The 142,782-nt window shown below is 46.9% G+C and overlaps 3 protein-coding genes across 14 annotated transcripts; all 3 read left to right on the forward strand.

The window, feature by feature from the left end:
* Positions 1-9,074: 9,074 nt before the first annotated feature.
* Positions 9,075-49,847, forward strand: ETV4 (ETS variant transcription factor 4). 6 transcript variants are annotated; one of them, XM_053266012.1, is made up of 13 exons: positions 9,075-9,256; positions 10,310-10,410; positions 10,811-10,907; positions 12,700-12,747; positions 31,627-31,680; positions 35,046-35,172; positions 36,747-36,821; positions 38,559-38,812; positions 42,499-42,564; positions 43,904-43,972; positions 46,002-46,168; positions 46,436-46,537; positions 47,985-49,847. In XM_053266012.1, exons 2-13 carry the CDS (start codon positions 10,351-10,353, stop codon positions 48,195-48,197), a joined length of 1,332 nt encoding a protein of 443 aa, XP_053121987.1. In that variant the 5' UTR covers positions 9,075-9,256; positions 10,310-10,350; the 3' UTR covers positions 48,198-49,847. The 6 variants fall into 6 exon arrangements, with proteins under 6 accessions (XP_053121987.1, XP_053121988.1, XP_053121990.1 ...); XM_053266013.1 differs by lacking the exon at positions 43,904-43,972; XM_053266015.1 differs by lacking the exons at positions 9,075-9,256; positions 10,310-10,410; positions 10,811-10,907; positions 12,700-12,747 and adding an exon at positions 23,441-23,512.
* Positions 49,848-53,631: 3,784 nt separating this feature from the next.
* On the forward strand, positions 53,632-65,012 carry TMEM101 (transmembrane protein 101). Of its 2 annotated transcripts, none has more exons than XM_053264766.1 (4): positions 53,632-53,859; positions 55,279-55,459; positions 56,324-56,470; positions 58,330-65,012. In XM_053264766.1, exons 1-4 carry the CDS (start codon positions 53,711-53,713, stop codon positions 58,636-58,638), a joined length of 786 nt encoding a protein of 261 aa, XP_053120741.1. In that variant the 5' UTR covers positions 53,632-53,710; the 3' UTR covers positions 58,639-65,012. The 2 variants fall into 2 exon arrangements, with proteins under 2 accessions (XP_053120741.1, XP_053120742.1); XM_053264767.1 differs by lacking the exon at positions 53,632-53,859 and adding an exon at positions 54,151-54,172.
* Positions 65,013-102,976: 37,964 nt separating this feature from the next.
* LOC128332149 (goannatyrotoxin-Vere1-like) lies at positions 102,977-134,123 on the forward strand. Of its 6 annotated transcripts, none has more exons than XM_053266544.1 (7): positions 102,977-103,137; positions 104,545-104,593; positions 121,112-121,314; positions 122,220-123,954; positions 128,843-129,030; positions 131,557-131,655; positions 133,605-134,123. In XM_053266544.1, the coding sequence occupies exons 5-7, from the start codon at positions 128,843-128,845 to the stop codon at positions 133,627-133,629; spliced, it is 312 nt and encodes a 103-aa protein (XP_053122519.1). In that variant the 5' UTR covers positions 102,977-103,137; positions 104,545-104,593; positions 121,112-121,314; positions 122,220-123,954; the 3' UTR covers positions 133,630-134,123. The 6 variants fall into 6 exon arrangements, with proteins under 6 accessions (XP_053122519.1, XP_053122517.1, XP_053122518.1 ...); XM_053266542.1 differs by lacking the exons at positions 102,977-103,137; positions 104,545-104,593 and adding exons at positions 112,380-112,483; positions 119,463-119,641; XM_053266543.1 differs by lacking the exons at positions 102,977-103,137; positions 104,545-104,593 and adding an exon at positions 112,390-112,483.
* Positions 134,124-142,782: the final 8,659 nt, after the last annotated feature.

Below are 142,782 nucleotides of genomic sequence, written 5' to 3' on the forward strand. Positions count from 1 at the left end.
TCAATGTTTACACCTCCAATATCTTGAATCGAGGTGGAAGACATCATCACAAAATATGCAGATGAGGTGTCCCTACATCTGTACCCAATTTGGTTCATATTGGCCCAGGCATTGTGAAGTTGATAATGGACAGACAGACAGACAGACAGACACACACACACACACACACACACACACACACACACACACACACAGAATGCCGGGTGATTTCATGAGCCTACTGGAAAGAAGGCTAACAAAAAGGTAGAAACTGGAGAAATAATGTACCATGCTATGCTCTGCAGGTCACCATTTGTCCAGCAATGCCCCCCTCCCCGCCACAATTTCTCCAGTTTTCCAAGAAAAAAAGCAGATTTTTTTTTTTTTAGGGAAGAGCCACGAAATGGCTCCAGTCAGTAAAATGGTGGCCGGAGATGACCTTGGAGGCCATTTCCGGCCACCTAAGTACCACGGATAGCTGAATTTTAACCTTTAAAAAACCCACATATACTGAGACTGGGGGCACATGGCCTGACCACGGATACGCGAAACCATAGGTGCCGGGACCGTATTGTAGTTTGTTAGGCAAATAGAGTTTCATGGATTGCCTCCTTGGATGATGTTGCATAGTAGCCAGTTGTAGACTTTCTTTCACTGATCTGTTCATTTTCCCCACTAAGCCATTCCTTCAAGAATGGTACAAGGAAATAGTGTTTTATCCCATGGTTATGCAGACATTATTCCATTTCAGATGAGGTAAGCTGTGTCCCATTGTCAGTCACTAGTTCTTTAGGAAGACCTTCTCTTGCAAAAACTGCAGCCATGAACAGGATCATGGTTTGATTGGTAGTAATGCTGTCAGCAAATGAAACGGGGGACACCTGGGATAGTAATCCATCATCACTATAACAAATTTTTGTTTTGTGGGCTGGTTATCAAAAGGTCCCATTATATCTAGAGAAAGGTTTTTCCAGGAACCGTTGGGATACTCTGCGGGAGTCAAGGGGGTGGCAAAAGTCTTCTGTGATTTTGCACATACAGCACAAGCCATAGAGTGCCTGATTACATTTTCAATGCATTTGTCCATACCTAGCCACCAAAAACATTCCCTGATTCTCTTTTTAGTCAAGCTCATGCCATTGCCTACAGTGACCTTCGACGGTGACCTTCGTCGGCAATATGATCACTGTTGCTTGTAAGGAGGTTGGCACCACCCAACGATCATTTTTAGCACCAGCTTTCAAGAAGGGACAGCTCACTCACTACGTGTATGTACGGTTCAGCTGCCTTGTATTTGCATGGGCATTCATTAGTTATGTAAGATTTAAGTTCAGTAAGAACTTGATCAGCACTGAGGGCCGCTTTCCATTCAGAAGATGTGATCACTCCATCAGAGGATGAAGCTATTTGCTCAATTACAACTCCTTCATCCTCGTCTTCTGGGATCTCCTCTTGGCCTGGAAGTGGAAATCGAGATCAACAATCTGCAGTTGTATTCTGAAGACCTGGAAGATATTCCACCTGGAAATCATAGTCCATAAGCCTGGTGATCCATTTGGCTATTCTTAAGGTCACTTGACTTGATCCCTGGGTAGTAAATAAAGCAGATACGGTTTATGGTCTGACCGTAAAGTGAATTTTCTGCCCCACAAGTAAGTCCTGGAATGCCTCACTGCCCAGAAACATGCTAGAGCTTCTTTTTCAATGACAGAATTCATCTTCTGTGGTGCAGTGAGAACTCTGGAAGCAAAGGCACCTGTAACTTCCCTGTCCCCTTTTTGCTAGATCAAGACAGCACCCAAACCATATTCAGAAGCATCAGTGTGCCTATGGGTGTCAAAAGGAATGGGAGTAGGGCTTTAAGTAATGGCTGATTTGATAGTCTGAAAACTAGCCTTGAAGAATGCATCCCAGTTAAATGCTACATTCATTTTAAAAAGACACAATGGAGAAATCTTGGAGGCCAATGTCTAACAAATTTAGAGTAATATTCATAGAGTCCTGAAAATGAGCGAAGTGCATGCTTGTTATGTGGCTCTGGTGCTTCCCAAATAGCTTTCACCAAGCTGGTTTTGGGATGCACACCACTCTGAGATGTTGTGTGTCCCAAGTACATTACCAAGAGTGTGCAAAAGTGACATATCTTTGCAGGAATAGTAAGCCTGTGTTGGAGTTTTCTTAAGACTTCTTTCAGTTTAGCATCATGCTTCTCAATGGTTTTGCCATACACTAAAATGTCATCCTGGAAGTAAGCGATGCCATCTGTAGTCCCCAAAATGGAAGCATCATTATTTGAAATACCAAAGCTGAATAGGCTAATCCACAGGGCAGCCTTTTGAATTGAAAAAGGCCCTCTGGGTTAATGAAGGCTGTACATTTGCGAGAACTTTTGAGCAGAGGAATTTGATGATAGGCTGAAAACAAGTCCAAAGTTATCAACACTGAAGCCTCTTTCAGAATAAGCAGCATTTTATTGATATTGGGTGATAGATAACAATCCACTACCATGCCAGAGTTCACATCTCTTAAATCTATACACATTTGAAGTGTGGCTTCCATACAAGAACAATGGAAGAGCATACAAGAACATTCCGATGAATCAACAGACTCTATGATATCAGCATGCTTAAAAGTTTGTTTGGTGGCGACTCAGAGGCGGGCCTTCTCTGTAGCTGCTCCGGGGCTGTGGAATGCACTCCCAGCAGAAATTCATAATCTTAAATCCTTAGTGACCTTCAAGAGAGCCCTTAAAACCTATCTGTTTGGCCTGGCCTTTCAGGGTTTTTAATTAGTTTTAATTGTTTTAAAGCTAACCTGATTTTCAGGGTTTTCATTGTTCTGATAGTTTAATTGTTTTTCAAGATGTTTTTAAATTGGTGTTCATATTTGTATTTCTGTTTTAATTGTTATTGGTTTTAATGATTTCTGTTTTTAATTGTAAACTGCCCTGAGCCATTTCGGAAGGGCGGTATAAAAATCGAATGAATGAATGAATGAATAAAAGCTCCTCTTCAAGTGGTTGGCGCAATACTATGGGTACATTCCTCACTTTATGTTGTACAGGTACTGCAGTTGCCTTCATCTGAATTTTATGTTTTTAATATCTGGCAGTGCCGGGATTATCTGCAAAAATATCTGAGAAATCAACAACCATATCAGCATATGGATGCTCCAATGGCTGTAATGTGGATTCCATGCTATTTGGGACTAACATGGTTGCTAGATCTTTCTGATGTTTCCAGGCCAGCCCAATACTGAGACTGCTTTTTGTGACACATACACTTTCCCTTCTGCAGTATGCCCTTTGCATTCCAGGACAGCAGTGAAGTATCCATTTATGGTGTGTGAACAGGGGAATAGGGGTGTGCAAGCCGGCTTGACTCGAGCCAGGCTCAAGTTGAAGCCAGCTCAATTCAAACAGTTTGAGTCAAGCTGAACTGGGCCTGGTTTGTCCCTAAATTGAGGCAAACCAGGCCCAGTTTGGTTCAAGCCACCTCAGAAATTACTGGTAAAGGGGGATCTGATAAGGATTCCCCTTTACCAGTAAAGGGGGAAGAAGGTGGCTTTGCTAAAACGAGTTGAGGTGGGAAGGGAGTGGGTTTTTTTACCTTTAAAAGTGCAGCTGATGATGACTTGTGCTGCTGCTGATGGCTGTGGTGGCACAGGGGTTGGCAGCGGTGGTGGCTGCCCACCACTCCCGCCAGAGCAGGCAGGGCCAGTTTGGGCACGGTTCAGGCCTCTATGCATGCGAGGAGACCACTAAAATGGCCTCCACACATGTGCAGAAAATGGCCTCCACACATGACCATTTGTGTGGTCATGCAGATAGGCTCTGGACATGCTTAGAGGCCATTTTAGTGGCCTCCATGCATGCATAGTGGCCTGAACTGGGCCCAAACCAGCCCTGACTGCTCCCATGGCAGGGGGAAGGGGGAAGCTGCTGTCGCCACCACCAACCACTCCCATGGCCCCAACCACCACTTTTAAAGGTAACAATTCACTCCCCTCCTGCCCAAATTTGTTTTAGTTAAACTCCCTGGTCCCCCACCACCACCACTTTACTGGTAAAGGGGAATCTAGTAATTTTACTGGTAAATTAATTTACCAGTAATTTCTGAGTCAGCTCGAGCTGGGTTCAGTTCGAACCGAATCGTGTCTAGCTTGAGTGTGCACAAAACTGAACTCGACCTGCTTTGGCTTGAGTCTGATTTGATTCGAGCCAAACTGTTTTCTGGTTTTGTGCACACCTCTATAGGGGAACTTCCATTTCCCCATGGGTGGATTTCTGAAAGCTGCAGGTGCAGATCTGATGTAGTAAGGAGTTTCTTGTAAAGCACATGGGAAATGATAGTGTATCAGCCAGCATCCACACTTCATGGCCATTAAGTTCACCTTGACAATGTGGAGAAGCAGGCTCTGAGCTGAGCCTGTCCCACTTAAAACACTGTCAGGAAGTGGTTCATCTGCCTCATCCTTGTCATGTGGTGAATCAGTAATGGAGTGGACACAGGGGCATAACTATAATAGGGCAAGGGGAGACAGTTGTCTGGGGGCCCACTGCCTTGGGGGGCCTCCCCAGAGGCAAGTCACATGACTGACTCCCCCAGATGCGCACCCACCCGGGCTTCCTTCAGTTGTATTTATCCTCCAAAATTGATGTGAGTCTTAAGACCTGGAGCTACCAGAACAGCATGTCTTTCTCTAGTACCATTAAATGACTTGCATCGTCCACAATATGTATATAAATTTTACTATGCTTTTTGTTACCACTATTCAGCCTCATTTAAGATTTCTTGACTTCATGAGCTGAGCTTCAGTGGAGGGGGGGGCATTTTACAATCTTGTCTCTGGGCCCACTCCAACCTTGCTACGCCTCTGAGTGGACAGCAGACTTGAAAACCTTAGCAAAGTGTCTCGTTTTCTTGCACCTGTTGCAAGTGACCCTCCGTGCAGGACAGTGAGCAAAATTGGCTTTGTGGGCAGAGTCTCCACATCAGTAGCAGTGGTAGCTCCTCCTTTCTTGTGTTGCCACTTTCTGGGACAAAGCCATATGCGAAGATTGGGCTTGGAAGGATTTAGACTAACAGCCTGGATGGATTTCAGGGGGTTGGGTTTGGGGTTCCAAAGAGAGTGATTTGGCATAGTGAAGAGCATTTTCCACCCTCCTAGCCATCTCCATAACTTTATCCAAGGTAAGTTTCCCTTCTATTAGCAGTTTTTTAATGCAGTCTGGAGCAGTTTGTTTTCATAACAATCGGGTCCCTGATCATTTCATCAGTAAAGTTGGGAAACTTACCGGTTACACTTAAGGCACACAATACTGTGACATACTGATCAATAGATTCACCAGGTAGTTGGGATCTAGAATAGAACTTGTAACGTTCAGCAATCACATTCAAAGTAGGTTTGAAATGAACATCTAAGGCTTGAAGAGCAGCTTCCTAGGGGTTGGCATCCCCTTCCAAGTAGGCAGGAAAGGGCAAATGATCATATATATTTTGGTCCAGGCAGTGAAGCAATATAACCTTCTGCTTTGCCGGAGTAGAATCACGGGTCTGTATGGTGAGGAGGTAATAGAAATAGGCCCTCCATTGTTTCTAGAGAAGAGCAGGTTCTCCTGGGGTGGACAGCAAAAAAGATGGTGGTGGAATCTGAGCCATGCTGCAGTGGGCACCCAGTGAACAAGAGAGTCCAGGAGTGATAAGGAAAAAGTACCTTCAGGGGTTGTCTAAGTCAGGAAGCTGGAGAAACAATCAGCAGCAGTGATAGTAGAATACAGCAGTCCAGGAATGTAGGCCCGGCCAGTAATGCAATGAAAGGAAGATGCAGAAACTTTCACAGGCTTTTCAGGCTCATACGCATTGCTGGTTCAAAATCTCATCATCAAATGTTTTAGAGCTGCTTCCCTCTTAAACACAAAGCAATCTTATGTTTATTTAACTAAGCTTTATTCAAAAACAACTCCTTTCCCCCTGCTCTTTCCCCTTTTTTTCCTTCCCCCCTTTTATGACGACAACTACAAATATTTATATACCACTCTTCAACCAAAGTTCACAAAGCGGTTTACATAGAAAAATAAATGATATATATATAAAATGGCTCCCTGTCCTCAAAGGACTCATGGTCTAAAAGAAACAGGGCCAATTCCAGCAACAGTGACTGGAAGGTTGCTGTGCTGGGGCTGGATAGGGTGCGTTGATCCCCACAGGGACAAACTACGAATTAACCAACCATGAAAAATCGCTAGATAGGATACATACTCATGTTCAAAGCTGCAGACTGCAAACACTACCTAAAAACAGTGGTTCCTATGTGACAGATCTGTTACGATGCTTGCTATGACACACTTATTCAATTTATTGCTCGAAAAGGATTGTTTTATCATATGCAAACATATACAAATTCAATTAGCAGATTGACTGAAGCTCATATAATTAACCAACTACAATTTCTTTTATCCAGTGACAACCCTAATTACTTAAAGAACACACTACTGATATTATGTAAAATAAGGTGGCAAGGAACCAGAACATCTCGCCAACCTCCTGTCACCCACCCACCCCCACCATCATACAAGATCAACTTATCACGTCCACAGGCAACCTCCAGCCTCCTCGGGCACAACTTAAACAGGTGCATGATATGAAAGTTTGTCCACAGCAAATGCCTCCAGCAGACTCAAGGGTAGAGGCCCTCCTGCTGCACACCACAGGGAAAACAAACCAAGAAACAGCCACTAGCCAAGCAGGAAAAAATTCGGACCCTCATATGGTGAACATATAGATATTCTGAGTGTGAAAAAACAGCAAACTTATCATGCCATTCCAGAAGATTAGGAAATTAAAAACAGAACGACATAGATTCTTTATAGCTCTTGGTTCTCCATTACAGCTCTTGTGTGCAAATGATTATCTACCATTTCCAGCTGGATGCTCTCTATTCTTCCCTTAAACATCCAGAGGAGGATGAATCCTTTATGATTTGGAAGTTTGCATCTACCATCTTGCGAACTCTAGATTTGCCCAGATAAAAATATTTTCTAATTTTGGCTAGGAAATCCGGGCACCATTGAGGAAGTAAGTCTGGGAGTTCACCCCCTTACATGTTTCAGACCGCATGATTCTTCCTCAGGAGCACCTAGATCTTGTGGCAACTCACTGGTTGGAATGGGACCAGCACAATGTTTTCATGGACAAATTTTAAAAAGTGGGAAAGTACTTAGGGAGAAGGCACTGTCTCAGAATCATAACAGTGGTTACTTTAAGAGTAACATCTGGAATCCTGTGATTAGGACTCTTCCTCCTTTTTCTTCTTTTACAAAAATCATCTCTAGGGGGCTCCAATCCAGATTGGGGCTGGAGTGCGGGAGCACGTCACACAGAATTCGGGGTTTTCATTGTGCATTATGAGCGTAGCCCAAGCCCAATATCCAGGGTAAACGAGTGTCGTATATCCAAGGTAAAAAAATCCACTTTTTGCATCAGGTTTTTTTTTTTTTTTGCAACTTTGAACTAACAGAAAAGCCTCGCAATAAACTCACGGTAAAGCGAAAAATGCCCTGGAGATGTTCCCCCCCCCATATTTTCCCCCCATTCTCCGCCCCCATAATATCAAGCCTGGCAGCCCTTAAAATATTTCAGTTGCTTTCAATAGTGACTTGGCGATTGATGCTGATTCCTGAAGATTCCAGGCCAATCCTGGAGGATTGGCAACTTCAGTGGGTCTCTTCTTAATGGGGTGGACCCCCCTGGCTCCCATCCCCAGTTAACTGGCAGATGCAGGTTTCTTTCATTCTGAATGGGTCAGCCACCCCCGCAATGCTGTACTAGCTGGGAGATGCTGCCTGCTATCAATGCCGCAAAGTATTGATGCTACATGGAACTCTGTGGGGATTCCAAACATGATGGGCAGCAGAAGGCGCCAGTTAGGACACTGTCCTTGCTGCTGCCAGTCTGCTGAGAATGAGAAGAAACCCACAGAGGAAGGGGAGCGGAAACCCATCCAGTTAGCGGTTGCCAAATGTTGGCTGGGACTGGGCCCAATCCTCCCCACGGGGACAGGGCAGGCATCAACTGTGGGCCCTCGGCAGCTAGACAAGGAGAGAGGCCCTGTGTAGGCGCCTGCTCCTTTTAAGTGGGTGGCTGCCTTAGATTGTTGTCCTCATGTGGGCTTTTTATGGCGTGTGTTTGCTTTCATGGTTATGATTTGTCCTTTTAGTCTGTTTTGTTGCCCATATCTTAGTGTTTAAGATTCTGCTCCTCCCTGTGAGAATCTCAACGAGGGTGGGGGTGCAGGTGGGGAAGCGAGTCATCAGTCCTCTAGATAAGCAAATAAATAAATAAATGATGAGGCTCAGAGAGTAACTGCAATGACAAAGGCTCTTAAGCGACACACATACACTCTCTAATCTATCTATCTATTTATCTATCTACTAATCTAATCTATTTACCACAACTGAATCTTGAGTATACGCAGCAGGAAGCCAGTCTTTTAAAACCCTGCAGAGGGTCTTGCCCCTCCTCTAGGGAACCTCTAGGAATTTGAAATGGAGGAATTTCAATAAAATCTGCATTTTCAAATCAAGTAATTATGTTATGGCTACATTTTCAAAATCGTATGTTGCATTTCTAAATACACGTCCCCACGAGGATTGGTTTTAATCCACTCCTCCGCCTTTAGTGCAGATGGTGGGAAGGGTGGAGGTGGTTGGGGGGGTACAAAAATATTAAGGCCCTTGTAAACCCAGCGGCGCAACCAGTTTGAAGCTCGGAGGAAAGCAAGCAGAGAATATACACAGAAGCCTCGCCATCTATATAGCAGCCCAGTCATCGTGTCTACAAACCGTGACACGTTCTCTCTCTCTTAGGCCTTTTATGAATGAACTTTGGGCGCTCTTGTTTTTTTATGAATGGGAGTTCCAGCAGTGAATGAATCTTCGAGTACTTTATGCTGATTGGCTCAGAGCGCGCACGCCACGCCTCATCCCGACTGAGTGAGGGCCATGCTGAGCCTTGATTGGCTGGGCGTGTCTCAGCGAGCCAAGGGAATTCTCACCCCCCCTCCTCCATTCACAAAGTCAATGAAACAAAGAGAAACAGAACAGGCACTGTTTCTGTGAAAGAGGAAACGACTCCAGGCTGGAGGCGGGAGCAACTCTACCCGGCTCCGTCCCACGAGAAGCAGCGTATCCCTGTTGTTTGGGACCAGCTGCCTTGTGGCGCGGGCCGATCGGGAAGACCTGAATTGACCGCCCCCCCCCCTCACTTTCCACTCTCAGGTGAAAGAGGAGGGGGAGGGGAAAGTTTGCATGGATATGGGGCGGTATTTTCATGTCTCACCGCAGAAGTTTTAGTGGATGTACTGGCGGGTGGGGGAAGAAAAGGAGACGGTGAAAAAGAACTATGTGGCCTATTTGGGGGGGCGGGCTGTGGTGTGCTGGTTTTGGACTGGGAGTCAGGATGTGGAAAAGACGGAGATCCAAGGATTGAGATGCTAGGGGGTGGGGGTGGGAGTAGGAGAGATCAATTGGGGGCTTTGGGGGGGGCGGGGGTGTTAATAGAAAGAGAGCCAAGTAAGAACGGAGACCGAGTGCATGATGGCGGGTAGGGGCATTAGGGTAAGGGAGGTGAGGTAGAAATAAAAAGCGGGGTTAAGCAAAGATGGGTATTATTTCTGGTGGGTCAGGCAGAGGGACCAGTGAGTCGACTGGAGTGTGGGCTTAGCATTCCCTAAAGTGTGAAAGCCCGGAGATGGGCGAAGAGAAAAGGTTGCGGGGGGGGGGAATTGGGTTGAGAAGGTGGGTAGGGGAGGATCGCAGGGGCGAGAGGAGTGGGAGCACCCGGCAGAGGAGGGCAGGGCAGCTGGGGCCATGTGGGCCAGGAGCAGAATGGGAGCTGGGCTGGCTGGTGGGAGGGAGGGAGGGAGGGCGGGAGGTCCTTGGGGGTTATGGATATGTCTAATCTCTATGCTACCCTTCCACACATGGGTGGCACATAGTAATAAGAGACCACAAGAAGACTGTTCCCCAGAAGACTCTGCTCCTGTTAAGCATCCTTTCCCACCGCATTTGGTCTTTGGGGTTTCTCTTGGGGTGGGAAAGGAGTAACATTCCAGTCGGGTGTTTCTGCTTGGAGCCATCAAGAGAGGGCTGGTGGTGTGACCCTGACTTGCACATTTGTCCTCTCTGGGCATGAACCAAACCATCCACTGGATTGTCCCTCTGTCTTGTAGGGAATTCCTATATTTGGTAAAATGCACTCTGCCTGCAGAGGTGCTTTAAAGTGCCCCCATCTGCTTCCTTGTGTCACTCTTTTTGTGTCTCTTCTTGCAGGATCCGCTTCCTCCCTCCATGCCAGTGAGGAGTTTGCACCCATGGCTGATGGGAGGATGAAAGGGTATCTGGACCAGCAAGTGCCTTACACTTCTGCACAGGTGGGTACAAGGCCACAGCTCGCTCTTGCACCTGCAAGCCAGCTCCTAGCTACCTTTGCCTGCTTCTGCTGGTCAGCCATTATTATTATTATTATTATTATTATTATTATTATTATTATTATTATTTTACATTTATATCCTGCTCTTCCTTCAAGGAGCCCAGAGCGGTGTACTACATACTTGAGTTTCTCTTTCACAACAACCCTGTGAAGTAGGTTAGGCCGAGCGAGAAGTGACTGGCCCAGAGTCACCCAGCAAGTATCATGGCTGAATGGGGATTTGAACTCGGGTCTCCCCGGTCCTAGTCCAGCACTCTAACCACTACACCACGCTGCCCTTCAGCCTTGCAACCAGCCCAAGGCTTGACCTGCTCCATGTTGGGCTTTGTGTTTTCTTGCAGAAACCATCAGGAAATGGAACCCTGGCGGGCAGAGTTGTGATGGCTGTGCGAAGGAAAGCCATGGATCCAGGGGCACCCCATGTGCCAGACTCGGAAGGTGTGTGGCGGGGTGGGAGTTTGGGGGCACCCATGAGAGATGGATGGTATGATCTGTGGGGATCACTTGGGCTACAGATCACCCACGAAGCCTCTTGTGACTGAATAACAGGATGCTAGTGTGAGGTTTTCATCAGAAATGTTAGCTCAAACAATTATTCCAATTTTACAGAATGAGGAACTGAGGCTGGGGGAGCATGTGCCTTCCTCAAAGCTATGTCACATGTCATGGGTTTTGGTTTTCTGAGGTCAGTGTGCTGTCTACTAGACCATATTCATTGTTTCTATTCCGACACCTCTGAAAAGGGCCTGATCCTTCAGAGATCTCCCCCCGCCTACAGGTTTTTCTTCATTATCCTTGAACACCCCCTTTTGACTACAGCCCTGTTATTGATGGCTGCTGTGTTCCTACAGCCAAAAACTCAAGATATCTTGGGTTTTCTAGGGAGGGCAGAAGAGCGAAGAATAGATCTCTTTCAGGACATTCTTTCTCGAAAGCGGATGTATCTGTCCCCATAACCCCTATTTGTTCACTCAAACCCCTATGGACTCCCAGTTCCTTCATGGGCAATTCCTTTCTTACATCAGGACTCGCTGCTCTCCATCACATTAAACAACAACAACAACCACTAAGTTTGATATCCTTTGGAGGTGGCGATTCCCCAAATGTCCAGGCAGACAGAGTCTTGGTTGCAGCCTGCCTCCTTCTGTTCCGATACAGACACATCATCTTTGAGGATGTTCGGAAGTGATGCACGGAATTGGGAGCAGTTGCTCTTAATATTATCCTTCCTTTGTAACCTGGATGGTTTCAATTGCATTCCTCCCCTCCACAATGCATATGTGTACACACATGCTCTTCCTTCTACTCTGGCTGTTCATAGTGCTTTTCACTTGGATGTCCAGAGATTCTTGGCCGTCTAGATTGGGGAACAGGGCACAAATGTAGAAGCTTGTGATGGTGTAGGATAGGAATCTGGAATCCAATGATGGTGTTTTTTTAGTAAATTTTCCAAAGGGAAGAAGGCTTATGAGATCTCTCTCTCTCTCTCTCTCTCTCTCTCTCTCTCTCTCTCTCTCTCTCTTCCTCTCCAATAACCTTTATGTCTACAATCTCTGATGCGAACCAAATATACAGTGCAGGGGAGGGAGTCCTAGTCCAAATGAAGGTGTTTTTTTGAGGGTTTTTTGGGCTGAACTGCCATCTTGTTTCAAGATGGCACCCACTCAAGGTATAGGCAATACCCCTTTGTAACCCATATGCGGACAGTTGGATAGAAACCAAACTGAAAGCATGTGGGACACACAGTCCAAGGTAAGACCCACCATTTTAAAATAAGAGGAAAAGTTGGCTCCATTAGTCCTACTTAGAACAACTTGTTTAGTGTATGGGGTGTGTGTGTGTGTGTGTGTGTGTGTGTGTGTAGTGGCAGGGCCAGACTAGGGGCACTGAGAGGGTGGTGGAATGTGTGTGTGGGGGGGGGTGCCGGGTTTTGCGCAGAATGGGTACTTAAGGGTGGGAGTATTCATTGCTGCCGAGTGCGGCTGGGTGCAGGGTCGCCCCGTGGGTGGGGTGCCCTGGGAATATGCCCTGTGGGCCAGTCCAAGCCTGGATAGTGGTAGTCGTGGTTAAGCTCATGGGCTTGAAGAGCTGTTGGGGAGGTACTGGTAGACTTGCGAGGTGGCATCTCTCCTCTGACTATATACTCCTGTTGCTCTTAACCGGTCTTCTTTCTGTGTGGGTTGCTGTTCCACGCTCTGTGGTCACCACGCTTTGTCCTCTTCCCTTCTAGATCTTTTCCAGGAGCTGGTCCAGTTTCAAGAAGCTTGGCTGACTGAAGGTAAGGCTCGCTCCAGACTCGTTGTTCTCCTTCTCTTGTAGCTGTCTTCTTCAGTTGTCCCTTTGCTGCCTGCTTCTGCTCTTTGATCTTGCATATGTAGCTTAGGTGCTTGCTTAAATTCAGGAATATGAATCATGCTATTGTCTTAGTATTTGCTTATGAAAGGAACTTGGCCTGGGGCCATCCGCCCCCCCATGAAAACTTTTCTTTCCAGGATTGGTTGTTGAAATTGGAGAAGTGTCCCTCCCACGTAACTTGAGGGGGGGTCTTCAGCCCCCTTCACAAATGTGATGATCAACCACCTACTCTTAAGCTGTTGAAAGAGGCAAGTGGAAAAAGGGCTTCATGTTTCTTTTCCCGATGGCCTGTTTGGTTTTGGTGTCTCTTGGCTGTTTCTCTGCTTCCCGACTTCAGCCTGGGAAGGGAAACCTGTTGATTCCCCAAGAGCCCAATTAATATAAACGATAGTTAATTGCAGTTTTGAAGTGGGCCCTGTATTTTGCAGGCATGGATCTAGGGACCTGGCATTTTGAAAAGGTTAAAAAGGGTATCTGTCTTGTTTACTTAAGTCACCGCTTCTCAACTGCTTATCTGACAACATAGTCAAGTGCTCTGAACTGCAAGTATTAAGTAATAATGACATCCTATTGGCAACGACAGCAAATAAAAAACAGAGCATAGGCTGAAGGGGGAATTCCACCAGGATGACTCAGAGAGATGTTCATGCCAGAGTTGGCTTTTTATTTTAACTGGAAACGTGTCTCCTAAATTGGCTGCTAAAATGCAGTTTTTAAAATTCATCTCTGATTTAAATGGTCGGCTGCCTCCCTTGTTTTTCAGGTGTTTAATAAATGCAAGAAAGCAATTTTCTATCTATCTTGGGAATTTAGCATTGAGACACAGCATTGATTGCTTTCTTTTTTCCTTTTTTTGGGAAAGAGCAATTTCATGGTTTCAGAGAGGAGCATAGCAACTTCTCTGCAGCCTGTGTTTCCTTGCATTCCTTTGGAAACCAGTTCTAAATTATTTGAGGATCTGAATCATAGAAATGGAATAGATGATGAAAGATGGAACAAATATGTGCAGTCATACTTGAGCTTCATAATGTCTTCTGGTTACACTGTTTGATATTCCACTCTCTCCATGTTGTCTAAAGGATGTGCTGGCACCATGAGTTCTTGGGGGATGGGAACTGCTGTTCTGTGGCCACAATCTGTGTGGTATTCGATATAGTGTAATAATCAAGAGGACTAGGGGCTTTCTTTTAAAAAAAGAAAGCAGAATTTATCAGAAATTCAACTGCACTTGGGGTTTTGTGCTCTAAGGTTTGGGGATTTATGACATTTGTGAGAAGAGATGAGGAATCCTTGCTTTGTACCAGGAGTAAAAAGAGCTTATATGGACCCAAACCCAAGTGTGTGGGTTGACCATTGCCATCTCCCGTGCAGTATGAGATGATGCCTTCCAGCATCTTCCTGTATCACTGCTGCCTGATAAAGGTGTTTCCCATAGTCTGGGAAACATACATGGGGAAACATCCCCATAGTCTGGGAAACATACCAGTGGGGATTCGAACTGGCAGCCTCTGGCTTGCTAGTCAAGTCATTTCCCCGCTGTGCCATTAGGTGGCCGGAAAAGGGATACAAAGAGCTTATACCAGGGATAGGCAACATTTGGCACTCCCAATTTTATTTATTTAAGTTATGCACTGCCTGACTCCAAGGCTCTAAGTGGTTTACAACAGTAAATACAATAAAACAATGAACTAAAACAATGTAAAACATTCCATGTTTTAATGTTGCTGAAATACAATTCCCATTATCCCCAGCCACAATTCATTGTGACTGGGGATACTGGAAGTTGTCGTTCAGCAACATCTGGAGTGCCAAAGGTTGTCTATCCTGAGCTTATACCAATGTTGAAAGAGTGGGCAGCATCCAAACTAGTTAGTTACAACGAAGCACCATTGAAATCAGTGACTGACATACTATTTATTTTTATTTATTTTTACATTTATACCTTGCTCTGCCTCCAAGGAGCCCAGAGCGGTGTACTACATACTTGAGTTTCTCCTCACAACAACCCTGTGAAGTAGGTTAGGTTGAGAGAAAGGTGACTGGCCCAGAGTCACCCAGCTAATTTCATGGCTGAATGGGGATTTGAACTCGGGTCTCCCCGGTCCTAGTCCAGCACTCTAACCACTATACCACGCTCGCTCAGTAGTTCAAAAATAGTAGTTCAAAAATAGAAAGTAGTTCAAAATAGTCCCATTGACATTAAAAGGACTAGTTAGGCAATGGGTATATTTTGCGTAACTTTCCTTCGTGTGTCAGCCAATGGGACAAGTTAGTCATGACTAACTGAAGTGTTATTTTCAGTGGGACTTTGTCATGAAGGCTACCCAGTGAAAATAGGTTACATGCTTGGAGTCTTTTGGCTGGCATATCCCATGAAGAAAAGAGCATGTAAATGGATTTTGGAAATTTCCCCCTTCAGAATGTGAATCCCTTACCCTCAAGAATGAATGTTCTATTTGCACTACTCAAAACTGTATATTTTGTTGCTCGATATATTGAAATTCTAAACACTGTAATGTTTCTGAACCCACTAAATACTGGTGAAGTTGTTCAGTCAGGAAATTGATTGGCAGGAGATTCGTGACAAAAAGAAATATTTCTTCATATGCCACACGACTGATTTATGGAATCTGTTGCCATAGTGTGGTGCTGGCTTTTGACTTAGATAGCTTTAAAAGGGGATCAGACAAATTCATGGAGGAAAGGTCTACTGCCCCTTTTTGATGGATATGGGGCTTCTTAACATTGTTTATCCCTGAATAAGAAGAGTCCAATACTTCAGGTTTAGCTTTGAAATAGGATTTCTTGCATTCCTGCTGGTTTTTGTGTAGTTCTTGGTTCTCATCTAGTTCTCACATATTTCAGATGGAAAGCCAAATGACAAAAAATTAAGTGTGATAATCTGCCTGTGTGATGGAATGCCCACCACTGATTGTGAATCGGGTCTGTTGGCATTTCTCAAGCATCCTCTTTGGAAGGCTGGCCATGAATTATGCTTTTGGGTGTGCAAAAAGTACATTTTTTAAATGCAAAAAGGGCAAGGTGGATCAATTTTTATATCAAGGCTATTTTAATAATTGATTTAAATCATGATTTAAGTCTCCAAGAAAAAAAGAATGGTTTTTAAGTCACTGAGCAAGATCTAGACTAAGTTAGTCATAATTGGGTCATATTTAAATTAATGAGATTTAAGTTATCCATGGCTAATATATCTATTTTATTTCATTGGTTCTTAGTCATGACTAGCTTAGTTTGGATCCTGCCCATTGACTTATATCTCCAGTGTTGTAATTCATTTATTTCCTAAACAAACCTGCATATTGATTGATCACTGTAATACTTTAAAATATATGCTTTCAACTAAATAGAGCCCTTATACTGCTCAGGAGCATGTTTCAAAACCTCTGGTAGTGCAGCCTACAAATTTTTGTGCGATTGAATTTAAATATGCTTTGGGGAGCAGTTCTGAAATTGAGTACAGGAGAACCTTGTTATTTGCGGAACTACTATTTGCAATTTCACGTATGCGTGGGGTGTCTAATAGGCACCTGTTTCAAATATCTGTGGATATTATAGGGTTAAAATCCACATATCCGTGGTTCCTAGAGGACTGGAAGTGACAATAGAGGTCACTTCTGCCCTCCATTTTGTCTCAAGTAGCCATTTTGTGGCTAATTTCTTTCTTTTTTTTTAAGGGCTTTTCCCTGTGTGTTTTCACGGGGGGGTTGGAGGCATTTCTTTTGGGGGGGGGCATTCCTGGGCACATAGGGGACCGGTGAGCCACAGTAGGTTCTGAGTCATTTGGTGGCATTTTAAAAAACCCAAAACATTTCCCTCCACCCTGGAACCTAATCCCACTTTCCCCATAGCTGTAAAGCCTCATTATTTGCAGTTCCGTTACTCGTGGTAGTAGGTGAGGAACTGAACCCCTGCGAGTAATGAGGTTCTCCTGTATTTCTTCTTTGGCTCTCTGTAGACAGCGAGAAATATCTTGCCTAGGGAGCAAGAGGTTGCCGATTCGAATCCCCGCTGGTATGCTTCCCAGACTATGGGAAACACCTATATCGGGCTGCAGCGATATAGGAAGATGCTGAAAGGCATCATCTCATACTGCACAGGAGATGGCAATGGTAAACCCCTCCTGTATTCTACCAATGAAAAACCACAGGGCTCTGTGGTCGCCAGGAGTCGACACCAACTTGACGGCACAACTTTAGCTTTAGACATGTCCAAATGAGCAAGATGACTTATTTGAAGATTTTGTTTCAAGAGTGCTAGTGCAAGAAGATGGCGTGGTTGTGCTAAATCACAGTGATTTTGGGAATTGTGCCTTTGCACTCTTGCGCTCTTGCACAAAAGTTACCTGCAAAACACACGAGGCATGCTACAGGTTAGCGCCATACGAGTCTGGACCACAAGCTCTAAACTTAGTGCAACTACCTTGTGTGCCACAGCCATGGCGCCACAGCCTTGTGTGAGCGCAATGTCCTTGCTCGAGCACAGCATCAGTCAAGATGTTGGTCACAGTATTTGTTACTATGTACAATATTGATAATGCTTGACTTTGAAGGTGACCTATTTTTGTTCCTCATTTATGTGTAACATTGGAAAGCAAGCTTGGACTCGGTGTATTTTGACAGAGGCTCAGTTTCAGTTTTAAGGTGTTACAAATACAGACAAATTGGGTCGGAGGGATGCCCTGTCAGGGCAGGAGAGCCAGGCGCACTCGCGATCAGTGGCCATGGAAACCAAACATCAAGGCAGCAGGAGGAGAGAGTGATCATGTGGGAGGCGGGAGCTGGGTAGGATGGGTGTGCCCTCCCCACCCAGATCCTGCCTCCCACACAGTCATTCTCCCCTCCTCCTACCTTGCTTTTTGAGTTCGCACGGTCCTGGATTGGCACCATGCACAGCTCTCCGACCCTGTCTGAGTGCTCCTCTGACACTGCTTAGAGACGGCTTCCCCAACCTACGACCCTCCAGATGTTGCTGAACGATAACTCCCAGCATCCCTAGCCACAATTTATTGTGGCTGGGTACGCTGGGAGTTGTAGTTCAGCAACATCTGGAGGGCCGCAGTTTAGGGAAGCCTGGTTTAGAGTCATGTGAACAAGCCTTGTGTTTGTTTAATACAGCAACTCTTATTTTAAACCAGGTTATCTTAAGGGACACTTCATGTAACTGATTTTTAAAGCATCCAATTTACATTTTAAACTCTGCTTCATATATTTTTAATCAGAATTAATTATTTCTTTTTAAAAGGAATGGTTGATTTTTATGCAGCCTGGAAGAGAGCTTGGGATAGGGCTAGACACGGGGAAACCTGAAGCCTGGTATAGAGGCTGGAAATTGATCAATTATTCCGGTCTCCTTAAATCCTCTAGTCTTCAGACTTTGTCTTTCTGCTGCAGTTCTCTGGATAGGGGCCAAACAATGGACAAGCTTTGGGGTGTGGAAGGATCCACAGGGAACAATGCATGGAGGTGGGCATATGTCCCACTTATAGACCACCGATATAAGAACAAGTTATCTTGCTGCTTGACATCATCCTTAGTGCTGTCATTGATCTCTCAATTACATCTTTGTGGACCTGGCAAAGCAGATCTGCTCAAGGAATCTGGATGAGGATGAAGGAGATGGCTTCCTTGGCTGTGTTCGTATGCCCATGAAAGCACAAAAGCTTTGGTCAGGGTGTGTATGTGTGTACATGCTTGTATGCAGTTTAAAAAGCTGACTCTTGGAAATCCATTCACAGCTCCCATTTTTGGGTACCAGCATGTGTATGAGTGAAAATGCTTAGGCAAGCTCTTTCTGTGAAAATAGCAATTAGTGGCGTCCTTGAAAGGGGAGTTCGGGGCCAGATCACATGGAGCCTGCAGAAGAGCTAAGGAGAGACGCTGTGGTCCTGGCACTGAAAAAGGTTAGGCCTATAGGGATACCAAAAGGTTAGGCACTGCAGATCAGCCATGCTGAGCCTACTTACATAGGAAACGGCTTCATACTGAATCGGACCATTCGTCCGCCTGCTGTCTACACGGATTGGCAGAGGCTCTCCAGGGTTCCCGACGCTCCTTTCCCAGTCCTACTTGCAGACACCAGGGATTGAACCTGGGACCTTCTGCATGCAGAACAGATGCTAGGAACATAGGAAGCTGCCTTATACCAAGTCAGACCATTGGCTCATCTAGTTCAGTATAGTCTGCATTGACCGGCAGCAGCTCTAGTCTCTGGGGTTTCAGATAAGAGTCTTTCCCAGCCCTGCCTGGAGATGCCAGGGAGTGGTGGGACCTTCTGCATGCAAGTCCACTGAGCTATGCCCCCCCCCGAGGGGAATATCTCACAGTGCTCATGTGAAGTCACCCATCCAAATGCAAACCAAGGCAGACCCTGCCTAGCAAAGGAGACAGTTGGTGCCTGCTACCACAAGACCAGCTCGTCTCTCTTCTACTGAGTTGGAGTTCTACCCCCAGTACTCTTTAAGACCTTATGTTGGATCCCCTCTGTTGAGACATGGCTTTCTGCTGGTAAAGATGCTGTGCTGGATGCACAAAAGAAGCATCTAGTTGGTACAAGCTCTGCAATCGGGATGTTTTTGTCTGCTTTGCTTTCATACCTAGGATGTTGGTCCACCTGTTTGAAAGCAGTTGGTTCCTTTTCTTCATTGAGAGACTTTGGGAGGAAGTAATGGATTTCTGACTTCTTGGGCATCACTGTGTTAATTTTATTTGAGCCCTCAGGGGTGTGGATACCATAGTGAAGTGTGAATTGTGCCTTTGCTTTTCCTGAAGCCGTTGCTTCATATTCTGGGAGTTGTATATCAATATGAACTCATGTAACGGAGTGCAATGCAGCCATGCTGAGATGCTGTGCTGTGATTCCCAAATCTACTTACCCATCCCGCATGGACCAAAAGGAAGGTGCCGCGGAACTTCTTGGTTGGTTGCCAGCCAACTAGAAGGGTGACATGCCTGCCAGAGGAGGATCTCGCTAGAAGGAACCGCTTGCATTGAACTTGCATTGTCTGGCTTCATTCAGATTCTTGATCTGGGCTGTATTAAAACATGGCATGTAGAAATCTCTCCAGTCGTGGCTTAAGGATTTCCACAGATGGTGAGTTCTTGAACACATGTAATTTTCAAATCCGGGGGCTGATTGGTTTGGTTGGCTGCTGGGCTGGTGCGCTAAAATTTTGACTGAATGAATTGAACATTTTTAAGGGGACCCTTGAAAAATATCTCATTGGGGTAATTTCCCCCTCTATGGGTCTGTGTTTCAAAGGATTTCTGTGAATATTCGCATCCTCCCAACCTGTGCCCTTGGCTCTTTCCCGAGAAGCTGAGGTGGATTTCCAAGGCGGATCTTGTCCATTATTTATGCCTTCCCAGGACTCCTTTGAAACACAGTTCCTACAGAAGACAAAATGGCATGAATGGTGAGGCCCTAGATTCAGTTGACCTGTGATGCCATGTGCAGGATATTAATGATCTGTATTCTGTAAACAGAATATAAAAGAACCAGATTGATCAGGATGTCCATTTCATTTGAAAAGGACTGCGTTGTATATCACTCTTTACAGTATTCAACAGACACACTGTGAGATGGAAAAGGCACTTGTGATATGCATTTGGGGAACTGTCCTTTGAGTCCCAAGCACCATAAGTGGCATTGTTGTTGACTGCTTCCCTGCTAGTTTGAATTCATGAGGTTTTGGTTGGCTTTTTGGTAGCATGCTTTGGGGCAGTTCTAATGATTGGGGGCTTATCTAACTGTTGGGAGTTCAGAAGATTTTGTGAAAGTGTATTAACCATGCAGTACACCGACTTGACGGCGCACTTTATCTTTACCTTAAGCCAGTGTTCTTCATTGTAAGGAAGAGACCTTACAAGTTGTGACCCTCAACAACCCTGAGTGAAGCCCCCTGACTAATTGTTTATTGGGCCTGTGAAATTTCTGCCAAAGCTGAATGCAGAGTATTCCCCTGGCACCATGCAAAGATGACCATTCTCACTGGGCAATGCTGTGCTTTCCCCCAGCACTGGGGGAGTTTCCCTTTAAGGGAAATGGAGCCCTCTTGAATCCCAACCAGTGTTGGCTCTAACAGGGATTCCCAGATGTTGTTAACTACAACTCCCCAACCCCCCAGCTTCAATGGCTTTTGCTTGAGGATTATGGGAGTTGTAGTCAACAACATCTGAGAATCCCTGTTAGAGGGAACACTGGCCCCTACATCATCTTGGAAGACCTGCATGGAATGCTGGGAAAAGTGTAGCCTTTCCTGCTACTTCGCTCCTAGAGTCCTTAAGAGAGGGCTCTGTATCTTTCAAAGGGCCTTCCCCCACTGAGAAAAGGGTAGTACTGTGTGGAGAACAGCACAGTGGGAAATAGATCTCACGCTGAAGTTGGGTGTTCCCCCCCCCCAAATGGCCCCCATTTGAAAAACAGTGAAGGTCACTGCCTATTAGCAACAATCAAAAGGACACCACATAGCAAGCTTTTGAATGGTTCAGACTCTCCATCGAGCTGAATGTTAAGCAGAGCAAAATCATAAAAAGTATATAGTGATGGTGGTACTAGCAGCTGGGAATGGTATAAGAGCTCTAAAAACTTTTTGTTTCAGATGGAGTCTGGGAGTAGTTGAGCAGACTCATGTGGATTAGCCTCATTAAGAGCCAGTACTGATCTCAGGCTGCGCCCACCATGCTTCCAAGAGGAAGGAGAGACAGCAATGGCTGTTGAGGTTGCTGAAGCTCCATCAAATTCACTTGCAAATTGCCTAGTGTTCCATCTTGTTGTATGTCGGCTTTGAAGTAGTATTTACTTTTGCTTGGATGAAGATCTAGTCACGAAGCAGTGTGGGATTTATGGGTTTTTAAAAGATCAGACGGGAGCTCAAGAGAGATGGGATGGTGGAGATCCATGCAGTGTTCCCTCTGGTTTTTAAAATCAGTGAGCGGAATGAGTTTTGTCCTGGGCAGCGGTATCAAGGCAGTGTGCGCACATGTGCATTATTATGTGCCACTATAGATATACAACATGCATGTACACACACACACACACACACACACACACACACACACACTCCATAAACATGGAAGTAAGTAAGTGTATTTTACAATTCTATTCTATTGATAAAATTGGATTTTTACTTTCTTACACTTCACATTTAAATACAATAAAAACAAGGCAGAAGCAAAACTGAAGGATTTAGACCTGAAAAGGAGCATATACATTGCAAAGAATGTTTTTCTTTTTGGAGAGGGATTTGATTCCTACTTGGAGCTTATTCAGTGAGACACACAACTTTACGACAGTATTCCATTTGTATGATAGATTGTGCTCCTTCCAAACAGTATTTAAAGTGTGCCGTCAAGTCAGTTTCGGCTCCTGGTGCCCACGGAGCCCTGTGGTTGTCTTTGGTAGAATGCAGGAGGGGTTTACCATTGCCTCCTCCTGCACAGTATGAGATGATGCCTTTCAGCAACTTCCTATATCGCTGCTGCACAGTTTAGTACTAGTGGGGATTTGAACTGGCAACCTTCTGCTTGCTAGTCAAGCATTTCCCTGCTGCACCACTTAAGGTGACAAATATTTATAGGAACATATTAAATATAAGTTCCTATATTTAATATTTTTGATTATTTATGCTTATTTTGATGAAGTAAATACTGTCTGGAAGGAGCACCACCTATCATACAAATAGAATAATGCTGTAAAGTTGTAATGCTGTAAATAGAATAATGTTCATAGAAATCCTTCAAAATACAGACCCATTATTAGAATAAAGTTGTAATGCTGTAAATAGAATAATGCTGTAAAGTCTCACTAAAAAAGCTCCAAGTAGGAATCAAACCTCTTTCCACAAAGAAATCTTTCTTTTTTGGGGAACAACCTTATCAAAAATAAAATATTATCCCCAGACAAGAATGTCTTTGTAATTTTATATCTTTGATAATATTATCAATATTTTCCTAAAATTATTTAGTGTAGTTGTCTTGTTGTATAAACAATCACCTTTCTTTCCATGTTTTATCATCTGTGAGGTCTTTCTGTATATGAAATGGTTTATCTTCACCAAAAGCACTGATAATAACTACACCATTAGACAATTCAATGGAACGAACACTAAATGGAATGCAGCAATACTCCAAATATCCAAGAACTCACACTACACATTTCTTGTTATGTTCTCAAAGAATCACATTCACTCAATGATCCAGTTGGGAAGAAGGCAACATCTATCTATCTATCTATCTATCTATCTATCTATCTATCTATCTATCTAAAATATTTTTATACTGCCCCAAACTTGTGTCTCCGGGTGGTTTTCAATTAAAAATAATTTAAAACATTAAATCAATTAACAATTAAAATCATTTAAAAGATCAAAAACATTTTAAACCCAGTATTAAAATTATTTAAAACTATAAATCTGATTAAAAGCCTGGGTGAATAAATGTGTCTTCAGTGCCTTTTTAAAAGATGCCAGAGATGGGGAGGCTCTTATTTCAGGGAGTGCATTCCAAAGTCCAGAAGCTGCAACGGAGAAGGCCCATTCCCGAGTAGCCGCCAGATGAGCTGGCGACAGCTGCAGACAAACCTCTCCAAATGATCTTAGTAGGCGGTGGGGCTCACAACGAAGAAGATGTTCTCTTAAATACCCAGGGCCTACGCTGTTTAGGGCTTTATAGGTAACTAGTATTTTTCAGCCCGTTAAAATAATGGGCGCTAGTTGCCTTCTCCACCCTCCGCCACCGCCTCCTCCCGCCCGGGCCTTCCGCCTCCCGCGGTGGTTTTGGTTTGGGGGGGGGCTCCGCGGTGGTTTTGGGTGGGTGGGGGCCTCCGCGGTGGTTTTGGTTTGGGGGGGCTCCGTGGTGGTTTTGGATGGGGGGCCTCTGCCTCCCCCGGTGGTTTTTTTTGGGGGGGCCTCCGCCGCCTCTGCGCCGCCGCCGGCCACCGTGTCTGGGCCGGACCCTTCGCCTGCACTTCAGTTTGCGCCGCCGGCCTCTGCGGCCGGGCTGGGCCCTCCGTCTCCACCCCCGCCTGTCATCTGTGGCCGGGCCGCCTTGGATGGCCGGCCCCGGTCCCCGCTGCCTCACGGTCTGGCACGCCGCTGCTTCGCAGCCATGGCCCGCCGGCTCTTTCGCTTAGCGGTCTGGCCCTCCGCCGCCTCGCGGCCTGGGCCTCCGCCTCCTCTGGCCGAGGCCGCAGCTCTGCCGCCGCCTCGTCCGCGCCGTGTCCTTTGGCCGAGGCCGCGGCTCTGCCACGGCCTTGGCCAGCTTCCCCCGCCGCTCCTTTCCCCCCACCCGGCTTCGGCGGCGGCCGCTTCTCCTCGGCCGCCGCTTCTCCTCCTCCTGGCCAACATGGCAGCCGGCGTCTGCGTCCTTGTCTCTTTCGGCGTGTTCTGCGCACATGCTCCGCACATGCCCAGAACACCCGTCAGAGGCACGGACGCAGACACCTAGCATTTTATTATATAGGATGACCAGCACCTTGTATTTTGCCCGGAAACTTATCAGTAGCCAGTGCAATTCCTTCATGACATGAGTAATATGGTCCCTCCTAGATGACCCAGAGACCAACCTGGCTGCCGCATTCTGGACCAACTGTCGTTTCTGGACTACATACAAGGGCAGCGCCACATAGAGCGCATTGCAGCAATCCAGCCTAGAGGTTACCACCAGATGTACCACTGTTTTGAGGTCATTCATCTCAAGAAATGGACACAGCTGGTGTATCAGCTGAAGCTGATAAAAGGCACCTCTGGCCTCCCTGGACACCAGGAAGAGGTTCGGATCTAGAAGCATCTCTGTCATTTTACAAGCAACAGAGACCTCGCAATATTCCAAAGGCAAGAAGCAAGCATGTGTAGCAAGCTGATACAGCCCAGTTTTCTCTAAAAGCATCATCTTCCCATGTGGGGTTCACAACCTTATCCTCATGTGGCCTTTTGGCTACCCCACTATGACATGTGGGGATAGAGGGGTTTTGCAAACTCCAGTACCAAAGAGAAAAAGAGCGAGGATAATGTTGTGGGTAAAAAAAATGGAATGCAGTTTGACTGGGGGGTGGGGAGAGAAGCAGACAAGAGAAGGAAAGAAGTACAGAAAAGATAGCAAAGAAGGGGGAAAGGGAGGGTGGGAAGAAGGATCTAAAAGAGATCTGAATTAGGAAGGAAAGACACAATGATGAGAGAACAGAAGAAGAGAGGGGGGGGGAGCCCAAAAAGGAACATAAGAACAGCCCTGCTGGATCAGGCCCAAGGCCCATCTAGTCCAGCATCCTGTTTCGCACAGTGGCCCACCAGATGCCGCTGGAAGCCACAGGCAGGAGTTGAGGGCATGCCCCCACAACTGGTACTCAGAGGCATCCTGCCTTCGAGGCTGGAGGTGTCTTGTAGCCCTCCGACTAGTAGCCGTTGATAGACCTCTCCTCCATGAATCCAAAACTTATCCAAATCCTTCTTAAAGCCATCCAGGTTGTTGGCTGTCACCACATCTCATGGCAGAGAATTCCACAAGTTGATTATGCGTTGTGTGCAAAGCACTGTTCCCTCTAAGGCATGCGCATGTGTGTGTGCTCACACTTTTTTTTTTTTTAATGTCCGCTCAGTTCATTTTAGATCTCACTCAGGTTGAATCCGGAAGGCCCCACTCTGAATGCAGGTGCGCACACACTGCCTTGATACTGTTGCCCAGAATAAATCTAATTCTGCACACAAATGAAAAAAATCAGAGAGAACACTGCTGTGAAGGGCAAGGGGTGGTTTGGGTTCAAAGATTCAAAACGGCAGCCAAAAACCGTGCCCCAAATTCAGAGGAATTCCAGAGGAATCCCATAAAGGATAAGCAAAGAAATCACAGGACAAACAAGAGAGCCTGCTACCGCAGCTCTCAGTAAAGCTAAACCAGTGACTGTGAAGAAGGAAAAACTGTTAGGAGCTAACAGTAACACCAGGGATAGTAACTGTCCCAAATAAAACAAAGCATAAGAACAAACAAAGCCAAGTAAAAAGAGAAATGGGCAAGGAGATGAGGAGGAAGGGGACAAGGAGAAAGAGAAAGCATTGCAAAGGGGGCTGAGCACGAGGGAGACCTGGCTGAGGGTGGCTGCTCGGCTCCAGTCCGCTCCGGCTCCTGCCTGCTGGTTGCTGCTGCCTTGTGCTCGTCCTCCCTTGCCTGAGACTTGCACAGGCACAGCCTGAATGGCGGGCGGAAGCGGCCGTCTGCTCGGCAGCCTTCTTGGCCGCTCGGCAGCACAGCAGCCCACGCTGAGCCTGGCTGGATCGGGCTGCAGGCGGGCAGGCTGACAGGCAGCAGCACAGCCCACCCTCACTACCCCGCTTAGTTTGGGACTTGGGAGTGGCACTTGCAGGGAGAAGGATGGGGGGAATGGTGGCAATTGAAGCAGCCATCCCAGAGCCGGGGGAGACTGTGTGTGGCAGCTTGAATCGGCTGAGCGGGGAGCTAAAATCTTGTGTGCGCACACTCAGCTGCGCAGCTTAGAGGGAATAGTGGATTCACGAATGCATCTGGATGGTGGAGATCCAGGAATGGACCTCTGGACCTCTTTTAAAGGCTTAAAAGCAGCGATGGGAGAGAGAATTTGATTAAAAATGGGGCAATGGTGTGTGTGTGTGTGCGCGCGTGCGTGTGTGTGTACGCACGTCCAAATTTGGGCCAGTTCGGTTCGAACCTGGATCATGTGAACTGTCTCTGTTTAAGTTGAACTAGTTCGCAAACCCCTATCCTCCCTTAAGCACCTCTACTTTAATCTAATGTGGGCCCTCCCCCAGGTGGCTTTTTTTTTTTTTTTTAAGTGTCAAGAGATCTGATCATGGATCTCCTCATATTGCTTGTGTTTGGTCCACAATGCATCCTAGAGTGCTTTACCATCCATTTCACTCTTGGGCAAAGGGCTCTTTAACCACTCCCTCCTCTGCATTGTGAATTATGAAAGAGGCTCCGGCAGAGTTGATCCATTGGGCATCTAAGCTTTTGACTCACTGATTGATTAAGTGCTGTCAAGTTGGTGTTGATGAATACTACAAATATTTATATACCACTTTGCAGCAAAAGTTCCCAAAGTGGCTTACCTACAAATAAATAAGTAAGATTCTCTCCAGGATGATCTGTCTTCAACTTGGCCTTTTAGGTCTCAGTGGTGCATTCATTGCTGTTATAATCAAGTCCATCCACCTTGCTGCTGGTCGCCCTCTCCTTCTCTTTCCTTCAACTTTCCCCAGCATTATGGACTTCTCAAGGGAGCTGTGTCTTCGCATAATGTGTCCCCCCAAGTATAATAGTTTGAGCCTGGTCATTTGTGCCTCGAGTGAAAATTCTGATTTGTTCCATGATCCATTTGTTTGGTTTCTTGGCTGTCCATGGTGTTGGAGCTAGGACCCTGGCAGCATCAGCTCTCAGCTACAATGTCTCAGAGTGACCACTGGGGGTGGGGTTAGGGTCATGGATAAAAGTGCTGGACTTCCCCCCCCCCTTTGTTCTTCCAGTGTTAGTCTCCATTTTGTTTCTCCAGAGATGGCTGTTTGTTTTGGTTGCTCTCTTCAGTCGTGAGCTACAGCTGAAATTAAGCTGCAGGCTTTTTCACATTTGTTTGTAACATTTTCTTTAAATAAATCCTTGTAGTTCTTCAATACTAAAGAACTGTGTCAAGACCTCTCGCTTTGCCGCTTTCTCACCAAACCGATTTTGCTTTGCTATTTGGGGACTGAACTGCCATTTCCCCCCCACCCCCACACATGATATCTTCAAAAGTCTTCTCCAGCACCAAAGTTCAAAAGTGTCAATACTTTTTCTGTTCTGCTTCTTCAAAGTCTAGCTTTGTGCAGGGCAGGGAGCAGATGAGATCCATAATAAGGGGAAGTCTTTGCCTAAGGCTCTTGTCATCTTCTGCAGGAGAGGGAGGGATTAAAGAGTCCTTTGTCCGCCCTTTGCCTGTAAGAAAATGGCTAGCTGTGTACTACTATGGGGAGCTTGGGATCGATGACCTTGCTGGGGGCCAGATTTTACTCCCAGACCTCCAGTTACCCATATATTTTTATTCCACCCTTCCTCCAAGGTGCTCAGGGTAGCATGCATGACTCCCCCTCTTCGTTTGATCCTCACAACAACCCTGTGAGATAGCAGGCTCTCTCTCAGCCTGGCCTGCCAGCCTGCCAATCAGCTTCACAGCTGAGTGAGGATTTAGTTAGACTGGGAAGACTCAGTTTCCGGTGCTATACATTTGCACATCACTAGCTCTCAGTCCTTGTAGAAAGTCATTAAGGTTTAGGAGTTGTCATTAAGTCAAGAAAGTCATTAAGGTCTAGGAGTTATTCTAGGAGTTGTCACTTTGTGGCGCAGTGGGGAAATAACCTGCCGAGGGAGCAAGAGGGTTGCCGGTTCGAATCCCTGCTGGTATGTTTCCTAGACAATGGGAAACTCCTCTATCAGGCAGCAGTGATATAGGAAGATGCTGAAAGGCATCATCTCATACTGCGCGGGAGATGGCAATGGTTAACCCCTCCTGTATTTTACCAAGGACAACCACAGGCCTCTGTGGTCGCCAGGAGTCGACACTGACTCGACGGCATGACTTTACCTTTACCTTTTTACATGCTAGGAACATAGGCAGCTGCCTTATACTGACCCTTGGTCCGTCTAGCTCAGTATTATCTAATGTGTTGAGCAGGCCTACTTGGGTAGTATAAACAGAACCTTCAGCTTCTTCCAGGCCTGCTCAACTGTGGTCCCCCAGTTGTTTTTGGACGACAACTCTCAAAATCCCCAGCCACAGTGGCCAATAGCCAGGGATTATGGGAGTTGTAGGCCAACATTTGTAGGAGGGCCAAAGTTGAGCAGTCCTGGACACTGACTGGCAGTGGCTCTCCAAGACTTCAGGCAATCATCTTTCCCAGTCTTACCTGGAGATGCTGCCATGGATTGGGACCTTCTGCACACAAAGCAGATGCTCTGCCACTGAGTGATGGCCGCATCCAGTGCTGACCTATCTTGTGAGGACTTCATTCCAACCCTCTGCCACCTTAAATCCCCATGAAACAGAGAGCTGTCTCCATTTTCTCCAGCTTGAATTGAAGTGGCGGGTGTCCCTTTAACTCATTCCCCTGTGGAAAGCATTAAAAAGCACTCGCCTCTTTGAGAAGCTGACGGTTCTATTTATACTACGCAAGTAGGAAACAAGGAAAACATATCCAAAGTGAGCAGTCCGGGGGCTGTGGCGGCACAGGTTCTCCCGTGTTACTGTCCAGGATCGAAAATACAAACGGAACTCTAAGAGTGGATGTGGAGGTCTCCAAAGTGCCATTGTGCTGATATCTGGGGTCACAGGTGTTGCTCCTGGCAGGGAAGCAGAGGCGTATCTAGGGAAAATAGCGCCTAGGGCAAGCACTGAAATTGCGCCCCCTGTCCAAACATCTGACACCCATCTTTCAGATAACTTTACCATAATATCAGCTGAAAAATACAAGTCAAGCTCGTTAATCTTTTCATATTTCCAAAACTATTTAGCAGTGGACGTAGCCAGACCAAAACATGCTGGAAAACTACAAATTTCAGTATGCTGTGGCTCATGAAATACCCAAATACTATGTGGAGGTGTACTTGGAAAACTAAACAGAAGTGCCTGTCTAATTCTCTACTATGCATTGTAGCATAGCTATTACATAAGTTTTAAAAATAAATGGAGAATTTGACTTTTCCCAGATACTCTGAAAATAATTAAAGGATATGCAGAGTAAACTGTGTCATTGCTTGGAATATATTCTAGTATTTCAGAAAGACAGTTAAAATGAGAGAAAGAGAGCAAGAAACTCCCAGTGGGCCTTAATACTAAGGATTTCACACTGATTCAAGGACAAACTCACCATTAATAGCTATATTATTAAGACATCACATTTAACTCACTTATCACAAGAAGCAAAGTAAGAGCAAATGAATACAATCCTAGCTCATAAGCTTCAGCTCAGTATTCACAAGCCCTGATTCTCTGTACATAGTGCCAATCTGAATATGTGTACAGTGACATATTATATTTTAAAAAAATATTTTTTTTTAACCTGTAGCCCCTTTGGGGGGCTTCCTAAAGGCCGTGAGGGGGTCTGCAAAGGTTCGCCCTCCCCCCTCTAGGGCCTCACAGAGACCATTTGAGCATGTGTGGTGGCCATTTTTTAAAATAACTTTTTAAAAAAATGGCCGCTGAAAACAAGATGGCCACCACATATGCTCAAATGGCCTCTGCGAGTCCTGGCATGGCCTAGGGCCTCACAGAGGCCATTTGAGCATGCATGGTGGCCATTTTGTTTTTGGTGGCCATTTTTTTTTAATTTTTAATTTTTCAAAAATGGTGCCCCCTTCAAGTGGCGCCCAGGGCATGTGCCCTGCCTGCCCTACCCCTAGATATGCCCCTGCAGGGAGGGGAGTGTGAAAAGTGGGGGGAACCCTTTTCCTCTTTATGGTCTCATGATGGCATGGCAACACCGCATCATGCCTTTTGAGTTGTCAGTCGGTTGGTCCATCCAGCTCCGTATTGTCTCTGTTGACTGGCCGCAGCTGTCCAGGGCTTCACACGGGGGTCTTTTTTCAGTCCTACCTGGAGACACCAGGGGCTGAGCCTGGGTAGTACTGCCATTTGGAAAAGAGGAGAGGTTTCTTGTACCTTTAAGAGATGTACAGAAGAGGGCATTTCAGCAGGCACTGCTTGTTATGCAGGGGAAAGAAAGGCTCAACTTCTGTGCATCTCTTAAAGGTACAGGAGACCTCTCCTCTTTTCCATATGGTAGCCGCCAACCTGGGACCTACAACTCCCATAATTGTCTCAGGCAGCCCTCCTTTTGTTCTAAGCTTGTTACAGCCCTAGAGTAGGGCGGCACAACTTGGGCCCTCCAGCTGTTTTCAGACTACAACTCCCATCATCCCCAGCCACAGTGGCCAATAGTCAGGGATGATGGGAGTTGTAATCCAACATCTGCAGGAGGGCTGCCGTTGTGTAGCCCTGGTTCTGAAGAGAAACCCACCTACCCTCTCCCTTCACAGTGTCTGTCACAAGACCTGGTAATTTTGTCAAGTGTGTATTGTCTGACTTCTAAATATTTGGGCTGGCTCCTAGCTCCAAAGGAAATTGGTCAAGGCCTAGAAGACAAATTGTGTGATTGCAAAGCTGATGTTTGTGGCTTGGCTTGTTTTCTTGAGTTTTCTTGGGGTATTCATTCATTCATTCATTCATTGAATTTTACATGTATATCCTGCTCTTCCTCTGAGGAGCCCAGAGCAGTGTATATGGTTGTGATGTTTATCCTCACAACGACCCTGTGAGGTAGGCCAGGCCGAGAAAGGTCTCTTCGCTTTGCAGACACCTTGGCCTGCTTTGCCTTCCTTTCTTCTTGTGCCCAGCTATGGAATGGATTGTTTGGCTTGATCTGCGAAGGCTGATGGGTTCGCCAGCCAGACTTCTGAGTCAGGGTTGGCCTTGATGGTCTTTGCTTATTTTCCAACTCTGTGAATGCAACATCTTGAGATTGGTATTGCACGAAGAAAAGGGAAAGGGCAGACAAACAGCCAGGTTTGGATGCTCAAAAGAAGGAAGGAAAGAGCCAGGTTTAATGGGCGAATCTACTGGGGAAAAGATTACGTAGAAGTGATTGCAATCCCAAGGGAAGGCAGGCGCTTGTCTCCTGGCAGTGATCCGTTCCCGTCTCGAATGTAGCCGGTTTCTTTCCTAGTGCCTGGTTTTAATAGAGCCTTGAACTGGATGCCAAGTGTTACCCATCCTCCTTTCTTGCACTTTGCAGCTCAGGTTCCAGACAGCGATGAGCAATTTGTGCCTGATTTTCATTCAGAAAACTGTAAGTACTGCGAGGAGGGGAAGGGAGAGGAGGGGAAGGCAGGGCCTTCTTGGGGAAGACCAGGATGACACTGGAACGGTGGGAAAACGCCAGGTCCGGCGCAGTGCTAAGACAGCCATGGGCTTCCGTCCAGCTATCTCTGCCCGGGATTGCTCTGTAAGACTAATTCTGCTGTGGGCATCAGTTTCCTTTTAAATTACAGGTCTTCTTGTCTCTTCAATATTGCTAATATTTTTATTTTATTAGACGTCTACCCCACCTTAAAATTAAAAAAAAAAGTTCAAGACAGTTTGTAAACACAATTTTAAAACCACAACGAACCTATTAAGCTGCCTTATACTGAGTCAGACCATTGGTCCATCTAGCTACTGTCTACCCTCACTGGCAGCAGCCCTCCAGGGTTTCAGACAGGGATCTTTTCCAGTCCCCCTGGAGATGCCAGGGCTTGAACCTGGGACATTCTGCATGCAAAGCAGGTGCTCTAAAACGGATCTATGGCCCCACTCCCTCATAATAATAATCAACAATAAATGAACTCTTTTAAAATGTAAACCTAAAGTCATCTTAAAAAAAAAAAAGCAAGCACAAAAATAATGAATGAGACCCAGAAGAGCAGGAGCAATTCCCTCCTTTTGAACATACGCTAGTCTTTGGAAAGATATTTGGGGTTGTAGAGAGTGATCTGCTCTCAGTGTTTAAAAATGTCAAACGTTGTTGCAGATCTATATTTAGGGATATGAACACCTCCTCCCTCCCATGAATCAGAATTTTGGTGAAAATGTATTGCAGTTTTTGGAGTTCCAAAATTGTAACAAACGGAAGCCACTTAACTAGAAAGTGATTTTCTTGCAACCTCCCTTAACTTGGTTTTGTTTTGTTTTTTAAATTTGATCATTTCAAAACTTTTTGTAGCCATTTGCCCAGAGCCATGGCCACAGGGGGGTCTGGCCCTCAATGGCATTTTAAGCCCCCTTTCTGAATTTGATTTATCTCTTTGAAAATAAACATGTAAATGTCTAGCCCCCTTTTTTTTAACTTATGGAGAGAGAAGAGAGAAGGTAAGAAATCATAATATTATGCCTGTTGCTCACTTAGAAGCAAAAACTATGACCACCTTCCAGTGTTTGGCCCATGAATACAAAGGCACTGAAATAACACCAAGCCCTTGTTTTTAAGGTTTATTTCATTAATATTCAGTACAAATAAATATGTAAACATATTTGCCATTACTGTCCAGACTGTACTGAATTTATTCAGACCTACCACACATGGTCTGTGGGTCCTCTTTGATTTGATTTGAATGATTGTGTGAACTGGGCCTTAAGGAAAGTTTTTTAAATCAAGGGTGTGCATGTAAAAAAAAAAATCATATGGGACTCCATTTGTTTTCATCATTTATATTTTAATTTATTTTGGAACTATTTGGGCTTTGAGTCATTTACTTTGGGATCAGTGTTCTCTCTAACAGCGAACTCCATATGTGGTTGACTACAACTCCCATAACCCCCAAGCAAAAGCCATTGCAGCTGGGGATTCTGAGAGTTGTAGTCAACAACATCTGGGAATCCCACTTAGAGGGAACACTATTTGGCACTCTTTGGAAGGTCCTGATTCATTTCTGTATGTTTCTATTAAAAATACCTTTACTTGAAACATAGGAAGCTGCCTTATACTGAGTCAGACCATTGGTCCATCTAGCTCAGTACTGTCTACACAGACTGGCAGCAGCTTCTCCAAGGTTTCAGGCAGGAGTCTTTCTCAGCCCTGTCTTGGAGATGCCAGGTGGGAACTTGCAACTTTCTGCATGCAAGCATGCAGGTGCTCTTCCCACTGCTTGAGGGGAAGCTCTTACAGTGCTCACACATGTAGTTTCCCATTCAAATGCAAACCAGGACAGACTCTGCTTAGCAAAGGGAACAATTCATGCTTGCTGCCACAAGTTCATATCTCCTCCCAGGACAATATGGGACAAAAATACGTCCCAAACCCTGAAACCACTTGGTTTCACAGTCACCTGCATTAGCGGTGGCAGGAACTGCAGTGCACAACAACCTCTAGGTGAGTACCATCTTGAATACCCATTCAGAATGGAGTTTCTTCCACCAGGCGTATAGATGGGGTTGAAAACTAAGTAAAAGTAATAGGTTTTTAAAATATTTTTTACATCCCCACAAGTAAATCATTGGTTCCAAAAGCAAATCCCTTTTGTACTCATCACATTCATTTCAGAACATATAGAAAACAAATAGAATGAGACTTGTTTCCCCCCGAAAAAACAAATGCATACCCCTCATTTTTGTGAGTGGTCAGAAGTAGGGTTTGTGAGTGGTCAGAAGTAGGGTTGCCATGCCCCCCGGAATTCCGGATTTCACCTGGATTTTAAGCGTCTCATCCAGTTTGCTTAGCTCACTCAGATTCGCCCGGATTTCAGCTTTCTTTCTTTCTTTTTAAAGCTAAGCTCTAGCCCTTGTAAAAGTGGAGTTCTGGAGCAAAACATGCAGTCCTTATTCTGCTCAAAAAGTATTTTCAAGCCAGTTTACACAATATGCAAATTAGGCACCCGGACTTGGAAAGCCAGAATACAGCAACCCTAGTCAGAAGGCCAGGGTCAGTCTGGGCCTGTACAATTTCTGAATGAATATAGAAACAAGGGAAGCTGTGGCTATTCCCCAGACACCCTTTGCTGGTTGAACAGCTGGGATTTCTGCTGCTGGGATCTAAAAACATTCATTTTCTGGTCCTGTGGAGTCCTAATGTTATGCAGCACCCAATGAAAATGTTGCTCTTAGTTTTGCGTTTTGGATGTGGGTGAGAGGAATCCTTGCCCGCCGTCCCAACTTTGACTTACTGAAGCTTTGCCTGTTAGTAGCTGATTTACCGAGCAAGGAGACACCAGTGCAGCCAGAGAGCAGCTGATCAGCACTTCCCAACTAATCAGGGCCCTCTCCTCGGTGGCCCCTTGGAGTGAAGGAGATAATGAAGAAAATAGGGAGGGGTGGAGCCGGGGGGGCCTTCAGGAGTTGGGGCCCCCCGGGTTCTTTGAACCCATCCGCTCAGTTATAGCTACACCCCTGCAACTAACTGAACCAGTGTGCCAGGGAAGGGAATGTTTGACGACCTTCTCGCCTTCCTTGGGAAGTCCTCTGTGCCACCTGAAAATGTGTCCCTGTGGAAGACATATTTTCAGGTGGCCCCAAAGGCTTCTTGGGGAAGGGAAAGGTGTTGAAAGTTGCCCCTTCACTGGTACAGTTAGTTGGGAAGTGCTGTTAGGCAGCCTTTTTGCAGCACTGCTGTCTGCTTGCTCTGTATGTCAGCCACTGTACACAGAAGGGATGTGCCCTGACGTCTTCATTTCCTTTTTCCAGTAGCCCTTCATAGTCCTCCAGCCAAGATCAAGAAAGAACCACAGAGCCCATGTTCAGAAGCATCCGGGTCCTGCAGGCACAGACAGCCTTTTCAGTACCGCAGCCGGGAGCAGTGCCTTTATGCCAGGTAACGCTGTCGGGGAGCAGGCCCAGGGTGTCACTTGAAGCGTTTCTGCCTTGCTGTGCTCCAGCCTCTGTGGCTTACGACACAGCTGCCCATGGCCTCATCCCGGTTCGGAATGACCTTTCCGGTGTTCATGAGGACAATGGTTCATCCATTCAGCCTTCTTCAGAGGGTGACCAGCCAAGAGGCCCCAGGCCGGTTTGCAAGCTGCATCCAGAGGCAGTGTCCACCTCTTTTCATTAAGCCCCAAGACCTGACAGTCAGCCCATTCACCTGACCATTTTGGAATGGGTAGGAGGCCTAGGGTTGCCATATTCCAGTTTCTCAAATCCCGGTGGCCTAATCTGCATAGTATACAAATTATGTGGGAACTAATTTGCATTTTATTTATTTATTTATTTATTTGTATTTGTATTGATTTGTATACTTCCCCCTCCTCCCCTCCCCTCCCATGTGATCGGATCCAGGGTAAAATCCAGGCAATCCAGGCAGCGCATTTGAAATCTGTGTAAATCCAGGTGGAATTTAGCAGCTGGCTGGAGGAGCCAAAATCCAGTGGCTACTCTAAATTTGGGGGGACATGGCAACCCTAGTAGGAGCTCAGGAGAGATGTTACCCTGCACCTAACATATGGGCATCACCTCTTCTTGGCTCTGCAAACCCACGAGCACAGCTCCATCCCAAAGCTCCATGGCTGAGCTCAGCAGCTGCAAGCCCCACCCCTCCATGCAAAGTCCTTCAAGGGCGTGTATGCCTTCCCAGCATGCTTTGCATTTTCAGCAGACTGGAAATGCTTCATAAGGTCAGTGGCTGCTGTCCCATTGTCCATGAAGGAGCAAGAGGTGGATGCAGCCCTGACAAAGCTGCTCCAGCCTTGGGAACATAGAGTGCGCTTTGCAGGCTAGCAAATCCATTGACAGCAACTGCAGTAGCCACAGTCCTCTGGTTCCCATATGGGGGAGGACATGGCACATACCATTCAACCAGGTAGAAGAGGTTTGAGAGTTCTCATAACCAGAGAATCAGGGTAGAGGGGCTCTCCCTCTCTTCCACCCTGAGTTAATACTTGAGTACAAAAGCTGGGTAACCCAGGCTTGAGGGAAATGCATGAGAAAAGCAGATCATGCAAATCTGGGTAGCTCAACTCCTACTCTGATTTTAACAGTCGTGAGATCCAGCCTAGAGTTATCATTTCTTTAGATCCGGGACTTTAGCTGAAGGCTGTAGTAGCCACAGCCTCAACTCTAATAATAGATGAGCCTTCCATCTATTATTTTATTTTATTTTATTTTATTTTATTTTATTTTATTTTATTTTATTTTATTTTATTTTATTTTATTTATATACCACCCTTCCAAAAATGGCTTGGGAGGTTTACATCAAAATATAAACAATTAAATTCAATTAACAATTAAAATCATGTAAATATTATAATCATTAACATGCACACTTGTTGTATGAGTACTGAACATAACGTGTGAATGGGCCTAAAATTACGCTGAGAGGAATGGAAGATGTAGGCAGGAGCAATAAAGATGTACAACTTGCTAAAAATCAGTGCTTGTCTGTGTCTCTAGGCAAGACTCGAACTTCATGAGCCCCCACGGGCCACCCCAGGCTGCGCCCAGCCGGGTGTACCTTATGGAACAAAGGTGAGCCATGGCCAGGTGTAGGTATGTTTATTGGTCTCCCATTCTCTCCTAGAGGATCAAGGCAGGTAGCATACAGTATTTTAAAACAGAAACTCTTATCTTTCCTCCCCCCTTCCAAGATACTGCTCCCCAGGTGTCACCTCCAGCCACCAAATACCAGCTCAAAAAGGAGGACCTTAATGCTACTTCTGATGTATATTCAGATTACAGTGCTCAACATATGAAGCTGTCTACTGAGTTGGGCCATTGGCCGGTCGAGCTTAGTATTGCCAACACTGTCTGGCAGCTTCTATCTGAGGTTTCAGGCAGGGGTTTTCTCAGCCCTACCTGGAGATCCTGGGGATTGCACTTAGGGCTTTTGGCACATGCTTTACCATTGGTTTACCAGGGATGTTGCTGGAGTTGGTATGGGTGAGGACAGAGGTGGAGGAGAGATAGTTTGCATCTATAAGATACCCCTAGGACAGGGGTGGCCCGTGAACACTCCTCCGGGGGGGGGGCTTCTTTAAGTGTAAACGGATTTACACTTAAAGAAGCTGCCCCCCCCCGGAGGCGTGTTCATGGGCCACGCCTGCCCTAGGTTATACTCCAGTTTGGGAATCACTAGGATGGCTCTCATGGCCAGCAATAGTCCTAAACGAGTCTGGGAGCTGTGCAGAGTGTTTTGTGATCATGTGAGAGTACAAAACAAGGTAGGAGGTGCAGGCAGCGATAGCCTGCAAGGCTTGTGCTGGATAGGAGGACTCCGTCTCACTCCTACCCAGCAGCTGTAGCCAGCAGTTTAATCAGGTTGGAGGATAAGCTCTTCTACTAAGCTTCTACTGCCTTACACACAGTCAATTCCTCTGCCTCCTACCCTGCTCTTTATTTCCACATGCTCGCAAAACAGGAGTGCACACAGCTGCTAAACTTGGGTAGGATGCTTTTCCTATCCTCTTGAGGATCGTGTGAACTCGCTCACTGTAGTGGCAGCTGATATGGGTGGATCGAGGGACAGTACATGAGCCTCAGGTGAGCCTCTTTCTCACTCCTCCTGCCCTGTCCCGGCTGCTCACTCTCCTTCACCACAGCCGGCATTAACCCCTTGCTTGTAGGGGTGTGCATGGAACCGGTTCAGACGGTCCGGTCTGTTCGGTCGAACCGGTTCGACCTGGTTCGACCCAGTTCGAGGGCTATGCTTGTAAAGGGCAATCCAGTGAGGATTCCTCTTTACAAGCAAAAGAGTGGGGGAACCCTTTAAAAGTGTTCTAAGGGCGGCCAGGAGGCAGAGGGGCGGCAGCGAGAAGGTACCTTACCAGCTTAGTCAGTGGCAATGGTGGGGCGGCAGCTCCTCTAAACCCCGCCAGCACTACCCCCCAGCAGTGCAGCTTGGTGGCGGATTCTCCTATACAAGCTTAGCTCTCGAACTTGGGCAAACCTGTCTGTATCGGACCAGGCTTGGTCCAGTTCGAGTTTGAACCAGTCGAACCAGTTCTGTACACTCTTTGCTTGTGGACTGGTTGTTCACTGGGTTGGGAAACTCCGCAAATGACCAGCCCGCACACAAAGGGCTAATGCCACGGCTGGGTGTGGCAAGGGAGAGCCAGGCAGACGGACCAGGCAGAGGACTGAGAACGAGCTTCACCTGAGGCTCATGTGCCACCACCAGCCCAGTTCACCCCTACTGGCTGCCACTGGCCTGCCGTCTTAAACTATCAGTTGCTCTCTTCAACCCACTGTCTTTCTCTACCACTCCAGCCCGTCGTACCAGCTGCCTACTGAGACAGGCCAATCCTTCTCCACCTCTCAGTCGGCCTTGGGATCTGACCCTCCAGTTGCTTATCAGCGCCCACTCTCTGCCCCCTGCCTGCCATACCCTCCGCAGGGCTTCAAGCAAGAGTTCCATGACCCTATGTATGAACAGGCGAACACCCTGGGGGCCAGTAGCAGCTCCCAGTACACAGCAGGAATGGTGATCAAGCAAGAACAGATGGACTATGCATATGACACAGGTAGGGCCCAAGAGGGTCAGGCGCAGGGAGGAGACAACCAGTCCTCACGGGTATGTCGATGTCCACCAAAAACTGCAACTGGATTTTCTATTGGTTGAACTGTCTTTGACTTCCCTGGGAACCCTGGGAATTGTAGTTTGGGATCTTGTTCTTCAGTGGGCAGTTGCAAATGGGGGTTAGAATTTTGCAGCCTGAGGAAGATTTCTATCCTCTTAGAGGCTATCTATCTATCTAACTATCTATCTATCTATCTATTTTATGTGAGAGATGCATTTTCCGCTTTCCCAAGCACATCCAAAACGGCCAACATCATAAGTTTCAAACAATATAAATAACATAATTAAACAATATTGCAATAAAACGGTCGAAAATGAGACTGAAATGGCAGTGAACAAGTTGATCTAGTGAGAACCAATCTGCCTACATTCCTTTCACGATCCCTGTAACTGGAATAAATTTGGTCCAAATCGGTTTGACAGTTCACAAGTTAGCTCACTTGAGCCTCATCATTCATGTGTCCACCATCTTGAATCAAGGTGCATGACATCATCACAAACTACTCCGTTGAGGAGTCCCTACAACTGTACCTGATTTGGTTCATATTGGGCCAAGCATTGCGAAGTTGCTGGGGGCGGGAGGGGACACACACACACACGGAATGCCGGGTGATCTCATATGCTTACTGGAAAGTAGGCTAAAAGTGATAGTATCAGCAAATCTACTAAAGAGCCAGCAAGAACAAACTAAGAGATCTGTAGGCCAAAAGCCTGTTTCTTTTTTAAAAAAGTATTTTTAGTGGTGGTGGGGAGGAAGGCCATTCGAGGAGAATGAAGCAAGTCTCCCCGGTAAGGAGTTCCACAGCAAGGATCCAGCAACTGAAAATAGCCCTTTCCCATGTCCCAAACCAAATAACTCAGATGTTGGTGAGATGGGAAGGAGAGCCTCCATTAAAGAGCTTAATTGATGAGCCAGCTCATCTGGCGTCTTTTTCTTTCAGCTTCATCTGTTTTCCAGGCCAGAAGCAACCACATTGGGTTGGTTTCTGTGCTAAGCTCTATCGTTTGCAAACTGGCGCTTTGGGTGTGTGTGAGACCAAATTGCTATTTTTAGATGAGCCTGCTCCACTTTTGCACATCTGGCTATGGAATGATAGCCTGTCAGGTGTTGCAAGGTTCTATGAAGACTTCATTCGGGGCCAGCTGCCGGTTTTTGTCGAGCCCCCAGACCAACTGTGCAGTATACTCCTGCAAACCTGTTCTCCCCACCCCAGGCAGAAGCGGCCTGTCCCTCCTCCACTGAGACTGCAGCTTTCATTCCACACTTCCTGCTTGTCTGCAGAGCCCCAAGAGAGAGATTGAGAGTGTAGATTAGGGCTCTCACTGGGCCGAGGGCTCAGCAATTCAGCCACCCATGCCTTGCTCAACCTTTCTGCATGACTTACCAGGAAAAATAATCAACACCCCTGTCACTCTTTAAATGACCTTTCCCCCCCGCTTGCTGGTGCAGATTTTGTGCTTTCCTTTCCATCCATCTCTTGCTCAAGTTGCACTGTTTCCCCCCTGCCCTCCTTGCCCCAAAATCTACATTGAATTGAGAATTCTGTTGCAGCGGGAGAGGAGGATTCTTGTACAATTGGCAACCTTGAAATGCTAGCAAAGCAGGGAGGAGAGAGAGACAGAGAGACAGTGGCTCTGTTCCCCCTGGCATTGCATAACCTTGAGCCTCCGCCCTCCCTGCGGCTTGGCACCGAGCCTGCCTGTCCCTGGATGGGATGGAGAGGAATTTCATTCACAAAATGGAGGCCCAGGAAACGGGGCTCCAGGCTGGGGTGTCAGATTTCACCGTGCCGGCTCTCCTTATGGGCAGCTGACATCCGCACACACAGGCTGGTAACACAAGGCGAGCCTTGGATCACTGCCCAGAGAAAGCCAGGACGTGTGGAGAAAGTGACGACTTCCTCACTCGGGGCACAGAAACGCCTGCTCTGAGCTGCGATGCCTTTGGCTGCCAAGTAGAAAACAGCACAGCCCTTGCAGCTGCTCGCTTCCCCTGTGGTGAGCCATGAAAGCCCGACCTGACCTGCCCTTTTCTCTCTAGTGCGCGTTCCAAACTCTAGTGAGTGTTCCAAATGTGAATTCTGGCTTCCCGGAGAAGGATGTTGAGCTATCCATGGTAGCCCCTCACCCTACCGTTGTTCTATGTGCGTAGATAACCTGTTTCAATAGCTATATTGAACTATAGGTAGTTCCGCTGTTGTTGAACTACAACTCCCATCATCCCCAGCCACAATTTTGTAGGCAATCCTGGGCTTTCCAGCTGTTGTACTACAACTCCCATCATCCCCAGCCACAATTTTGTGGCTAGGGAAGATGGGAGTTGTAGTACAACAGCTGGAAAGCCCAGGATTGCCTACGCTTGAACTATAGCAAGAGTTTCCAACCTGTGGTGCTCCAGGGAGAGGAGAGCTGGTCTGGTGGTAGCAAGCATGACTTGTCCCCTTAGCTAAGCAGGGTCTGCCCTGGTTGCCTTTGAATTGGAGACTAGAAGTGTGAGCACTGTAAGATATTCCCCTTAGGGGATGGAGCCACTCTGGGAAGAGCGGAAGGTTCCGAGTTCCCTCCCTGGCATCTCCAAGTTAGGGCTGAGAGAGATTCTTGCCTGAAACCTTGGAGAAGCCGCTGCCAGTCTATGAAGACAATACTGAGCTAGATAGAACTATGTTCTGACTCAGTATATGGCAGCTTCCTATGTTCCTAGATGTTGCTGAACTACAACTCCCATCATCCTCAGCTACTGCTTATTGTGGCTGGGGATGATGGGAGTCATAGTTCAGCAACATCTGGACCACAGGTTAGGAACTCTTGAACTATAGAATAAATGCCCACGAGGGCAGCAGCATTTGTTGGCTGAATCTGTTCGATCAGAGAGTTCAGAATCTTTGGGGCCCCAGATGGTGTTGGACTACAACTCCTGTCATCCCTAGCCACAGTGTTGGACCCCTAGTCCAACAGCATCTAGCATCCCAAACTTGGGAACCCCTGAGTTAGATTGATTAAAATCACAACTAAGTTACCTCCTGTTAAGTATTCAGCATACTTTTAAAAAATGATTTTTCATACAAGTACTTGTAAGAACTGCAGAGGGCTAGCACCATTTTAGAAGAGGCATTCCTGCCTGGTTGAGAAAGGATGGGAATGCCTCTTCTGAAATTAAGTCTGCTGAATGACTGCTGTAAAAACAGAGCAAGTGTGCTTTCCCCCCTTTAGAACAGGGGTTCCCAACCTGCGGCCCTCCAGATGTTGCTGAACTACAATTCCCATCATCCCAGCCACAATAAGTTGTAGCTGGGGGTGATGGGAATTGTAGTTCAGCAACATCTGGAGGGCCATAGGTTGGGGACCCCCTGCTTTAGAACATTCCCCCCTCATATGCAAATATATGCAGATTTGAACCGTTAAGACTCCTACAGTTAAGATTTCTTTAATTTGGTGACAGCCCTAGCTTCCACAACTCAGCGTTCAGATAAATTCACTGCAAATAGGACAGGGCCTTGCACTTCAAAGGCTGTCATTTTGCATAGGGGGAAAATGGAGCCAACTTCTCCTGCGTCCTGTAGTGTCCATAACACCAGAGGGAGGATGCAAAAACTTGTCTACTCATTTCTGTGCTTTTGATCTGTCTTGCAGATGTTCCGAGCTGCCATTCAATGTATGTGAATGTGGAAGGATTCCCGGGACATCCCAACCCTGATGGCACGTTAAGTGAAAAACCTGGGAACAACTATTGTTGCCTGAAAATTCATTCCCTCTGTTCTTTGGGCTCATTTAAGTAGGGAAGTGACAGGGTGGAGGTTACTGGTCTCAAGGGAAAGGTTGACTCTGTCGGGGTGGTCCTTTCATGAAGCAAAGTGAGGCAGTTGCCTCAAGTGGTGGGTTTTAGGGGTGGCAAAATACCCTCTGCCACCTCACTTGCCTTTTTCTGCCTCTTTACTCTCAGAGCCGTCTGAGCTGTTCTTTACTGAGAGGTGGCACAGGAACTGCTCAACAAGACGTCACCCTAAGACAGTCCTCCACCACTGCTCCCCTCTCCTAGCCCCATGTACCCTCCTACCTCTCCGGCACCAGGCTAGGAATAAAATGGGGAAGGAAGTGGGAAAGGAAATGAGGAAAGAACAAGAAGAGGACAGGGGACGTTCTATAGCAAGGGTTGGCAATCTTTCACAAATGGTGTGTCAAGACTTCATTTATTCACACGAATTTAAGGTTTCGTGTGCCAGTATTACATTTTAATGTAGAAGTCTCTTTCTATATTTAATTAATCTAGTGTTGTATTTTTAAAAATGCTTAATAAGCCTAATTTTAAAATAAATTAAAATGCAGATCTTATCAGTTTAGTGTGATCCATAAAATAAAATAAAATAAAATAAAATAAAATAAAAGCCCAGTCTAAGCTTTGTTTCTGGACAAGCAGAATTTCTGTGAAACTCCCACTAGATGTGGAGGAATTCCAACATCCCTTTCTGGACACAGCGGGGAAAGATGATCAAGCAGAGAAGAACTGGCTCCTGCTAAGTTCAGTGGTGCAGCCGCTCATAGGAGTCTGTGTGAATGTTCCTCAAAATTATTGTGCATGCCACTTTTGGCACCCATTCCATAAGTTGCCCAACCCTGTGTCTGGCAAAAGGATCTCCAAGAGCTACTGCTGAGCTGGATGTACCAGTGGCTTGACTCCTGGTCAGACAGCACCATATGTTCAGGAAGGATTCCGCCAGTACATATGAAATGGTAATGAAGTACATATGGTAATGGTAATTTCTGAGCATTGCAAAGTTTCTTCACTACTGTAATTATAGCCTAGTATTGCACATCTAGTGTAGGGTGGACAGCAGAAAGCAGAGGCTCTTCAGTTGCTTATACCAAGAGAGTGAAGATGATCCTGGGAGCTTTTATAGGAATTGGGGTTGTCACATGACCAGCCCTAGCCAATCAGAAGGAAATTCTGATAGCTAACCCTAGATGATGCTTCACTCAGCCTCAGGAGGGGAACCTTTCAGCTACACGTCAGATCCCTGTCGTTTGCTCTCTTTTGCAGGGTACAGTTATGAAAAACAGATGCGGCCATTTGCGGATGATGTTTGTGTTGTCCCAGAGAAGTTTGAAGGTCAGACAAAATCATGCTGGTCTTTCATCTGCAGAGATGACCCTGACCGTATATTAGAGCTAGGAAGATATTTTGCCTACACTCAGTATTTTGAAAAAAAGAAAAAAGAATACAGACAAGAATTCGGAAATATCACTCCTAAATCTTGGTTCCTACCCACTGCAAAGAAGAGCCCAACATATAACCCCAAAATACAAGAGAACCTCGCTATTTGCGGCACCGCGAATCCGTGGAGTGTCTAATAGACACCAGTTTCCAGTATCCATGGATACGATAGGGTTGAAAACCACATATCCACGGTTGCTAGAGGGCCGGAAGTGACTGTGGAGGTCACTTCTGCCCTCTATTTTGACTAAAGGGGGCAATTTGTGGCCCGTTTCTTCACAAAATTGGACTTTTTTGGTGATTTTTCAAGCCATTTAGTCCTTTGGGGGTTATTCTGGGGCACGTGGGGGAACTGCAGAGCATGCTACAGTAAAGTTCTGGGCCAGTTTTGGCTGTTTTTTCAAATTTTCCCCTCTGCCCTGGAACCTAACCCCACTTTCCCCATAGCTGTAATGCCTCATTACTCGTGGTTCCTTTCCTCACGATAGTAGTTGAGGAATGGAACCCCCACGAGTAATGAGATTCTCATTAAATATGAGAATAAGGAGACTACTGAATATAGGAAATAAAGAGATACTAAAAAACGCATTCAAACCAGGATTCAATCCTAGTTATCCATCCTGGTTAAATGTTGATTTAGCAGAGTGGTTTGATCAGGATTGCCCTGAAATTCTAGGTTCTCACAATCAATTTCACAGGGCTCACTAACCTTGATTAACATTTAAACCGGGATCCATGTGATTGTGGGAAGAGAGCTGGTCTTGTGGTAGCAAGCATGACTTGTCCCCTTAAGCTAAGCAGGATCCGCCCTGGTTATATACGAAAGGGAGACTAGAAGTGTGAGCTCTGTAATATATTCCCCTTAGGGGATGGCTCGCTCTGGGAAGAGCATCTAGGCTCCAAGTTCGTTCCCTGGCATCTCCAAGATAGGGCTGAGAGAGATTCCTGCCTGCAACCTTGGAGAAGCTGCTGCCAGTCTGTGTAGACAATACTGAGCGAGATGGACCTATAGTCTGACTCAGTATATGGCAGCTTCCTATGTTCCTATGTGCACACAGCCCTAATTTTTTTAAAGGCCATCTAGTGGCCAACCTTTTATCTTGCAGAAGTGAATCCCATAAATTAAAGAGGCATTCATTTGTTCACAGTTAATAACAAGAACTAGACCCCAGATAAATTGCAGCTCCCCACTACCATATTTGTAAAGGCAACCCATGTTTAGGAGCAAGGGATGACCTCTGTTATGGATTGTTCTCCGCAGGACTTAGGAACATAAAAGACTTGCTGGATGGGGCAAAGGTCCACCTACTCCAGCATCCTGTTTCCTTCAGTGTCCAATCAGATGCCTTTGGGAAGTCCACAAGGGCATAAAGGCAATACCCCTCCTCTGTTATTGTTCTCAGCAGCTGATATTTAGTGGCATACTGCCCTTGAACATGGAGGTTCTATTTATTCATCATGACAAGTAGTCATTGATAGACATGTCCTCCATGTATTTGCCTAATCCCCTTTTAAAGCCATCTAAGCAAGTGGCACATTGTGGCAGTGAGTTCTCTAGATTCATTATGTATTTTGTGCAGAAGTTTTTGCTGTTGTTTGTTCTAAATCTACCGCTCACCAGTAGATGACCCCAATTCTAGTATTCATATTGAGGCAGGATTTAATCTAGGAACGTGTTTTGAATGTCTGAACACAGCCCTGGAATATACAAAGTAATAATAAAGATGGGATTTCTGAGCATGTGCAGAGTACCTGTCCCTCGCTACCGAGGGGAAAACAAGGCTAGGGCAGTGGCTTTGGTGTCTGGAAAGGACTGAATGCCAGCACTTCCTTTCTCACAAATGAAGCACTGAGAACTGTGCAAGAAGAGGGTTAATATCGGCATAGAGTTTCCCCCTTTCATTGCATTTATTGTGCTTGGCAGGGGACATCAAACAAGAAGGGGGTGGCTATCAGGGCCCTCCTTATCAGCGGCGAGGATCTCTGCAGCTCTGGCAGTTCCTGGTGGCCTTGTTGGATGATCCCAGCAACTCCCACTTCATTGCCTGGACGGGCCGGGGAATGGAATTCAAACTCATTGAACCAGAAGAGGTAAGCAGCCCTTTCCCTTTCCTCTCTTCTCCCTCCACCTACAAGCCCAGCCCCATAAATGTGTGGCTGACAATTGCCAAGAAGGCAAGGGCACTCTGCACATTCTCAGAGGCTTTCTTGCCACCTGGCTTGCAGGCCCTGGAAAAAAAGCAGCCCCCTCAGATCCATACGGGAACCTTTTTCTTGAGGTTTCAAGGCCTTGCTATGCGTCCCTCACTGCCTTTTCTCTGTTCTTTCCTCCCTCCCTCCTCTGGCTTAACCCTGCAGGTAGCACGACTTTGGGGCATCCAGAAGAACCGCCCAGCCATGAACTATGACAAACTGAGTCGCTCGCTTCGTTACTATTATGAAAAGGGCATTATGCAAAAGGTTGGTTTGCAGGAGTTGAGTTGCTACACTATATAGCCCTATCCAGACATTGTCTTGTACAAGTGAACAGATGTCTGAACACTTGGGCATGTGTTTGTGTGAATGGCTGTACCTGTGTTTGGGTCATTAGTGAACAGATCCCTCAAGTGCATGGTGCTGAAAGGAAGTGGACTGCTGTACCTTTGCTCAATGTAACATGTGAATAACTGTACCTTGGTACATTGTACCTCTGTATGAGTGTTCAACAGAATGTCTGAATAGGGCTAATGAGCTGGTGGTCTGTGTATTATGGAGCATCCAGAAAATAAGGCTGCCTGGGACCCCTTTCTTCCAACCTATAGAAGAGTCCATAGCTCAGTGAGAGAGTGCTTGCTTTACATGCAGAAGCTCTTGGGTTCAAGTCCTACCAACTCCACTAAGGAGTTATGCAGGACTTTGAAACCCTACCCAGTTTTTGATCCCCACCAGACATTCTCAAACTTCAGTTCCACCTTTGCCACTCTTAAGGGCTAGAAACTTGTTTTCAGTCTCGGTTTTCAGGCTCTTGTGGTATATACATTTGTAAACTGCATCGTGGAGTGCATCTGCGGGGTCATCCAACTTTGCCAAGAGCCACCTGCTGTAGTGGCTCTTGCAGTGGGGAGGAGAGCTGGTCTTGTGGTAGTGAGCATGAATGGCATGAAACCTTTGCTAAGCAGGAGCTGCCCTGGTTTGCATTTGGATGGGCAACTACATGTGAGCACTGTCTGCTGTAGGGGATGGGGCCATAACAATAAATTTACTTACCCTGGCATCTCCAGGTTAGGGATGTGCACGGAACCGGCGCAGGCCAGTTTGAAGGCGGTGGGGGGACACTTTTAAGGGGAGGGTGCATTTACTCCCTCCACGTCACATTTCTCCTGCTGGCGTTCTCGTAAAAACTGGTCTGGCAGGGTGGCACTGTACCTCCCTGCCGACCCGTTCCCTCCTTGGTCTGGAAGTGACCGGAAGTACCCCACGTGTGTGTGCATGTTGGCGCATGCACACCACACGTGTGCCCAATGTGCGTGTGAGCGTATGCGACGCACGCACGCACGCACGCAGGGTACTTCCCAACCAAGGAGGGAGTGGGGCGGCAGGGAGGTACGCTGCCATCCTGCTGGACTGGTTTTTAAGAGAGTGCCAGAGGAGGGAATGCAGCAGGAGGGTAAGTGCACCCTCCCCCACCCTTAAAAGTGTCCCCCCTGCCTTCGAAGCACCAGTTGTTCGAACCTGTTCAGAGGCCCATAAAAGGGCTTCCAAACAGGTTCGTGCACATCCCTACTCCAGGTAGGGCTGGGAAAAACTTCTCTCTGAAACTCTGGAGAATTGCTGTGAGTCAGTGTAGATAAAAATGAGCTTGAGGGACCAATGGTCTGACTTGGTATAAGGCAGCTTCCTGTGTTGTGCTTGTGTTTCCCCTTTACAGGTGGCCGGCGAGCGTTACGTCTACAAGTTTGTGTGTGAGCCTGAAGCACTGTTCTCCTTGGCCTTTCCCGACAATCAGCGCCCGTCCCTGAAGGCTGAGTTTGAGTGGCATGTTAGTGAGGAAGACACAGTGCCTCTCTCCCACCTGGACGAGGGTGTCGCCTACTTGCAAGATCTGGGGGGACAGCCTTATGGGAAAGGCTACACATATTAACTGGCCACAGATGGGACAGTTCAGATGTGGGCAATTTTGTTGTGTGTGTGTGTGTGTGTACATATAAATATAAATATATATATATAAGTGAAGATGCTTGTCAGTAATCACCGATATAGAGTATTGCCTTCGCTCTCCTAGAGCTGAATCAGAATGTAAAGTGAACTGCTTTTGAAGAGAGGCAGTGTATCTGGTACCTGGAGAGCAGGGCTTGGACTTGGGTTCAAATCCTGCCTTAGCCATGGATTCACTGGGTGCCTTTGGGCATGTTGCTTTTCTTTCAGCCTCCATGGGCAAGGAGCAGTCACCTACCTCACAGGGATGTTGTGAGGACAGATAAGATAAATATTGTAAAGCACTTTGTACATTTTTAAAAAATGTTCTCTTGGTGATTAAAAGCAATTATATTAAGTTTTGAACTAGGGAGAAGCAAGGTTCCCTGGTGTGAATAGGATGCTCCCAGATTTGCATTGGTATACTCCAAATTCAGAACAGCCTTTTGATGGCTGAACAGGTGTCTCTGCTTGGATTACAGATCCTTTAGAGAGGAGGAGACTTTGCACCAGACAGGGCAGAACCACCCGTCATGCAAAGCACTTGACAGCCAAAAGGGTTGGACTGCGACTATGGTGTAACTGGCTGAGGGGGAAAGTCTGTTCCCACTGCGTGCTATAGTTGAGTTCCCTCCATTCTCCACCATAAGGGGCCAGCTGGGCTGGATCAGAGGCTGCCTGGAAACTCCACATATGCTACCTGGCATTCTAGCACTACGGTCGCAAGCATGAATTGTCCTCTTTGCTAAGTAGGGTCTGTCCCAGTTTGCATTTGAATGGGAGACTACATGTGTGAGCACTGTAAGATATTCCCCTTAGGGGATGGAGCCGCTCTGGGAAGTAGTGGTGTGCGTGGTCCGGTAGAAGCGTGATCCGGCACTTGTGGGAGTGTCTCTTTAAGGGTGGTGGTGGTAGTACTTACCCCGCCCCCCGCCGCTCTCCCCCCTCCGGCGCTGGTGCTTTTAAAAATCTTCTTGGGGCGGCAGAGTTCCTCCCTGCCGCCCCTGCCCCCGTCGTTGTCCGTCTATGCCTTAAACGAAGAAGAGCTGGCGGAGCGCATGCGCCCTTGGCGGCGCGCGTGCTTGTCTCCGCCGCGGGTGCGCGCGCGCCCGCAGCAGAGACGAGCGCGCGTGCTGCGAAGATTCCCTCCCTCGCATCTCCAGTTGGAGCTGAGAGAAAGACCCCCGCCTGCAACCTTGGAGAAGCCACTGTCAGTCTGTGTAGACACTACTGAGCTAGGTGGACTAATGCTCTGACTTGGTAAATGGCAGCTTCCTAGGTTTCTATCAACGTAATAAATTCAAGTTGTATTTATTTCTATCTTGTCCTGTGAGGCAAAGCAGTCTGATTGTTTGGGATACCTCAGAACAGAGCATTCTTGGCTGTATTTTTGTTTTTTTGATAAATGAATAGCTTGATGACTGGGATGAGCACCAGAACCTGGCTGTTTGAGGTTTGGGTGGCTTACCACTCACTCCCATCCCATTTAGTCCTATTATATGAAGCATTCCCGTTGGATTGTTTGTGGGTGCTTTGGAATAAGCATTCTGGGCTGCTTTTTCAATAAACCAGGAGGTGGGTTTTTCTAGTGATTGCATCAGGTTGTTTGTGTCTTGGCTGATGTGGTGTGTCACTTAGATTGTGTGGAATGCCTGAGAACTAGGTGTTCTGGGCTGTATTCCCGCAAACCCATTTACTACCCAGAATGGGCACTGCCATGTGGATACTTTTGGAGATGTGCACTATTACTGCCAGATGCTGTGTGACATGTTAATTTAGTTAGTTTGGATGCCTAGACTATGTCATCCTGATCAGTTTACTACTAAAGTATTTACTGCCCAGAACTGGGATTCTTTGAAGTGTTGGTAGATCATCCCATAATTCCCATCTAGTTCTTTGTTACATGTACATTTTATTAATCTGGTTGCTTTGGACATGGCAAACTTTTTATTTTAGTTTATAAATGGGGTCTTGCTGGGCACGAGTTAATATTAATATTAATAAGTGAGTTAATATTAATATTAATGCATGAGTTAGTTTTAATTATTTCTAAAATCTGTTCTTTAGTGTGTCTAACACATCCTGCTGTATTTCTGCAATTGCATAAAAAGACTGTTTTAGGCCATCCCATCTGGATGGTAAATAATTAGATGATTCAAGCCAAGCTAAGGAAAGCAAAAGAGAATAAGAAGCTAAAGGACTTCTGTGGAATAAGTAATATGGTCGTTGGAAAAGAAATGGGGGATTTGGTACCACTTTTTCAGTCATTTCAGTTGTGATAGGAGATGCAGGCAGGGGACATTTTAATTCTGCACTGATGTTTGCCCTACCCTGAGGATTGGAAAGGCAAGATATTCAAAAAAATATTAAATAAATACATGCTCAAAGGAAAGGTGACAAAATATGTGAGTCTGCAGGCAAGAGTCCTGGCTTTTTACATGTAAAGCTCACTGAGTGTTCATCTGAAATGTGCATATATTTACATAAATTAGCACATGCAAATTAAACCCATATCAACCCCACCCCACCCCGCCCATCTGACACTGAAAGGTAAATAAGAGTACAGGAGAAGAGCCTTGCTGGACCAGGCCCAAGGCCCATTTCCCACAGTGGCCTACCAGATGCCTCTGGGAAGCCCACAGGCAAGAGAGGAAGGCCATGCCCTCTCTCCTGTTGTTGCTCCCCTGCAACTGGTGTTTGGAGGCAGCCTATAGACATCAAGTCTAGGCACCATGGATAGATCTGTCCTCCGTGAATTTGCCTGAGCCCCGCTTAAGGCCATCCAAATCCCGGAGTAGAGTTCTCCACAGATTAATTCTGTGCTGTGTGAAAAAGTACTTCTTTTTGCCGGTCCTAAATTTCCTGGCAATCAGTTTCATGGGATGACCCCTGATTCTCGTGTTGTGAGAGAGGGAGAAAAATTGTTTTACTATCAATCTCTTTCAGCATTTTTATCAACTGGGAAAAACGAAGAAGGGAAAGGGACTGCAGCCACCCATCTCCACACTCAGATCTTGATACACCTGTCCCTAAGAGTCATTCCTCCTGTCTGTCTCAGCTGTACAAAACCTCTCTCCTGTTCCCTTAGATGGGGTTTTTCAAATTTTGGGTCCCCAGGTATTGTTGAACTACAAGTCCGATCATTCCAAGACACAATAGCCAAGGCTATTGTGGCTGAAGATGATGGGAGTTGTAGTCCAGCAACATTTGGGGATCCAAGCTTAGGAACCCCTGCCTTAGATGACCCATCTCCCTGGCTGTCCTTTATCCTGAGAACCATCACCTAGAATATCTTCTTGATGTCACCTTTCTCATTTGCTTCAAATCTGTCCTTTTAAAACTCACCTCCCCCTTAAAGCTTTTGACACAATCTCTTAGTCCACATTGCTCCCAAAGCCCTAAGCACTTGCAGTTAAAATAAATATATGTTTTCCCATTGTTCATCCCTGCCTACATCTCTTTCCCTTGACTCCCTTGTGTCATATTTTAGACGGTAAGCTTCTCGTGGCAGAGAGTTGCTTCTTATACTCTGGAAAGCGCCATGCATATTAATGGAACAATCAATCAATCGAGACATTTTCCCACTTGTGCCTTTAAAGGCTGTCGTGGTTGGTGCAAAGTCAACTGGTGCAGCTCTTGGCATAGAGTTACACTGCTGGGGAGGAAATCACCTGCTGAATTTCTGCCTGTCACAGCTGTTACAGGGCCTGGGGAAAGAAGAAAAGAGACGGCTGCCACATAAGGTCTCGGGGAAAGCAGCATGAAACATTTTGTGCCGAAGAAATGGCATAGTCTGGATAGTCTTGTCACATGGACGGGACAGCTACAAAAGTGAAGTTAAGATGGACTGCGGGCGGATCTAGAGAGCAGGGCCGTGGCACCAAGCGCGCCAGAATCTTTGCCTTGCAACCCGCAATTTGAAAGGTAAAGTGAAGCGATGGAACCCTTACGCAATGGTTTCAGTTTCCAGTCAGAGAACTTTGGGGTGAGGACCATAGTGGAAGCAAAGCTTTGATGGACCGAGAGCAGGCCTGTGTAGCACCACTTTCCCCTGCCCCTCAACAAGCCCTGCCTGGTTGGGTTTTCTGACACACTAGTGTGCTATTTTCCCTTGCAATCTGACAGGGACAGGGAAAATTGACAGCCTAGTGCATCAGAAGTATGGACCCATCAGAAAAGCCCACCTGGTTGAAATCTGTGGGGTTGGTGGTATATGAAAGGGTGCTGAACACTGAGAGTCCTCCAGAAAAGAGCACCCATTGGAGATGTAAAGGGACAGGGGGAGTGAGACCTGCTGGGTCCCAGCCCAGGAGAGGAAGCATGGTCCCTGGAAACCCAGTGCAGGACTGGAACTCAGGACCTGTGTGTGCAAACAGAAGAGCCTCTACTGCAACCCTACACAATGAAAGCTCCTCATCTGCTCATAAAGGGATGTGACAGATGCAGTTAGCAGAGCTGCACAGTTGATTAGGCTTGCACATGTTCCTGCAGCATGAAACGTTTTCAGCCCCTGTCCAGATCACAAAACACCTCTGCTGTGAATAACCACACCTCTAATAGCTGAACCTGTGTCCAAGAAATATGTTGGGGGTAGTGACACGTTGGGGGCATTAGCAGAGCTGCACAATTGATCCCGAAACGTTTTCAATGTCTAGATTACTAAATGTTACCAATGTTAATAACAAAACCTCCAATTGCTGAAAATGTGTCCAATAAGTTCTGCTGGGTTCACAGACAGTCACTTGCAAGCTTGTGGACTACACAAGTGTATTTACTAATTCTGATGTTGACTAATTGCAAGATTGTGGAGCACACAAGTCTACTAATTCTGAAGTTCTGAACAAGGGTAAGAGCTTCTGACAGGTTTCAGAGAGACTGAGCATGCTCTGTTCTTGCTAGCACTCAAGGTATCAGTTGATCAAGATGAGCGTAAGAGTTTCCGTTAGTTAGATTGACCTTCAGGGTAAGGGCACTGGCTTCAACTGGAGAGACTGAGCATGCTCTCTTCTTGCCAGTTATCCAGGAATTTCATAGAAATTCACATTTGTCCCTTGGATGCATTATTGGAGTCATTATTTGTTATGTTTCAGAGTGATTTTGTTACAAAATTACACATACAACCACATCTGATGTTTTTCTGCAGAACCTGGTTGCCTTTCTTTGATATTTTAAGCAGGATTGAAAATCTGAGAGGGGTTTTGGGCAGAAAACCTAAAGGAGCTTCGTTTGATCATTTTGAGCATGCTCGAATGTTTATGAGCATGCTCAGATACACCGGGCAGGGCTTGTTGAGGGGCAGGGGAAAGTGGTGCTAGGAGCTTCGTTTGACCATAATGAGCATGCTCAAAAGCTTGTGAGCATGCTCAGATGCACCAGGCAGGGCTCTTTGAGGCGCAGGGGAAAGAAGTGCCACAGTGGCTGATAGGCGGAGGCACGCCAGGAGTTCCGCCCTGTAGCAAGATGGCGGCGGGCAGTGGGGGTTCCGGGCGGCGGCGGCGCGGGGCGCTGCGGATGCTTATGCGGGTCGGCTCGGTGCTGCTCACGCGCTTCCCCTTCTGGCATTGCCTCAGCGGCCTCCTCCTTAATGCCGAGCGCGCCGAGGCCCGCAGGTGAGGCCCGCAGCCGAGGCTCCTCCGGCGGCGGGGAGCGGGGCGGGGTGGAGTGCTGCCCCTGAGCATGTGCAGAGCGACTCTCCCTTCTCCGGGGCCCCCGCGTTTGGTATCGGGGAAAAGGAGGAAAGGCGGGGCGCTGCAGGGTAGGAGCACGGATGGCTCTCAAGCCGCGAGAGGCTGCAGAACCCGAGAAGCGTCAAGGCTCAGTCAGGGTGGTGACGATGGCCCGTGTGAGAGTGGAGGTGGAGGGAGTTGTAAGCTTGTGGGGGCCTGGAGTGAAAGGGAAGGGATGCAGAGAAGGGCAATGGAGGTGAGCTGTGGAGTGGGCTTGTGAGTGAGAAAGGATAATCGTAGGGGCTGTCAGCATGGGATGCATGGGGAAGGAGTGGGGAGAGAGAAATGGGACCCCAGTAGGTGGGAGAGTGACGGTGGTGGAACACAAGCATGGAAAATGATGGGAGGTCTGCCACCAGCACACAGTAACCAATACACAAAAAGCAGCAATAGATATTAAAAAGAAACACACACACACACACTCCCAGAGTATTAAACTATCCTCAACAGGAGGAAGTGTCTGCTATAACCTCATGGCGGGATCTACGCACGAGCACACACAATCTGGCTGCCTTATAAGTGAAGTTGGGCTGCTTATCCGATAAAAGGAACTGGACAGTGACAGGTGTTGGGTACGATGGTGAATAAGTATCCATCATATAATAAGAAGTGTAAGGTTTCACTGTGGGGTGGGGATGGGTGGGCTGCTTGGAGAAAGAAGCATGGGTGAATGTTTGGCTGGCCTTCTCTTCATCCCAATAGCAGCTGCAGCTCGGTTCACTACAATTATTAGCTTGCAAAAAAAAGCCTGCCTGCACACACATACTTAAGCAACTGTGTTGTGACAGGTTAATGGGTTGAAACAAAAACAGCATTATGCTTCTTCCATTGTACAAAAGCTCTATGTCACGTTGCCTGGAGGCGACTCTTAGTTGCCACAGAGACGGGACCAGTGGTTGTTTATGAGCATGATAGATACTTGAACAATCAAATGGCTTCCTGACTGGTATTGGCAATTATGTGCATTGCTTGTCATGTCTATGATATGTCTTTGCATTAAATTGGGAGAAAGGACTCAGAAGAGAGATTATGGTAGAACAGTTAAGAAAAGGAAGAAGAAGAGGGCTGATACTAGTATGACTGGCAACACGGCAACACTTGAAGTGGGGAGAGGATGATGTTTGTTTAACTTTTTCTTTAAATCTTTCTGAGTTCATAGTTGCAAAACAGCATCATGTGGCAGTGAGTTCCATAGCATGGAGTGAGAATCTTGACATTAAAAAATGGAGGCCTGTTCTCCTTGAGCTGTGTGTATTTCTTTGGCCTTCTGCATTAACTTCCTGCATTTATTTCTCTGCCCAGGAAACCAGACATTGCTGTCCCTTTTCTCTACTTTGACATGGGAGCAGCAGTGTTGTGTGCAAGCTTCATGTCCTTTGGAGTGAAGCGACGGTGGTTTGCCCTGGGAGCTGCCCTACAGCTGGCCATCAGCACATATGCAGCATATGTTGGGGGTTATGCACACTATGGAGACTGGCTGAAGGTGAGAAAGCCTTGGGTGTCAAAGGCTGTTAGTGGGCTGTACATTGGGCAGGCTTGCTCCTGAACCTTTCGCCAGATGATTTTGCAAGTAGTCAGTATGCTAATATTTGTATTGATGGTCAGTGCTGGGGATCAGTAGGGTAGCCCCATGAAGCTTTCTGCCAAGGGGGTGCTCAGCCCATGTACCCCTGCACGGCATGTGCATGCTGGCGCTGTGCGGGGCTATTTGGGCTGAGCGCCGTCCCAGCAGGAAGCTGTCTGGGACAGCGGAGAGCAGGTAAGGGCCTGCTCCCTTCTTTCTTAAAGTTCCTCTGTGCTGCTCCCAAAACACGCTTCAAACTGCAGTTTGGGCACATCCCTACAACCTTCTGGGTTTTTTTTTGTTTCCTTAGAAGTTCTTACCCTTGCTGTATGAAAGCAAATTTTGGCTTGGTGTAACCTCTGCTCCCATCCTTCTCTTCTGATCTGCCTCCCTATAACCTTGGAGCAAAATTGCACATCTCCACTCTCTCCCGCATTATCTTAGATTTAAAAACTATCTATCTTGCTGGATGAGCTCAACTTCTTTATTTCGTATATGCCATCTTTCTGCCAAGGCATTCAAGTGGCTCACAACTTAAAATATTAAAACAAGCTTCTGTGGGAAAACAGGATGCTGGACTAGCTGATCCATTTGTCTGATGAGCCAGCCAAGCTGTTTTTTAAATTCTTAATCTAAATGCCCAGGATGCTGTTCTAGAAGTCATGTGTTCAGTACATGATCATGGTTACAGAGCAAGCTGGTATCTCTGGTTTTTACTGTGTATTCAGCATGACTTGTTTCCTTTTCATGAACTATCATGTCTGTTTTGTGGCACCTGCACAGGTTAGGATGTATTCGCGGACAATAGCCATCATTGGTGGCCTCTTGGTTTTGGCAAGCGGAGCTGGTGAGATCTACCGCCAGAAACCACGGAACAGGTCACTTCAGTCCACTGGGCAGGTTTTCATCGGCATCTACCTCATTTGCTTGGTATGTACTCTGAAGAGTTTTCAAGAGTCCTCTTGTGCAGAAAAGGGTGGTGGTGGTGGTGTGGGGTGGGGGAAGCCTTCTGCCCCAAGGGTCAAAACCTTTCCTCTAAAGCAAGGAGCAGGCATGTTAGGCCCCATTGTGCGCATTTAAAATTTATCTACTGGATTTCAGTTCTGCCTTCCTGGCTTCCAAAGGGCTCTTGAGTTTACACAAGTACCAAGTAGCTGTTTAGTTACAGACAGTTTGAACATACTCTTTGCTCATCGTGTTCTCTTTTGGGCTCTGTTGTGATTTACTGCTGAGCAAAGGTTTTCATTGTGTCAGGCAAATCATATAGCTGAGCAGTGGAGCAGATGGATATCCTAGCAGTGGTCTCCTTTGCCTCCTGCCCCACCTCCTGCAGTCCTGAGCAGAAGCCTTTACTTGGAAGTCTCCCGTCCCCCGTTTTGTCCATCTAGCATGTAGGTTACTGGAATGACTGCAAAATTCTTTACAACTTTATGCCAGTGCAGGGTTTATCTGGTAGGTGGGAAATTATTTGGAGAATTATGTTGGTGTCTGGTAGGGGTGTGCACGGTCCGGAGTCGTCGTCCTCCCCCGGTCCGGCACGGGGGGGGACTGTTACTTTAAGTGGGGTGGTGGTAATACTCCCCCCACCCGCCGCTCTTCCCCCTCCGGCGCTGGTCCTTTGAAAAAAAAATCTTCTTGGGGCGGCAGAGTTCCTCCCTGCCGCCCCTGGCCCTGTCGTTGTTTCTAAAGGGTTAAAGAGACGAGCGCTAGCGGTGCGCATGCGCCCTGCGCGGCGCGTGCGCTCGTCTCTGACGCTGCCACACACGCACCGCATACGTCACATGTGATGTATGCGGCGCGCGCGCGCGGCAGCGTCAGAGATTAGCGCACGCACCGCGCAGGGCGCATGCGCGCTGCTAGCTCTAGTCTCTTTTAGCCTTAAGGAACAATGACGGGGCCAGGGGCGGCAGGGAGGAACTCTGCCGCCCCAAGAAGATTTTTCAAAGGACCAGCGCCGGAGGGGGAAGAGCGGCGTGCGCAGGGGGGGGGGAAGTACTACCACCCCCCCCGCTTAAAGTAACAGTCCCCCACCCATCCGAACCTCCGGACCGCTGGACTTCCAAACCAGTCCGGAGGGCTTTAACAGTGTGCCCGAACCGAACCATGCACACTACTAGTGTCTGGACTGTGGTGGGAGAGGAAGAAAAAGACTTTTAGCAATTCCCACTCTGCCCCTTAGGAACATAGGAAGCTGCCTTACATCAAGTCAGACCATCTAGCTGAGGATTGTCTGTACTGACTGGCAATAGATCTCCAAGATTACAAGCAGGAGTCTCTTCCTTTTGGATGGGAGCATGTGGTCCTGCCCCATTTGGAGGCTCTGATATGCTTGCTTACTCATGAAGGAACATAAGCATTAGCCTCGCTGAAGAAAGAAAACCACTGAGCTTCCTAAGAAGCCTTTCCGGCCGTCTTCAGTTGTGGTCAGGCAGCATAAACCAGTTTGGTTCGGTGGGAAGAGGATGACCATATTTTGCACAATCAGCTAGTGCTAGGAGAGAAGTCAGAAAAGATCAACCACATAACAGAACTGTTCCAGTAAAAGATCTGGAAACACATTTCTCTCCCACATGGATTCACTGCAAGTGATCATAGACCTATATGGATTAATGAAAAGGGGGACAGACCCACATGGGTCTAGGGCAAAATCTCCATAATGCTCCAGCATACGAGCTTGGTGGAGCAGTAGATAAGGGAGGCAGGTGGGAATTGCATTGCAGCTGTATAAAGCCACAGAAGATCTAACTTTCTGCCCCCTATTTGTCTCCCTTTCTCTGTGTATATTTTAGGCCTACTCCCTTCAGCACAGCAAGGAAGACCGCCTGGCCTATCTCAGTGGCGTCTTAGGTGGGGAAATCGCCTTACAGCTTCTTTTTGTTCTCTACGGTGTCCTTGCTCTCTCCTTCCTGTCTGGTTATTACATCACCATAGCTGCCCAGATCCTGTCGGTCATCCTTCCTTTGGTCATTCTCTTCATCGATGGCAACTTGGGCTACTGGCATGACTCACGCAGAGTTGAATTCTGGAACCAGATGAAGCTGATTGGACAGAACGTTGGGATCTTTGGAGCCTCCATAATTTTGGCGACTGATGGCTGAAAGCAGACTTGTGAGACACGATAGCAAAGTGTCTGACTCGGGAATGGGGTCACGGGGGCAGAGAAGGGACTAGGATTTCTTTTTAAGGAAACACATATTTATTTTTGTTTTTACTGCATTTTAAAAATCCTTTGTTCCTTCTCATTGGCAGCTAAATGAACTAGTGGGTTTCTTCAGAATCCAGCGTGGTTCCTAGATTCACTTTTGCTATCAAGGACAGTCCAGTGGACCTTGTGTTCTGGCAAACACAAGAGAGTAGTTAAAGGCAGTTGACTACATCAGTGCAAGTTGTGGGTTTTGGTCCCAGAATTCTTGCTTCTCATCCATACAGCAGGTTAGAGATGATTTGATAGAGGTAGCTGGCTGTGTTATCGCCTTGTATGCTGCAGATGGTGGGGCTGGACCCCAGGCTGGGTAGCCAAAGACAGAGTTACATTTCAACTTTTATTTGCTCTGTATGCAGGAGTATCTAGATGTCAAGGTATTTAGATGGAACATGCAGTGTTTTATACTAACCAGGTTTGGCCCTTTCAAAGCTCTCCCAAGAAGCCAGCGTGAACCACAGCATCTTTGTTTGCATGGGATGGCTTACTCTTGACCTGTCCCAAGGCTTTTATTAGGCTGTAATACATTTTCAGTCAAACGTTAAATGCAAATTGTGATCAGTTGGGTAAAATGGCTTGCTTCTGGTGTGAGCGTGGCAGCAAATAGAAAAAGCTCCCTGCTACTGTTCCTGCATTGTGACCTACAGTAAGTAGATCAGAGTGTACTGGCCACGGCTGCTTCCTGATTACATGGGATGGCTGGCTTAGGCTGATCTAGCACTAGGGTCCACCTAAGTCCGGAGCCTTAGAGCTGCTTTCCAAATATTCTGACTTAGTGGTGAAAGGAGTCGAAGAGGGCCTTGTGAGGAAGAGAAGCTGAAGACCTCTTGGAAAATCTGAGGCACCTCCTAATGGCTTGGAAATGCCTGCTGCTCTTTCACCCTGTCAGGCAGCCCTTAATGGATCAATAGTCTTTGTGAATCATTTATGCAGGACACAAACTAAAGGGATGTATTTTGTTTATTTATTTATTTATTTTATTTAACTCGATTTCTATACCGCCCTTCCAAAAATGACTCAGGGCAGTTTACACAGAGAAATAATAAATAAATAAGATGGATCCCTGTCCCCAAAGGGCTCACAATCTAAAAAAGACTAGCCATAGTCTACAGCCCCACTGGAGTGGTGATAAAAGGGAGTAACATGGGAATTTCAGGACGAAACCCCTAAGCAGCCTGCTGTAGGTGGGGAGAGTGGAATTTTGGAAGAGAGAGAAAAAAAGAACCTGCCCTTAACATAGAATGAGGAGCACAGGTCAAGTGAGGTAACTAAAGCTGTTTTTGCTGGACAACAATTTTTAAAATACTAGGAGAGGCTTTTGGAAATTGCCATCCTATCTAGGCTGCTCCTGACTTGGCTGAATCCAGTAGGCTTTAACACAAAGGGTCTGGATTTATTATTATTATTATTTTTGGAAGTCATGTGTGCTATATGGCGAGGAATCTGCCTAAGTGCTTGAATTTCAAGTGTGGGGGCAGTCAGAGGGGGCCATCTTTTGTGATGGCCCTTCCAACTGCTGATTTTAAAAGGCTTGGGAAGGCATGATTTGTCTGACATTGGGAGGAGTTGGGGTGAAGCTTATGAAGCTCTGCTGTCCTCCCCCCACCCCACCCCCCTAATTCAAACACTGGTGTAGCCTTACTGACTGCTCTTGATGCTACAAGCTCATGAGGCGATGCAGCAAGGAAATGGGACTGCCAAGTGTGCTTTTGTTTCCCACACCATTCACAAGACTTGGGTAAAATGGAGAACTTGTCTCTCACAGTGAAGAACAGAGCATCTTAACTTCACAATTGCTTCTCTACAAACATGTGTTCCTTCTGAATCCACATGATCATGCTTGGTGCATTTTATTTAGCATTTCCAAGATCAAATGCTGTAAGAAGTATTGAGTAACGAGCAATTGCTGTAATTTATTGGGTTTTCCAAAGTGTCCAGGCCTTGTTTTCCTGAAATAAGGAAACTGGCTTGGTCTGCCCTGCCTTCAACCTTTCTGAAAATGTAACCTCTCTGGAGGCAGATGCTGTCCTCCAGCAAATGCAGTAAGCAGGTGTTTGTAGGCAGGTTGCTCAGGTGGGAGTCAGGAGGCTGTGGTTGTGGCAGTGGTGACTCCACCTGAGCAACCTGCCTGCAAACACCTGCTTACTGCATAATAATACATGTATCCCCACTCTGTACCCCATGCACAAACAGCTACAATTTATCCATATGTGGGGCAGGGTCTACATACAACCTTCTCCTGTGTCTGCAGTCACTGGGCTCGTTCATATGATTGAAAACGGGATAGGACAAGTATCCTTCCCAGTTTTGGGTGGTTTCTGTGTGTGTGTGCCCTCATCTTGTGATGGTGTGTGAAAGAAAAACAAGGTAGGAGGTACCAGTGATGATAACGGCTAGCTTCCTGTTGGGTAGGATGGCTCTGTCCAGCTGGTCATTTGGGTGGAGGAAATGCCCTCCCTGCCCTGAGGAGGAAATGCCCTCCCACCCAGAGGGAGACTAGCTGATTATCACTGCTGGGGCCTCCTACCTTACTTCCCCCTCCCCAAAGGGGAGTGTGCGCAACTCCCGAAACTGCAATCATATGAATGAGCCTACCATCTGATTATATTTGAAGTGCTTGAAGTGCTTCTTGGTAGGGAATGTATGTGAAAATCCTTGTTGGAATTGAATATCCACTTGGAGTTTTGTGTATGTATGTTTGTGTTGTGGGGGAGTTGTGTGCATTCACCTGAGCCAGACGCTGGCAGGAATTTAGAATCGGGAATCACTGCTGAAAAATCCGCCATGTGATCTATTTGGATACAGTAGATACATTCATACTTCCACAGTAAAGGTAAAGTGTGTCATCAAGTCAATTTCAACTCCTGGCGCTCATAGAGCCCTGTGGTTTTCTTTTGGTAGAATACAGGAGGGGTTTACCATTGCCTCCTCCCGCGCAGTATGAGACGATGCCTTTCACCATCTTCCTATATCGCTGCTGCCCGATATAGTACCAGCAGGGATTTGAACCGGCAACCTTCTGCTTGTTAATCAAGCATTACCCGGCTGCGCAACTTAAGGTGGACTTCCACAGTATTCGTGCCAAAAGCACTCCTATGGAGGCCCGTGGGAATGGAACTGGCTCTTAGAAGCTGCTGCTGTTCTGGAATCAAAGGCCACTTAAACAATATTTACTGTGTCTTGCACTGCCTCTTGTCTCCCTCTCCCTTGTCAGCAAGTCATGCCAACTACTGTCTTCCTTGGCTTTCCCAGGCTGCTTCATGTTTTGGGAGGATTAAAAGAGATTTGAAAGAAAAGAATCCATTCTTCTCCATTTGCCTCCCATTTCGTTTTGCTTGTCTGTCTATCCCCTTCCAAACACGTGCCATTCTTTGATGAGACTGCCCAGGGCTTTGCGGAGTGGTGAGATTAAAGATACGGTGAGGCTGGTGTATATAGGAGCTGGCTGTTGAACAAAGCACACAATTTGTGCAATGTGATATATAGACCCTTGAGGACGACTCTGGGCATCTTGTCTTGCTTTCAAGGCTAAATGGTGCCACCTACATGTGATCAGAGTCATTCTACTATGTGTCGTGTGTTTTGCTGAAGACACGTGATGCACTGACCTTGCTCAGCAGTTCTGCAGCTGGTCAGTGCCTGGATGGGAGACGACCTGGGGACCCATTGTATGCTGCGTTGAGGTCTATAGTGGAAGAAAGGTGGGATGGAAATGAAATAAACGCCACACATTTGTGGGTTGGTTAGTAGTATTGAAAACAAGTGTTGGATTCAGTCCTGAAAACATGTACTTTTGGTGTGCCTGGGGGGAATGTGCCCCATTTCTGATTCCTCTTAGAACTCACATGTTGGTGGCCTTCAGGCTGACTTTCATGTTGGGATGGGACTGCAGAGTAGAGCATCTGCTTTGCATGCAGAAGGCTCCAGCTTCAGAGCCTGGCATCTCCATGTAGGGCTGGGAAAGACCTTTCTGCTACCTTGGAGAGCTGCTGCCAGTCAGGGTCGACAATACTGAGCTAGAAGGACCAATATATCAAGTATGAAGCAGTGTCTTACGTCAGTTGATCTTCACAACTGCATAGTTGGTAATATTTTGAATGGGAACTTGGATAAAGCATCACCTGGCACTTGGTGTTTCTTGGTTGTCTGGGCTTCGTAGCCTCAGCTCTTCTCTGTGTGTGCACAAAGGTCAAAGGAAGTTGGTATAAGATGGGCAGCAGCAGGTCCCTTAAAACTAGAACTTCTGAGAAGAGACATTTGAAAACATCACCAAGCTTCATGCTTTTGACGTACAGTCTGGAATGCGATCTTAAGGAATGTGCAAAAATGGCATGATTGGCTGTTTCTGTTGGCTCTCATTTCAGCGTGGCTCACTTAGCTTAGATAGGGTTTATGCACACCCTATCTTGGGGTTTCACCCACAGTGTATTTCTGGCTATTGTATCCAGGTGAGGATATATACCTCAGAATATAAACAAGCAGCAGAGAGTGGACACTAGGTGGCCCCCTCACCTTGCCTTGAATAGTCTTCTAAAGTAAAGTGTGCCGCGGAGTGGGTGTTGACTCTTGGCGACCACAGATCCCTGTGGTTGTCTTTGGTAGCATACAGGAGGGGTTTACCTTTGTCTCTTCCCGTGCAGTATGAGATGATGCCTTTCAGCATCTTCCTGTATCGCTGCTGTCTGATATAGGTGTTTCCCATAGTCTCGGAAACATGCCTTTTAGCTCAACAAAAACCTACATATATAATGTGTGCCTGCAGTTTCAAAAGGTTTTGGCCACTGAATGGTGGGTAAGGGAGAATATAAATATTTTAAATAGGTATCAGGATCTAAATCTTCCTGGAAGTTGTTTCTTCTCATACAGAACACTTTCCCTCCTTGTTATGTTACATTTATTTTTATTTTATTTTTACATTTATATCCTGCTTTTCCTACGAAGAACCCAGAGCAGTATATTTTAAAATGACAAGGATTTGGAATATGGGAGAGAATTTTCTCCCAGATACGCACCCAAGTTTGAGCCTGAATATTTGTTGTGTGTGCCATTAGCTTTTAGTGGCAGTTGTCATGAATGATGATAATGAAAGTTGACTAGGCAGCACAGAGACAACAAATTTCTGCCTTTAGATCCTGCTGCATGGAGGAATGAGGAGTTCTGTATGGAGCAACTAACTGAATTCTTTCTTTACTCCATCTGTGTCTCTAAGTAGCAGCACAAACCAGAGACAAGTCACATGTGCTGTGGCATGCATACAGTTTTTCTTTATAGATTTATTTATTATATTTATATCCTGTTTTTCTTCCAGGGAGCCCATAGTTATATTTATCCTCACAACAACCCTATTGGTTAGACTGAGAGGTACATGACTGGCCCAGAGTCACCCAGTGAGTTTCATGACTGAACAGGGATTTGAACTTGGGCTCCCTGGTCTTAGTCCAGCACTCTATCCACTACATCACACTGGCTCCTGCTCTTGTGGTTCTTAAGCTGCAAACCTTTGTTTTGGGGGGAGTGCAACCCCATTCAAGACAGGCTGTACACCTAAGAACATCAGAACAGCCCTGCTGGATCAGGCCCAAGGCCTATCTAGTCCAGCATCCTGTTTCACACAGTGGCCCACCCGATGCTCCTAGGAAGCCCACAGGCAGGCAAGAAGTGAGGGCATGCCGTCCTGACTGCTGTTACTCTCCTGCAGCTGGTATTTTGAGGCATCTTGCCTCTGAGGCTGGCCTATAGCCCTCAGACTAGTAGCCATTGATAGACCTGTCCTTCATGAATTTATCTAAACCCCCCTTAAAGCCATCCAGGCTGTTGAAGATGTGTCACCACATCTTGTGGCAGAGAATTCCATAGGTTAATTATGTGTTGTGTGAAACTTCCTTTTGTGTGAGTACTTCCTTTTGTCGGTCCTAAACCTCCTGGCAATCAGTTCCATGGGATGACCCCTGGTTCTAGTGCTATGTGAGGAGGAGAAAAATTTCTCTATATCAACTTTCTCCACACCATGCATGATTTTATAAACCTCTGTCATGTCTCCCCTCAGTCATCTGTTTTCTAAACTAAAAAGCCTCTGGTGTTATAGCTTTGACTCGCAAAGAACGTGCTCTAGGCCCCTGATCATCTTGGTTGCCCTCTTCTGCATTTTTTCCAGTTCTACAATGTTCTCCTTAAGATACGGTGACAAGAACTGTACACAGTACTCCAAATGTTGCAGCACCATAGTTTTGTATTATAATATTGTATAATATATTAGCAGTTTTATTTTCAGTCCCCTTCCTAATCTGTAGCATAGATTTTTTTTATTTTTATAGCCACCGCACATTGAGTCAACACTTTCAATGAGCTGTCCATCACGACCCCAAGATCCCTCTCCGAGTCAGTCACCAACAGCTCAGATCCCATCAGCATATATGTGAAGTTGGGTTTTTTGTGTGTGCTCCAGTATACATTGCTTTACACTTCCAATCATTGAACTGCACCTGTCATTTTGTTGCCCACTCCCCCAGTTCAGAGGGGGAGCTGATCTGTGGATCAGCTGTTTCCAGTCAACCTACACAACTTAGACTGCAAAAGAGGCCACGAAATATATGCAGGAAATATGCTTGTGAAGCAGATACCTTCAGATAACCCAAGTAAGGAAATCAAGCCACAAATTACCAGGGAAGGAGAAATTTCTAATTCTGATCAACAGTGGACAAAATCTTTGGAGCTGCTTTGATTTTTTTAAGTGTTCCAAGTGCAGTTGTACAGACTTGTATGTGCACACAGACAATATAGTTTTCAGGGCCATGATGACGGGCGCCTTCCACTCAATGATTTGCTTTTAAGGACATCATCAATCCCAGCTTCAGTGATAATGGGGACAGCTGGGATGCTACTAATCAATCTTGCAAGGGCTGTAATTTTATTTCTAAGCTCTCTGAAGCATTTGCCGCTTCCCCTCTGTCCCCTGGACATGGAAGATGATTTTGCTGTCCTAGATATTCTCATTCTCTCTCGCTCTCGCTCTCTCATTCTCATTCTCATTGTTTAACTGCAGATGCAGGTGAAATCTATAGATCACTTAATGCAAATTGATTAGCATGTTCAAGAGATCTTCGGCAGAGTGAGTTTTGGACTAGGTAAACAGCATTCTTTCTCAACTCCCACCCTGTGACTTTCACTATCCTATTCTCAGATTGTCATGGTTTCATCTCTTTCCACAGCTGGACCTAGAGGAAAAAGATGGGGTGGGTGTCAGGCTGGGTTGCCCCATTTGTCAGAGAGAATCCTGGACACACAAGCCAGCATGGTGTAGTGGTTAGAGTATTGGACTAGGACTGGAGAGGTCCAAGTCCCCATTCAGGCATGAAACTCATCAGGTGACTCTATGCCACTTATATCTCAGCTTAGCCTGCCTCGCAGGGTTGTTGTGAAGATAAACATAACCATGTACACTGCTCTTGACTCTGGAGGAAAAGTGGGATATAAATGTAATAAATAATCAAGGCTCTCCAAGCCCCTCAGATGTTCTGGTCACTCCTACTACTCAAGTGCTTTGCTGTAGTTGCAGTGAGAACAAATATATGAATATGGCAAATATTTATATACTGCTTTTCAACAAAAGTTCCCAAAGCGGTTTACATAGAGAAATACAATAAATAAATAAAGATGGAACCCTGTCCCCAAAGGGCTACAATCTAAAAAGGAACACAAGATAGACACCAGCCACAGCCACTGGAGGGATGTTGTGCTGGGGATGGATAGAGCCAGTTGTCCTTCCCCTGCTCAATAAAGAGAAACACCACTTTTAAAAGGTCCTCTTTGCTCAGTTAGCAGGGATTAGCTGCCCCTTCCAGAAGCAGAAACAGGGTTTTCCCAGGGGCTGAGTTTCTCCCACTGACCAGTGCTGGAGCAGCAAAAGGGATGTTTGGGGGAACAGATATTAATCAGTTACTCATGGTTCCCTCTTGCTAATGTCTTCATGTTTCTAGAGGGGTAACTAAGGCTAGAGCAAGCAGAAAAAACCGAAACCACCCCCTCCCGCAAAGTCTTGTGACACTTTAACAACACACAATTTATACATTTGTCACTCTTTAGGGTATCACACAGCTTTTTGTCTTTTTGTTAGCGTCTTGTGTAGACCTATCCAAGGAATGCAGTGAGGTTGCTTTATTCTGTTCAGAACAAGCACCTGTACATTTAAGAATTCCAAGAAGGCAGAAGTTCCACTGGTGTAGCTTCCCTGCAACAGTGGGGCCTGGTCTTGCTGAACTTGTCACTCTTACAGAAGTCCTACCTCGAGGAATTTAGTGACTGGAAGGAAGAAAATAATGAAGGGAAGAAGGGTTAAGAAGAACTTCCAGGACATTTCCTCTCTCCAACATTTTAATGGGTTAAAATTTCCAGGTTTGTTTTCAGAAGTTACGTGGAGATGGATGCTGATTTCAATCCTGGAGGGCTGACAGCCATAAAACCGGTGGGAGAGAACATGCTGGCAGAACATGCTACATAATTTCCAGTCCATATCTACTGCTTAATTTTGGTGAAGGACTTGTTTTTGCAAGAGATGGATTTATGCAACTCCTCCATCTAGAGCCCATGCACTGAATATTCACTCCTTCACTCATTGGTGTTAACCAGTTAGCAAGTGGTGCTAGTGATGGAGGTATTAACAGCTGCTAAAATAATCTAATCAAAAAAAGCCCTGAAAATGGTAGGAGGATGCCAGCAGCTGCTTCCTGGATGTAGAAGGGAACTCAAGCTCTCCCTGTGGCATTTGGGAACTAGTCATTGCTGGCTTAGAAGTGCTGTCGGCGCTGGCAACGGCCAAGGATTTGATTGTATTTGTGGTCCCCAGAGGATCTCCTCACCTTTGCCATTCTGCATAACACCAGCTGTCACTCCATTACAGAAGAATCCATTAAAATATGGACCTGCGCAGGGGTTTTATCAGTCCTCTAGTACCTCAGATGCAAGGGTCTGTTGTATGTACTAACAGTTTTAAAAGTAATGTCTTTAAGATACAAGATACTAACAAAAAGAAAACAAAAGCCCAATTCAGACGTATTACAAAAGAAGCTGTGCAGCTTCTTGCCGTACGTGTACAGCAGTCAAAAGTGGTAGCAGAAATCTGGCCCTGACCAGTCATTCACTGCCTCTTCTGCACTGATATGACAGATACGGTAGCATTTGTCTGAAGAGGTGAACGCCATATCCATGGTGGTGGGTGCTTCTGATCATAGAAGTGTCTGCCGCCTACCATTGCAGACATGGCGTTTGCCTCTTCAGATGAACATTGCTGTATCCATGAGCAGATAACCTGTCTATAACACTTCTGAATAGGGTTAAAGAGTCTTCTGGTACCATGAAGACTGACAAATCTATAAATTGTGAGACTTTAAGGTGTCAAGACTGGAAGGCTGGAATATGCTTGGAAGGCTGGAATAGACCCCGGGCACCACTGTGAATGATGGGAAATTTCTCAAAACAGCTGTGGGTTTGAGACAGAGCTGGGCATATTTAGGAGGAAAATCTGAATAGTGTTTTGACTGATGGTGATCAAGAAAATATCTCCCTTCCCCTTTCTTCATGTTTTCTGAGGCAACAGGCTACAGCAGCTAGTTAGGATGCTAGCTGTACTGTACTTGTGCATATTCAGTGCACAGGCAAAGACATCTTACACATGCTTAGAGGCACTCTTTCATCCAGTTAGTGTGCATGTGTAAGGGGAAAAAGTAGTCTTTGCTAATGGTCCAGACATAACGGTGATATCATTCATGGTATAAAAACAGGTTTCAGTGCTAAACCCTGTAGAACGTGTATTTAAACTATGCCTTTAAGATTATGTCTCACAAAAACAAGCCCCTGAGGACTGGGGAATCCTTAAGGACATATTTTCAGAAGGCACAGGTGGTTGCAGTGAGAAGGGGAGTAGGATGGCCAAAAATCATTCCTCCCTTTTTGTGTGTTCATGGAAGTGTTCCCTTCACTCAACCCTTACTAATATATACAGTAATGTCTTTAAGGTACAATATGGTGCTATTTAACACCCTGGAGATTAAAATATGTATATAGGCCGAATCAGATTATAGTTTTGACAACCAGCCCGCCACACCACACTAGGGATGTGCGTGAATCTCAATTCAAAGCATGATTTGCAGCACATCCATGGCACCTTTAAAACTGAGGGCAGGTGCATACCTGCTCCTCTGCTGCTCGCTGCAACTTCCTCAGTGGCGCCCCCCCCGCTATCATCGCACGCTGGCAGTGCTCTCCCCAGTTGCCCTCGCATGATGCCGACATGCACATTGCCTCTGTGCATGCGTGGCAGCCCTTTGCATGGGCAGCTGGGGGGACACCACCAGGAAGTTGCAGCAAGCGGCAGAGGAGCAGGTATGCACCTGCTCCCCTCCATTTAAAGGTCCCAGGGATGTGCGGTGCTTCAAGCTGCAATTTGTGCACATCTCTACACCACACATGAATGATGTGACAAAAATGTGAGTGTGCTGTGAGAGCACATGTCTTTTCCTCAGTATGCCAGTCCTTGATTGCATGGGAGTGCAATTCAGCCAAACTGCCCCTCTATGTCGAGTCAAAATACTACTTTAAAATAACTTTTGGACCATGTGTAGAGGTGCAGCTTGGATGAACACCCCGCACGCCCTGCCATTATGAAACAATGCATTGCGGGGGGGGGGGGGCGATATATGTGCACCCATCCATGCTCATGACTTTATCATGCAGGATGAGGTGGGACACTTGGCCAAAGCATGTGTGAAAATGGGTTCTCAAACTTGGGTCCCCAGATGTTGTTGAACTACAACCCTTGTCATCCCCAGCTGCAATGGCTGTTGTGGTTGGGGGTGATGGGAATTGTACTCTAGCAGCATCTGGGTACCCAAGTTTCAGAACTTCTGTGTTAAAGCAGAGTAACTGCAGATTGAAAAATGGGCGCTCTTTCCCTCCTTGGCTTCCATTTCCAGGGCTCACATTGCGTGGTTGCTAAGCAACTGTAATGTGCTTTCCATACCCTGTGGAAATGGCCATAGAGCTCTTGGGTGAGGTAGCTTGCTCTAGGGTCAACTGCGTCCTCCTTCCAGGGTGGAGGCAGGACTGCTGTCCTGGCTGAAAGAGCAAGGCTATGCCAGGTGGAAGGTGGGTGGCCTCTTCCCTCTCTAGTCCTGAAGCTGTTGTAAGTGGAACCCCACACTGAGCTCCCTGAGTCATTCCTGGAAATGAAATGTGGGAAAAGTAAAAAAGCAGCCAACAATGCATTTCACAAAAGAGATTCTCTGGGATGTATGCAGTTGTTTGGGAGGTGAAGAATAAATGGTTTGTTATTTGCACGCAGCGGGACCTAGGAGGGCACTGCATAGAAGCGAGATACGGTTCCAGATGACAATTGAGGAACAGCTGTTGCTAATGATCAGGGCAAATTAATCATATTTGTTTTGCTTGTTCCTTTGTGGGTGAGAGCAGAGCTAGACATTTCTGCTGGTAATTGCTTAACCTGTTCCACATCTGCCAATTCTCCCCTACAGATCCCAACCCGCCCCAGGTTGGTTTTCTCTTTGTTCGGCTCACGTCTGGATTTGAAGGCCAGGATGGCGGTACAAACTGGTGAGAGTGAAGCACACTTTCCCACCCAGAAATTCTCCTTTGCAGCTGTCTCCTCCCAGCCTCCACAACAAGCTTGGAACCCCATATTTCCCTTGTAATGGCTAGTCAGGCCCTCAGAGCTCAGTGCTTCAAAACAATGTTAAATGAGCTGGTTATTGGTCCCATCAAATGTAATAAGAATATTTCTGCTTTATTTGTGTGTGGGCAGTAGCAAGAGAAAAATGTTTCTCTTAGGTCAGGGGTTCTCAAACATGTGTCTCCAGATGGTGTTGGACTGTAACTCCCATCATCCCCAACCACAATAGTCAAAAGCTGAGGATAATGGGAGTTGTAGTCCAACACCATCTGGAGACTCACGTTTCAGAATGCCTGTCTTAGGTCATGGAACAAACCTATCTTTGCCCTGGATACGATTTCCATATCTGCCATTGTGTAGTAATACTACTACTATAATGACAGCGACAAATATTTATATATGGCTTTTCAACGAAAGTGCTCAAAGCAGTTTAGTTGAAAATAAATAAGATGGTTGCCTGTCCCAAAAGGGCTCTCAGTCTAAAAGGGAAATGTAAGGTAGACACCAGCAACAGTCACTGGAGGAATGTGATGGGGATAGGGATAGCTGGTGCTCTCCCCCTGCTAAATATGAGAGTCACCATTTGAAAAAGTGCCTCTTTGCTCAGTTAGCGGAGGTCTAAAGGAGAACACACGAAATGCTGCTCAAATTTAAAAGGAGGCAAGATGTGAGCATCTGAATTTTTTTTAATGTTCTGCTTTTTTGCATGTGAAATTTGACTTTTAAAATAAAAATCTCGATCTCTTATATCAACTTGCTGCACTGTATTCAAGGCCCAGGTAATTGCTTAACCTTCACTTAATTGCTAAAGTGAAGCAATATAGCCTTCTGCTTTGCTGGAGTAAAATCAGGGGTCTGTACAGTGAGGAGGTAATGGCAGAATTAGGCTCTCCATTATTTCCAAGGAAGAGCAGGTTCTCTTGGGATGGACAAGAAAAAAGGTGGAGGGATCTGAGCCATGCTGCAGTGGGCATCCAGTGAACAACAGAGTCCAGGATTGATAAGGAAAAAGTACCTTCAGGAGTTGTGCATGTCAGGAAGCTGGAGAAAAAATCATCATTAGCAATAATAGAACGCAGCAGTCCAGGAATATAGGCCCAGTAATGCAATGAAATGAAGGTGCAGGGACCTTCACAAGCTTTGCAGGCTCACAACCATCATTGGTTCAAAAATCTTGTCACCAAATATTTTATAACTGCAAACACAAAAGTAATCTTGTAGAGATTTAACTAAGAGTTTATTCAGAAACAACTCCATTTTCTCCTTCTCCTTTCTCTCCCTTTTCTGATTTCAACCCACCCCCTACACACACTCTACGGGATCCCTACTGAGACAAACTTCTAAACAGCCAAACATAAAAGATAATTGATAGAACACAACCACCATCTGCACTGATTGGCAGCATCTTTCCAAGGTTGAAGGCTGAAGCCTTTCCTAACCCTACCTGGAGATGCCAGGGATCGAACCTGGGGCATTCTTCATGCAAAGCTTGTGCTCTGCCACTGAGACAGTCCTTCTCTTGAGTTCCCCCTGGAATTTTAGGTTTCATTTGTTCCGAAACAAACAGACCAAGGAATGTTTGTGATTACTGGATACAGGGTGTGCATGTGTGTCCATTTTCAGAATTCCCATTAATTGCCATTCATTTGTTTTAGTTTGGGATATAAGAAAGCTCTTTCTTGTAACAGCAGTTTTTGCTACTGCCTGCCTGTGTTGATGGTGGCTGAAGTTCCACCGCATAGGTGCCTCTTAATGGGCACCATCATTGCAGCATCATCCCAGGACACTATGGGTAAAAATATATATAGCAGCCGCAGTGACAAACTCATGACCACCATGTAGCATCCCTCTGAAGGGTCCCAAAGCAAACAGGCATAAGCTTGAATGGGCCTGAATCAAAAACTGAAAAGGAAAGAAAATGGCATTGCACAGTCCTAACATTTATTTATTATTAAATTTATATACCGCCTTTAATTAAAACAATCCCAAGGTGGTTTACAGCAAAATTTAAAAAACAAGATGGTAAAAAAGACACAATTAAAATATGAAGCTAAAAATATAAAACAAGTCTGATTAAAAATTTAAAACACAACAATAAAAGCAACACAAAGTACAAAGAGTAGCAGCAGAGACAATCATATAAAAGCCTGGGTTAAAAGCCACTATTTAACATGCTCTCTAAAATGTAGTCTTAATGCCTGTGTCAATTTGATCAGCCTGCCAGTGTGATGGCATCATGGGCTTCAGAATACATCCCTCCAGCCCTCCTTTGTCCTCTCTCTTTTCTTTCCTGGGCCTCAGCCAAGTAGCATATTTCCATTCCACAGCAGCTCTGTTGTGTGACTTTGGAAAATGGCTCTTGATTGCTTTCCTAGCAAATGGGATGGAAACTGCAGTTTGCTTAGCCCGGTGGCACCAGCTCCAGGAAGCGTCCCATCCAAACAAAGAAGGCAGACTGGGCATCTGGGGGTAGACACACCTGATGCATTTCACAAGCTGTTCGGAACATAATACTGAGACAACAGAATGACATGTGCAAGTTGTTATGAAGGATGAGGCCACTGTATACATTAACAGGGACAGCTACTAAATGGTCTATCATGGTCTACTGCCTGCCACCACCAGCCCCTGCCCAGCATTCCTGTTTAGGCACTGAGAATGATGCAGAACATTGGGAACTAATACGGGGACATAGCAAGGTTGGGGTGGACCCTGGGACAAGTAGTGGAGATGGACCCCTGCCCCCTCCTTCTTCTCATCACCCCATAGGGCCATTCACACATTATGTTCAACACTCGTACAAGAGTACAGTGTACACAGCTACAGATCTGTACATTGGTACAGTCAATCAATCAATCGAAATACATATACCCCACCCCTCCAGTACACTACTGCTCGGAGTGGCTCACAACATTAATAAATTAGATACAATGTAAAATAAAAGATTATTAAAGTTAAACAAGTTAAAAGACCAGGCTAAAACCACATTTAAAATTACACATTTTAAACAAGTTTTCAAATTAAAAATTATTAATGAAAAGCTAAAAAATGAGGGCTATTAAAAACAGCAGATAAAACATTAAAAAGCCTCTTTACAAATATGTGTGTTTAATTGGTTTTTAAAAACACTGAAGGGAGGGAGCATGGCGAAGCTCTTTGATGGGTCTGGCAACCTTTGCAGCTGCTGCAAAAACGGAGCTTTGCCTCAATCAGATTGGAGCTACTGCCCAGCCAAGCAACACCATCTGGAAACTGCCTGAGAGAGGTAGGAGTGGAACCTACCTCCCATTCCCAATCCCTGAAGACAATCCAGAAGAATAGCATGGTTGATGCTATCGAAAACCACTGAGAGATCCAGAAGGACCAACAGCAACACACTTCCTTTGTCCATTCCCAACTGGCCAACCAAGGCAATCTCAATCCATAGCCAACCCAAAAGCAAGTTTGAAATAGGTCCAAATAATCTGTGTCCTCCAAGATTGCCAGGAACTGGGAGACCACTGCCCTCTCAATCACCTTGCCCACCCATGGAAGGTTAGAGACTAGCCTATAATTGCTTAACTGAGGGATCTAATGAAGGTTTCATCAGCCATGGTCTTATAACTGCCTCCTTAAGACAAGGCGGTAGCTTGCCCTTCCTCAGAGATGCATTTATGATATTAACAAGGCCATCTCTAAACCTCTCCACCAGATGATATAAGCTGGACAGGGGTGGAGGGAGCAGGTAGTAAGCCACACCACATCCTCAGGAACTTGTTCACATGTTCAGGAGTCACAAATCTAACCACAACCTAACCATTCAAGAGGAGTTCCTGGACGACAACCTCCCACCCACCCGCCCCCCGACTCTGCAACAATTGAGGAATCCAGATCGACCTTAATGTGAGAGATCTTAAATGCAATATATTCATTAAAAGCATCACAGTGGATAACTGAAGGATCCAAGTTCGGATTCAGGGAGATGCCTGAATTAATTCTTTGATAATCTTGGACAACTCTGCTGGATGCAAATTTGCAGAAGCAATACGAGCAGAAAAGAACTGTTGATTTGCCGTCCGTATTGCCAGAGTATAGATCTTCAGATGTGTTTTGTGTTGTAATCTGTCGGATTCAAGTCAAGTCTTTGGGGATTGATCCTGGCTCACCTAGCCATAATAATATTCCTGTTAACACAAGCAGTTAGAGTGCTGTCTGGTCTCCTCTCTTGAGGAAGGTCTTGCTGGCAAGTTTACCCTTGAACTTGGTCTCCCACTGTTTCTTCCCAGTCCTTGAGGGGAGAGAGCCCAGGCACAGCTTGTCACACAGAGCCCCCTCCCGATCAGCCAGAGGCACTGGAAGCGAAGCCCACCCTGGGAGATCTTCCTGAGTCACAGGGGCGAAGAGGCCAGAGCCAGCAGGGTGTTTGTGGCAGGCAGAGACTGGATGCGGGCCATCGCTTCGGATTAATGCAGATACGCTCAGTAAGTAGAGCTGTCATCAAAGACCTCCTTTTTCTCCTTCTCCTTGAGCTAGGGTGGCAGGGAGCAAAGGAGATACTCCTATTGATTTACTTCTTAAATTTTAGTTCCTGTAGTCTGACTCACACTGAAGGCAACCGTACAATTAAATAAATTAAATGAGGTAAATCTAGTCTTGGACGAGGTCACATTCCCTCTGAAAGACAAAGTCCACTGCTTGGGGGTGCTCCTGGACCCGACACTGTCCTTGGAGGCTCACGTAGCGGCGGTGTGCAGAAGTGCTTTTTACCAGCTATGGCTGGTACACCAGCTGAGACCTTACTTGGAGAAGTCAGACCTGAGCTCAGTCACTCATGCTTTGGTAACATCCAGATTGGACTACTGCAGTGCGCTCTGTGTGGGGCTGCCCTTGAAGATGGTTTGGAAACTTCAGCTGGTCCAGTACGCTGCTACTAATGTCACACCCATCCTGCGGAAGCTTTATTGGTTACCAGTCCGCTTCCATGCTAGATTCAAGGTGCTGTTCTTGACATTTAAAGCTCTGCACGGCTTGGGGCCGGGGTACCTGTTGGACCACATTTGCCTATATCAGGGTTTCTCAACGTGTGGGTCCCCAGATGTTATTGGACTTCAATTCCCATAATCCCCAGCCCCAGTGGCCTTTGGTTGGGAATTATGGGAGTTGAAGTCCAGTTACATCTGGGGACCCACACGTTGCGAATCCCTGGCCTATATGAACCTGCCAGGGTCCTATGTTTGGCATCTCAGGCTCTGCTCATGGCCCCGCCATTAACAGAGATCCAGTTGGCAGGGACTACCTTTTTGTTTGTGCCACTTGGCTTCACCATGCTCCTTCCCTCAGTGTTTGAAAACACCATTTAGAACACATCTTTTAAAAAAGGCTTTTTAAAGTTTTAGCTGCTACTTATATCTGGTAGCTCTTTTAGTTTTTTCATTCTCAGTTTTTAGCTTTTCATTAACTTTTAATTTGAAACCCTTTTTAAAAAATGTAATTTTAAATGTTTAACTTTAGCCTGTTTAACTTGTTTAACTTTATTAATCTTTTGCTCCAGATGTTGCTGAACTACAACTCCCATCATCCCCAGCTATAATTAATTGTGGCTGGGGATGATGGGGGTTGTTCAGCAATATCTGGGATACCACAGTTTGGGTAATCCTGATGTAGAGGGTTGGGTTTGCTAACTCTGAAACTATGCCTGGAGAGTTTATTCTCCCACTTCCATCGCCCCCCTGCCCCCAACATTGGCTGACATGTTGAGGAAAGTTACTCAAGGTAGTCTGACTGAAATTAAAAGGACAAGCTAGGCAATGAGGAAATATGTGGTAGTCTTGGACCACTGTTGGTTCTTAACAGCTGCAACGCTGCCTTTGAAGTCCATAAGAGCCCCTCAGTGCAGTGTTTACGGCTCTGTAACAATGTGCATCATATAAGCCAGGGCTGCTCAACTTTGGCCTCCCTGCAGATGTTGGCCTACAACTCCCATAATCCCGGACTATTGGCCACTGTGGCTGGGGATTATGGGAGCTGAAGTCCAAAAACAGCTGGGAGTCAAAGTTGAGCAGGCCTGACAGAGGCCCATGTCAGCCATTGCTCGGAATTTCAAGCCATGAAAATCTCCATGATTGCTTTCAGTAGCACCTGGAGAATGTTAGGTCCAGAGAGGCTTGTGCCCAGCTTTTGACTTTAGTCATATTTTTTCAAACAACACATAAAAACAAGCTGCAAAACGTATCAAATGCCAAAAAGTTAACGAGTGTCTACTTCTGAGGCCCCTTTTGAGCTTGAGGCCCAAGCCAATTGGCACTCTAGTCTCTCCTCTGATTGGCCCTGGAGATGGATATAGATTTCTGAAGCTGGCAAGCCTATGCGGGATGAATGCCTCTTACAGCAATATCATTTTAGCCCCAGTTCAGCCAATGACAAAGGGGTTCCATTGGACAAGATGGTTGTGTGGTCTTTTGCAAGTCTGGATGCTATGATCTCTCCGAGAGATAACCAGCTCGGAACAAGTTTGAAAACACTCTGTTGCCTGTCACCTCTCATCTAGAAGCAAATAAAAGGGTTGAGATTGCAATTTGCTGATGATTGCCAGCAATTTAAGGAACAAGATGGGCATGATTCCATGGAGAGCAGGTGTCCACTTCCTCCAGAATCTCCTCGTCCCTCTCCTCTTGCACCCCGTATGTACATTAGAAGAGCTAATGCATCTGTAGAAAACCATTGGCAGGGCTATGAAGGGTGAACCGGCCCTTTTATGTACACAGAAAATACAAGGGGGCCCCTGTTTAATTGACTCATTCCACTCAGCCTTATCTTGTTCAAACACACATTTGTCCTCCCATCGATTAGTGGAGGAGGTTCCAGGGCAAACAGCCGGCTGCCCTTTCTTACAACGATTACATTGATAGCTAATTGACCTCGTGATGTCAAAGACAGCAATTGCTGTTTTCTGCATGGCCTGGCTCCCCCCTCCTCCCCACACCACCACAAGCAACTAATCACTATCTCCCCGCATGTTCAGTTCCCTTGGCCTTGCATGGGGTAGATTTTACTAAAGTGGTTCCCTGCTCTATGCACCACTACAGAATCAGCACCAGCGTTCACTGTAACAGAGATTCCCAGATGACTACAACTCCCAGCATCCCCAGCTGCAATGGCCTTTGACTGGGGATTATGGGACAAGCTACATATCTTAGCTGGGGATTCGGGGATCAACAACATCTGGGAATCCCTGTTACAGGGAACACTGATTGGTACCCCTCTGGGAATGATGAAAACCCAGTTTTGCTGCAGACTTTCCCAATTGCTAAAGGATTGAGAACATATTCTAGGTTGCCCCATCCTGGGACTTTTATTATCATTGGGTTATATCCAAAGGAAGGGAACATTTGGATACTACCCTTGCCTGACATTTGGTGCAGCAAGCCACCCATCAATGAGTGAGGCACACTTGCTACTTCTATGCCAGTCAGTAGCTTGACCATGTTGCTTCTGCAGGCATGGTCTGCTCTGTGCAGACCAAGTTATAGGAAGCTGCCATATACTGAGTCAGACCATTGGCCTATCTAGCTCAGTATTGTCTACACAAACTGGCAGCGACTTCTCCAAGGTTACAGGCAGGAATCTCTCTTAGCCCTATCTTGGAGATGCTTCCAGGGAGGGAACCCGGAACCTTCTGCTCTTCTCAGAGCGGCTCCATCCCTTGAGCGGAATATCTTACAATGATCTTACACATCAAGTCTCCCATTCATATGCAACCAGGGTGGACCCTGCTTAGCTAAGGGGACAAGTCATACTTGCTACCACAAAACCAGTTCTCCTCTCTGCATCAGAGCAGTTGTGACCTACTCCCATTATTCCCAGTGGGAGTCATTTGCAGCTGAATCTGCTGCGGCAGGTTTGGAAGCTGTGAGTGTGCTTCCTTCTTCAATCTTCTGGCTCACTGCGTTGAAGGTCAGCCATGATTATTTTAAGCACAGTGGTATAGATTCCTTGTATTTTCTGTGTACATAAAAGTGCCGTTTCACCCTTCATAGCCCTGCCAATGGTTTTCAATGCAGAGAACAAAGACAAAAATCCTGTGAGCTTCCTGCTCAGCATGTATACATTAGGGATGTGCCCGAAATGTATTCAGCGCCGGCGGGGGTGGTACTTTAAGGGCAGGGGAGGGTGTACTCACCCCTCCCGCTGCATTTCCCCCACCGGCGCTCCGTTATTTGTAAGCCCCTCGGGGCGGCAGCGTTCCTTCTTGCCGCCCCGTTTCCCTCATCGGCCGGAAGTGGCCGGAAGTAGGGGCTGCGTATGTTCCCGTTGCATGCACATGCCCGTCTGCCGTGCATGCGCATGACGGGCACACGCACAGCCGCTACTTCCGGCCGATGAGGGAAACAGGGTGGCAGGGAGTAACACTGCTGTCTCGAGGAACTTACAAATAACAGAGCGCCGGTGGGGGAAATGCAGCGGGAGGGGTGAGTACACCCTCCCTCGCCCTTAAAGTACCACCCCCGCTGGCACCGAAATGCCAACCCCCCCCACCCGAGCCGAAACATTTTGGAGGCCTCCAAATGGCCTCCAAAACATTTCAGGCTCAAGCCTAGTGTACAGAGGGTAAGGTCACACTAAGAAGTAGCATGGAAGCTTGCTGCAGCATGTAAGATCACACTTGGAACTCGCCTGAAAAAGCTGTGTGAGTCCTGCAGTTTCTTGCCATCTGGAAAGATCCTGAGTGGAAGGGAGGCTCTGTAGATTAATAGTTCTTTAGTGCCTACTAAAGGAGAGCTGGTGTTGTGGTAGCAAGCATGACTTGCCCCCTTAGCTAAGCAGAGTACACCCTCTGGGAGACTTGATGTGTGAGCACTGTAAGATACTCCCCTTAGGAGATGGAGCCACTCTGGGAAAAGCAGAGGGTTCCAAGTTCCCTCCCTGGCAGCATCTCCAAGATAGGGCGGAGAGAGATTCCTGCCTGCAACCTTGGAGAAGCCGCTGCCAGTCTGTGAAGACAATACTGAGCTAGATAGGCCAATGGTCTGACTCAGTATATGGCAGCTTCCTATGTACTAAAGAGCATCAAAATTATCTAATTTGACCGAATTTTGGTATCAAAGTACAATGTGCTAATAATTTGGTTCACCTAAAAGTACTGGGGGTGAGGAGGTTTTGCATGGGCCAAATGCAGTCTTGCCCCATGGCCCTGGTGAGGGTCAGCCCCTTTTCAAATCTGACCCATTGCAAGTTCTGAAAGCAGCACAGAGGAGAGGCGGAAGGGAAGGTTGCCAGCAGCCTCCTCTTCTCTCCTCATGCTTCTGGCCAGCTTGGCTTGGAGTGGGTGGAGAGGCACTCCTTGCAACATTTGCAAGGGCCAGATCAGTCTCAAAGAGGGGCTCTGATGGTGACGGTGGGTATCCTGCCACTCTGCCCGTGTCCCATTAACCGGCTTCCTGACGTGACCACCTCACCTTGCCTCATGAAAGGGCTGCCCCAGGCAATGGCAGCCAGCCCCTGGGTTTCTAGCCTTTTATTTGTTATTGCGCACAGGAGCTTATTGTCTTTGATTTGATCCAGATTATTTAGGAAAGCTTACTGAATGCCCTAGTGTCTGCCTGGGTCAGTATTTCCTGAGCCTAGAAGTATAATTTACAAACACACTAACAGCTTCTAATTGGGTTACCAGAATCTTAGGCCAATGCACTGTGTGATTACTTCAGTTGTTAGCAGGTGGCCATGATGATTGGTGCAGATGGGAGGGGGCTCCCTAAAAAGCAGAGGGTAGGGAGTTGGCCAGGGATACACGACGGTCAATGCACCCTTGCCTTCCCTTATTGTAGCATCCATCATTTCTTTGTCATCAATCCAGGGGCTGTTTGCTGCAATTAATTACTTACGAACGGTTTTCCCTATCTTTATTGATTGGTTGTTTTCCCCTTGAATTACTACTTAATGACTTCTGGGGAAGAAATTAGAAAATAGCATTGATTTTGTTGCAGCAAATAAACTTTCATCTCCCCTCCACCCACCACATTCTCTTTTCTTTTCTTATCTTCCTTGACTTAGGCCTGAAGGTTTGGATAAGTTCATATAATGCCTCATCTACTACACTTGCTACTGGTTATTTAATTTAGTGCTAACAGGGTGCTAAGCACTTGTACAGAATATAACAGCCAGCCGAGAGCCTAGTTGTGTCTTAAAAGACTAACACATAATGTGTATTAAGTGTGTGTATGTGTGTAATCTCTGCTCAAGGGATCATGGGTGCAACTCTAAATGGACCGATGTGTCCCGAGAACCCAATCTGTCTTGGGTCTGGGGGCTTTCAAGGGTCCCTGGCTGCTTTCCCCCACCCTCCCCTCCTGATTGCCACGGCTGCTCTTGCTCCTGCTGACCATTGCTGCCGTTCCCATTCCTTCAGCCACCACTTGCCTACTGGCTTGTGGGACAGTAGAGAGCTGAATGGCCCCATTCCTCTCTGCAGCGAACGAGAGGGAAACGGGGCCTTCAAACGTCTCACTATCCTGCGAGTTAGCTGGGAAATGGAGGTCACACGTGTGCCCTGTGTTGGGCACACGTCAACTTGCATGCTGGTAAGAAGCTGAATGGCCCCATCTCACTTTTGTTTACTGGCAAGAGGAACGGGGCCATTCAGATCCTTACGGTTTTGCAAGCTGGCCGGCAAGCAGCTGGAGTGTGGCAGGAGTGACCAGTGGATGGAAGCAGTGGCAAGGCACTTCATGGGGTGAGCAGGGGTGGGGGTGGGGACGCTGCTGAGGGGCATGCCACTGCTGGGGTGGGGGTGGGTGTTCATTTATTGAACGTGGGTCCCTTCTGCCCTTGCTATGCCACTGCAAGGGATTCATATCATTTGTGCATGTGGATGTGTAACACAATCCCTGCCCAAACGGAGTGCTCTAGGGGTCGTCTGAAGCACCTGCTAAAATGACCCTAGTGCAGGACAAAGTTATCCATAAGGGCTAGTGATGTGCTGATTAAAAAAAATAACAATAATAGAGGGGAGAAGCATTTGGCACATTTCCTCAGATACACAGAGATCTTGAGCCACCACTGCATGTGTGGCTATTTAGGTGCCTGTGTAGCAGAGTTAAGACCAGAGATTTATCTTCTGAGCAGAAGGAAGGGGTTAAGAATGGCAACCCTCCATATGTGAAACACCTTCAGTTTTTAAAAACATGTATCCCTAGAAGCCACCTAATTGCACAGCGGGGAAATGACTTGACTAGCAAGCCAGAATTTGCTGGTTCGAATTCCCGCTGGTATGTTTCCCAAACTATGGGAAACACCTATATTGGGCAGCAGAGATACAGAAAGATGCTGAAAGGCATCATCTCATACTGCGTGGGAGATGGCAATGGAAACCCCCTCCTGTATTCTCCCAAAGACAACCACAGGGTTCTGTGGTTGCCAGGAGTCAACATCGACTCGACGGCACACTTTACCTTTAAAAGACAAAATAGGCACCGTGATTTGCCAGGGTCAAGGGCATGTATTATTTTTAGCATTCTTACCCTGCTCTTCAGCAGATAAGGCTCCCAAGGGTGGTTTATTGACTTTATCTAAACCAACTAGTAAATCATTCAACAATAAAAGGTTCGCTTTTTCTCCTCACCTCAATGGCTTTTTCCTCTTCCCCTTATCATAGGAGCCTAGGAAGCTGCCATATACTGAGTCAGACCACTTCCTCTTCCTGCTCACAGAGCAGCTGATGGCTCTACTGGCCTTTGTGAGAGGAAGAGGGACCCTATCTCAGCTGTAGCACTCACGGATATGGAGGTGGTGTGATGCTTGGGCTCACTGGGTTCTTTTGATGGATCAGATGAATACAGAGACTGACCCTGGTAAATAGGGACAGAAGGTGTGTGAATGTTAAGGCTGTGCATCACATTTGCCCAATAACTGAGCATGCAGAAGGTCTCCAATTCAATCCCTGGCATTTCCAGATAGGGCTGGGAAAGATTTCTGACTGAAACCAGCATATCATAGTGGTTAGAATGTTGGACTAGGACCGGGAAGACCCGAGTTCGAATCCCCATTCAACTAGGAAACTCACTGGGTGACTCTGGGCCAGTCATGTATCTCTCAGCCTAACCTACCTCACAGGGTTGTTATGATGATAAAAAAATAAGCATGTACACTGCTCTGAGCTCCTTGGAGGAAGAGCAGGATATAAATGTAATATTATTTATTTATTGCATTATATCCCGCTCTTCCTCCAAGGAGCCCAGAGCGGTGTACTACATACTTGAGTTTCTCTTTCACAACAACCCTGTGAAGTATGTTAGGCTGAGAGAGAAGTGACTGGCCCAGAGTCACCTAGCAAGTATCATGGCTGAATGAATATTATAATTAATAATAATAATAATAATAATAATAATAATAAAATAAATAACCTTGGAGAGCTGCTGTCAGTCAATGGCTGACATACTGCACAGAGTGCTGCCCATTGAAGAGGGATGCGTGCATGCTGCTTCCGAGACAGCCAAAACCTTCTCCTCGCTGCTTGCTTATTTTATTTTATTTTATTTCCAATTTATTTAAAATATTTATACCCTACCCCTCCAGTACACTACCGCTCGGGACGGCTCACAACATTTATATGATAGATACAATGCAAAATAAGACTAATAGGATTAACCAAATTAAGTTTAACAAGTTAAAAATCCAAGCGAAAACCACAATCAGAATTATAGTTTCAAATTAAAAGTTATTTAAAAAGCTCTAAGAACTGAGCATTACAAAAACCAAAGAAAAACTGAAGTTCTTCAGGTGTTCCAAAGATGAGGGGCCACCACTGAAAATGCTCTGTCTCTCTAGTCCTCAGCAACCAGATCTCTGTTAGTTGTGGGGCCATGAGCAGGGCCTGAGATGCTGAACGGAGGACCTTGGCAGGGCGAATGCGGTCTGACAGGTACCCGGCCCTGCCTTGAAGAGGCAGGAGCTGCTCCATGCCTCCTAAGCTGTTGTGAGTATGACAGTACTCTAGACAGTACTGAGCTCTGTGGACCAATGGTTTGACTTAGTATAAGGCAGCTTCCTATGTTTCTAGAGCACCTGCTGAAATTCTCTCCTCAGCCTACTAAAGCTATTGCAGGTATGGGGACCTGTATTCTTCTTGCAGCTGGTCAATTTTTCCATTGCCATCTGGGACGGCTGCATCCCAGTGAAGGAGGGAGAGGAAGTATCTCCTCCAAAATCTGTTGTAGGGAAAGCATTTCAGTGATCCCACATGTGAGGAGAACCAAGCCCATTAAGAGTATCTTGAGGCAGACGTTAAAGGTCAAAATCTTGTAAAGATCTATTAAAGAAGTTACATACTGTAGAGAAGATCTGGTGCTCCTAATGGTCAGTAGTAGGACAGAAGATATAAAGGGTCGATGCTGCTGAAGCTGTATCTCCAACAAAACTTCCAGTCAGTGGTGTATTGGGGGGAAACGGCGCCCAGGGCAAGCTCTGGCCCTGAAATGGCGTCCCCCCACCCCCCGGCCCCCACATACCTGTGAGGGCACGGCGGTGCCCCCCAGGCGGCAGATCGCTGGCGGTGGCGGCGATTCGGCGGCGGCGGGTTGCCCGCCGAGTGTGGCAGCGTGCGTGCAGCAGCGATTGGGCGGTGGCGGGCGGTGGTGGTGGGTCGCCCGTGGCCCGCCGAGTGTGGCGGTGGCTGGCGTGGCGGCGATGGGCTGTAGCGTGGCCCGAGCGGCAGCGGCGGATCGCCCGCCGAGGACGGAGTGCAGGCCGCAAGCAACGCCTGCGCAGTTGGGAAGCGACGCCGGGCCAGGAGGCAGGCTCGGCGTCGCTCTGCGGCCTGCACTCCGTTCTCGGCGGGCGATCCGCCGCCGCCGCTCAGGCCGCGCTACAGCCCATCGCCGCCACGCCAGCCACCAGCCATCCACAGCCGCACTCGGTGGGCCGTGGGCGACCCGCCACCGCTGCCCGCCACCGCCAAATCGCCGCCACACACCCGCTGCCACACTCGGCGGGCAATCCGGGGGGGCGGGGGGGAAGCCACTTTTTGGCGCCCCCCACGTGACCCGCCAGGGTGGCGTCTGGGGCACGTGCCCCCCCGACCCCCTATCGTTACGCCCCTGCTTCCAGTTAAATGCAAACATTGGCCCAACTTCAGCTCTGAGGGTAGTGCACATGACCCTTCTCTCTGTCACTTTCCCTCTTAAACATAGTCTGCGGCTTTCCTCTTCTCAAGGTGATCCCAACAGAAACTCAATGAGGGATGATAAAAGGGAGGTCCTTGTTGTCTTGGCTAGATGGCAATGTTAAGCCCTGACTGCAGCTGGGCAGAGCTAGTTGCTCTCTTATGAGTTGTGGCATCTTTGCCAAGCCAGCTAGCCATCTGGTATTTGCATCTGGTAGTGCTTAAAGCATAACAAAGCAGACATTGAATGGAGGACTTGGAGTGTTTCCTCCTGTCTGTCTGATAAAGGACACTGACAAACATCTCACTCACATGATCTGAGTGCTGGAGAAAAGGGCACCTGGTTTTGTGTGTGCGCGCAATGAATCCCACATATCGTTGGCACCTTGTTTGGGCACCCACCTCCTTTCTATCTTTTGCTGCTGGTTTGGGTGTTGCTCTTTCTCCTTTGCTAGCTTTTGCTGGAAAGCAGGCCACCTGTTGAACCAGAGGGCTGAGTTTCACCAACATTGTAATACCCCTCAACAAGCCCCCCCCCACCCGGTTTTAGGTGATGTATGTGTCAACTGGCACAAAAATGTTTGTGGGAGGATTCCCAGATCTTTTAAAAAATCTAGGCATTTATGCATATCCGCGCAAAAGAACAGGGTTTAAAACTTCTTCTACAGCATTAAAAAGTATTTTAATTCCTATCAGCACACAACAGATTTTAAAAAGGCTGTTGTAAAAATCGTGGCAGTAAAATGGTCAATATGTTTTTAAAATCATTTATGATTTTATCATACCAGATAGAACCCCGCCTTTTAAAACCGTGCTTTAATGTGCATGAGCATGCCCATCAGCTCACAGCAACAGGTCTAGGAAAAGGTGTGGGCAAGATCTTTCTAAGTAAAAGGAAACAGTGTTGAGGCAGCAGCAGATGAGGGGAATCATGGCTGCAAATAGGTATGAAAAAAGTCAGACTCTGGCTAGATAGGGTTTTTAAAATGAATTTTCGTGCACCCTTCAAAATAGAAGTTTTTGTAGAAAAAGCCAAACTTCACGGAAATTTGGCACAGTGCTACGGGTTAGCAAATGCAAGGTTCTCTACCCTCTTAAGACTATGAGCCAGCCAGCTGCTGGTCATCTGAAGATAGGGAGCCAATCCCACTCAATGAAAGATGTCTCTCAGTTGCCCCCTTCCTAGCAATTCTAGTATGTCCTGAAAGTCTCCAGATCACAAAAGGTTCTTCTTGTACTCTAGCAAGTGGTATAGTGCTGCCTTATCCGCTGCTGCCCCGAGGCTTTGGAATGTGCTCCCTAGTGAAATAAGAGCCTCCCCATCTCTGACAGCTTTTTAAAAAGTCTTTAAAAACACATCTCTTCACCTAGGCTTTTAATTGATGTTGTTTTAATGGTTTTAATGCTGTTTTAAAATATTATTTTAAAATTTTTAAATTGTTGTAATGTGTGTGTTTCCCCCTCCCCATTTTGTCTTAACGAATGTTTTCCTTTGTTTTTCTCCTGTTGCAAACCGCCCAGAGACGTAAGTTTTGGGCAGTATAAAAATGTTTTAATAAATAAATAAATAAATAAATAAATAAAATGAAAATTTAGAGGGCTCTGCACAGAGAGTAAGATTTTGGTTTGGGTCAGAAAGGGGCTTGCAACTTAAGTCTTACTTGCTGTGCTCAGATTGCTTCCTGTGTAGAAGCAGGCAGGCTTCAGAAAAATCTCTCTCTCTTTCTCTCTGTGAGTCATGGAGTAAAGAGAATGTCAGTAGACAGGCTGCACCTGCCAAACACCCAACACAGCTATGGAAGGTATAGAAATTCCCCTCCTTTGCCTCGGGTGACCTAGAAGTCACCCTAACCTGATATGGCTTCTGGGGCTTTATGGAGCAAACTGAATCATAAGGTTCTCTTTCTCTTAGTCTTATTTTTTCATCCTTGATGTGCAAATGAGCTCGCAAGGGGAGGCTGATGGGGAGAGAGTCCCAGTGGGCGTAGGAGAGGTTAGAAAGAGAGCCTGGCAGTGCTCCGATTGTCTGCTACTATTCCCCTGGCCCTGGCCCGCGCGCCTGCCTTGGAGAATGAGTCTTATTGTTGGTTGTTTTCATTTAGCAAACTGCCTGCTATTGCTGACACACCTGAGTGAGTAAAGCAGCTCCCCGCTTCATGTGCTTGATACTCAGAAGGTTTTGAAACTGAGTAGGCGCGCTCGGCTTTGCCAGCAAGGGAGGGAGCAAATGGGTGCTCCAGAGGTGAGCCCAGCCATATACGGGCAAATCAGATTCTGGCATTGTTTCTGCAGTCCGCTATCCTGGATGTAACAATCATGTGGGGGGTTGCAGAAGGCCCATTCAGAAGTTACTGTATGTTCGATACTTGTACAATGAGTGTACAGTGTACACAGCTACAGATCTGTACACAGGTACAGTCATTCACATCTTATGTTGAACGCAGGTACAGAAGTACACTTCCTATCTGTACAATGCATTTGAAGGGCCTGTATCCAAGTTCACTTTTAAAATGAACCCAGGTACAGGCTTGGGCTGGCCCACAGGGCAACAGGGCATATTCCCGGTGTGCCTCACCCACAGGGTGCCCCTGTGTGCCCCGACTCCCACCCTTAATTACCCATTCTGCTCAAAAACCGGCGCCCTCCCCACATACATTCCGCCGCCCTCTCAGTGCCCCCAGTCTGACCCTGCACAGGTACAGTCATTCACACAAACACATGTACGAGTGTACAGGCATCTGTACAGCATAATGTCTGAATCAGGTGGAGAATGCTGCGTTCTTGGTGTGTGATTTATGCTCAGACCAAGGGAAGGGGCTTAAGCAGTGCCTTGTTAGAGTGCAAGAAGTACAGTACTCTAGCACTTAGAGTGCAAATACCTCTTGCCTTCTTCCCGAATACAGTTTTTAGGCATCAGAGCCAAGCTGCCCAAACTGCTCCTTATATGATTCTAATTCTATTTTAAAGTAGTATTGGACATATCTTGTGAGACTAGGGAGAAACTCCCTAGTCTAGTCTTATTCACACACTGAGTTCAGTGTGTGTACAATCTGTGTACAATGTACACATGTACAGATCTGTACACATGCACAGTTATCCACACATAATGTTCAACACATGCACCCTAGTACATTTGCTATCTGTACCCTGCCTTTGAGAGGGCCTGTACCTAGCTTCATTTAAAAAATGCATTTTAAAAATGCAGTCATTCACACAAGCCCTGCTATGTTGTATTAGCGTACAGGTTTCTCTACACATGTACATGTTTCTGTGTGAATGAATGTATGTCCATTCATTTTTAAAGTGAAGCTTGGTACAAACTCCCTAAAGGCAGGGTGCAGCTAGGAAGTGTACTACTGCAGCTGCACAGAAAATGTGTGAATTACTGTACATGTGTACACATCTGTATGTGCATATGCTGTACACTAGTTGCTTAAGGGTACAGTGCATGTTTCTAGTCTAACTTATTTCCTTTTTAGTGGAGAGTGGATATGTTCATTTTGCCATGATCATAGCAAACCTGAAGCAGAATATGATTGTGACAGTTTGCAGAATAGTAAGAAGGGGAGAATTGCACAAGGTTTGAGTCCCATGGACCAAAGAGTATGTTTCCTATAATACATGTACTTTGTGTTTAACAATGTGCTCTTGGCTGTTCTCTCTCCCTGACTTAGAGTAAATTTACTTTTCAGTTGATAAATATATATTAAATACTGCAGTCAGGACTGTTAAATTGTAAGTTCATTAAGATCACCAGGAGGGGTCCATTTTCGGGTGCCACCAGTTCATCCTGGGTTGTGAACTGCATTCCCTGATTATCTTGCTTGGAGAATTATCTTCCTTGGAGGCCTTCAGGAGAGCCTTGAAGACCCCCCCCCTTTTGCGTGGCTTTTAATGATATTTCATTTCAATTTTAATTTTAAATGTTTTTTTAAAAATTTTAAATGTTTTTTAATTTTTAAAAATTTTAATTTTAAAATTTTTTAATTGTTTTATTATGTGTTTTTGATTTTAATGTAAAATCTGCCCTGAGCCACTTTAGCAAGGGCGGTAGATAAATTGAATGGATGAATGAGTATATAATGGCCAACATGATCTGCAGTCCTCCAGCAATGCAGGGAGGGCTATGGAGGGCTGCATGTCCTGAAGGTACCTTCAGCATCTCTGCACTGAAGGCTTATTTGTACAGTGGACCAGATGTGGAGGGGGAACTATTTTTGCACCTCTCCCCTCCTTACTACAGTTCTGCCTACTTGTATATATGTGTTCCTGAGGGCTTCTGGCAACCTTCCCTCCTCCTCGTTCCCCTGCTCTACTTTCCAAACTTGCAAGGGAATGCCCTCACCCAGGGGCACAAGGCAAGGTGGAATTTGGCGCCTTGCCTCATGTACCACAGTTCCTTGGGCTACCCCAGCCCCTCACAGCTGAATGGCAATATGATAGGTTACCTTCCCCTTTACTCTTACTGTCTCAGAGCTGGGCTACATCTTACACTTGCGAGAGGGGTTCACAAACTCCTTAGTGCAAACAGGGCTGGACTTCACCTCTTGAGCAGTGCCAGGAATGGGGAGTGGCAGTGGGCATGTTTGCCCGGTAATGCTCGCCCTCCATCTGGCAGGAGCTTATGAAAATTGCCATGGGGAACTGTTGTGTGAAAGGTGTGGATGTGTGAACATGGCTTCGGCCAGGCAGGCAGGTGTGCTCAGACAGGGAAAGTCAACAATGATCCACGTGTGAAATGTTGAGGGAGCTTTTTCCATGCAGGCAGCTTTTACGAACTGCTGAGAATATGTGCGAATGAGCACAGGTTTAGGGATGTGCACAGAACTGCTCCAGGAGGTTCGGTTCAAACTGAAATCGAACTGAACAGCCAGCCCGCAAACCAGTTCGTTAGAACTGGCAGGCAGTTCAGTACATGCGCTCAAACCAGGTCTAACTGGTTCGGCCCGGTTCGCGATGCTTATAAAGGGGAATCCGGTAAGGATTCCCCTATACAAGCATTGCGGATCCCTAGGAAGTGAAAGGGGGTTGAAAAGGGCGGGAGGTCACCGTACCCATTGTGGCAGCTCCTCAGTGGTGCCAGGCCAGTGGTAGGTCCCTTAGGTCCCACTGGTGCTCCTCCCCCCCTCATCAGTGTGGGCTGGCTGGAGCCTGGTTCGGGCCTCTGCTCATGTGCGGAGGCCATTTGCTTGACCTCCATGCATGCTGCTGCCGACCTGCTACTGCTGAGGAGCCACTGATGAGGTAAGGTGACCTCCCGCCCACCTGACTTACCCTTTTCATCCCCCTTTCACTTTCTAGGGATCCTTGATGCTTGTGAATCCTCACTGGATTCCCCTTTACAAGCATCCTGAACCAAGCTGAATCAGTTCGATCCGAGCCAAGCCCAGTTCAGCTCAAACCCGGACAGCCCTTCCAAAAAGATTTGAACTGGTTCTGCTTACTCCTACACAGGATGGTTACCGTAGGTGTGAAAGCCAAGTCCGTGTGAATGTTTGCATTGAAGTGATGTGGAAATGCGTAGTGTGAGATGAAAGGGCATATTATTATTTGTGCACAAGCTGACAGTTCTCAGGTGCTTGTATGTGTGTGAGAGCAGACAAGACTGCATGAAGAAGGCTGAGTTTGCTTTGCAAATATACTTCTGTGACTCCAACCACCCAGAAGCTCATGCAGTCTCCATTGCCTGTGGCTGTAGGTGCATAGACCCTTTCCTGCTGTGCACATGAGTTTTCTCTCAGGTCACTTCGCAGCACTCTGCTGGCAAGGGGTTGGTGACTGAGGAAAATGGGTGGCCATTCTGTACTTTGCCAAGGCAAGCAAAGCCCTTTGGGGACAGGGATCCATCTTATTTATTTATTATTTCTCTATGTAAACCGCCCTGAGCCATTTTTGGAAGGGCGGTATAGAAATCGAATTAATAATAATAATAATAATAATAATAATAATAATAATAATAGCCGTGGCCAAAGAAGCAGTCAGTGGCTGACATCCAGACTCACACAATGCTAGTGCAACAAACAAAGATGCATCTACAAAAGAAGGATTCACAGCCGAGTGGATATTCAAAATTGCTGAACCTCTTGCGCCACTGGTATGCTTGTGCAATGAGGATAGTAAATAGCTTTGCATCATTTCCTGCAACATACTGTATTTACCTGAATACAAGACTAGGTTTTTTTCCATGTTAGAAATCAGAGGGTCATCTTAAATCCAGCATCCTTTTCCTTTCAGGTAAATACAGTATAACTTATATTTAACCTATTTAAGAGAGCACCTCCTTTGTCATGAACCCTCCCACCTTTTACAATCTTCTGGAAAGGTCCGGTTACGGTTGCCACCAGCTCGTCTGGTGGTGACTCAGGACCAGGTTTTCTCTGTGGCTGCCCCAGGGCTTTGGAATAAGCTCCCTGCTGAAATAAGAGCATCTCCTTCTCTGTTTGTTCTCAGAAAGACCCTCAAGACTTCCCTGTTCTCGCAAGCTTTTGATTAGAATTTTAATAATTTTAATAATTGGTTCTATTTTGTTTGTATCATGTTTTATGTATTTTAACCTGTGATTTTTAATGTTAGGATTTGTACACTGCCTAGAGATTTACATATCAGGTGGTATAAAAATATGGTTGATCAACCAACCAACCAACCAACCAACCAACCAACCAACCAACCAACCAACCAACCTGTATTTATAAAGAGGGTCGTCTTAAATTCAGAGTCATCTTCTATTCGGGTAAATATGGTATATGGACTGAGGAAGGGGTTTCGCAGCAGGAGGAGTGCCAATGCGCAAGTGCACCCTGATTGCAAGCTCCCTACTTAAGAGAACTAGTTAAAACAACATCCTTGCACTAGTGTGTAACATGCTTGTTTGCCTCAATGCAGGGGCAAAGGGTTAACTTCCTCTCCTTCCACATTGGTCCTAGTCCATACTGAAGACCCTCCAACTGTTTTTTTTTTAACTGTGCTTTTTAAAAACACAGCTGGAAATGCAAAAAATGTGTCTAACATCATATGTGCTTTGACTCTGTCAATATACACAAAATGCAGGCTGAGATCCAAAGAGAGTTTGTTGTTGCATGCACAAAACGGGCATCTCGGTTGTCACAGGGATGGGACAATCTGATCCTGCAGTGTTTGCCCACTGCTCAGCTTGTTACTGTCCGCCAACTTCAGCTCTGGGGGAAAAGGATATTTATATTTTCATCTCACATTTTGTCGAAGAGGCTTATGGAAACATTCTTGGATCTCCTCCTGCCCATTTAATACTCCCAACATCTCTGTGTGAGGTGGATTAGGCTGAGAGACAGTGCCTGGCCCAGGGTCACCCTGTAAGCTCCGTGATCTGATGAAGATTTGAATCCAGGTTTTCCTGGTCATTGTTCAACACCCTGTTCACTAATGCAGGGGTTCTCCACCTTGGATCTCCAGATATCGCTAGACTACAACTCCCATCATCCCTAGCCACAATGACTGATGGGAATTGTAGTCCAACACCATCTGGGGACCCAAGTTTGTTTGAAAACCCTTGCATTACTGGCTCTTGAGTTGGAATACTTTTGCACCTGCTCATTAAAACCCAAAACTTCCATTCTGATGTCTCCTTCTCTACCTCTGGAACTCCATCCCTCCTAGGTACTACAAACTGTATGTTCCCCGCCCTCACCCTCCGACCTGTTTCTCTTCTCTTGCCAAACACCCTCACCTCTGTTTTGACAGGCTGGCCTATTGCAGGAGTGCAGATCTCCTGCTAAACACTTGAGGTGTCCCTGCTTGTTTTACTGAGCTCCCTCAAAACATATTTCCCTCAAAAGTGTGTTTCTTTCCCCCTACAAAAAATATAGCTCCTCAAATGTTGCTCCTCCAGCTTTCTTTCTGTCCTCATCCCTGGCCCACTGGCACCTCCAACCTGGCATTTAATAATTAATAATAAAATTTATTTGTTAGCTGTCCCATAAAAAATTGTTCTCTGGGCGGCTCACAACACATCATTAAAACATCAAGTAAAAACACATAACACATGAAATCACAAAAACACCAAAAGGAGAAAAAACAAAAACAAAATACCATATAAAACAATTCTAAAACTCTTTTTAAAACATCAGTTTTAAAAATCAAATTTAAAAACCAAAATTTAAAAGGCCTGAGTGAACAAAAAGGTCTTTACCTGGCACCTAAAAGAACAAAGTGATGAAGCCAGGCAAACCTCACTGGGGAGGCTATTCCATAAATGGGCTGCAACCACTGAAAAGGTCCCTTCCCCCACCCCTAGTAGCCATCCGCCTCACCTTGTTTGGTAGGGGCACTCAGAGGAGGGCCTCCGAAGAAGATCTTAAGGTCCATATGGGGCAAGGCACTCTCTTAGGTAACCTGGTCCCGAGTCGTTTAGGGCTTTAAAGGTTAAAACCAGCACTTTGAATTGGTCCTGGAAGCAGACTGGGAGCCAGTGCAGCTCATAAAGCACTGGCATAATATGAACAAAACACCCAGTCCCAGTTAATAATCTTGCGCTCCTCTTTTGTACCAGTGGAGTTTCTGGACGGTTTTTCAGAGGTGGATCGCTGAGTACAGAGCGACGCCGAGGCCTGCCGTCTGGCCTGGCGTCACTTCCCAACTGTGAGGCAGTGGCGGGCTGCGGCGGATCGCCGAGTACAGAGCGACACCGAGGCCTGCCATCTGGCCCGGCGTCGCTTCCCAACTGCACAGGCACGCCTCGCAGTTGGGAAGCGATGCCGGGCCAGACGGCAGGCCTCGGCGTCGCTCCGTACTCGGCGATCCGCCGCCGCCCGCCACTGCCGCGCTCACTCCCCACAAGCCATCCCAGGGTGCACACAACGACTCCATTGGGCCGCTCGCCGGCCAGAGCGCAGGTATAGGGTTAGGATGTGGGGGGGGGGCGGGGGGCGCAATTTCAGAGGCAGAGCTTGCCCTGGGTGCCGTTTTCCCCAGTTACGCCTCTGCACAGAGGCCACTTGAGCCTCTAGCAACAGTGCTAGACCGACGAGCACCCGCTAACTGTGAACCTGGTCCTTCGGGGGAGTGCAACCCCATCTAGTACAGGCCGAACATCATTCACCTGGACAGAGGAACCACCGACTAACGACTCTTCAGGCTTGTCTGAATGGAATCTCAACTTGTTCAGCAGGGGCGTAGGGAGCACTTGGACAGCTGGAGGACGTGGTCCTGCTGCCGGTTCCCCTGCCCTCTGTGACTGTCAAGCGCCTGTGCAAAGTGCATGCCTGCCCAGAGGGCATGGCCTGTACTGGGGCCGGGGCCAGTCGGCTCCTGTAGAGTTCCCCCAGTCAGTGGTTCATTTAATTGCTGACTGGGAGCTCCTTTCCCTGCCTCCTCGGGAGTCAGGGAAAAGAGCTCCTACTCAGCAATTCAATGAGCTGCTGACTGAGGAAGCTCCTCAGGGCCGACCGTCCCTGTCCCCAGTACTGGCCACGCCACCTGTGTCTGATGGCAGATGCAGGGGGCGTGGCCACTGCCCGGGAGAGAGTCCATTTGGACCCTCTCCCATTCTCCCCAGTCAGTGTTTCATTGAAATGCTGGCTGGCTGGCCTCCCACAGGAACATAGGAAGCTGCCATATACTGAGTCAGACCATTGGTCTATCTAGCTCAGTATTGTCTTCACAGTCTGGCAGCCGCTTCTCCAAGGATGCAGGCAGGAATCTCTCTCAGCCCTATCTTGGAGATGCCAGGGAGGGAACTTGAAGCCTTCTGCTCTTCCCAGAGCGGCTCCATCCCCTGGGGGGGAAGATCTTCCAGTGCTCATACATCAAGTCTCCCATTCATATGCAACCAGGGCAGACCCTGCTTAGCTAAGGGGACAAGTCATGCTTGCTACCACAAGACCAGCTCTCCGTTTTGTGCGTATCTTCAAGCCCAGCCAGCGTTTCAATGAAATAGCAGCTGGGGAAGAGAAGGGTGTGCCTCACGCTCCCCACCGGTTAGCACTAGATTTGTCAGCTGGGTACATGAGGAGGCAAGGGGGTGCCATGGCCGAGGGTGAGGGGGTACCTTGGCAGCCCCTCCCAGACCCTGGCAGCCAGGAGATGGCCATCTTCTCTTTCTCCATGGTCCCTATGCCCCTGTTCACCCTCCTCCAGTCCATTACTGCATCCAGGCACTGGTTCAGGACAGCCACCGTCTCACCTGGGTCTGATGAAAAAAGAGATACAACTGAGTGTCATCCGCATACTGTTGACTCCTCGGGCCAAATCTCCAGATGACCTCTCCCTGCAGTTTCATGTCGATGTTAAACAGCACAGGATAGTCTGAGCAAACTCTCCCCCTCTCATTTCTGGAAGCATTTATTTCCCTGAGGAAATAATTATTTCATCATTTCCTAATTATTTCCTTATTATTTCCCTTCCTCAGGGAAATAAAGGTTGTCAGGCAGTAAGCGCTGCCGGGAAATGAGAGGGAGAGGACTGGGGCAATCGGGCCACACCCCCTTTGGTGTGATATCACACACAAGGGCGGGGCAGGTACTTAGAAGATGTGGGGCCTTGGCATGATAATTAAACTCAATCATACATCCCCAACAATTGCACATATTTTTAAAAGTCTTTAATATGATAATACAGCACCTATGAAAGTGGAAGCAGCAGAGAGCTAGGTGAGGCCAGGTGCTCCCTTTCATGCTCTGTGCAGGGGCCTCCACTGCTGCACTTCCTCTCTGGAAGACTCCATGGAGGAGGGGGGTGGCTGAGGAGAATCGGGGTTCTCAGAAATGCATTGGGGGCCTGTGCCCCATGGACAGCCCCCTAATGATGCCTTTGCATTCTAGATATAAGCGTTTGTAAGCACCGATTTGAATTACACCCAGGCTTGATACTTGAGACCCGAAGCAGCACACACAGCTCCACTGAAATGCAGCATAGTGGTTAGAGTATTGGACTAAAGTCCATGAAAATTACTGGGTGAGTTTGAGCCAGTTACCGTCCCTCTACCTAACCTACTTCTCAAGGTTGTTCTGGAGGGGAAACCATGCATACAACACTGAGAACTTGGTGGGAAAGGTGGGATATAAATAAATACCACATCACATGTGGAAATGCCCCTTTTGACTTTAGCTACTTCCTGTTTTCCAAGCCCTTTGTAAACTCGAAGATGGGACACAGGTTTTAGATCTCACAAATGTGTGCTTGTAGAAAGTTGTGCCCAGTCTCATTCACTTGCACTGCCTTGCCCCATCAATCAACTCAACTTTTGGAAGCTACTGACGTGTGGGATTATAGCAGTGTTCAATCTTCCTTCTGCAGCTGGAGCCATTAGACCAGAGCCGGGGGTGAGTTCAGCAGTGGGTTATGACTACAACTAAGTGTGCATTTTATTTATTTTGGCGGGGGCTGCAGGGAATGGATTGGTCAGGGCTGTTTTAAGCAGTAAGTGATATCCATGATAGGATTGTCAGATGGGCCTTGTCGTCTCTCCAGATCATGAGTCTTGCCTACAAGATTGGTTCTCAATCTATCAGGTTGGCGTGGAATATCTCTGCCTTCCCAGAAGGCCCCTGGGGACTTCAGAAGACGGATATCAATATAGTGTGATGTTTGCTTAAACTGACAGTGGAGGAAATGAAAGAAGAACATGGTGTGTGTGGTTGCCATCAGGCCACTCCTTACCTTAAAGGACTGACGCACACAGAGGTGTAACTAGGGAAAACGGCGCCCGGGGCAAGCACTGAAATTGCGCCCCCACCACCACACCCCCAACATACTGTGCATACATAACACATGTTTGCCCACCATAAGCAGATTCCTACATCAGATGCCCACATGCAGTATATACTCCTATGTTGTGGAGGAGGAGAGCTGGTCTTGTGGTAGCAAGCATGACTGGTCCCCTTAGCTAAGCAGGGTCCACCCTGGTTTGCATTTGAATGGGAGACTAGAAGTGTGAGCACTGGAAGATATCCCCCTCAGGAGATGGAGCCACTCTGGGAAGAGCATCTAGGTCCCAAGTTCCCTCCATGGCAGCATCTCCAAGATAGGGCTGCAAGAGACTTCTGCCTGCAACCTTGAAGAAGCCGCTGCCAGAATGGGTAGACAATACTGAGCTAGATAGACCAATGGTCTGACTCAGTATATGGCAGCTTCCTATGTTCCTAAATACTACTGCAGCACACACACAAGACACCTGTCCCATCCTGACGCTCAGCCAACTTCCATAATCAAGATCCTACACACACACCACAACTGCCTACTCCTAGACTGACAAGGAATACAAGCCACACCTAATGGCACAGCAGGGAAGTAACTTGCCTAGGGAGCAAAAGGTTGCAGGTTCGAATGGAAACACCTATATCGGGCAACGGTGATATAGGAAGATGCTGAAAGGCAACATTTCATACTATGTGGAAGGAGGCAATGGTAAACCGCTCCTGTATTCTATCAAAGAAAACCACAGGGTTCTGTGGTTGCCAGGAGTCAAAACCAACTTGATAGCACAACAAACCACACCAGGGCTACCAACTTTCCAATAAGCCTCTGTACCCCCTTCTCAGTGTTCCAACAAGCCAGCAGCCAAGTCAGGTACAGAAACATCAAATTGCATTTGACTTAAAGCAAACATATATAGCCAGGAAGGAAGGAAGGAAGGAAGGGGGAAGGAAAGAGATAGATACATAGACAGATAAATAGACAAGAAGTGAGGGAGTAAGGTAGAGCGAGTGAGAGAGAGAGAAGGAAGGAAGGAAGGAAAGAGGGAAGGAAGGAAATAGATAGATAGATAGATAGATAGATAGATAGATAGATAGATAGGAAGTGAGGGAAAGAGAGAGAGAAAGAAAGAAAGAGAAGAGGGAAGGAAAGAGAGAGAAGGAGTGAGGGAGAGTGAGTGAGTGAGAAAGAGAAAGGAAGGAAGGAAGGGGGACGGAAAGAGATAGATACATAGACAGATAAATAGACAAGAAGTGAGGGAGTAAGGGAGAGCGAGTGAGAGAGAGAGAAGGAAGGAAGGAAAGAGGGAAGGAAGGAAATAGATAGATAGATAGATAGATAGATAGATAGATAGATAGATAGATGATAGGAAGTGAGGGAAAGAGAGAGAGAAAGAAAGAAAGAGAAGAGGGAAGGAAAGAGAGAGAAGGAGTGAGGGAGAGTGAGTGAGTGAGAAAGAGAAAGGAAGGAAGGAAGGGGGACGGAAAGAGATAGATACATAGACAGATAAATAGACAAGAAGTGAGGGAGTAAGGGAGAGCGAGTGAGAGAGAGAGAAGGAAGGAAGGAAGGAAGGAAGGAAGGAAAGAGATAGATAGATAGATAGATAGATAGATAGGAAGTGAGGGAAAGAGAGAGAAAGAAAGAAAGAGAAGAGGGAAGGAAAGAGAGAGAAGGAGTGAGGGAGAGTGAGTGAGACAGAAAGAGAAAGGAAGGAGGGAAGGGGGAAGGAAGGAAAAAGATAGATAGATAGATAGATAGATAGATAGATAGATAGACAGATAGACAGATAGACAGATAGACAGATAGATAATAGGAAGTGAGGGAGAGAGTCATCAATCAATGACTATCAAACACTAAATAAAGGTCATGAATTATATCCGTGGACTGATTTTAGTACCATATTATTAATTTTTCTTTAAAGCTTTTCTAGTGCAACGCAGCTCTCATATCAGAAGTGCTGGGTTATTATCTGCTTTAATAGAGAGCTCTTCGAAAAAAATCTAAGACAAAAGCCAAGTACTTCAAAACTTTCACAAATTTATATTAGCCTCTCCATGACGGTTCAGCTCTATTGTCCTTCCCTTTCTCTCTCAGCAATCATTCCTTTGTATGTGCAATGGAATAGCTGAACTGGGGAGGGAGCAGGGCAGGAGGTCTTCCACAATGTTAAGCACTTAACTACTTATTTTAAAACTAGAATGATGACACTAAAAGAAATAATAAAGTACCATCTTATTCCATATATTATTGTGACACCAGAAAAAAAAAACTGAGGTGGAGCACAGAAGGGGGAAAGTGTACTTATGGGTGGGTGTAGCAGCTCTCCCCCTATGAAATCACCACTTTAAAAGGTGCATCTCTGCTCAGCATTTTCTCCGGCACAAAACTCAGTAAGCTCTAGAGACAAAGGGGTTAATTAGCTAATTAGGCACTGCGGCTCGCATGACACCTGAAGGGGATCTGCATTTTTGTCTCACTCAGCAGCGTCCCATGGGTTTGCAAGCACTTCGCAGAGAGGAGGGGCGGGACAGACAAAGATCGCCTTTCGTGGTGGTGCCTGTTGGGCTCACGCGCGCGCAGCCTCCCAGTTTTGCCACACCGACCCTCGACTGTAGCTGCCTGGAGGAGCCCCCGCCCTCCTCCTTCTCCATTCAATCAGCCCCGGGCAGGAAGGCTGAGCAGAGACTTTAGGCGCTATAAGGACGGGGAGAGAGACACTCTCTCTTTCTGGACACACACAAAAAAACACCACAGCATGAAATGATCCTGCCCGGAGTGCAGCAGGGCTGTGGCGGCTGCTTTCTCCTTCCCAATGCTCCTCCTCCCACCAGCCCCGCTGCTGCCTGCGCCCCAGACAACTTTGGGGTCAGCAGCTGCTGCCAGCCAGCGCCAGCTCTCGCGCTATTTTTTAAAAAATAAATTTTCAAGAAGAGCAGACAGAGAACACACACACCTCCTCCTTGTCGACGACAATCACCAAACACTCGAGGTCTGTTGTTCTCCACCCGCTCTCGCTGTGGCTCTGCCTCCGACGCCACGTGCAGAAAGTGCTGGGGATGCCGACGCTGGGAGGGAGGAGGACACACGCATGCGCAGCGGCGCGACTCAACCAGCTTACACTGATCAAGAATGCGTGTGTGCCCGCCCCCTAGAGGGCCTGCCGAAGCAAGCCAGCGTCCCGATTCCCAAAGGCAAGCAGCATTATAGCAAGGCAAGGCAAAATAGGTGTCTGGTGCGGTGCCCGCCGGCAGGCTGCCGCCGCCCGCCAACCACCTGACTCTGAGCAAAGCAATGGGAGGGCACGGCCGCGGCAGGGACTGCTGGGGGGGGGGCGCCACCACGCGCCTCCTGAAGCTAAATAATTTTTTTAAAAAAAAAAAAATTAGATCAGAGGGGGGGACTTTTTGGCGCCCCCCACGTGACCAGCAAGAGTGGCGCCGGGGGCACGTGCCCCCCCTGCCCCCCTATCATTACGCCCATGGACGCACATGTGGCCTGCCTTGAATTATGCCCCAACATAGTAACTATGTTGGTGAAAAAGCAGGCCTGTCCTGACAGGAGCACCTGTGAAGACAGGCTGAAGAAACTAGACACAATTTTGCCTGCAGAAATGAAAATTTAGGAGGAGAAAAGGTGCTGGCAAAATTCAGGCATCAAAAAGGATCTCCTATAAGGGATCTCCTGTATCTCCTTATCTCCTATAAGGGATCTCCTATAAGTTCACACAATCACTTGAATCTAGCTTTAAAAGTCAGTAACCAACATCGGTGTGATAATGTGAACCATGTCAAGATTACCAGTGTTGGTTTGCGAACCAAGATGAATCTGGGATTCCCACTTGGCATGGGATTACAAAATCATGCCAATGTTGGTTATGACTGTGTGAACCAGGCCAGGGTGCAATATTGCTCTCTGTGTTCTGCCCATGGGCATTGGTGACAGTTTAAAAGTCCTGAAAGTGAGAGACGCAGGACGCTGATCTAAATCTATGGAGCAATTCAGATGTCACATAGCACCTTGGATAAAGCTGGGCTCCTCCGTGTGATAACCCTGGACTTTGAGAGCGCCCCCCCCCCGCCCATTCCGTGCTCATATAAGTGTCAACTTTCTCTTTAGGTTAAACTAAGAGATTGGTTTTGTCATCCAAACTAACCAATCTTGGCTTATTCTAACCAACTTGCTTCAGGTTAGCCAAGATCTGTAACTCACTTAGATCCCTGGGTACAGCTCTCAGGTTTTCTGAAGCCAGTAAGTTAGAATAAGCCAACATTGGTTAGTCTGAACAACATGACCAGCCTCTGCTTATTTTAGTATAAATGGGAAGTTGATGGAGGAGGGAGAGGGGAGTGCACCCCCCAAAGCCTAGGGGCATCACACAGAACCCGACTTTAGCTGAGGCTCTGTGTGACGTCTGAACCAGCCCAGTTTCTCTTGTAGCCATGTGGAGAGTCACATCCTTCCAGTATAAGGAGACCACTCCTATTTTCACACCAAGGAGTACTCCTTGAGTACTCTTCTCCTTGTTTTGCTGAAGGCTCTTCTCTGCTGATTGTATGCTATATTCATTTATTCTTCAGTAGCCTGTTCAGCATTGGTTTAAGAGCAACGATGGTGCTGTTCCATCGGTTAAAATATGCATCTTACATTTATATCCCAAATAAATTAATCCTTCCTCCAAGGAGCTCAGGCCAATGTACTCCCCTGCATTTAGGCTCAGTTGAAAGAGAATCATTGACCTACTGTCATCCAATGGGCTCCATGGCTGAGTGGGGATTTGAACCCACCCAGGACTCCCTGGTCTTAGTCCAACACTTCGAAACACAGGGTCATAGGAAGCTGCCTTACATTGAGTCAGACCATTGGTCCATCTAGCTCAGTATTGTCGAAACTGACTGGCCGCATCTGCAAGGGCTGGGAAAGACTCCCAAGTTTTCAGATAGAAGTCTTTCCCAGCCTGTCAGGGCTCAGACCTCTGACTCAGAAGAGTCAGAGGAGGAACAGGAAGACTCGGTTGGTTTGGGAGTGCAGGCTCAGAGGCAGAGCAACAGGATTTGGCAGGGAGAACAGACTCTGGAGCTGAGGAATCAGGACAGCTGCCAGACATCAGAGTTGAGGAGGCTGATCAGGAGGAGGCGGGGATTTCACCTGTCTTGAGAAGATGTCTCAAGAGGAAGGCTCAATGGGAGACATGCAGGCGCAGGATATCACAGGAGAGGAAGTAGAAGGGCTGACTCAGGAAAGCCTGATTAGCTGCTGGTTATCTTGAGCCCTATATTAAACAGTCTGTTAGTTGCACAGATTGCTGTTAGCAACTTTTGCTTACTGTAGACCGTGTTCCTATTTAGAATTCTTCAACCTTTCGAGTTCCAGTTTGTCCTTGTTCTGTTCTTTCCTGCTCTGTTAATTCCTTGCTCTGGTGTCCTTTGTTCTGTTCATTTCTTGCTCTGTTGTTTTCTTTTCAGTTATTATTCAGTTATCGTAGTTTAGTTCAGGGGACTTTATTTGTTTACTACTACTTTTCTTTGTGAGTCTTTCGTTTTCCTTTGTGCAGCTTCACTGCTACTTTCTGTTTAACTCACAGGAGGGAGAGCTGAAGGGGTTGTAAATCCTGTTGGGTTAGCAGAACTAACAGATTTATGACAAAGCCCTACCTGGGACCTTCTGAATGCAAAGCAGATGCTCCACCATTGAGGGACAGCCCCCATCTCCACTTGCTAACTACAACATGGTTTTGGCTACTAGACTCTTCAGCCTTCAGATGTCCAGACAGAGAGCATTTTCTCTCCCTCCTGCTCCATATTTTATACGTGTCCATTAGTTCATAGTTTTTACTCATCCATAGTATTACATTCATTCATAATTTCGTGTGTGCCCATTATGTCTCTGTTAGTTTTGTGTGCATGCCAGCATGTTCCGTAATGCTTCCTTAACTGCTTGCTGTACTCAGTATGTTCTTCCTGAAGCACCATCCATATTATGCCTTCCTCTCAGCTTTGGAATGGGAGGTGGGGGAAACCTGGGCTCGACTCCACCTTATGACAGCTGCTGGCAAACCAAAATTAAAGCTATTTGGTGGCATCCTAAAATGAGAAACCTCTTTAAGCTTTTCAGGCACAAAGGTGTGCACATGGCATGGTCCTCCATCATGCTCCATGATAATCCATCCCTTCAGTGTGAATGATCTCTTTTTAAAAATGACCCCACCTTTCAGAATTTGCTTGCGTCTATTAATTTTTCCCATACAGAGAGATTTGGACATGAGGTACTCCTAAGCAAGCAACCCAGCCGCCTGTGGTACAGGAAGTAAAGTTGTATGGACTATACCACGTAAGCACCTGAATGCTGGAATCGGCTAGGAATGAAGAAAGTGGGTCTTTGAGTATGCTAAGGATGGAGCAATAGGTTTTAAAATAGGGTCAGACTCCCAGGGGACAAGGTGGGCTCCGAGCCCTTCTTGAACTCCAGAATGACTGGAGCAACCCCAAAAAGGTCAGCCTCTGGAACAGCCAAGGGAGGAGGTTGTCTGGTCACCTGTGCCCTCCTCCTGTCCTGGCTTGCTACATTCAGCCAGTTCCCTCTCCAGGAGAACTCCCGGCTCCCATACTCAGAAGCAGCCCCTCATCATCAGCTGCCTTGTCTTTAAATGCCCCAGTGCAGACCTGACAGGGCTTAAAGCCTACCTCCAGCCCCGCCCCCTTCCTGACCTTGCTTCCTGTTTCCTGCCCCACCCAACCTAGCTGTCTCCCTGGAGCTGTCTCCTGTAGCTCTCCCTGCCTTGCCCTCTCAACCCCACTGGGATCCAGCCAGCCTGGACTCTTCTCATCCCTGCCACCCCCTGAAGGGAACGAAAGCCCCACAGGAGGGATGCCCACGCCCTTCTCCAGACTCCACAGGGCCATACAGGCAACCAGGTAACATTGGGGGTGTGCACGGAACCGCGGCTGGGCGGTTTGGAAGCAGCAGGGGTGGTGCTTTAAGGGCAGGGCGGAGGGTGCACTTGCCCCTCCCTCTGCTTCCCCCCCCGCTGGTGTCATTTTTTCGTAAAAACCTTCGGGGAGGCAGCATACCTCCCTGCCACCCCGGTGCCCTCCTCGGCTGGAAGTGGCACATGCACCCGGTACTTCCGGCCACTTCCAGCCAAGGAGGGCAACTGGTCGGTAGGGAGCTGGGCCTCTTTCAAAACCACCCCTTGAAAGCTTTGGATGTGCATGTGAAGCTGTGAGGAGGGAAGGTTGCTAGCAGCCTCCTCTTCTCTCCTTGAGCTTCTTGTAAATTTTGCAAGGAGTGTCAGGAGAGGCACTCCTTTCAGATTTGGCAAGGGTCAGATCAGTCCCAAAGAGCTTCTTTGATGGCAACAGGAGGCGGTATCTGGCTGTTCTACTGGTGCCCCAATAATCTGCTCCCCTTGCCTCATGAAAGGGGAATGTGTTCCAGTGATGTGTTCGCAAATTCAGAAGTGCAGGCATTCTTCATGACAGCCCCCATAGCCATGCCCCATCGTTATACTCTCCTCAATGGCCACACACTGAAAGATGCAGTAATGGCAGCAGCGGGGTGTGTGTGTGTTTCCATTACAGAAAGTGAAGGAAAGTTTCCTGATCCTACAGAGCTTGAACCCCCTGCAGTTTTTCACCCAGAAGAGCAATCTGGATTGTCATCCACAAAGGGTAGAGGATACTCCTTGTAAGATAAGGCAGGAAGAATGGGAATAAAATCAGTGGCAGACCGACATTCATTTATGTAACAGCTATTGGAATGGCAGAAGCAGCATAGTCTAGAGCAGGTCTGCTCAACTTCGGCCCTCCTGCAGATGTTGGCCTACAACTCCCATAATCCTTTGCTATTGGCCACTGTGGCTGGGGATTATGGGAGTTGTAGTTGTAGTAGTAGTAGGGGGCCAAAGTTGAGCAGGTCTGGTCTAGAGACACAGGTTGGGAAGTGGCCACCACCCACCTCCCATGTTCCAGCTGAGGTGGCCCCTCCCTCCCTCAACTGCCACCACAGAGCTAGCTAAGAACCATCTTGCTCTGATATGAGGAGAGAAGAATGAAGCGAGCCTAAAGAGCTCGGCATGTAAAGGTCTAAACATGGTCGTCACACCTCCCCTTGAGATCGTGGCTCACGTTCAAGGGAGCTTTGGGTAGTCCAGCCTAAGAGCTCTTTGAAGGCGGGCGCTCCCTGCTGTGATAGGGGCTTGTTTCTGGCACAAGACCCCTAGGGAGGTGCTGCCCAGGGCCTTGGTCTGCGTCACAGGGCTCTTGCCAGCTTGAGACCTCCTCGAAAACAGGTCCATCTTTGGCTTGCTGTCTTTTATATAGGTCCTGCCACTTGGAGCAATTCTTGCAAGATCTGGGCCTGGAATCAGGGGTGAGTGACTCCTGCAGCCCGTTCCTCCCGTTCCTCTGGCCCCGGTCCAGGGCTTCCCTCACAATGTTGCTTCTTGAGTGGTTCTTTACTGACGCTTTTATGTAAACCGCTTTCGGAGGCTCGCCTGAAAAGTGGCATATAAATGCCAATAATAGTAATAATAGTAATCTTATTAATTAGTTAATTAGTTAATCCAAAACAACAACATTTCTTTTATATAGGTCCTGGCACGGGACCATTCTTGCGAGATCTTGGCCCGAAATCCCGTGAGACCTCTCCGAGCTCCTGCGAGATGCCCTGGAGTCCCTGCGAGCAATGCTGGCAACTAGCTCCGACTGGCCGTCTCCCTGCTGGGGCCAGCTCTGGGTGCCACAGGCAGACCTGTTGCCGATGCTGCCCCATACCGGGGCAGGTAGCGTCGCGAAGTGACCCCTGCTACGGGTTACAGCCCGATCTTCCCATTTCTCTGGCCCCAGTCCTGGGATTCCCTCACAATAGTAATAGTAGTAGTAATAGTAGTAGTAATAATTAATTAAGCAAAACCCCAACATTTCCATTTAGAAAGCAAAGGGCTTTGTATCTTTGCTGAGAGCCTGGAGGGGGGGAAGTACCAGGACAGCATCCCTGCCCGTCCCTGAAGCACTACACTACTAGCTACCCCGGCCATAAGTCTGCAGCGACTTTCCTTTGAAGAGAAACCAGAATCCGAGATGTATTGCAAATGTTCTGCTGCTCAGGGAGTTGGGACAACTGAGGTATTATAACAATAAAAAGCATGTCGGGGAGGCTGCAAAATCAGCTGGGGGGGCAGAAAAGATGAGAGAAGAGTTTCAGGCAATGCTGCGTTAAAGAAAAGGAAGAAGGCTTGGGTATCCTTAAGGGAGGGCAATAGTGGCAACTGCCCCAGCCCTGCATTTTCCTCCCCCCCCACCTGAGCTATACCTGAAGCTGCAGGAGGTTTTTCACACAAGGCTCTATGCTTTGGGGTATCGGAAGAGCGAATCTGCTTCGCAGCAGATACGAGGCATTTTAATTCAGGCACCTTAATTCGAGGGATTAGATGGACCATTCGCATAGCTATCAGCACCTCCATCAACACCTTCGGAGAAAGCAGAAGTCCTGGAGGTTTTTTTCAAAAGTTGCTGCTGGAAATAGAGGATTTTTTTTAAACCTGGGACATAATTTGGGCTAAGCCAGAATTCACAGCATCCCTGGGGAGAAAAACAAAGCCCTGTCTGTCCTGGTCCCTGATAGCCCACACAGCGAATATGTGGACTGGCAAACTCCAATCAGGAGTCGATTCGGGGTGGGGGGGAAGCCCTGTCTGTGAAACCTCTGGCATGGGCCCATTTAAAATGTAAAAGTAGACATGTGGCAGAGAGATGCCGGTGTACCTTTACAATGACAATTTCTCAGGCAGGGCTGTCCTTGCTGCTGCATCACTTCCTCTTAGTTGTTTCAGCAGATGCCACACAATGCAGGCAGAAAGAAGCAAGCAAGCAACAGCATTGGAAACTAGGGAATGTGCTCTTGTCATAAGAACATAAGAACAGCCCTGCTGCATCAGGCCCAAGGCCCATCTAGTCCAGCATCCTGTTTCGCACAGTGGCCCACCAGATGCCTCTGAGAAGCCCACAGGCAGGAGTTGAGGGCATGCCCTCTCTCCTGCTGTTACTCCCCTGCAACTGGTACTCAGAGGCATCCTGCCTTTGAGGCTGGAGGTGGCCTATAGCCCTCCGACCAGTAGCCATTGATAGACCTCTCTTCCATGAAATTATCCAAACCCCTCTTAAAGCCATCCAGGTTGTTGGCTGTCACCACATCCTGTGGCAGAGAGTTCCACAAGTGTATCACGCGTTGTGTGAAACAGTACTTCCGTTTGTTGGTCCTAGACCTCCTGGCAATAAATTTCATGGAGTGACCCCTGGTTCTAGTGTTGTGTGAGAGGGAAAATAATTTCTCTCTCTCCACTTTCTCCACACCATGCATCATTTTATAGACCTCTATCATGTCTCCCCGCAGTCGTCTTTTTTCTAAATTAAAAAGCCCAGGTGTTGAAGTCCCTTTCTGTTGCTCCCTGGAAGAAAGCAGAAGGTTATTTACTGAAGGATAGGAACATGGGATAGAATGTAGGAAGCTGCCATATACTGAGTCAGACATTGGTCCATCTAGCTCAGTATTGTCTACACAGACTGGCAGTGGCTTCTTCAATGTTGGAGGCAGGAATCTCTCTCAGCCCTATCTTGGAGATGCCAGGGAGGGAACTTGGAATCTTCTGCTCTTCCCATAGCAGCTCCATCTCCTAAGGGGAATATTTTACAGTGCTCACACTTCTAGTCTCCCATTCATATGCAACCAGGGTGGATCCTACTTAGATAAGGGGACAAGTCATGCTGCTACCACAAGACCAGCTCTCCTCCCTTCAGTTGGCTTCAAAAAACAAAACAGGCAGATTAAGCTTCTTTGTTCATAAAAACCAGATGCAGCAATCAAATCAGTATGCTTCTATCTCTGGATTCTTTTGCAGCTAAAATTGGTTGAAATTAAGTCAGAATAATAAAAAGGATTCTTTTAAAAAAAAATCATCTTTTTTTATCTCACATTCTTGTTGATCAGTGGATGATCAATGTCACACATGCGAGAGAGAGAAAGAACAAGAGAAAGCAGCAAGAGGACATTGCAAAATATTTGAAGGCATAAAAGAAAACCTCAACTTTCTCTCCAGCTAGGCTCCGTCACACATTAATCCAAAGTTCTTTGAGATCATCAATAAAACCACTGGGGATCCCCCTTCACTTTCCTTAAAGAAAGAAAAAGCCCAGATCTTTCTCTTGGTCCTCATGGTGTGTGTGTGTGTGAGAGAGAGAGAGACTGAGAGGAGCCCCGCACCCCCTATTTTGCACTGAGCCCCACAACCCCTCCTAGACACGGCCCTCAAGAAGGCTATGAGCTGATGACTTCTCAGCCTCAAGTCTAACTCAGACCAAACTCTCTCAAAGCTTCCAGGATGATATTATTTATTCCTGGACTGCCCTATGTGTGGTAATGCTAAATACTTGACATATTAGTGGCGAAAGTTGCAGCCTTAATGAAGCGAAACCACAGAAGGGCAACTAATCAGTCTATAAAGTGCGGGTCCGGATGACTATTGATTACGTGTGGGGAAACGTCTCTGATGCAATCAGAGTTTTAATGGGAGATTGGACAGCAAAGCAAGGATTAATTAACAAATCATCTATCCTTCTAATTAAGAGGGGTGGGAGGAGGCTCGGTGGCTTCTTGACGTCTATGGTTGCATGCCTCACCATGAGAAGGTGTGTGAGTACAAGGTTTCATGTGTATATATGATGCTTTTTATGTGTGTGGAGGGAATTTGGGCACCAGCTAGGGTGACTGAGGACCCATTAGCTAGGCAGGATGGAAACTGAAGGGGGGAGAAGAGGGAGCTAAGTTTTGTTAGGCTAGGTAGCAGACAACCAATGCACATACTCTAGGGTAGAACTGGAATCAACCCTTTATTCAGCAGAGAAATCCAGTCTGATGAGCTCACAGAGGAGATATTGAGATAATTGCTTAAGATCTTAAACAAATACGGTTTATTTGAAGAAGTTTAAATTTAAGTAGGAAGTCTGCATCCTGTAGTAGCAAACCCACGGTGGAAGGAAGAAGAAAGAACACAGAAGGAAGTGTCAAAAGAATATCAGTCAGGGGTGCAGCTAGATAATTTTGGATTTGGCCTTTGGTTGGGGATTATGGGAGTTGAAGTCCAATAACATCCGGGGACCCAACGTTGAGAATCCCTGAACTAGAGCATAGTGCTTTAAAAAAAATGTTTATTTAGATGTAACAATTAGTTCCACTTTCATTAGGTGTGAAATATTCTATGAATAGAGATAACCTTTTTTGGCAGTTTTACTATAGTAGGAAAAATTCATTAAAAATCACAGTACTGGTCGATTTCCTTGAAATAAGTTGTTCTAGTAAGAATTGATCTGCCTGCTTTCTTTTCACTATCCCTACAAATTGACTAAATTTGGTCCAAATCAGTTAGGTAGTTCACAAGTTAGTCCACTTGTACCTCAAACATCCATGTGCCCATAATCTTGAATTGGGGTGGATGAAATCATCACAAACCATGCCGTTGGGGTGTCACTCACTGCAGCTGTACCAAATTTGGTTCAAATCGGTTAGATGGTCCACAAGTTAGCCCACTTGCACCTCAAATGTTTACATGTCTGCCACCTTGAATCGGGGTGGATGACATCATCACAAATGACATCTTTGAGGTGTCCCTATGTGTCACTCACTGCAACTGTACCAAATTTGATTCAGATTGGTTAGACGGTCCACAAGTTCGCCTACTTGCACCTCAAACTTTCATGCGACTACCATTTTGAATGGGGTGGATGACATCATCACAAACTATGCCACTGAGCCATCCCTGTGTCCCTACAGCTGTAGCATAATTGGTTCAAATTGGTTAGCCCACTTGTGCATCAAACATTTACACGTCCTCCATCTTGAACTGGGGTAGATGACATCATCACAAACTATGCCATTGAGGTGTCCCTATGTGTCCCTACAGCTGCATCCATTTTGGTTCATATTGGTTTAGGCATTGCTAAATTGATGGGGGACACACATGGACAGACAAATACATGGAATGCCAAGTGATCTCATAGGAAGCTGCATTATACCGAGTCGGACCATTGGTCCAACTAACTCAGTATAGTCTACACAGACTTGCAGCAGCTTCTCCAAGGTTGCAGGCAGGAGTCTCTCTCAGACCTATCTTGGAGGTGCCAGGGAGGGAACTTGGAACCTTCTGCATTCAAGCATGCAGATGCTCTTCCAGAACAGCCCCATCCCCTGAGGGGAATATCTTACAGGACCCACACGTCTCCCATTCAAATGGGGTGGTGGTGGGGGGAGCGGGCATGTTGCACTTTTTTAAATGAAGGCAAAGGACAGAATCCTTCCCATGGGATGGAATTATGGTCTGGTGGGGGCAGACTTTAGATCCAGAGGTTTTTGTAATTTCCTGCCATGAAACAAGCCAAATATAGGACTTATTTTGGAAGGTTGTTTTTTTTTAAAAAAAAATCAACAATAATTAAAGATCAATAGATTTACTGATCCACTTTAAAATCAAAACACAGAGTCCTGCTAACCTGTTCTACTTCTGTGCCAAATTTTGGAATGCTAGGCCAAGCCATTCCAGAAAGGGCCCTCTTGTCCCCTGGGAAAAATCATGGGCCCTCCACACCTAATTGTGACCCTGGGATGAGCCTACCAATCAGAAGACAAGCAGAGCAGAGATACAAGAAATGAGAGAACAAGGGTGCAGTCCTATACATGTAGACCTCATTACATACAGCCCTGACGCCCGTGGTTTTGCTTATCTGCGGTCGGGCAATTGGAGACCCAACCTTGGTATACACTGTTTTAAAAGGGCCATCTTTTAATATAGCATCCACATGTCTGCAGCTCCTAGGTGGCCAGAAATGATCTGCAAGGCCATTTCCGGCCACCATTTTGCTTAAAGGAGCCATTTTGTGGCTCTTCTGTTTTTTCAAAAAAACTTCAATTTTTGTGTGTCAAATCACTTAGAATTAGGGTGGGGGGTGTTACTGGACAGCTGGAGACCCATGGAGCATGGTACGGCACTTTATTTCACTATTTCTGCATGTCTCAACCATTTTTTGGCCGTTATTTGCCTCCAGGAACCTACCCCCCCAATTCCCATACTATCAATATCTCGTTATCCATGGTTTCATTATCCGTGGTTTCAGGGCAGAACAGAACTGCCATGGATAATGAGGTCCACTTGTATGTTCTGGCTCTACTCTTAATATCTCTAGTGGCCAATAGGAGATAGTGGGCGTTAAGAGATTCTGCCAATGGAATCACATCTCCCAACATGTACAACCAGACAGCTTTGACATCTCCCAAGATTAATAGCAGCATTGGGGAGTGACTTTCATTGGGATCTTGGCACAGAGGAAAGGTATTAAATACACTCTCCCCATTTCCATTCGAGATGTGCACAAACCACAAAATACTCAAATTGATTTGTCAAAACAGTGGCCTTTGAAATCTCTTTTTAGGAATTAAAAACTTAAACTGCTGTATCTCAGACATTTTGCAATGGATATGCACCAGATTTGAGGGGTGGTGTCCTAGTTGATCTGTGCATGATTTCAGAGGTATTCGGTAGATATGGCATGCGTGGCGGCCATTTGCATGCCCACGCCACATGCAGGCTGCCGGGAAGTGCTACAGCTGCACACAGACTTTGGTAGAGTGAGTGCTGCACCTGGAAAAGCAGTGGGGCGGCAGTGGAGCAGGTAAGGACCTGCTTACCTGCTTCTAAAGGGAACCACTCCTGCCCCGCCCACAGCTGCCCGAGCCCATTTAGACACATCCCTAATGTAGGGCTATTTGCCTTCGTGTCCTGCTCTGGGCTTTCCAGAAGGATCTGGTTGATTGCTGTGGAAAATAGGATGCTGGACTTAATGGGCCTCAGGTCTGATCCAGCAGGATTTTTCTTATGTTGTTGTTACTGTTAGATTATTATTTATGGAACATAAATAATAGTCCTCACAGAGCATGTGTGCTTTCTTCTCCTTCTTCTTCGTCTTCTTCTTCCTCTTCCTCAAAACCCCCTCTATTATTTTTCTAAAAGGCAAAATTAGGGAGATTATTTTACCAGGAACAGGTATCAGAAAGCAGGGACTGTCCATTAGGAAAAAAAGACAAGTTGGAGCACAAGGTGGAGCATAAAGACAAGTGCTGCCTATTTATTTTGCTTTGGAATAGTATTAAATCAGATAAAAATACAAGGCATGGATTATTGGCCTTCATGATAATTCGAGTAAAATATCGGGTCAAAGGGACCCACCCTTCATCTGTTGTGCCTGTCCCCTTAACTGCAGAGGAGGCCCATGATTTGGTTGATATTTTTGCGGGGAGAGATCTTGTGGGGTCAATTAAGAGCCCCCCTTTCCCCCCCTCCCATAACTCAAATGTTCATATAAGTATTATATTTTATTATTTTACTTCTCTATCTATCTATCTATCTATTGATCGATCGATCGATCTATCTATCTAGAGCAGGGCTGCTCTGTTTCTGCCTTCCTGCTGATCAAGAGAGTTCACACACACACACGTGCGCGCGCACACACACACACACACAGATTATACAATTAAAAAGAGAGAAAGAGAGTTAATCAATCTCCATCCCACTGAAGGAAGGCTTGGAAGCTAGCCTTCCCCTGAAGCAGGTGGCTTGAATTTCCTGTGAGTGCAGGCAGGCTACTCAGCCGCATGACTGTATCCCAGGAGGGTGACTAATGCGAAGACAGCACACAGTCCATCAACAGTTCCAAAGTTTTGGTGATCCGGCTCCAATGACGTTCCCAATCGAATTACAACAAAGTAGCTGCATAGACGGAACATCAAGGGGCTCCTGCCATCAGTGTCTTAAAATGGATGGTGCCCAACAGGCGCGTAACAATGATAGGGCAAGGGGAGACAGTTGTCTGGGGGCCCCACTGCCTGGAGGGGCACCCCTGAGGCACCTCATGTGACTCCCCATTGCCCCCTGCCCAGCCCCATAGTCTCTCAGCCACTTGCCCTCTTCGCCGTCTCTCCTGCTTGTTCTGCTGGCCCGCATTCGAAGCAGCAGGCAAGCTGCCAAGAGCTCCTTTTCTCCCGCCTCTCAGCTGATCGGCGGGTGGGCGGGGCTTCCACAGAGGCCTCCGTGTAGGCCGCAGTGAAGCCTGAACTCGAGTAGGGCCCAAGCCAGCCAGGAAGGAGGAGGCAGCCAGAGTGTTCTCTGCAGCAGAAGACCCCTTGCTGCCCTGCTTAACCCAGACCAGCATTTGCCAGGTAGAGTGTGAACTCCTTTTTGTGGTTACCTTTCCCGCCCCCCCTCCCTATACAGGGATCTGCTTGCCATAGGGCTTGGATATGGGGGGGGGGAGGGACCGAGAAGTCTCTGAATATTTATTTTTAAACAGCTTGGAAAATTTGCTGACTTAAAAAAAACTATCTAAAAAGTCCTATAAGTGGCTTGTTTCATGGCAGAAAATTGCAAAAACTTCTGGAACAGTATTTTATTAATTTTATTTATTCATTCATTCATTTATAAATGCACTTATGTTCAAGTTGTTTTGCAACCCAGAAGGTCTGAGTGAGAACTGTGAAGCATGTGTGGTGCTTTTATTTTATTTTTCTTGTGTGTGAACTGCTCCCCAATAACTTGCAGGGACTTCAGGGTAAATCTGGCCAACATGTGAATGCAGCACCTCCATTCCAGAGGAGATGTGTCTTAAAGGGCTTTAAAAGCCTCCTGTGAAAAACCTCCTGCAATCAAACTTGACTGAATTTGTTCAGAATTCTGAGAAAACAAACATAGGTTCACCCTGCATGGTTGAAAGTCTCCTTTGCTAATCTGCAGCGAGGGGCCCATTTTAATAATTCATCTTTCTAGTGTGTTCTAGGCATTAAAAGTAATACAAATGTATAGTACTCAATGTATATCACTATATATTGTGACGTGTGTGTGTGTGTATTCAGTGAAATGTATTTGCAGGCAGCATACTTATTTTGGAATATCAGACTTAAATCCTTGGGGGCCTGGGGTGTGCGGAGTCCCTGGACTTTGGGGGGGGGGGCATTTTAAAATCTTGTCTCTGGGCCCACTCCAACCTTGCTACGCCCCTGGTGCCCAAGCTCAGTCTATGCTTACTCATAGGGCAGGGCAGGTGATGGGCAGAGCCAGGGATAGTAAGAGGTGGGGCCAATTGTGGGCTTCTCTCTTTCTCTCTTGCCAAGCTCCCCCTCCCCGCCCCACTATCTCACCAAGCCTGCCTGCCTAGTACAGCCACACCCACCCACTCACCAAGCTCCCCCCCTCACCATGATGGGGGCTGTAATTTTTATCCCCCCAGTTAATTAGCAGAGCACTAAAGAAGCGACTCACTCCAGTTAACAGAGTAGTTGCAGAGTTTAGTTGTTGCAGCTAATTACTGAAGACAGATGGAGATTCTTGTAGAATAAATACTAAGTATTTATTGTTGAAGTACACTTTGGATAGGAAAGACCTAACCCTAATCTATAGAACTACATAATGAATAGGTAGGGGGAGAGATATATGTTTCCATCTGCTCTCTAAGAGAAAAAGAAGGGATTCTGACTCTCAACAGGAAACACCTGAAGAGTAATATCTGGGGTCTTAGAGACAGGTAGAACAGTTAGGGAGACCCTTATTCACTATCTCTACTCCCAGTGCCCCTAGTGGTCATTAGGATAGTTCGTGCAAAAGGTCGATGGAAGTCCATCTCCAACACCCCTTCTCATTGCCTGTTGCACCGGCTCACGGCTCCCATCTTCTCACGAATAATCTGGAATCTGTCTCTGGGCAATGGCTTGGGTAATCCATCTGCCAGAATCTCTTCTGTGGGGCAGTACTTCAACTGGGCCACCCCTTTCTCTTGTGAGTCTTGAACATAGTGGCACCTTATGGGAATGTGCTTGGTTCAAGACTTCATCTTCTCCATTTGGGAGATCTGGATACAACTTTGGTTGTCCTGACATCACTATGGGCTTTGGTTCCTCGATCCCAAAGTCCGATAGTAGTTGGTGTATCAATACTACTTCTTTGCATGCTTTGCTTGCGGAAACGTATTCTGCTTCTGTGGATGATTGCGCAACAAGTGACTGCTTGCAGCTGCTCCAATTTATGTCTTCATTTCCATATAAGAACAGGTGCAGTCTGTTCTGCCTTTGCCCCAGTCTGCATCCATGTATCCCACTAGTTTGGGATTGCTGCTTGCTGGAATCTCCAATGCATCCTGTGTGTAGTACCTTTTAGGTATCTTCCCAGTCTTTTGACTGCTATCCAATCCTTGTTAGTTGATGCACTTACTTTTCTGTTCAGGATTCCCACTGCTGAGGCAATATCTGGCCTTGTCCCTGTGGCAATGTACAGAAGCTTTCTAATTGCCTTTCTGTATTGATTGTTGGCTGGTAAAGGCTCACTCTCAATCTTGTTTCCAGAAATCTGCTTCCATTGGCATACTGACTTCATTGGCATTTGTCACTTCCAGGCATTCTAGAAGATAGGAACATAGGAAGCTGCCATATACTGAGTCAGAACATAGGTCCATCTAGCTCAATATTACCTACACAGACTGGCAGCGGCTTCTCCAAGGTTGCAGGCAGGAATCTCTCTCAGCCCTATCTTGGAGATACCAGGGAAGGAACTCAGAACCTTCTGCTCTTCCCAGAGCGGCTCCATCCCCTAAGGGGAAGATCTTACAGTGCTCACACATCAAGTCTGCCATTCATATGCAACCAGGGTGGACCCTGCTTAGCTAAGGGGACAAGACATGCTTGATACCACAAGACCAGCTCTCCTCTCCCTTTATCTTCTGCTTCTGGTTGAGAAGGAATGTCCCATTCTCTTGTCTTTCTACTTGGATGCCAAGGTAATAGGAGATGCTTCCAAGTTCGTTCACCTCTATTTCCTTGTTCAGGTGCTGTACAATCTCAAAACTGTCTTGCTTTTCCTCCTGTGCAAGAATCAAGTCATCAACATAAGTCAGGATGTAAGTCCAACTGTTGTCTCTGAATCTTGAATATAGGCAGGGATCAGCTTTTCCTTGAGTGCACCCCTCCATAAGCAGCAGTTGATTCAGTTTCTCATTCCATGCGCTGGCTGCTTGCTTAAGCCATTGATGCTCTTTTGTAGTTTGCACACGAACCCCTTCTGTCCAGGTTCCTCGAAGCCTGGTGGCTGTTGCATGTAGATGTTTTCCTCGATTTCCCCATGGAGGCAGGCAGTCTTTACATTCAAGTGTTCAACTTGCTTGTAATTTTTATCCTCCAGTTAATTAGGTAAAGTGTGCCACTGAATCGGTTTTGACTCCTGGCGCCCATAGAGCCCTGTGGTTTTCTTTGGTAGCATGCAGGAGGGGTTTACCATTGCCTCCTCCTGCGCAATATGAGATGATGCCTTTCAGCATCTTCCTGTATCGCTGCTGTCCAATATAGTACCAGCAGGGATTCAAATCAGCAACCTTCTGCTTGTTAGTCAAGCATTTCTCTGCTGCGCCACTTAAGGTGGCTAACCCCAGTTAATTAGCTGGGCACTAAAGAAGCTACCCACTCGTTATGTTTCTCCCCATATTCACCTGAAACCTATCCTCCTGTAACATAAGCGTTTTAGTTCTAGTCCTGCCTTCTGGGGAAGCAAAGAACAAGTCTTTGCCTATCTGACAGCCCTTCAGGTATTTGAAAAGTGTTATCCTATTCCCCCTTCGTCTTCTTCCTGCCAGGCTAAATGGGGGCAACTCAGGCTCTCTGTGTGCCTGAGGCAAAGTGCCAAGTGCTGCTCCCCCTTGTGGGCTCCCTCCTCCCCCCTTTTAAAAGCAGGAGGCAGAAGGGCATGTCACCACCTTGCTTGTGCCCCAATAATCTGCTCTCTGAGGCAACCACCTCACCCTGCTTCATGGAAGGGCCGTCCCTGAGGCTAAACATATCTAGTGCCTCACAGGGATTGTTTTCCTTCCTATGATTCTCATAGGAATTGTTTCCCAGACCTCTCTTCATCTTCACTACCCTCATCTGAACCTGTTCCAATTTGTCTGCATCCTCCTGCAAATTAAAGCACTCTCTTGGAAGGACTGGTGATTCAGACATAATCATTTACATTTATAAATACATAAGCAGTTTTCAACATTCTTTCCCTTTGTCCAAACTACATGTGACTCAGGAGATGTATGATTGGATCTTCCAACTCATAAAAACTAAACAAAACAACCCTTTAAAAACTGCCACAGGGGGAGGATGAGATCAGGGGCAGTTCTACATTAAACCTTTTCCCATCATGTAATTCCCCCCTATTAAAATGGTCTCCTGAAGCTGCCATTAGAGGGTGCTGTTGCAATACAGGTACCTGTCTTTTTACCCCAGCAGCGCCCAGTGCATTGTGGGCCAGCGTCTGACAACAACTTCAGGCATTACAGGAAGTGCTGTCTGCAGCCAATTTTGTACAGCCAGAGGTGCGTGTGCTGAAAATACAGAAATCTTATGCATTATTGTAAGGAGAAGGTGCCTGAGTTCCCCTGTACACAATATTCCCGAAGTGTGTGTGTGAGAGAGAGGGGGGAAGATGCAGAAGACACTTTCACATTAGAGCAATAAGCTATGGGCTGTTCAAAGATTTTGCCCAAGTTCCAAGCACAATGTTACTCCCCATAAGTTCCTGCAGGCTTCCATGCTGCTTCCTAGCGCAATTTTACCCTGTGTATACATGTCAGGTAGGGATCTCGTGTAATTTTTGAAGAGCCACCTGCTGGTCAGCTCTTGCATTCTGAGAAGAACCTGCCCATCTTCCCAGACACTACAAGTGTAGTAAAGAAAAGGGATGAGCTCAGCTTGAAATGCAAGAGATGGCCTGCAGGTGGCGCTGCAAAGATCGCACAAGATCCCTTCTTGGTGTGTGCGTGCAGAGGATAAGATGATGCTAAAAAGCTGCACAGAAAGTAGTGCGTGGATGGGTATAAGATTGCTCTTGGAATTTGTGTGAAAACTTTGAAAATCCTGCAGTTTATTGCTTCCTGGAAAGACTCCATGTTAGGCTCTGGACAATGGGTAATTCACAAAGGCTTTGCTCAGCTTTACATGGGTTATAGGAGAGCATTTATGGAAGCCTGGATTTAGCTCTCATACAGCTGTGGGACACTCATTTAAAATCACAGCAACTTACATGCATGTCAAAAATAAAGCTTTTTGATGGGGATGGGGCCGTAGCTCAGTGGCAGAGTATCTGGTTAGCATGCAGAAGGTCCCAGGTTCAATCCCTGGCAGCATCTGCCATTAGGGCTGGGGAAAGACTTCTGCCTGAAACCTTGGACAGCTGCTGCCAGTCAGTGTAGACAATACTGAGGTAGATCAGGGGTGCAAACTGAAAGGCCCTGGTGGGTCGGAACCTACCCTGCCTTGGTGTGCATTAAAATCAATTAACGGTATAAATGAAAACAGTGATTAGCTACTTGTGGATCTCCCCTGCCCCCCACCATCAAGGGACTCACAATTTTTACCAAAGATAGTGGCCAGAAAATAGGCCTTTCCCCTGCTCAGTCAGTGGGGCACCTGGAGTACATTCCAGCCCCAAACAAATGACAGATCCTCCCCTCTCCCTAAACTCCCTCTCCCCTCTCCATCACGGCTTTTAGAAAGCTTTTAAAGACTTGGCTTTTTACCCAGGCTTTTACATAATCATTTTTACTGCTGCTTCTGTGTGTTTTTATCTGTTGTTTTTTTATGCTTGTTTGATATGTTTTTAGCTTGGTGTTTTTATTGCTTGGTGTTTTTATTGCTTTTATTGTATGTTTTAATTTTTGTAAACTGCCTTGGGGTTTTCTTTTAACGAAAGGCGGTATAGAAATGTAAAAACAAACAAACAAACAAACAAACAAAAATAATTTGCTTTTGCTCTCAGGCTGTAGTCCTAGGGATGTTTGCTTGGGAGTCAGCCTTACTGGACAATAGTGGATTACCGCACAGGCAGTATCGGCAGCCACCTATGGCGGCAAATCTTGGGGAGCAGCATCTTGGAGGGAAACTTAATTATCCCCCCCCCCTTTAAAAATGCTGCTGTGTAGTGGCAGAGGCTCCGGCCGCCTCCTAAACCATGTGCAGTGCAGAGGCCCGAAATCGCTCGCTCTGAGTCATTTGCGAGTAAGCTGGGCTTGAGTGAGGACCTCTTTCACTGCTGTCCTCCAATGCCCGACCTCACCTCCTGTGGAGGTTTAGGAGGTGGGCGGAGCCTCTGCCACTACACAGCAGCATTTTTAAAGGTACAAAACAGAATTAAGTTTCTCTCCCCCCACAAGACCCCTTACTCTTGTCCCTAGGGCGGCAAATCTTTGGCTGCCTATGGGTGGCAAAAAGATTTATCTGCCCCTGTTACTGGGTATACATTGTGGGATATATTTCCAAGTCAACACATATAGGGTGGCATAAGGCGGTAGTTTCCAGAGGGGATAGAGGATGGCCCTCCTCAGAGAAGAAGAAACTGACCAAAAGATCAACTCTCTGCCTTTCTTGGGTGTGCTCTGCCTGTGTCCACCTGATGCTGCTGTTCTAGCCCACTCCATCCATTGCCCCTGGCTCCCTTGCTCTTTGGTTTATTGTTACATGTGAATCTTATTATGCTAACAGGGCGAAAAGGCACCTTTTCAAAGTGGTGGTTCTCTTTATTTAGCAGGGGGAGAGCAACTGGCCCTACCCATCCCCAGCACAGCATCCCTCCAGTAGCTGTTGCTGGTGTCTATCTTATGTTTCTTTTTTAGATTGTGAGCCCTTTGGGGGCAGGGAGCCATCTTTCTTTCTTTATTATTTCTCTATGTAAACTGCTTTGAGAAACTTTTGTTGAAAAGTGGCATATAAATATTTGTGTTGTTATTTGGTCTCAAGTGACCAATTACATTCAGCGGCTGCTTGAGCAGGACAAGCCAAGAGTGCTTTATGGCTCCTGCTACAAGATATTCCTACCTGGGGGCTAGCAAAAAAGTCCCTGCAGGACAGATCTGTCCGATGGACCTTCTATCTATCTATCTATCTATCTATCTATCTATCTATCTATCTATCTATCTATCTATCTATCTATATCACCTAATATGTGTATCTCTAGGTGGTGTAAACAACACAATTTCACAGAATTAAAAGTTAACCATTTCATGAGATAAAAATAATTAAACCAGCTGAAATTGATTTCAGTTAAAAGCCTAAGGAAACAGGTATGTCTTGAAGGTCTTCCTAAAAGCAATCTGAGATAGAGATGCTCTTATTTTAACAGGGAGAATATTCCAAATCCCTGGGGCAGCCACAGAGAAGGCCTGGTCCCGAATCACCACCAAACGAGCTGGTGGCAAACCTAACTGGACCACTCCAGATGATTTTAATAGGCAGCTGGGTTCATGACAAATAAGACACTCCCTTACGTACCCTGGATCCAAGCCACTGAGGGATTTATAGGTAATAACCAGCACTTCGTATTTTGCTCAGCAACATATTAGCAGCCAGTGCAATTCTTTTAAAATCAGTGTTATATGGTCCTTTCGAGTTGTCCCAGAGACCAGTCTGGCTGCTGCATTCTGTACCAATTGTAATTTCCAGACCTCGTACAAAAGCAGCCCCACATAGAGTACATTACAGTAGTCAAGCTGGAGGCTACCAGCACATGCACCACTGTTGTAAGGTAATTTGCCTCCAGAAATGGATGTAGCTGACCCATTTGTTCAGCCAGCCTGAGCTAGATGGACCAATGGTCTGACCCGCAGGAGGGTATAGCTATTTTAAATAACTACATGATAGCTCCCTATGTTCCTAAGCCTTTTCCTGTAATATGCTAGCTCTTTATCTTTATTGTGAAAGTGGAGTATGTATGGACTTGCTTCTAGAACCAAGTCTCCTATACTGAATAATTGGCCCAAACTATTGATCATTGGTGATAACAGATGCCCAAATATATGTCTTTCTAAGAATACCTTAGGTTCCTGCCTAAGAATACCTTGCCTCAAGTCCTTGCATAGCTTTTTTGGTCGTAAATCTTTGTATTCCTGTGGTTTTCTTTTCCTGGTTTGTATCTGCAACAGCAGGTGTGGCTTTTTTGGCTGAAAAATGCGGTATGAAAAACAGATCTCAATATACTAATGTTCAATCAGATCCAGTAGTTGTTTGATCATCCAGTTTTTCTCCACAGTGGTATAGAATGATGATCATTCTGTAAATTATAAGGATTATTTGTCAGATTTTATTCCATGCAAATTAATGAATGCATTTACAGATCCACATAAATGGCGGGGAAGTAACTTGCCTAGCAAGCCAGAGGTTGCTGGTTTGAATCCTCGCTGGTATGTTTCCCAGACTATGGGAAACACCTATATCGGGCAGCAGCGATATAGGAAGATGCTGAAAGGCATCATCATCTCATACTGCACGGAAGATGGCAGTGGTAAACCCCTCCTGTATTCTCCCAGATTTCAGTCACAAACCTGCTGAATATTTAGATCATGTGTTTTTACCTAAGTTTAGGAGAGCATTGACCCTTGCACGTTTGAATGCCCTTCCTTCTGCACTCTTAGACGGGAAATATAAACAAGTCCCATATGCATTGCGTTGCCCTTGTGGCTCAGGGGATATAGAGTCAGTTGTTCATGTTATTCTATACTGTCAGTTTTATAGGGATGCTCGTATTAAGTTCATTGCTCCTCTCTTAAAGAATCATCCTGGCCATACGGATCAATTTTACCTCGATTTTTTGCTGTCAGATTTTAAATCTGTTACCTCTATTAATGTGGCCAAGTTTTGTTTTGTTGCATCCAAACTTCGTAGAGCTTGTATTAGCAATTTGAATATTTTGTAAATTATAAATGTATTATTTTAAATGTTAAGCTGGTCTAAGGACCATAATAAATGTACTACTACTACTGTATTCTCCCAAAGACAACCACAGGGCTCTGTGGGCGCCAGGAGTCGACACTGACTTGACGGCACACTTTACCTTACCTGAAGACCATGCAAATAATGGCCCCAGAAGACGGATATTGCAAGAATGAATATGATTCTCTATTGTGTGTTGTGGAGGATCATCCACATTATTTACTTTTCTGCAAACTGGGGAGACTATCCTCTTTTCCCTTCACTGGGTAAGGTTTCCAATGTTTCTGTTAATGAGAAAATTGAACACATCTGTCAAAGGAGGTAGTGGGCCATGAAAGCTTATGCTACAATAAATGTGTTAGTTTTTACGGCGCCACAAGATGGTTTGCAGATTTTGCAGCAATGGAATAACACGTGGAGTCCATCGGGAAATCAAGTTCATTTTAAATGATGAATGCAAGTTTCCATGCAATTATTCAATTAAATGATGAATGCAGATTTGGAGAGTTCTCCACCTCAGAAGGTTCTCCACTTTAGATCATCCTCCAAGGTGCCTTTAACGGACATAAAACTCATCACACTGAATCAGGTCTCTGGCTCATTTGGCCTAGCCTTCTGCCTTCTCCCAGCTGGATGCTACAATAAATAGCAATAGCAATAGCAATAGCACTTACATACCACTCTATAGCTGGAAGCTCTCTAAGCGGTTTACAATGATTTAGCATATTGCCCCCAACATTCTGGGTACTCATTTTACCGACCTTGGAAGGCTGAGTCAACCTTGAGCCCCTGGTCAGGATCGAACTTGTAACCTTCTGGTTACAGGGCGGCAGTTTTACCACTGCGCCACTAGGGGCTCATAAAGTTCACAAACAGGATACACTCCCCTCTCCTCAACTAGAATACTTCTCACCTATTGTCAGCCTAGTAATCAGGATGATTGTAAGCCAAGGTATTAGGGTTCCTGAGTTGAGGGGCCAGATGTTGCCTTGCCCTACACCTCTGCTGGGGGCCAGCCCCCTTTTCAAACCAGTACCTGCAAACTTTAAAAGTGGTGTGGAGGGCAGGGAGGAGGGAAGGTTGCCAGCAGCCTCCTCTTCCCTCCTCAGGCTACTTGCAAGTTTTGCAAATAGCAAGGAGTCTGAGCGCATCCCTTTCCCATCTCTTAAAGGGTGTTCCAGAGGAGATGCTGTAGAGACTAATGCTCTCTCAGCCAAGGACCTGCCTACTGCTAGACTAAGGTAGAACTCAGTGCTAGTTAGTTGATGTTTTTTATTTTCTTTTGAATTCCTGTGTGCCTTTCTTTTACTTCCAGTTTCCCCTATTTCCCCCAGTTCCTTCTTCTGTAGGCATCCCTTGTTTCTTAATAAAGTTCATATACTTAGAAGTGGCTTCAGGCTGATTTAACAGGTTCTGGAGGATTACTTGGAAAACTGTTCCCCATGTGCCTCATAAGGTCATTCGCTATTGTTGAGTTGTTTTCAGAATAATATATCTTTATCTAGCGCTGGGTTGTGAGGACTCTGGCTGTACAGTGCCTATATGTAAGTCCCAAGCCAGACAGTTCTAGGTTGTTGAGGCAGTGTCTAAGCCTGGTCAGTGGCTTAGATCAGTCTTCAGCTGGTGGCAGCCTACCTTGAAGGAGCGGAGTGCTCCTAGATTTGGGATCAGAGCAATCTCCCTACTGAGGGTGGATCCCAGGAAAACACAGAGTCACCCCCATTTTGTTACAATTGAATTGTGAATTGTGAATTGAATTGAATTGCACGGCAAAGCTTGCAAGGGTCCGAGTGGTCATAGGAACATAGGAAACTGCCATATACTGAGTCAGACCGTTGGTCTATCTAGCTCAGTATTGTCTGCCCAGACTGGCAGAGGCTTCTCCAAGGTTGCAGGCAGGAATCTCTCTCAGCCCTATCTTGGAGAAGCCAGGGAGCGAATTTGGAACCTTCTGCTCTTCCCAGAGCAGCTCCATCCCTTGAGGGGAATATCTTACAGTGCTCCCACTTCTAGTCTCCCATTCACATGCAACCAGGGTGGACCCTGCTTAGCTAAGGGGACAAGTCCTGCTTGCTACCACAAGACCAGCTCTCCCAAAGTGCGATTTGGTGTTAGCAATTTGGCACCTGAGGCAAGCGTTTCACCCTGCCTCATGAAAGGATGGTCTTTTATTTTCCTGGTCCCGCGGAAACTGAAATTTCCCTCCTGGTTATCATGGCAGCAGAACACTTTCTCACATCCTTCTTTTCGAACTATTTATGCTTAGGCCTCTTGCCGCATCAATCGGCTGTGAAAGTGCCAGTGCCACTGTGTGAAAGAAGTTCCTTTTGCTTTGTCCCAAACTTGCCGTCTATCGATTGTCGTGGATGACCCTCATTTCTTTGAATTCGAGATCACACATCTTTACTCAGCTTAACTGTCCATGTATAAATCTGTATCGTCCTCCCCCTCCACTAATGACCATTAAACGGGTCATCAAAAGTTCCAGTTGTTTAAGCATGTAAAGGGCTGAGTGTAAGAGCTGAGCTCATATATCTGCTAATTCCACCTCCCCCCCCCCCCCCCGCATGTGCTCATCCTCTGCTCCCTCTTGTCCCCCAGCTCCCACTTCACGTGGGCTGCGTAGTTTCCTTGGAGAGGTAATCAAGGTGGCTGATGCAGAATTGCATTGATCAGCAAATGATGGGGTGGGTCAGTGAATGAATGAGTGGGGAGGGAGCCAGGGAGGGGAGGAGTCTCCCCCCCCCACTTAATTTCCCCAGCTACCAGGGATATAAAGCCTTGCTTGGGAGAGCTGCTAACAGAGGCATCTGCAAGAGACAACTGGAAGATCACAGAGGGCTGTCTGAGCTTCACGGTCCCTTCCGAGCCAGCTCTGCTGTACTTGATTCTACCTCCTTCTCACAGTGAGTACCTGGACAGGGTTTCGGCTTTCTTTCTGTGTTTTTTCCCTTCCAAGAAAAAGTTTCAGGGAGTGGGGCATAAGAAAAAGGATGGAAGCATGGCTTCATGTCTACATTTTGGGGACTATTTCCAGTGACTGTTTCATGAGGGTTAAGCTAAATGTGATGCCAACAATTTTGTCTGTTTGGGGGAAGTTCCATGCTTGATCGGGTAGAAAGAGGAGGTTGGGTATGAATCTGATTTTAAAAGCAGGAGGGGTGCACAGGTGAGGAGTGGACGTCCTTCCCCTGCAAGTGGTTTATCTCCCCACAGCCCCACTCCCCAGGTATTTTGCTCCCAACTTGTCTCAGATCCTAGCAGTGACCCTTGCCGAGAAGAAGAAGAAAAACTCTTGCAGGAAGCTAAGACACATAGGAACATAGGAAACTGCCATATACTGAGTCAGACCATTGGTCTATCTAGCTCAGTATTGTCTTCACAGACTGGCAGCGGCTTCTCCAAGGTTGCAAGCAGGAATCTCTCTCAGCCCTATCTTGGAGAAGCCAGGGAGGGAACCTGGAGCCTTGATGCTCTTCCCAGAGTGGCTCCATCCCTTAAGGGGAATATCTTACAGTGCTCACACATCAAGCCTCCCATTCATATGCAACCAGGGCAGACCCTGCTTAGCTATGAGGACAAGTCATGCTTGCTATCACAAGACCAGCTCTCCTCTCCTCAGCCTTCTTTTGTCATGCTCAACCTTCCGGAGGATTTAGCTCCCCTTGACCAGACACCCCATATACATTTAAAATTGGGCCTCACCTTTCCCCATGCCATTGGTGTAGTTTTATGTTTAAACACACAGAGTTGCTTCATGTCTATGAGGGGCAGCTCCTTGAAACCTAGTCAGGGGTACGATTTTGAACATATGAAGCTGCCTTCTATAGAGTCAGACCATTGGTCCATCAAGTTCAGTATTGCTTACACTGACCGGCAGCATCTCTCCAGGGTTTCAAGCAGGAGTTTCTCCTGACCTTACCTGGGGATGCTGCCAGGGGTTGAACCTGGGATCTTCTGCATGTAAAGCAGATACTCTACCACTGGGCTACAGTCCTATAGAGGAGATTCTCATGCAAGGGAGCCTAGCCCGCTTTTTGCTGATCGTCTGCTGCCATGGGAGCTGTGCAGCTCCCGGCAGCCAACCCTCCTAATTTCCCCTCCCCTTAGCCGAGGTTAGCGGAGCAAGATCCATCTTTTGGATCGTGTATTGCTGTGGCGCAGCTCCATGCCGCGGCAACACATAAGGAGACCCCCGGCAGGAGGCTGAAACAAGCCCTCTAGGATGCCCCACACGCTCGCGTGGAGCATCCTGGAACTTCCGGGGGCCGCATGGCCCCTGATCCCCGCAGCCCCCACGGGTCCGTGACAGAGCTGGCAGTCATGTGGGCAGCCCATCCGGCCGCCCAGGGCTTCCCTTCCGATCATCTCCCACTCTCCCCGCAAACCCCCCAAAGGCGAGTCTCACTGATGGTGAAATTCGCCTCATGTTATTTGTTACGACTGTACATTTCCCAGAAGCCTGGTCCCTGCTTGCAGAGGCATAACTATAGGGGGGGCAGGGGGGGCACGTGCCCCGGGCGCCAGCTTTTCTGGTCATGTGGGGGGCGCCGCCATGACAATTTTTTTTTTTAATTTTTAAAATCTTTTTGTTAATACAAATGTTTCCTGCTCAGTGCAGCAGTGCTGCAGCAGTCAAGGGAGCGCATCGGCGCCCCTCCCCCACGAGCGGTCCCTTCCGCGCCGCCCGTGCCCCCCCTTGCTTTGCTGGCGCCTGGCGGCCAGTCAGTGGCCTGGCTTGGCGGCGGCGGGCGCTTCTGAGGAAAAACCTAAGTATAATGTAGTATGTGGGGGGGCGGGGGGGGCGCCATTTCAGTGCTTGTCCCGGGCGCCGTTTTCCCTAGTTACGCCTCTGCCTGCTTGTCAGAGGCCACGTCCCTGATATAGATACTGTGTGAACTACAAATGCTATAACTCACTAGACTTCAAGTCAGATACGAGCCCTGGGTCGAAATCTTGGGACAAACAGAAGATAACAGCAGAAAAAGCTACATAAGGAAATCTAACTGGTGGTGGTAGAAGTCGCAGCCTCCGAAAGGGACTGAGTTGTCCCTGAAATCTGGTCCACCCAATTATTCAAATCACTGCTGAATGTGCCGAGAGAGCTTTCTTTCCCACTGTATGCCATGGGCTCAGGGTAAGGTGGGGCTTTGTCTCACTTTAAGGTTTCTCCTGAAGGTCTAGTCATTTAATTCACTGAAGTATTATTAATTAAACATCTTCATGTATCACTTTTCAACAACAAAAAGTTCTCAAAGCAGTTTTCATAGTAAACAACGGCACAAGAAAGGGCTCATCATCTAAAACAGACTAGACACCAGCAACAGCCCCTGGGAAGGATGATATATTGGGATGGATAGGGCTGGCTGCTCTCCCTCTGCCAAATGTAAGAGATACATGACTTTAAAATATGCTTCTTTGTCCAGTTAGTGGGAGGCTAGGGTCATTGTGAGGTCTAATGTAAGGCATCTCGTCAACAAGCTGTGTTGTCCTTCACAGCACGGGTTCCCTGCACACTCTCCATGGGGGTGTCTCAAGGGAAAGGATCTCTCTTGTGCAGGAATTCCCCATTTTCATCCATCTATAATAACCTTATGGCCAAGCAAAATTCGAACCTGCGGCTCTTCTGTATTAACCCCACATTCTCTCTCCAGTATCTCCATGTACTTCTTCCTCTCCTGTTTAGAATTCTTCCGCACTCCACATTCTCCAGCCCAGTTTTAAGCTGTTTCCTGAAACCTTTACTAGGGGAGGCTTAAAGGGACAGAAAACCCAACTTCTGGCATTCTGCAAGGTGAACATTCAGTGTAGCAAGAGGTGCTTTTTAGGAAACAACAGGTTGCTGCCCTCATACACTGGTCTTGTTCTGACGATCAAAAGCTGTATTGCTCATCTCATGTGTGAGGGGGTCTGGCCAAACCATCCCTTGTACCTGTGGACATGATATGCCAGCCAGCAGTGGACCATCCCCTCTCTCAAAAGCTGGATAGGAGGAGAATCCAGCTGTTCATGTGTTGGCAAAAATCAAGGTAGGAGGACAGGAAAGTGATCATGTGCTAGGCACAAACTGGGGAGGATGCACTTTTCCTCGAGCTAAGACAAAATGCTGGGGAAATGATGTCATTTGGCTGCACTGTCCTACCCAGGTTGCAGCTGGCACCTGATGAGGTCAGTCGCACAATCAAAAATCACTTCCAGGCTGTCCTTAAGTCTGGACAAGCAGGGCGATTGCCCTGTGCCCTGCTTTTTAAACCCCCATTAAAATCGACTGGAAGGGGCCAGTGTTCCCTCGAACAGGGATTCCCAGACGTTGTGGATTACAACTCCCATAATCCCTGAGCAAAAGCTGTTGCAGCTGGGGATCCTGGGAGTTGTAGTCAACAACATCTGGAAATCCCTGTTAGAGCGAACACTGGCCCCCTCACTGGCTGATTTGCCTCAGGCCCTGTTCCCTGCCAGGGCTCACTAAGGACAGCCCGGATCACTTGCTTCTCCTCCTACCTCCATTTTTGCCAGCACATGGCCAGCTTTCAGGTACATGGGAACTTGGCGGGTTGGGATGAGCGTCTTCAGGTCGCTGCGGAGCGATTCCTGGAGCGATTCCGGGAAACCCGGAGCGATTCCGGGGACTGCCAGAGGCTCACCCCTGCTTCCCACTGCAGCTTTGCAGACTGCCAGATACTTGTCCGCCACTCTTCCCTCTGCCCCACTCATGGTCACTATCGGCACGATAGCACAACCCCTTCTGCTGCTCCCAGTTGATGCTTCTTTGATCTTTGATGCTTGATCTTTGATGCTTCATTGATGCTGGCCGGGTGCTTCTTCCTCTGCCTTGCTGCGAGCAAGCGCACCCAGTCAGTGCTTGAAGGAAGTGCTCACTGAGAGTGGCAGAAGGGTAGCGTGGCTGGTCATGTCGACCGTGGCCATACCCCCTGCCTGTGATATGTGCAGGGACGTGGTCAACACCTGCCTACCTGTGCACACAAAGCCACAATCTGGGGAGGGGGGCACCTGCAAGAGCTTGCCCCACAGCCGCCCGTAAGCTCCCTAATTTTGGGGGCAGTGTGGGTAAGGTTGGTGCTCTTGTTGGATTTGACCGCATTTGAGATGTGTAGTGTAGTCAACGGCAAAGCAAAGCAAACCCACCCGAACTTATCAGCATGTGGCTGGACAAGGCTGCCACCCCCACCCACCCAGGATTGGCCCAGGGTCTCCAGGAATCAAGATTAATTTCCAAGTGGCTATTTGAAAGCAATCCTGGAGGTTTTCATGACTTGGTATTGTGGAAAGCACTGGGGAAAATATTGCAGGGTGGGGAGGGCTGGAATCTCTAAGAAAGCCTTCAGTCAGCGTTGGCAGCCCAAGCTGGAAGCATCCAGACCTTCCAAGGGCCCCTGCTAACGAGGCAAAGAGACACCTTTCAAAGTCGTGATTCCCTTGTATTTCGCTGGTGGAGAGCAGCTGGCCCTGTTCAACCCCAGCACAGCATTCCTCCAGTGGCTGTTGCTGGTGTCTACTTTGTGTTTCTTTTTTAGACTATGGGCCTTTTGCGAGGGTCAGGGAACCACCACCTTATTATTTATCTTGACCATTACCATCATCCTCATTATTATTCTATATTATTTTAGAACTTATTTTTGCTGCAAAGTGGTATATCAATGGTGTTGGTGGAACTGGGTGCTATTACAGTGCTAACCAAATGCCACTTGGTCAGTTTGGAGCTGTTCAGCAAAGCTTTTTACATACCCTCCCCACCTCTCTCCCCATCTCTTTCCCCCTTCCCCTCTCCCCTAGATGGTTGCCTCTCTGAAGCCTTGTCCCCTCGGGATTGCTGTGACCCTGTGCATCTTATTCTGTTTGGGAGCCTTAGTGGACGCCTATCCTCCCAAGCCAGAAAGCCCTGGAGAAGATGCTTCCCCTGAAGAAATGGCCAAATATTTCTCAGCTCTGCGACATTACATCAACCTGGTGACAAGGCAGAGGTTTGTGTGTGTGTGTGTGTGTGTGTGTGTGTGTGTGTATATGCATTTATTTACCTAATATGGAGGTCCTCACACTTGGATCCCCAGATGTTGTCAGATTACAACTCCCATCATCCTCTACAGGGGACTGAAGACTACAACTCCCATCTTCCCCACTCTGTGGCTGGGGATGATAGGAATTGTAGTAGTCCAACAACATCTGGGAGCCAAGGTTGGGAATCTCTAATTTAGGGCTACTTTTCTATCTGAGAGCCACCTAATGGCGTGGCAAGGAATTAACCTGCCTAGAGAGCAGGAGGCTGTTGGTTCGAATCCCTGCGGGTGTGTTTCCCAGACTATGGAAAACTCCTATTTTGGACAGCAGTGATATAGGAAGGTGCTGAAAGGCACCATCTCATACTGTGCGGGAAATGGCAATGGTCAACCCCTCCTGCATTCTACCAATAAAACCACATGGCTCTGTGGGTGCCAGGAGTCGACACTGACTTGAGGGCACAACCTTTTTTCTATTTGGAAACAACAACAACAAACACAAAGCAGCATACCATTAAAAACAGCAAACATAATGATAGTTTAAATCCTCAAATACAAGAACATTCACAACAGATTGAAACAGTCCTTAAACACAAGACTCTTTGTTGTTTCTCATGCAACGGAAGAGCTTGGCTACCTCTCTGGAAGCCTCTTAGGGAGTGAATGCAGAAACTAGCCATAAAACGCCCGATTAGGCACTTTCCCATTAGTGCTGGCAGCCTGGAATAACCCATTAAAGAAGCTCTCATCTCCTAGAAACCTAATTGGAAACCTGACCGAGGGGGCTATAAAGCAAGCACTCTCCTAAGCCACCTGATGGCGTGGCGGGGAAATGACTTGACTAGCAAGCCAGAGGTTGCTGGTTCGAATCCCTGCTGGTATGTTTCCCAGACTATGGAAAAACACCTATATCAGGCAGCAGTAATATAGGAAGATGCTGAAAGGCATCATCTCCTACTGCGCAAGAGGAGGCAATGGTAAACCCTTCCTCTATTCTACCAAAGACAACCACAGGGCTCTGTGGGCACCAGGAGCCGACACAGACTCAACAGCACACTTTACCTTTACCTCCTCTCTGGGCCGGTTTCTTAACTTCCTTGTGACACCCTGTGGCTCTTGAACTCTCCACCCTGGCTGTGGGCATGAGGGAATTTCCAACCTGACCCTGGCCTTACTCTGCCTGTGGAAGAACAGCACACCATCATCCTATCCACACATTGTGTTCAGCGTTAGTACAATCTGTGTGCCGTGTTCACAGGTACAGTTATTCACATGGTATAATGAACACATGTACAGCCGCCCACTTTCTGTCTGTACCCAGCTGCTGAAGGAGATCGGAGGAAAATTCCCCCAACCCAGCTGCTGCTTAGATGGCACCTCTGGTTTGGGTTTTAACTGGTAGCTGATGGGCAAGTGGGGGCATGCACAGCTCCCAAACTGGGACAGGGGGCTTCTCCGGCTCAGATTAGGATCATGTGAACTGCCCCAGTGTCTGAATAGGGTTCTGCTCCCGCAGCAATCAATAAGAGAAGCTTCTCCTCTGTAATCGCAACTCTCTAGTGCCCACCTCCACAGTGCTTTCTCCAATAATTCCTGGACTTGAGAATCACTAACAGAAGTACCTCTCAGGAGGTTGGGAAGCTGCCTTATACTGAGTCAGAACTTTGGTCCATCTAGCTCAGTATTGTCTACCCAGGCTGGCAGCAACTTCTCCAAGATTACAGGCAGGAGTCTCTCTCAACCCCATCTTGGAGATGCCAGGGAGGGAACTTGGAACCTTTTGCATGCAAGCATGCAGGTGCTCTTACACTGAGCTATGACTCCACCTCCAAAGGGGACTATCTTGTGGTGCTCACACATGTAGTCTCCTATTCAAATGTAAACCAGGGCAGACCCTGCTTAGCAAAGGGGACAATTCATGCTTGCTACCACAAGACCAGATCTCCTCCCATAAGGGTCAATTTTTGTGACCAGTTTGTAGCTGGTCACCTACTCTCCCGGGGTTGCCAACTCTGACTGAAGCTACTCCTGGAGATCTTTTCCCCAAGGGGTTTCCCAATAATTGTCACAATATCGAGCCATTCACATCTCCAGAACTGCTTTCAGCAGCCAACTGGTGATTGATGCTAGGGAACTTGGAGACTAGGGATTTTCAAACTCAGACAATCTTCTCAGGATTTGCATATACGGATCCCCCCGCCCTTGACTTTCTTATCCAATGTATTTCTGACCAAGGATGTCTCTGAATACCAGTTGTAACAGCAGGAGAGAGGGCACACCCTCAACTCCTGCCTGTAGGCTTCCAGTGGCACCTGGTGGGCTACTGTGTGAAACAGGATGCTGGACTAGATGGGCCTTGGGCCTGATCCAGCAGGGCTGTTCTAATGAGCTGTGAACTGAATTAAGAATTAGTTCTGGGCAGTCTCTTGCTCTCTCCAGGGGAATAAACAGGATGGCGTTCACTCTGTCACTCACCCATTCCTCTCTCACAAGGTATGGCAAGAGATCCAGCCCAGAGACCCTGATGTCGGAACTTATTTTTGGAGACAGCAGCAGCAGTAGCAGCAACAGTGAGCACAACGGCAGATCACGGTGAGTCCCCTGTGCAAAACTTTGTTTTTGCAGTAAAAAAAATAGAAGCAGTCCTGTGCAGGAACAGCCACATATCTCTGCTCCGGAGCCTATTCTTCCTAACCAGGAAATATCCCCGCACCCCCAATGATTAGTGACTAGAAAGGCAGGAGCAGAGGGAGGCTGGTGGTGGTCCGTGTTCGGCCACCACCGCGGCCCCCTGGCTCCACCCCCTACACCTGGCATCATATGCGTGGGGGGCTAGCCATGTCCCCACATCTGATGTCAGGTGCGGGGGTGTGGTCTCCCTCTCAAATGGGGCCGCGTGGCCCCGTGTGGAAGGGAGATCGGCCCACGCTGCATTGGCAGCGCGGCCAGAAGCGGCTCTCCCTGCGTTTAAAAGGCAAGGAGAATCACTCCAGCCATGCTGCCAACACAGCAAGGGCTGGTTTCGGTTCCAAATGGGGCCCCGTTGGGAGCAAATTAACGCCCCCTGTATCTGGCGGCAGATGTGGGGCGGGGGCGTGTCTGGGGCTGTGAGGCACAGTCCCTGGGGGCGGTGGCCCAGGTTCTTTGAACCCACTCGCCCAATGGTGGCTCCGCCCCCGTGGAAAGGGATGCACGAGGGCAATGAGGCCCTATCAAGAGCCTCTGAAGTCAGGCAGCATATGAAATAAATAAATAAATAAAATTAATAGCTCAGCGGTGGTGCCCATGTTCTGTATGCAGAAGGCCCCAGGTCCAATCCCTGACTTTGCTGGGAAAGCCCTCACTTTGAAACTCTGGGGAGTTGCTGCAAATCAGCATAGGCAATACAGAGGTAGGTGGACCAACTCTGACTCAGTATGGCAGCGTCATGTGTGTACTACTACTACTACTACTACTACTACTACAATGTATATACTGCTTTTCAACAAACCACATTTTTCTCAATGTGGTTTAGATAGATAGATAGACAGATCGATAGACAGTTCGATAGATAGACAGATAGACAGATAGATAGATAGATAGATAGATAGATAGATAGATAGATAGATAGATAAGAGTTCCCTTTCCCAAAAGGACTCACAGGCTAACAAGAAACATAAGGTAAACCATGGTCAGCTACTGGACTCCGTGCTGGGGTTGGGTAGGGCAGGTACATGCTAAGAGACTTTTCCCTTAAACTTACTGATTTAGGGGAAGGGCATCCCCAGTGCCTAATTATGCCAAATTAGGAGTCAAGCCTGACTTGAAGCCAGAGCCCTTATCCAGAAACAATTGGATTTAGCCCCCAAAGCCCAAGAGAAACCAGCAATAGGGAAATAGCATCCTGCACAGACTCAGACCCCTATTTTTTCGAGCTATGAGTATTTATATTCCGCTCTTCAACCAAAGTGCTCAAAGTGGATAACATAGAAGAATAAATAATACATAAGTAAGAGGGCTCCCTGTCTCCAAAGGGCTCACGATCTAAAAAAAGAAACATAAGACAGACCCCAGCAACAGCCACTGAAGGGATGCTGTGCTGGGGGTGGAGAGGGCCAGTTACTCTCCCCCGCCCTGCTAAATTTAAGAGGACCACCATTTTAAAAGATGTCTCTTTGCTCTATTAGCAGGGGTAAGCTAGACTACAGATCCATACATTAGTCTCAAGATCCCTACAATATGGTTTAAATGCCATTCATGACTGAAGCGTGACATCAAACGTATTCTATGGCACGGGTTCAGGTTTAGAGCACACCCCTTCTCAGTGGCCCAGGAAGGATGATCTGTATGTAAAACGGTTCATGTAAAATAGATCATTGCTAGCGAGCCATTATTTAAGATACACACTCACACCCCCACACACATCTCCCTTATGGCTTGTCAGTGGTCTGGTTCGGGGATGTGGAGTGGGTGGGATGATCTTGCTTTTGAGATGGGGATTTGGTGCACTCTTGCTCCCTTCCCCAACTCTATGATCCCATTATTGTTTTTGTTTTGGGCAGATTCGACGATTCCTACATGTGGTGATGACCTTCCCATTCCGTGGCTGGCAGGCAGGCCATGGGTGGCCTCTTTTTAAACGTTCCAATTCTGTGGTGTCGTTTGCATTTTTTAACAACAATCAAGCCTTGATGAGCTGAAACCTTTCTTTAAAGAGGGCCTGTCCTCTCCCCCCACTCCCCCAATTTCCTCTGGGATATTGAGGCTTGGGAAAGAATCTCTTTTTCCAGACAACAGCATTAGGACGAAGCCATGCCTCTTCTTCTCATATGCCAGCAGGGGGCGCTGCAGGAGATCTTTGTGCCTGGGGGCAAGGTGGGGTGTGCATGTCTTTGGTGGTGGTCTAGATTCTATTTATAGTGATGTCTGTGTTGACTCACCAGTGAAAGTCCCCACTCTGGCTCTGTTTTATACATCATTTGTGTGTCCGTGTGCGTGTATGTGTGTGAGTGTATGTGTAAATGTTTGTATTTTCAATGAAGTCTCTCTGCGTCCACAATAAAGAGCAAATTTAACGGAGACACCTAGCGCAAGTTTTGCTTATTCCTTTTCTACAAACAAATACGACGGATATTTATATCCCGCTTTTCAACCAAAGTTCCCAAAGCGGTTTACCTAGATATAAATAAATAAAATGGCTCCCTGTCCCCAAAGGGCTCCCAATCTTAAAAAACAAAACATAAGACAGCCACGAGCAACAGCCACTGGAGGGATGCTGTGCTAGGGCTGGACAGGGCCAGCTGCTCCCCCACTGCAAAATCAAGAGAATCACCTTTAAAAGCACTTTTAAAAGGTGTCTCTTTGCTCTGTTAGCAGGGGACTCTCTTTGGGTCCTGACAGTGGCGCTCTTGGGACTGGGCATCCAGCTGGAATTCCAGTCCCCTGCAGGCCTGGGGGACCTCCAAATGCTGGCGGGGGGGGGGGGGCTCCAAATGCTGAGTGGTCCACTAATTTAAGTGGCAGGATTGTCCATGCAAAATGTGGTATCTCTCTGCAAGTCAGTGGGATGTATCTTATTCAGAATATCTTCTATAAAAAAGAGAGTTCCCAGCTTTCCCTGAGCATGTTTTGGTGTAAAAAAAACACCAATGCATTGCGGCTTACCTACTGGCAGCAGCAGGAGCAGTAGGGGCCCCCCAAAAGGCCTTTAGGTCCAGGCTCCAAAATGACCTAGGTGCACCTCTGGGTCCTGAGGATAGCAAAGACAAAAGTGGTGCCCTGAGTGGGCTGCAGAATGACAAATTAGGGCCCTCAGTTCTTGGGCGGGTGGATTAACACTAGCCCACATGGTATGCCCCGTTACGGAACCCTCATGCGGCACTCTGGGGCTGCGGCAGACTTCTACATGAGCCCCCCCCCCCCCGACCCTGTTCAGAAGCAGCAGGGGTGGAAGCAGCACTTCCACTACAGCTTTCCCCATCCACAACACTGCTTCCACTCTCAGGTGTGTGGCAAGATGTGAGGCAGCCAGACGCCACCTACCTTCATGGAACCCACGGCCTGCCTCTACTGCCTGCCCGCCCGTCTGAGTCAGGTCACATTGGTGTTGACTGATGACATCAATGCACTGGCAGAGTACCCTGCCAGGGAGAGAGCAGGCCTGCCCCCTGTTCTTATGCTGATGGAGCAGCTCCGTGCTTGCCAATGTGGCCAGTGCTGGGCTGAGCAGCCAGTGTGTGTGTGTCGGGGCGGGGCGGGGGGGGGGAGCGGCACAGGCAGGCATGGCAGGCAGCTCCTGGGCATCAGCAGCCCATCTGCATCCATAAAGATACATGAAGTAGACACCAGCAACAGCCACTGGAGAGATGCTGTGCTGGGGTTAGACTGGGCCACTTGCTCTCCCCCACTAAATATAAGAGAATCGCCACTTTGAAAGGCGCCCCTTTAGGAACACAGGAAGCTGCTACATACTGAATCAGATCATTGGTCTATCTAACTCAGTATTGTCTTCCCAGACTGGTGGCGGCAGCTTCTCCAAGGTTGCAGGCAGGAATCTCTCTCAGCCCTATCTTGGAGAAGAAGCCAGGGAGGGAACTTGGAGCCTAGATACTCTTCCCAGAGCGGGAATAACTTATAGTGCCCACACATCAAGTCTCCCATTCCTATGCAACCAGGGCAGACCCTGCTTAGCTAAGGGGACAAGTCATGCTTGCTACCACAAGCCCAGCTCTCCTCTCAATTAGCAGTTTGCTCAGCTAGCACACTGTCTGCCCATAGAGTGGCTATGCACTCATCCACACCCGCTGCTTCTGGACAATGTTGGGGCTTGCTTAGAAGACTGCAGCAGCCCTGGGGTGCAATATTATGGCTCTGTAATACTGTGCATCGTCTCGAGCATGGCATCCTCTTCTCAGCTGAGCTTGGATCTGCTTCAAGGCAGGGATCCAAGAGCACATCACAACCTGGGCAGCACTGAGGGCAGGAGCTAGAACCTCAGCCAGCACTGAGGTGGGAAGCAAGTGCTGAGTATTGCAACACAAAAAAGAATGTAACCGAGCACTCATGGTTACAGTGGGCAAAAGCAGAGGAGGAAGTCCCACCGCCCCGCTGTCAATCACCCCTCGTGCTGACCATCTCAGTTATGGCTCCATTCATTTGAAGTGGGTGGCACCATCAGCCACCTGGGGAATCCATGAACGACAACCTGAATCCAACCAGGGTTTCTGTCACCCTTTCCCAGGCCTGACTCACACAGCTCTAGCAAGGAAGCATCTTCTAGCATGGCACTTTCCTCAAGTTCAGTGGTTTCCATCCTGGGGGCCTCCAGATGATGTCGCTGAACTACTTATTGTGGCTGGGGATGATAGGAGTTGTAGTTCAGCACCATCTGGACTACATGTTGCTGAACATGAAGCCCAGCTATTACTGCTTGTCCATGATCTGACCTACGCAGGCAGGAGAATGAGGTAAGAGAGTTCTGAGGAGGTAGAGCAGACTGTACTACATCAGACTGCAAGTGTGTGTGTGTGTGTGACATTATTTAATGTTCCCCTATTACACATTTCCCTGTATGAAAGGGAAAGTAGCACAGTAGGAAGTGAGCTTGACAAAAACTTTCCTCCTTGTTGTGCAAGTTTGCAAGTCCTCCCCCCTTGCCATATTTTATTTGTAACAGAAAAGAAAATTACAGCAAAGAAAAAGAAAATTACACAAATGCAGCAAAAAAAAAAATCAAAAAAATCAAAAAAATCTCACATATGTCTTATACATCAACCCGGATTTCAACTCTCTATCATATCAACACTCTATTCTATCTACTCATTTCGATTTAGTCTGTTGACCTCCAATTAGAAATGTACATTAGGGATCAAAGTTAATCAATACTAAAATTTAAAAAGTTTTGCTCACGAGTTTATTTGCAGAGAAAATCCAAATCTCGGATGAGGTATCCAACCCTGCAGCAAATTGTATCGTATATATGGTTCCCAAGTAAGTTCAGATTTATCCGCTGGTTTACTCTTTATGTATGAGGTAATCCTTGCCATTGATGCATATTCCCAGAGTTTAAGTTGCCATTCCTCTAATGTCGGGACTAAATGTGTTTCCCAGTAAGAAGTATAAAGGATCCTAGTGGCCGTGGTCATATATAAAGACAGCTCCATGTATTCTACAGGTATATAAGGCTTGGTGATATTTAACATAAAAATGTCTGGTAAAAAGCAAAAGTCTATGTTTAAAATTTGTTGCATCCTACGGTGGATTGTCTTCCAACATTTCTGAGCTTTGCTGCTTGTCCACCACATATGATAAAAAGTTCTGGGCTGGTTCTTACATTTCCAGCAGTTTCTGGGATACTTACTATCCATTTCTGCAATCATCATTGGAGTGATATACCAACGAAAATACATTTTGTACCAATTTTCTCTTAATGTGCTTTTCACTGTAATTTTGATGTTCACTTTCCATTGGTACTCCCATTGTTGCATACCGACTGTTCTGTTCAGATTCTGCATCCATTTAATCATACAGTCTTTGACCTGTTCTGATTCTGAGTCGTACTTCACTAACTTACAAGGATTTTTATTAAACAGGGGGGCATTCAAAAATGCCATTCCACCCCTGCAATCTGATGTGGTACAGTCTGCTCTTCTGACCCTGACATGACCCTGATGCACATGTTGACCAGATCTCTGAGTGGCTGAATTCTGAGGTGGCAGAGTGGACTTTACCACTTTGGACTGTAGCTAGGAGACTGGCATTTCCCCCAGTCATTGTTGATGTCTAGAAAATAGCAGTTTCTCAAGTATCCAAACTTTAATTCACAGTTGCTGGAGCTCCCCTCACACAGCATTTCCATGGTTAGATGGACTGAGGTAGCACACATTGTGGACCTTTTGCTGAAGTGTCATGGGCATTTAGGCCACAATCCGACACAGAATTAGAAGCACTTGAGTCTATTGATAGCTCTGGGTTGGTTTGAGGCATTATTGGCTAGTGCCCATCACATCACAACAGGCCAACAACACGTTCTCCCAGTGGCATTAACAACATTGGCAGCAGCCTGTGGCTAGATATTTTGGTGTTCCCGGATGCTACGACTGCTGCTGCTCACCCACCACTGTCCTCGGCAGCCCCCTGCCCACCTGCTGCAACCCCCTGTGGCCCCCACTCACTGCCTCTGTCACTGCCGGCTTCCTTCCATTTGCTGACTGTGAGATGGAATGACATTGCTGCCCTGGCTAAAGCCCTTTTCAGCAATAATAGCTGTTAGGGCAGTGACATCATTATCCATGTTCCTGGTAACAGAGATTCCCAGAGGTTGTTGACTACAACACCCATCACCCCCAGACAAAAGCCATTGCAGTTGCGGGCAATGAGAACCAACAACATCTCAGAAGCCCTTATAGGGGAACACTGATCATTATACCACATCATGCCCTGCAAAGGGAGGGAAGCCAGTGACATCTGTGGTGAGTTGGAGGCATGGGGAGGCCAATGTTGGATGGGCAGGGGGCCCGCAGAGGCGAGCAGTGGGTGAGCACAGCAGCTCCCCCTGGTGGCCCATGTGCAGAGCACACAGTGGTTCAGTTATGGATGTGCCCCCGCATTCCCCCATTCCAGTGCCTCCAACTTTTAGAAACCTTTTGACCAGGGTGAAGGCAACGAGGGACGCATCCAAGAGAGACAGAGCTGTAATGATGGGTGACTTCAATTATATGTCCATGTATACCTACCCTCTCTTTCCTGTCCTTCAGCTACCAATCCACACATGAACCGGTTCCTTTATTCCGTGACCACTAAATTTTCTCCAGCGTCTTTGATGAGGAACTTTGTCGGAAGCTTTTTGACAGTCCGGGTATACTATGCCAACTGGAACACTTTTATCCACACACCTGTTGACACTCTCAAAGAACTCAAAAATGTTGGTGAGGCAAGATTTACTTTTGCAGAAGCCATGCTGGTTCTCCTTCAGCAGGGCCTGTGCTCTTACATCTATTCATAAATGGGAAGAGCAGAAGGTTTCAAGTTCCCTCCCTGGCTTCTCCAAGATAGGGCTGAGAGAGCTCCTGCCTGCAACCTTGGAGAAGCCGCTGCCAGTCTGTAAAGGCAATACTGAGCTAGATAGACCAGTGGTCTGACTCAGTATATGGCAGCTTCCTATGTTCCTAAATGATCTAAAAGTTGGGGTAAGCAGTGAGGTGGCCAAATTTGCAGATGACACCAAACTATTTAGGGTAGTGAAATCCAAAACAGATTGCGAGGAGCTCCAAAAGGATCTCTCTAAACTGGGGGAGTGAGCGACAAAATGGCAAATGTGGTTCAGTGCTAGCAAGTGTAAAGTGATGCATATTGGGGCAACCCCTCCCCCGCCCCACACTTCACATATACGCTGATGGGCTCTGAGGTGTTGGTGACTGACCAGGAGAGAGATCTTGGGGTCGTGGTGGACAGCTCATTGAAAGTGTTGTCTCAGTATGCGGCAGCTGTGGGGAAAAAGCTAACTCTATGCTAGGAATCATTAGCAGGGGGGTTGAAAAGAAAATTGCTAATATCATAATGCCCTTATGCAAATGTATGGTGTGGCCACATTTGGGAAACTGTGTACAGGTCACTGTACCTCAAAAAGGACATTATAGCACTTGAGAAGGTGCAGAAGAGGGCAACCAAGATGATCAGGGGCCTAGAGCACCTTTTTAATGAGGCAAGGCTACAACACCTGGGGCTTTTTCATTTAGAAAAAAGATGACTGAGATGCAACATGATAGAGGTCTATAAAATTATGCATGATGTGGAGGGAGTGGGTAGAGAGAACCTTTCCCCCCTCTCACATATCTCTAGAACCAGGGGTCATCCCATGAAACTAATGGCCAAGAAATTTAGGGCCAACAAAAGGAAGTAATTTTTTCATAGTTAACCTATGGAATTCTCTGCCACAAGATGCAGTGACAGCCAACAGCCTGTATGGTTTCAAGAAGGGCCTAGATAAATTCATGGAGGACAGGTCTATCAATAGGTACTAGTCTGGTGGCTGTGGGCCACCTCCAGCCTCAGAAACAAGATGCCTCTCTAAATGCCAGTTGCAGGGGGAGCAACAGCAGGAGAGAGGGCATGCCCTCCGCTCTTGCCTGTGGGCTTCCTAGAGGCATTTGGTGGGGCAAAGTATGAAACAGGATGTTGGATTAGATAGGCCTTGGGTCTGATCCACCAGAGGTGACAGTTTGGGCAGTATAGAAGTTCAATACATTAAATATTAAACAAACAAACAAATAAATAAATAAACACACACACATACATACATAAGCAAACTATTCTTATGAAATGTGTTTGATTTTCCTTTGCTTGGCTGTTAGAGGCTGAGCATTCATGTTGTGTCCCTTCTGTGAGTGGGCTTCGCTATAAAGGCTAAAGCTGTTTTATATTGAGTCAGGCCATGGCCCATCTAGCTCAGTAGTGTCTGCTCTGGCTGGCAGTGGCTCTCCAAGGTCTAATAGAGACACCTGGTCTTGAGCTCCATTTAACTGGAGAGGCTGTGGATTGAATCTGGGACAATTTACAAGCAGAGCATGTTCTCTACCACACAGCTAGTGTTTAGCCTATATAGCCTTTAGCTCTTTTAATAAGACTCCCCTACTTCCCCGCTGCAGTGCTCTCTTGCTATTTGATGTGGTGGTCTGCTTTTACAAAATTTATTTCTAGGCTGTGCATCCCCCTAGCCAGTGCTGGCAAATATCCATATCCATTATTTCTTTGATAGAAAGGGGACGGGTTGTGGGGGGCGGGGTTGCGTGTGTGCAAAAGAAGAAGAAAGGGACACTGAATTGGAACAAGGCTTTCACATGCACCTCCATCGCAGGGAAAAATGCAACTGTGCAGGTAGTTTGCACTGGGCTGCTGTTGCTTTGGTGCTACCTCTTTGGTGGCTATGGATTCTTGCAGTTTCCTTCTTTTCCAAAGTTTGATTCTTGGACCTCAGCTATGCCAGAATGCCATCTACTGGACACATTGGATTACTGCAAGACCCTGCTCACTGCAGAGGTAGGAGTATTTATCAGGATCAATTAAAAAGTAACTAAAAGTGATGTGCACTTGCGTGTGTGTGTGTGTGTGTGCGCGCGCGCATGCGCATGTGCACATACACGTGCATGAAACAAATGTTGCTCAGCCTGATGAAAAGCCCAAACTGAATAATCTCGGAATGGAACAGAGAGGATACAACTATGCAGACTTAATTGGGGTAGAGCACACACTTGGTACAAAAAGGTCCCTGGCTCCACCAAAGCCTACCAGGACAAGAAGCAATGCCTCATCCAGGAGTGCAGGTAGGGACCATGGAGCAAGGGGAGACGATCATCCTGCAGCTGCCAGGGTCGGCGGGGGGGGGGGGGGGACACACCAAGGCACCCCCTCACCCTTGGCCAGCACACCCCCTTGCCCCCTTCTGCTCCCAGCGGGCGAATGAAGCGCTCACCAGCAGAACGATGCCCCTCTCCTCCCTAGCCAGTGTTTCATTTGAAATGCTGGCTGTGCTGGGGGGAAAAGCCCGGTCAGGCAGCGTTTCAATGAAACGCTGCCTGGGGAAAATGGGAGAAGGCCCAAATGGACAGCAGACGCAGGGGGCGGGGCCAGTGCTGAGGATGGGGGCCGTCAACCCTGGCAGAGCTTCCCTTCCTCAGACGGCGGTTTGTGGAATGGCTGACTGGGAGCTACTTAGGCAGGGAAAGGAGCTCCCAGTCAGCAATTTCCACAAACCGCTGACTGGGGAAGAGAAGCTGTGCTGGGGCCAATGGGGGGCCCCATCCTCAGCACTGGCCCCACTCCCTGCGCCTGACGCAAGATGCAGGGGACCTTGTCCTCTGGCCGCGGCCAAACTCCCCACACCCCTGGGCCTCATCACACACAATACTTTTCAGGCTAGCTTCTAGAGACCTGCATTTAGGATTTCCATAAGCTTTCCCTTCCATGAGGCAGTCCCTTTATTTATTTATTCATTCATTCATAAATGTGTTTTATTCCATCTGCCTTCTTTACTTCCTCTCTTGGCTGCATTTCTAATTCCTCCCCCGGCGCAGCCTGCCTCTTTCCCAACTGTTTCAAAGCACCTTTTCTTCCTCCCTGTCTAAAGGCAGAAGTCTGTTTGGGGATTTTGTGTGTGTGTGTGTGAGAAGCCTGAGCACAAAACTCTAAACAAATCCACAAACATTTCATACAAATACACACACACACACAAACACACATGCCCTGCACAAACACACTTCCCTATGATTTACAATCCTGCCACTCAAATTAGCTGAATGCAGTATATATTTTTAAATATCAGAATATGCTCTCTCTCTCTCTCTCTCTCTCTCTCTCTCTCTCTCTCTCTGTGTGTGTGTGTGTGTGTGTGGTGTACCCATCACTAATCTCATGTATGGCAGCTCTTGCAAGAGTTTGCAAGCAAGCTGCTGGCATGAGAAGAGGAAAGCAGCGGTGCCAGAGGACGGAGATGGGAAACAAAATGGTGGCAGGGGGAGAAAATGGGGGTGGGTGGTGGGAGAAAATGGCAATGGTGGTGGGGGTGGGTGGGAAGAGAAAATGGGGGTGGGTGGGCAAGAAAATGGTGGTGGGGCAGGGGGAGAAAGCAGTGGCAGCAGGTGGGTTGGGAAAGAAATCTTTAAGGATCCTATAAGGATAAAGATAAGGATGATCAGGATACGGATAAGGATATGGCCTAAACCTTATTAAGGCCTAATCCTTATC

Source organism: Hemicordylus capensis, chromosome 6, assembly GCF_027244095.1.
Source record: "Hemicordylus capensis ecotype Gifberg chromosome 6, rHemCap1.1.pri, whole genome shotgun sequence".
Taxonomy (NCBI): Eukaryota; Metazoa; Chordata; class Lepidosauria; order Squamata; family Cordylidae; genus Hemicordylus; species Hemicordylus capensis.

Bases quoted from the DNA above. Each gene is read 5' to 3' on its own strand.
- ETV4 (XM_053266012.1), top strand. From the start codon at position 10,351: ATGGCTGATGGGAGGATGAAAGGGTATCTGGACCAGCAAGTGCCTTAC. The intron at 35,173-36,746 runs GTAACGCTGTCG...CTGTGTCTCTAG, and splicing joins GAGCAGTGCCTTTATGCCAG to GCAAGACTCGAACTTCATGA. The intron at 43,973-46,001 runs GTCAGACAAAAT...TGTGCTTGGCAG, and splicing joins TGTCCCAGAGAAGTTTGAAG to GGGACATCAAACAAGAAGGG.
- TMEM101 (XM_053264766.1), top strand. From the start codon at position 53,711: ATGGCGGCGGGCAGTGGGGGTTCCGGGCGGCGGCGGCGCGGGGCGCTG. The intron at 53,860-55,278 runs GTGAGGCCCGCA...TTCTCTGCCCAG, and splicing joins GAGCGCGCCGAGGCCCGCAG to GAAACCAGACATTGCTGTCC. The intron at 56,471-58,329 runs GTATGTACTCTG...TGTATATTTTAG, and splicing joins GCATCTACCTCATTTGCTTG to GCCTACTCCCTTCAGCACAG.
- LOC128332149 (XM_053266544.1), top strand. From the start codon at position 128,843: ATGGTTGCCTCTCTGAAGCCTTGTCCCCTCGGGATTGCTGTGACCCTG. The intron at 129,031-131,556 runs GTTTGTGTGTGT...CTCTCTCACAAG, and splicing joins AACCTGGTGACAAGGCAGAG to GTATGGCAAGAGATCCAGCC. The intron at 131,656-133,604 runs GTGAGTCCCCTG...TGTTTTGGGCAG, and splicing joins GAGCACAACGGCAGATCACG to ATTCGACGATTCCTACATGT.